General features: G+C 37.0%; 4 protein-coding genes and 2 pseudogenes across 7 annotated transcripts; 2 read left to right on the top strand and 4 right to left on the bottom strand.

Annotated features, from left to right (window-relative positions):
• Positions 1–6856: 6856 nt before the first annotated feature.
• Positions 6857–10409, bottom strand: LOC138324390 (piggyBac transposable element-derived protein 4-like; annotated as a pseudogene).
• A 21997-nt stretch (positions 10410–32406) lies between these two features.
• On the top strand, positions 32407–39081 carry LOC138323658 (alpha-L-fucosidase-like). Its single transcript, XM_069268423.1, has 8 exons — positions 32407–32833; positions 35428–35534; positions 35872–35999; positions 36462–36595; positions 37099–37196; positions 37639–37771; positions 38073–38243; positions 38739–39081. The coding sequence occupies exons 1-8, from the start codon at positions 32415–32417 to the stop codon at positions 39001–39003; spliced, it is 1455 nt and encodes a 484-aa protein (XP_069124524.1). The 5' UTR covers positions 32407–32414; the 3' UTR covers positions 39004–39081.
• A 28423-nt stretch (positions 39082–67504) lies between these two features.
• LOC138323657 (uncharacterized) lies at positions 67505–80135 on the top strand (annotated as a pseudogene). The gene is made up of 5 exons (XR_011208577.1): positions 67505–67948; positions 77196–77300; positions 77556–77699; positions 78009–78112; positions 78499–80135. The product of XR_011208577.1 is annotated as an uncharacterized protein (transcript).
• Positions 80136–87775: 7640 nt separating this feature from the next.
• On the bottom strand, positions 87776–90713 carry LOC138324551 (uncharacterized). Its single transcript, XM_069269604.1, has one exon. The coding sequence runs from the start codon at positions 90653–90655 to the stop codon at positions 89447–89449; it is 1209 nt and encodes a 402-aa protein (XP_069125705.1). The 5' UTR covers positions 90656–90713; the 3' UTR covers positions 87776–89446.
• An 8284-nt stretch (positions 90714–98997) lies between these two features.
• LOC138323655 (epithelial membrane protein 1-like) lies at positions 98998–133659 on the bottom strand. Of its 3 annotated transcripts, none has more exons than XM_069268420.1 (4): positions 132547–133659; positions 107471–107551; positions 105848–105985; positions 98998–102254 (listed from the first exon to the last, which is right to left on the bottom strand). In XM_069268420.1, the coding sequence occupies exons 1-4, from the start codon at positions 132800–132802 to the stop codon at positions 102001–102003; spliced, it is 729 nt and encodes a 242-aa protein (XP_069124521.1). In that variant the 5' UTR covers positions 132803–133659; the 3' UTR covers positions 98998–102000. The 3 variants fall into 3 exon arrangements, with proteins under 3 accessions (XP_069124521.1, XP_069124523.1, XP_069124522.1); XM_069268422.1 differs by lacking the exon at positions 132547–133659 and adding an exon at positions 113061–113084; XM_069268421.1 differs by lacking the exon at positions 132547–133659 and adding an exon at positions 112822–113039.
• Positions 133660–141363: 7704 nt separating this feature from the next.
• LOC138324550 (uncharacterized) lies at positions 141364–142638 on the bottom strand. The gene is made up of 2 exons (XM_069269603.1): positions 141884–142638; positions 141364–141477 (listed from the first exon to the last, which is right to left on the bottom strand). Exons 1-2 carry the CDS (start codon positions 142574–142576, stop codon positions 141463–141465), a joined length of 708 nt encoding a protein of 235 aa, XP_069125704.1. The 5' UTR covers positions 142577–142638; the 3' UTR covers positions 141364–141462.
• Positions 142639–144179: the final 1541 nt, after the last annotated feature.

The raw sequence follows: 144179 nt of genomic DNA, 5'->3' as shown, positions 1-144179 counted from the left end.
ACTGGATTCTCAAATGTAAACGTCTTTGTCATCTTGTACACAACAGTGCAATAGAATTTTCCGACAGACCTATTAGAATAACAAGAGGCCCATGGGCCTTAACGGTCATCTGACTATTAGTACAATACAACATAGTCGTTTAAAGATTTTAGCCTATTTGACCCCTGTGACCTTAAATGAAGGTCAAGGTCATTTATTTGAACAAACTTGGTAGCCCTTCATCCCAGCATGCTACATGCCCAATATCAGTACCCTGGGCCTTCTGGTTCTTAAGAAGAAGTCATTTAAAGATTTTAGCCTATTTGACCCCTGTGACCTTGAATGAAGATCAAGGTCATTCATTTGAACAAACTTGGTAGCCCTTTATCCCAGCATGCCACAGGCCTAATATCAGGTCTCTAGGCCTCTTAGTTATTCACAAGAATTTGTTTAAATGATTTTAGCCTATTTGACCCCTGTGACCTTGAATGAAGGTCAAGGTCATTTATTTGAACAAACTTGGTAGCCCTTCATCCCAGCATCCTACCGGCCAAACATCAGTACCCTTGGCCTTCTGGTTCTTGAGAAGAAGTCGTTTAAATATTTTAGCCTTTTTGACCCCCGTGACCTTGAATGAAGGTTAAGGTCATTCATTTGAACAATCTTGGTAGCCCTTCATCCATGCATGTCACAGGCCCAATATCAGTACCCTGGGACTTCTGGTTCTTGAGAAGAAGTCGTTTAAAGATTTTAGCCTATTTGACCTCTGTGACCTTGAATGAAGGTCAAGGTCATTTATTTGAACAAACTTGGTAGCCCTTCATCCCACAGGGCAAATATCAGTACCCTGGGCCTTCTGGTTCTTGAGAAGAAGTTGTTTAAAGATTTTAGCCTTTTTGACCCCTGTGACCTTGAATGAAGATCAAGGTCATTCATTTGAACAAACTTGGTAGCCCTCCATCCCAGCAACCTACAGGCCAAATATGAGTACCCTGGGCCTTCCGGTTATTGAGAAGAAGTCGTTTGAATAAAAAGTTTACACACGGCGGACGGCGCACGACGACGGACGGTGCATGATGACAATACGTCATCCTTGGGTCAGATGACCTAAAAAAGAAAACAATTAGCATAAAGTTTCCCTTTGGTAGGTTATCACAAATGAGATCTGAATTAATTTGAAGTAATTAAAATATTGTGACGAGTGGACCCTGTGAGAATGGACGAATTCTATTCTATTGCTGGATTCTTGTTGGAAAAGGTTGCGTACACAATTTGGAACATTTGTATTATACGTAATAAGTAAAACACATCCTAACCTACATCATTAGTTATAACTTGCATACGTACTATACTTACATCCGAGACTCTGCTATACTCGCTCGTACTAAAAATAGGAATATTTCACACACAACTTGTGTACTACGTCATTTCCGGTTCACACTTCCAGTAACCAACCATGCTTTCTCCCAACGTATCACTCATACTTCATCTGAATATTGGCTGATTACGATGCATCAAAGAACAGGTATATATTTACCAATGGTTGAGTTACGTTTCCTAGTATCTTCAAGTCAATAATTATTAACAGATGTTCTGGTATTTGTCCAGATTGAAATAATATCGTAATAAACGTGACACATCACAGAAACACAAGATCTTATCTTGTCACAAGTGGTATGCCACTTCAAAGATGAGCAACGCCGGGTGATAAGTCACATCTACAAGCATCATATTGCTTTAGAGAATAGCACTTTCTACTGTTCCCTCTGTTTATTTCGATCTACTACAGAACATGACCTAACCCGCCATCTGGAAAGTTATGCTGACCATAAGGCGAAACTGGTAACGCGGGACATAGTGGAAGCACCCTTGGATAATACCAACTACTGCAGGAAGTCCTCCCATCCAGTATATACAATTTAAGGTATTCACTATGTCAAGCTGTCGAAGGCAGAGTCAGATGACTACTGGATTAACAAAGGAAAGGTTTATCCCCTTAAAGAGCTCCCTGAAGCATTGAACAACAGTGACGGTGACATATGTATGTCTACATTAGACGATATCGATTTGGATTGCTTTGAAATGTCCGATTTAGAAGACGTTAGGCAAGTGGAGGCAGTTGCACATACCATGGATGCTCAGACGCATACGGAACAACAGGACAGTATGTTTAAAAGCTTATCACATCTATGCACCATCATAGAACAGAAACAGCAAGTAGACGCCAACAACACACAGATGCTTATGGAAATTTCTAAAGAACTTCACTCAATCAAGAGGAATCAAGAAAGGGAAGAACACAATTGGACAGTTTGATGAACAAAAGGCATAAGAAGGGGAAGGAGAATGAAAACTAGTGCGAGAAATAACGTGTGCAGAGACAATATATCATAATCAGTAAAAATAGCCGACTTCATAAGGTATTTGGATTTTAATTAGTAATCAAAGTACTCAAAGTACTGCAAATACAACGCAGCAGATACAGAAAAATTAGAAAGAAATTAAATGAATTGGATGAATTCAATACTGCCATCAAGTCCTGTTAATTATTTGACATTTGATACACCACTCTGGTTTTGTGAAAAAAATAATTAATTCTTAATTATGAGTATTTGACTAATCCATATAAAAACATCAAGCTGTTAGGCAGATGCCCCATTCTCCAGAAAACAGATACTGTAGGTCCTGGAAAATTAAGTTTAATTGAAGGCTTTGCATATCTTTCAACAGTCTAATATCTGGTGGTCGGGTGACCGACTTTGATATAAATTATTTCAAGAATACTCAACTAATGTATATATTTTGTTTGACATTCTTCTTAATTAAAATTCCTACATAAAAAAAAATCAAAATAAAGAAAGCATTTAAGTCTTATTTTCATTAAAAATGAGTTTTTGTCCTACACTCTTGACTCTTGTATTGGACAGTAATGTATGTATAGTGAAACCATGCACACATGAGGGCAGCCTTATCAATAATCATTTTCAAACAACTATAATGTACACAGAAAGAAACTCAGATTAGTTTACTTTTAACTCTAAGATCTGTAAGCTTTTAAGTAATTCCAAATTGTATTGTCATTAACAGTGTTTATGTAAGTTGGACAGAGGAGTGTGTACACATGTAGAGTAGGTGTGTGTATATTCTACACAGAGGCTATGTGAATTCCATGACCGCATACACTTTGTTTGTTTGATTAATTTTTGTTTGTTTGTTTGATTAATTAACGTCCTATTAACAGCTATGGTCATGTAAGGACGGCCTCCCATGTATGCAGTGTATTGCGTGTATGTTGTGCGAGGTGCGTGTTTTGGGAGACTGCGGTATATTCATGTTGTGTCTTCTTGTATTGTGGAACTGTTGCCCTTTTTATAGTGCTATATCACTGAAGTATGCCGCCGAAGACACCAAGCAACACACCCGGTCACATTATACTGACAACGGGCGAACCAGTCGTCCCACTCCCTGTATGCTGAGCGTTAAGCAGGAGCAGAAACTACCACTTTTATAGACTTTGGTGTGTCTCGGCCAGGGGATAGAACCCAGAGCCTTTCTCACAGGGGCGAACGCTCAACTCAAGGCCAGAAGTGAGGCGGTGCCAAGGGAGGCATTTGGAAGGATAAAGTCAGTTAGGAAGAAGAGAAAAGATAAGATCCTAAATTTAGTCGCCTTTTACAATCATGCAATAACAAACCCAGGACGGTAGAATGTAAACTGCTCCTATATTGCATGATCGTTAAAGGCGACTAAATTGAGGATATTATCTTTTCTTCTTTCTAACTTAATTTCTTCTAACGTCTCCCTTGACACCTCACTTTGTTGCATTCTGTCGCTATTGTTCATGTAATCTTCACAACCTTTTACAATTGGAAAAATATTGTAGTTGTTTGGACTAAAAGTACTGACAGAATGAAATTGATTTTATCTTACAAGAAAATAATAAATTGCAAGCGTCAACCTAAGAACCTTAAACGTATTTTATGTGCGTCAAAATTTCTTCTGACTTCTGTCACTAAATGTATGCAAAAGCGTTGCAAAACATGTGATATTATTATAGAGTGTAAAAATTATACATTCAAAAATGGTTTTAATTTCAAAATTAAAACTAATATGAATTGTACATCCAAAAATGTCATATACGCACTTATTTGTAGCAAATGCTCAGATTTTTATATTGGTCAGACAGGAATGGAATTGAGAAAGAGTTGCACATTATCATATGTGTGCTAATGATAACTTTTTTATTTTACCAATATATCAAATGTCTAATTCAGATCTTTTAAAAAGAGAAAGTAAAGAAATGTAATTCATTCAACTTATGAAACCTGTGTTAAATTCAAAACGGGACAAAGGAACTTCATATTAGTTTTTATTTTGTTAGTTTCTTCCAGAACCATTCACAATATCTTTATCTACCATGTCATGACGTAATCTTACTATGACGTCATGTTTTACAAATAAAAGAATTCAAACCCCTAAAGACCCGCATGAGCCGAGAAAGCGCTAGAGAGGAAAAACTGTTTTATAGTTGTGTTTTCTTTTTATGTATATTTACTCAGTATATTTAGTTCCTTTACATTTGTAATACACAAAGGTTTGGTTAATTCAACGCTCAACCAGCGCTTAGAACAATGTTTCAATGCCTTGGTCGGCTCTACGTCACCAAACTCTGTGAATTCCTTATATTTCTCTTTCCTGATGGAGCTGAAGATATATTACTCAATATAAATATTTATAAGTTAAATAATTAACAATCCTACAGTTTCAATTTGTTTGTTTGATTGATTAACGTCCTATTAACAGCTATGGTCATGTTTGTTTGTTTGTTTGATTAATTAACGTCCTATTAACAGCTATGGTCATGCAAGGACGGCCTCCCATGTATGCGGTGTGTTGCGTGTATGTTGTGCGAGGTGCGTGTTTTGGGAGACTGCGGTATATTCATGTTATGTCTTCTTGTATAGTGGAACTGTTGCCCTTTTTAAAGTGCTATATATCACTGAAGCATGCCGCCGAAGACACCAAGCAACACACCCCACCCGGTCACATTATACTGACAACGGGCGAACCAGTCGTCCCACTCCCTGTATGCTGAGCGCTAAGCAGGAGTAGAAACTACCACTTTTATAGACTTTGGTCTGTCTCGGCCAGGGGACAGAACCCAGAGCCTTCCTCACAGGGGCGAACGCTCAACTCAAGGCCAAAAGTGAGGCGGTGCCAAGGGAGGCATTAGGAAACATAAAGTCAGTTAGGAAGAATAGAAAAGATAAGATCCTAAATTTAGTCGCCTTTTACGATCATGCAATAGGGGCAGCAGGTACAATTCTAACGCCCTACCTGCTATGGTCATGTAAGGACGGCCTCCCATGTATGCGGTGTGTTGCGTGTGTGCGAGGTGAGTGCACTGGGAGACTGCGGTATGTTCGTGTTGTGTCTTCTTGTATAGTGGAACTGTTGCCCTTTTTAAAGTGCTATATCACTGAAGCATGCCGCCGAAGACTCCAAGCAACACACCCCACCCGGTCACATTATACTGACAACGGGCAAACCAGCCGTCCAACTCCCTGTACGCTGAACGCTAAGCAGGAGCAGAAACTGCCACTTTTATGGACTTTGGTGTGACTCGGCCAGGGGACAGAACCCAGAGCCTTCCTCACAGGGGCGAACGCTCAACTCAAGGCCAAAAGTGAGGCGGTGCCAAGGGAGGCATTAGGAAAGAAAAGTCAGTTAGGAAGAAGAGAAAAGATAAGATCCTAAATTTAGTCGCCTTTTACGATCATGCAATAGGGGCAACAGGTACAATTCTAACGCCCTACCTGCAGGGCCACCTACAGTTTCAATCAAACATCTCAACAAACATTAACTGATATATCTGCCTTTAATGATAAATATGCAACAGGATTATATTTTGCGATTGTTAAATATGTCATATATTGTTGTTATATTTCAAGGTGTGTGTATCTTTAAAGCAATAAGTTTTTAGCCATGATTTTGTATCAAGTAGTATGTTAATGTACTGTAATACAACATAAGAATGTATTTGTATCGTGTTTTAAACCGCCGGATCATATATATATCTTGACCCAGAGAATAAATTATCAATAATTTATCTAATAGATATATCTTGATCCAGAGAATAAATTATCAATAATTTATCTAAGATTTAATTCTATATGTATATATATTTATCTGCTTAATTCAATTGCGTACAATACTGTCTGTATTTGTTATAGTAATTGTGCCAGGTATTCGCATAACGCTTAAGAGGCTTTAACCGCCCATTCTGGAAACGAAGGCATTAGGAAAGATAAAGTCGGTTAGGAGGAAGAGAAAAGATAAATCCTAAATTTAGTCGCCTTTTACGATCATGCATTAGGGGCAGCAGGTACAATTCTAACGCCCTACCTGCAGGGCTTAACCCTTAGACTGCCAAGTTTTTGACGTCGCCAAATTCGAACTGTCAAATAGCCGATCTGCCAATTATGACGTTATGGCAATTATGACGTCATTTTATTTTTGCTTTATATCTTCAGGAGATTAATGCATATACGCTGACACAGATACTCGCCTTAATGATTATTAGAAGAAAGAAAATATGAATAAATTTGTATACATTGTATTAATATACTAATACTTTTTTTATATCATACTTACACATTTCATATGTTTCTATTTTTTGAATATTACAAAGGCGATTTTATGACATATGAATAATGATGAATCCATCAAAGTTGAGTTATATTGTATATATATACACGTACGTATGTACTTATATACACGCCACTGTGCTATATTGACTAATTGACAACACAAAGAGAAGTTTTTTTTCTCCAGATCAACCATAAGTCAATTTGACATACATAAAATGATATATTTATTAACTTATATATATTTCTATGCAGTGGTGTAATCGAATACATTCTCTATGCAATCTTCTCCTGCATAGCGTACATGCAGTTCGGCTTCGGCGCCTGATTTCTCCGCGAGCACGACTAGAGCATACGCAACAGTCTTTTTTTTACTTCCGTTGCGGGAGGACGTCTACATGACATCTCCTCGGTCTCGGTCTTGCTTCCTGTGCATCGGGCTGAACTCCAGCTAAATTTTCTATGACCATCTGAATAAACTTAAGCCTTGATACCACTCTATCCGACGTGTTGTTCTTATATAAAATATAGGCGTTCATCATGATTCGATGAAACAGATGCAATACTACTTTTTTTCCAAACCTTTTTATTACGTCGAACGCAGCTATATGCGCTCATCACAGCGTCAGGCAAATCGACAGCTCCCATCTACCTATTATATTGGTGAATGATGTTTGGGCGTCCGGTCTGCATCTCCTGAGCAGGAAGGAAAGTGCTCAACATACGCACTGGTTTTTTACCCACTTCGTCTTTGTACGCTACACAAAGAACATCTCTCTGGCGCATGTGAATGGCAGTGCCAGCCTGGTGGTCTGCCTGCTGAATGTTACGCGGCATTGGGCGATTTTTTCGCAATGTTCCCGTTACATATGTAATGCATGTTAAAAGACGGGATGCAAGATTAAGAGAAGAAATATATTAAGAAGAAATAGCTATCAAAGAATACATGGTAGCCTTTGTGAAACAGGGAGGTTTATCTCAAGAGACTTTCCATGACATGAGTTCCTTGCAACTCTCCTCTTGGTGTTGGATCAAATTGTCGCCCTCTGTAAATCCAGTTGCCGCTTCACACAGCATCCAGAACTTGATACCGAATTTGGCTGCCTTGGTTGGAATATAATGACGCATTATACTCTGACCTCTTGCAGGCACTAGCGTCTCGTTGACACATAGCTCCTGATTGGGTATCAAAAACCTTTGAAACATTCTGTTGATAAAGGTTAGCAGTGGTTTGAAACGTGCAGCTGGACCATATGCTGGATGCTGCAAAATAATGAACCATTCTAATACATCGTACATTTTTGAAAAAATTGCCAAGTCTTTTAAACCGTATCGTTTTACAACATTCAGGGACGACAAATTAGCTTAACAATTTCATAGAAGGAAGTATGACAGACCTTTAGTCTCTGTTATTTAATGAATGCTCACATTTCCTATTTTATATGAAAACAAACAAAAAACTATGCCTAAGCTTTATCACTCAATAACACATACATGTCTCCGATAATCAGACACGTGCAGGAACTAACGTTAAGATGTTTTGGAATGTATTCCTTGAAGAAACTGTCTTAAACCAGGATGAAAGTTGGCTCGGTAACATAGGATTCCAATACTCTTCTATGGATGTCTTTCTAACAATTCCCACGTTAAAAAATATGGCCAAAAAGGATTTGAACGTCTGTACTGTCAATAGTTTCCATCTATGCAGTCGTGCGAACCTGCCTAAATTTTCTGTCGTTCGAAGATAATTCCTCGCATATCTGTCAAAATAATAAATACAGATACATGTAAATGACAATAAAATTGCAATTAAGGAATGGATAACGTTTTTTAAAATATATGTAATGCATGCTACAGTAGATCGGTATTATCTAATACATGTATGCAGTTGATAGATATTGTCAAATATACGTATACAGTAGATCGGTAATATCAAATACATGTATAGAGTAGATCGGTATTATCAAATAAATGTATACAGTAGATCGGTATCATCAAATACACGTATACAATAGATCGGTAATATCAAATACATGTATACAGTAGATCGGTATTATCAAATACACGTATACAGTAGATCGGTATTATCAAAAACATGTATACAGTAGATCGGTATTATCAAATACACGTATACAGTAGATCGGTATTATCAAATACATGTATACAGTAGATCGGTATTATCAAATACATGTATACAGTAGATCGGCATTATCAAATACACGTATACAGTAGATCGGCATTATCAAATACACGTATACAGTAGATCGGTATTATCAAATACACGTATACAGTAGATCGGCATTATCAAATACATGTATACAGTAGATCGCCATTATCAAATACATGTATACAGTAGATCGGTATTATCAAATACATGTATACAGTAGATCGGTATTATCAAATACATGTATACAGTAGATCGGCATTATCAAATACACGTATACAGTAGATCGGTATTATCAAATACATGTATAGAGTAGATCGGTATTATCAAATACATGTATAGAGTAGATCGGTATTATCAAATACATGTATAGAGTAGATCGGTATTATCAAATACACGTATACAGTAGATCGGTATTATCAAATACATGTATAGAGTAGATCGGTATTATCAAATACATGTATACAGTAGATCGGTATTATCAAATACATGTATACAGTAGATCGGTATTATCAAATACATGTATAGAGTAGATCGGTATTATCAAATACATGTATAGAGTAGATCGGTATTATCAAAAACATGTATAGAGTAGATCGGTATTATCGAATACATGTATACAGTAGATCGGTATTATCAAATACATGTATAGAGTAGATCGGTATTATCAAATACATGTATAGAGTAGATCGGTATTATCAAATACATGTATAGAGTAGATCGGTATTTTCGAATACATGTATACAGTAGATCGGTATTATCAAATACACGTATACAGTAGATCGGTATTATCAAATACATGTATAGAGTAGATCGGTATTATCGAATACATGTATACAGTAGATCGGCATTATCAAATACACGTATACAATAGATCGGTATTATCAAATACACGTATACAGTAGATCGGTATTATCAAATACATGTATACAGTAGATCGGTATTATCGAATACATGTATTACCAGAAGTGCATGTACAGGGTAGGACGAGTGGGACGATATTTATGTTTATGAAAGGTACAATAGAAGAAAGATTTTATGGATTTACCGTAAAGCTTTGAATGTAATTTACAAGACTGTGTTCCTTATTTTATGCGATATTAAGTAATAAAAACATGTAATACACAGACAATTAAATTATGGGCTGCTGGAGTGTATAATTTTGTCAATGTTATTTTGCTACATATTTTGCTGATTTCCGTTATATCTACATATTTCACAACATTTGATGAATAATTTTCTTTTCAATGCACTTTCTTATTAAAACTTATAAAAAGATCCACTCACAAAGTGCATGGCAAATAATAGTTCTAAGGTTGATCATCAAATATATTCTTTTCCAATTCAACTTTGTAAATCAATATTACTGGTACTAGGTGTAATCACGTCGCACTTGTTAACGCAGACAGTTTATCATGTTGCCTGTTTACTTGTTCGTTTGACGAACGATCTCCTTCATCAGGCATTCGGGAAATAAAAACAAAAAGTATATAATGGGCCTGGCATCCCTTGAAGGCATGTTGAGCAGTCTTGGATTTCCTTGAAATCTTGCATTTCTTATTTTCTTTTGAGGGATATACGCGGAACCACGCCATCACGCCGTCAATTTCTGACGTCATGATACATGACGTCATAATGTCAATGGCGTCATCATTTCGATGGCGTCAGTACACCGTTTATTTTGCAGGAAATGAAATTTTATCAATAAACATGATCTATGTCTTGTCTTCTATCTCTAGGTTAAAATATGTGTTTATAGTAAAATAAATGTATCCCCATCGGCCCAAATCGGCCTTTGGCAGTCAGGGCATATGTACGATCGGCCCAAATCGGCCTTTGGCAGTCAGGGACTGGTATGATCGGCCCAAATCGGCCCGTTGGCAGTTAAATGGTTAAATAGGAGACAACACTGCAGATGAAGTCATAGATATCATGATTAAATCGGGATCAGACCCATACATACAAAGAATTGAACATGGGAAGGACAGACTGCCAAACGTAATCCATTACGCTGATGAATAAATTATTGATATGAAATCAAACTGCATTGGACACGCGAGGAGTATTAAAGGGATATATAGGACTGTCAATCTTAGTAAATGTTTTGTTACCCCAACATCTTTCAAGAACCAGGGCGTGGTACACTGACAAAAAGAGGGGCATTCTATAAAGTGGGACATATTAGGGCTATACTTGAAAAGCGATAATGTGGTCATTGACACTGACGACGACAAATGCACTGAAGGCAAACTTTACTATTATTATATATAATTTATTTGTACCAAACACATTAAGGAAAATAAAGGGAGACTTCTGGAACAAGATATGGGCTGATTCGACGTCCAAACAAAGCATAGTGAAGACCATCTTTGAGAATGGATAAGTTTTCAGCCAAAACAAAAACAAAAAACAAAAACAAAAAAACATGCCGCTACAGTTTAAGACCTACGACCTTTCTTTGAGAAAAATGGACGATTCAGAAACTACTGGTTATAATACCTAGAGCCCAAACTCGGTGCACATATCATTGCTTCTCCTCGTCAGAAAATTTAACTTCTCTGTGGACCAACAACAACGCAGATCTCAAACAAGCTTCTGATTGCATTGGAAGCAGCACAGTCTCCTTGCATTGGTAGACAAAATATCTCGCGTCTCCAAAATATAGATTTTGTACTTGAGAAGTGCCTCAGATTAGTTTCGAACTTATCAGAACTAAATCCAGATTATGGATGTCAGAAATACTTGCAGAAAAAGAAAAGCTTTTCTTTCGATTCCTTTCAAAAGAAAAATCTAGCGTCATTCAAAACTAATCCCATGCCTCCACTAATATAGTGTTTCCAGTTATTTATAAAGTTTATATTCTTGTACTCAGACTCGTCTCCTTTGCTAGAGTAGCTTTTAAAAGCAAGGAACTAGTAACTTACGTCTGAACTAAATATCTACTAGCTGGGTAAGTCCAGAAAAAATATTAATTTCATATTAATCTATTGGTAAATTGATCGTATTTGCAATTTCAATGTAACGGAAATATATAGTTTATAAATGTGGTACTTATACCATTTTACCATATTTTTTTTCAAACTATTCCGAAACTTGCGGGACAGAAGTTTTTGACGGCCGGTGGTGATACCAATATTAAATCTATTCTTGTTACTGACAGTAAGGGGTTTCCCCTGAGGATTTCGTAATCTGGTAGTCGCTTCCCTTCGGATTTAGGTGTATCCCTGGTGCTAGGACTACGGACCTTGTCAACCTGATTGGAAAAAAGACTATCGAAAGCTGTGTCCAGGCATCAATCTATTATACTTAATCTGTGTTCTGGAACATGTGACATTGGTTTAAAATCAAGCAAATATATCCCTCTCCGTGAAACAAACTCGGATATGGTTGTAAATCAAAAGGTGGACGAGTTCCACAAGGCTTGGATGGCGTATGATAGCTGTAAGTGTGCTCGACTGTGTTTATTTGTCAGTGTGCCAAGTCCCCGTGCAATGTTCCGTGTCATCTGTCTTTGACTGTCACCTGTAATATACGTGTTCTGTCTGTAATTTCTCGTACAATGTTGTCCTGTTAGGTATTCTCCGTTGTGATTGGTCTATAGTCTGGTGTTGAGTATATAAGTGTGAGAGTAAAGGCGAGAGTGGGACAGAACGTTGGAATAAGTTCATGAGACTGCCATTAGTATACAGGTAAATACTATGCGGAATGGTTCTTGTTAGGTTTGTTAGATAGGTGTTGTATCCTTGTCAGCTGGCTGTAAGATGTTGTCTCGTTCTTAAACGATGTAAATATTGATGTTACATGTAATAAATTACATTAATTGAGTTTCTGAGTCTTGTTCTCCTTCAGCAAAACAGTACACCCATTGAACCTGGGTTGACTTTTGAACAGGAGCGATATGGGGAGTTCGAGATAGCGTCGAGCCCCCCCCCCCCCCCCCGTCGACCCCCCCCCCCTATCCCTACGGAAACATATAGAAGACTGTCCGACCTTTAGTGCCGCGTCGTGGAACCAATCTAAGGGATTGCCAAACGATCCTGATGACGCATCTACGGACGATAAGGAAATTACCAGACAAGTTAGATTACTGAATACATACATTGAATAAATCAATCTTGATAATAATCAGTCTAATCTGTTCATACCAGTTAATAGCCGGGAATCATCGAAGGGGAGAAAAACAAGGTACTCTGTAAACACTAACTTGCTGTTTGATTGATTATTTATGTTTGTTTGATAAATTAACGTCCTATTAACAGCTATGGTCATGTAAGGACGGTCTCCCATGTATACAGTGTGTAGCGTGTGTGAAGTGCGAGATTCGTGTTTTGGGAGACTACGGTATGATCGCCTAGCTGTTAATAGGACGTAAATTAATCAAACAAACAAACAAGTGTTGTGTCTTCTTGAATAGTGCTATATCACTGACGCATGCCGCCGAAGACACCAAGCAACATGCACCACCCGGTCACATTATACTGACAACGGTCAAACCAGTCGTCCCACTCCCTATTTGCTAAGCGATAGGCAGAAGCAGAAATTACCACTATTATGGACTTTGGTGTATCTCGGCCCGGGGAACAGAACTCACAGCCTACCTCAGGGGGCACAAGGACGAGCGCTCCACAAAAGACCAAACGTGAGGCGCTGTCAGTGGAGACGTTAGGAAGAATAAAGTCGGTTAGGAAGAAGAGAAAAGATATCCTAAATTTAGTCACCTTTTACGATCGTGCAATAGGGGCAGCAGGTACAGTTATAACATTCTAGAAAGTACAAAACCTGATGTCATCATAGGTACCGAAACATGGTTTAATCCTTCAGTTAATGCTCCGAGTTCTTCCCCTCAAACTTAAATGTCTACAGGAACAACAGAGCTAAAAGGAAATATTCGAAAGAACGTGGTGGAGTCCTTATAGTTATTACTAAGGAACTTGTTAGTTCAGAGGTTGATGTCTTAGTCACTCAAAATTGGTCTAAAATAGACATAGTAGGGAGTAAAACACTATGCATATGTTCATATTACCACCCAAACATTTTTGACGAATTAGTGCTTAAAATTTCGAAACATCTGTACGTCGAGCATCTCTCATTAAAAACGCCTCCTTCATCATCGGAGGTGATTTCAATCTCCCAGGAATTGATTACAAATACCAAATTTATCCCGTACAAATATTCAGTTGCAATTTTTGAATCTATTTTACGATACCATCCTCATCCAGATTTTCAAGGAACCTACTAGACAGAATATTATTATTGTCTTGATTTTAACAAATTTCCCCAACCAAATCCAAAAATCAGAAATCATGCCTGCTTGACCATGAAATTGTTTTCTTTGAATACAAGTATACTCCTGAGAAGTTATCTCAAAAACCCAGGCAAATTACTCTATATAAAAAGCAAAATGGGATAAAATTAGAACTGAGCTAAATGAGACATATGAAAAGATCTCTAGTGACACAAATTTAACAACTTAAGAAAAGCTGGCTAGTTTTTTAAAGGGACAATTCAGTCTAAGAGAACATTAAAATTTGTACATATATCAGAAAAAATCCAGTTCGATGGAAATTAGATCAGTCAGTTTTACTGTGATATGCCAGAAAAGCCCATAGTGGTAAAATGCGTGTGAAATGTTCAAACACGCTCGCTGTCCGCCATTACACATTGTTGTCAAACATCCTGTATGCCGATCTCTGTTCCTTGCTCGTAGAGTAAAGCTACTTTGGTCTAGAACTGCTCAAATCGCTCTGACAGTAGTGTGTTTACCGTATTAGGTTAATTGTCTTGCCTAAAAATCATTTTATCACCGCCACAGTGGTTATGTAGTTCATTTGTTTAACGTGCGTGACTTTGGCTCGGATATGGGTACAGCGTACATATTGTACCTGCTTAATCGTATTGATCAATGATTTGTGATTACAACGGTATCAATTATTATACTTAACATAGACGTGGAATTTGTCAATATTTTGTGCTATATGTTTCATAAGAAATATGGCCCTGCAAGTAGGGCGTTAGAATTGTACCTGCTGCTCCTATTGCATGATCGTAAGAGGCGACTAAATTTAGGATCTTATCTTTTCTTTCTCCCTAAATTACTTTGTTCTTCCTAGAGTCTCCCTTGACACCACCTCACTTTTGGCCTTTGGTTGAGCGCTCGCCCCTGCGAGGAAGGCTCTTGGTTCTGTCCCCTGGCCGAGACACACCAACGTCTATAAAAGTGGTAGTTTCTGCTCCTGCTTAGCGCTCAGCACAACGGGAGTGGGATGACTGGTTTGCCCGTTGTCAGTATAATGTGACTGGGTGGATTGTGTTGCATGGTGTCTTCGGCAACATGCTTCAGTGATATAGCACTATAAAAAGGGCAACATGAATATACCGCAGTCTCCCAAAACATGCACCTCGCACAACACGCAACACACCGCATACATGGAAGGCCGTCCTTACATGACCATAGCTATTAATAGGACGTTAATTAATCAAGAAAACAAACAAATCATAAGAAATATAGAACAATACATTTATGCCATATTTTGCTTCTTGGTTATGTAAAAGAATTAGTCCGAGTGAATTGTCCCTTTAAAAAATCCATACATCAATCTGTCAAAGATCATATTCCCCATACAACAGCAAAGATGGAAATCCATGGGTTACTAGTGATACAAAAGCTCTCCTTCGAAAACGATTCATGGTATATAAACTAATGAAAAAATCAGGACACCCAGATGTTATATCAAAATATAAGAAACAATTTGTTTGTTTGTTTGATTTATTAACGTCCTATTAACAGCTATGGTCATGTAAGGACGGCCACCCATGTATTCGGTGTGTTGCGTGTATGTTGTGCGAGGTGCGTGTTTTGGGAGACTGCGGTATGTTCATGTTGTGTCTTCTTGTATAGTGGAACTGTTGCCCTTTTTAGAGTGCTATATCACTGAAGCATGCCGCCGAAGACACCAAGCAACACACCCCACCCGGTCACATTATACTGACAACGGGCGAACCAGTCGTCCCACTCCCTGTATGCTGAGCGCTAAGCAGGAGCAGAAACTACCACTTTTACAGACTTTGGTGTGTCTCGGCCGAGGGACAGAACCCAGAGCCTTCCTCACAGGGGCGAACGCTCAACTCAAGGCCAAAAGTGAGGCGGTGCCAAGGGAGGCATTAGGAAAGATAAAGTCATTTAGGAAGAAGAGAAAAGATAAGATCCTTAATTTGGTCGTCTTTTAGGATCATGCAATAGGGTCAGCAGGTACAATTCTAACGCCCTACCTATACATCTGAGGCAACCTTACTGGAAGCATGTTGAAGAAATTATCATACCTCAAAAAGACACCGACCGTCCAATGAAAAACTTCTGGACGTATATAAAACATCTAAAAACTGACCACAATGGTGTCTCCTAGTTGAAAAAATGACAAATTAATTAGTGAAACACTGTTTAAATCTGAAGTCCTTAACCAACAATTCCAATCAGTCTTTTCTAAACCTTCCCAGGTCACCCTGGAACAGTTTCAGCAGGAAATTGATATGCCAGAAACAGAATACCTATCTTTAACATCAAACAGGAAGGTGTTTGTAAATTACTTTAAAACCTAAATCCCACAAAAACAGGAGGACCTGACAGTATAAAGCCTAGATTTTTCAAAGAAATGGCAAAGGAGATATCACCATTTCTTACATCATTATCGAACATGTCAATTGATTCAGGTACTGAACCATCAGACTGGAAAGTGGTTCTAAATATATTCCGGAAAATTATCGACCAGTCTCACTAACATGTATTTGTAGTAAAATCTAAGAACATTTATCGTAAGCAACATTTTGTCCCTTGCTGATAAACACAACATCCTTTATACTTTACAGCATGGTTTTCGGCAATTCAGATCCTGCGAGACACAACTTCTAGAATTTATTGAAGATGTTTCCAAAAATGATGATGCAAACAAACAAACAGATGTCCACAAATAATCTTTTACTTTATAAATTATTCTAAATTGGATTATTCTTTTCTTAGTGATAGATCACAGTCAGTCATTCTCGACGATGAACTGTATCTTTTGTACCAGTCTAGTAAGGGGTCCTTCAGGGATCGGTCCTTGGGCCGAGTTCATTTTTGTATTACATTAATGATGCCTCCTGAATCTCTCATCAACTGTAAGACTGTTTGCCGACGATACTATGGCTTATCTGACTGTTCGCTCTAACCACGACGCCTATATCCTTTAACAAGACCTAAATAAATTAGCCGAGTGGGGAAAAAGTGAAAAATAAAATTTCATCCGAAATTTTTTTCTGTACTTTCAATCTCAAAATGTCAAACCCTATCTAAATACAACTATTACCTACACGGCCACTGCCTTCAACATACTGACAAAGTCAAAACCTGGGCATTGCTATCCAACAAGACATGAAATGGGAATCCCATATAAAAAAAAATATGTAATAAAGCAAATGCATGATTAGGTTTCATTCGTCAAAACTTGAAACTAAATTCTAAATGTATAAAGGAACAAGCCTACCGAGTCATTTGAGAGTCCCTCTTTGGAATATGCCTTTTCTGTATGGGACTCCTATAAAAAACCCAGACATTAATAAATTAGACATGGTACAGTGAAGGGCAGCCCGCTTGGTAAATAACAGATATCACATCACTTCAAGTCTCAGCATGCTACAAGATCTCCATTGGCCAAACTTATGTGATAGACGAAGGGATGCTCGTCTAAGCATATGTATAAGATCACCCATGGACTTGTTGCTATAAACAAAGATCAATATTTAAAACCACAAACTTGCCAAACAAGACACTCTCGTCCTTTCTCCTATCCATTGTAAAACCGATTGTCGAAAATATTCATTCTTTCCACTAACAACTTTAAAATGACACATACGCTCTTCTGACACGGCCACAACTACCACCTTAAGACAATTCAAAAACCACCTAAATCAAGTTTAACATTAAAATAAAAACACCCCCTGTACATAGCACACACTTCAACATCAACATAATCTTCAACACGATGAAGGAGGTTCATAACCTGGTAGATGTAGATTACAACTACGTTTCTTAAAGTATAGTTGACAACCTTAACACATTTACCTTCCATCTTCAAACAATAACGATTGGTTTATGGAGCGTCGATAAAGTAACAAAATAACATGCCACCGATGATTGCTGTAAACAGCTAATACTTAGTAGTTAGGTACAATTATGCGAAAATGTGTGATAAATAAAGAACAACTAATTATCATAAAATAGCAAGACAATATAATGAATCACATTCAATACCCCCAAGAAGCTTAGAACTTACCGAGAAAAAAAAAAAGTAATTATTTCGAACAAAGTAAAGTATTTCATATGGATAACCTATTTATTCGATGTGGCGTGGTCGGCAGGCAAACATAATGTCCTCTCTGTAAATCTTTATATCGATACTGCTTTGTAAGTCGCTAGATATAATAAAACTGTCATGAAATTATATCCGTTCTGATATCAAATATAAAATTTTGTATATAATAAGCCATATAATAGGACGTCAGACAAGGTTGTTACTCATTTCCCTTTTCTTTCAATTTACAAACACATTCAAGCAATTTTACAGCATTTTTCTGCAGGTGCATTTTCATCAGAGATTTTATTCCCCTCATGTTTTATGAATAAACACGATGTTATGGAAATATTTGTTATTCACCCACTTCCTATTTGAGTGCATCAAACATATTTTCCAAAAAGTTGGCTCAATACATGAAATAAATATTTTGAAAAGTTCTGAAAAATCGTGGACCGGTAAATTTGTCGTTTAAAAAATATGGCAAAGTCTATTTTCAGTAACATTACATAATAATATGAATATTGATGTTTTTTACACCTGTCAAAATTACAAAGCATTTGGTGATTTTAAGGCCATTATAAAGCGTCTTCCGTTTGAAGAAAAGTCACTAAGATTTCCTGCTCTTTATAATTTATTTTGTAATTATTGAGCGCATTTACAGTGAAGAAAGTCAGTAAAATGGGATTATGTAATTGTCTGGTTTAAAAGCAAAGAGTTAAACCCAGTTCAATCATTGTAGGGCTGTACTAATATTTCATATATCACTTCACACTCCTGATAGATGAACATAAATTATACTATTTCTATCTTTCATTTGAATATCCGTAGTTTAATAAATAAAATATCCCAGTTAGAAAATTTAAATTCTGATAATGATGTTACCTTCGTCACCGAGACTCACTTTGATAATTCTGTAGCTGACACTGATTTACTCCTGGGTGGTTATGAATTATACCGTAAGGATAGGGGAAGTCCGGGAGGTGGTTAGCTGTGTATACATCCAGTCTCATGTGCACCCGTCGTAGAGCGGACTTAGAATTTCGAGATGGACAGAATTCCAGTATCAAAGAAAGGCATTTCTCCTGTGTACTTTGTATAAACCTCCACGCGCTTCAAAACACTTTTGGGTCCAATTACAACTTTATGTAGACACATCCAAGAAACTCCACACATCATTATAGTAGGCTATTTAAACGTTGACCTTCTGTCAGAAATTCACACAAAATCTACGATATTATCCATACATTTCATCTCACCAATGCCATTGATAGTTCGACACGTATAGCGCGCACGTCCTCCGCACTACTTGACTCGCCCGTTGTCAGTATAATGTGATCGGGTGTGGTGTGTCGATTGGTGTCTTCGGTGGTGTGCTTCAGTGATATAGCACTATAAAAAGGGCAACAGTTCCACTATACAAGAAGACAAAACACGAACATACCGCAATCTCCCAAAACTCGCACCTCGCACTTAACACACGCTATACACTGCAGACATGGGAAGCCATCCTTACCTGACCCTGGCTGTTAATAAACGTGTATCTCTAACTTATCTGACGTAATTGATACTGACGAAGAAATTTCTGACCACAAGGCGACGACTGTAGAAATTAACGTAGGAACAGCTATTACCAAAACATATAAACGGATATTTGGCCCTGCAGGTAGGGCGTTAGAATTGTACCTGCTGCCCCAATTGCATGATCGTAAAAAGCGACTAAATTTAGTATCTTATCTTTTCTCTTCTTCCTAACCGACTTTATCTTTCCTAATGCCTCCCTTGGCACCGCCTCACTTTTGGCCTTGAGTTGAGCGTTCGCCCCTGTGAGGAAGGCTCTGGGTTCTGTCCCCTGGCCGAGACACACCAAAGTCTATAAAAGTGGTAGTTTCTGCTCCTGCTTAGCGTTCAGCATACAGGGAGTGGGACGACTGGTTCGCCCGTTGTCAGTATAATGTGACCGGGTGGGGTGTGTTGCTTGGTGTCTTCGGCGGCATGCTTCAGTGATATAGCACTATAAAAAGGGCAACAGTTCCACTATACAAGAAGACACAACACGAACATACCGCAGTCTCCCAGTCCACTCACCTCGCTCAACATACACGCAACACACCGCATACATGGGAGGCCGTCCTTACATGACCATAGCTGTTAATAGGACGTTAATAAATCAAACAAACAAACAAAATCCCCCTCCATTGAGGAAGGCTGTGGGTTCTGTCCCCTGGCCGAGACACACCAAAGTCTATACAAGTGGTAGTTTCTGCTCCTACTTAGCGCAACGCATACAGGGAGTGGGACGACTGGTTCGCCCGTTGTCAGAATAATGTGACCGGGTGGGGTGTGTTGCTTGGTGTCTTCGGCGCCTTTTCAGTGATATAGCACTATACAAGACACAACACGAACATACCATCCTTGTTTGATTGATTAATTAACGCCCTATTAACAGCTATGGTCATGTAAGGGCAGACGTCTTGGAAGATTTCAGGACGGGAGTGATGTTTGAGGGTATGTAGCGTACTGACTGTAGTGTGAGGTGCATGTTTTGGCAGACTGCGGTATATTCGTGTTGTATCTTCTTGTATAGTGGAACTATTGTCCTTTTTTAGCTCGCCTATTCGAAGAATAGGGGGAGCTAATGTTGTCACCCCGGCGTCGGCGTCAGCGTTGGCGTCCCATTTCACGTTAAAGTTTTTGAGCAAGTTTCTGTTTCGTCAATTGTTTAAGCTTAAGTCATCATAAATATTTATTATTTTATTTTCCTAATGTGTATGGATGCTGAAGGATATCAGATTATCTATTTCTCAAAGGCGACAATTGCTGAGCGCATTGTCGAACCCATTCACTGGCGATATTTTTTTCAAAACTTACGAAGTAAATATGGTATTGTTGATAAAGCAAAAGGATATACCCATTGTAACTCAAAATAATTTAGCTTTCTTATATCAAAAGAAAAAGAAACAAAATCAAATCAATGTCAAGCTATTAGAAAGTCATTGTCTGCATGATTGCCTGGAACATTTGGCTTTCTTCTCCCGTCTTTTCCTTGCTCGCTCCTGCTTTGCTTCCATAGCGGCTTTGTTCAGTGGGGGCAGACGTCTGGGAAGATTTCTTGACGGGAGTGATGTTTGAGAGGTACTGATTGTAGTGTGAGGTGCATGTTTTGGCAGACTGCGGTATATTCGTGTTGTATCTTCTTGTATAGTCTTGTTGTATCTTCTTGTATAGTGGAACTATTGTCCTTTGTCTAGTGCTATTTCACTGAAGGATATCAGATTATCTATTTCTCAAAGGCGACAATTGCTGAACGCATTGTCGAACCCATTCACTGGCGATATTTTTTTCAAAACATACGAAGTAAATATGGTATTGTTGATAAAGCAAAAGGATATACCCATTGTAACTCAAAATAATTTAGCTTTCTTATATCAAAAGAAAAAGAAACAAAATCAAATCAATGTCAAGCTATTAGAAAAGTCATTGTCTGCATGATTGCCTGGAACATTTGGCTTTCTTCTCCCGTCTTTTCCTTTCCCTGTTTTTCCTTGCTCGCTCCTGCTTTGCTTCCACAGCGGCTTTGTTCAGTTGGGGCAGACGTCTTGGAAGATTTCAGGACGGGAGTGATGTTTGAGGGTATGTAGCGTACTGACTGTAGTGTGAGGTGGAGCTAATGTTGTCATCCCGGCGTCGGCGTCAGCGTTGGCGTCCCATTTCACGTTAAAGTTTTTGAGCAAGTTTCTGTTTCGTCAATTGTTTAAGCTTAAGTCATCATAAATATTTATTATTTTATTTTCCTAATGTGTATGGATGCTGAACATGATAATACAACCAATTTGGGGCCCTTTAGGGGGTTTTTGAGTCAGTTAATTTGTCATATTTCCATGTTTAAATAGTAAATACTTGAACATCAACTTCTTCTGAATAGGCGAGCTTTGCTGTTCTCCAACAGCTCTTGTTCTATTTCACTGAAGGATATCAGATTATCTATTTCTCAAAGGCGACAATTGCTGAGCGCATTGTCGAACCCATTCACTGGCGATATTTTTTTTCAAAACTTACGAAGTAAATATGGTATTGTTGATAAAGCAAAAGGATATACCCATTGTAACTCAAAATAATTTAGCTTTCTTATATCAAAAGAAAAAGAAACAAAATCAAATCAATGTCAAGCTATTAGAAAGTCATTGTCTGCATGATTGCCTGGAACATTTGGCTTTCTTCTCCCGTCTTTTCCTTGCTCGCTCCTGCTTTGCTTCCATAGCGGCTTTGTTCAGTGGGGGCAGACGTCTGGGAAGATTTCTTGACGGGAGTGATGTTTGAGAGGTACTGATTGTAGTGTGAGGTGCATGTTTTGGCAGACTGCGGTATATTCGTGTTGTATCTTCTTGTATAGTGGAACTATTGTCCTTTTTCTAGTGCTATTTCACTGAAGGATATCAGATTATCTATTTCTCAAAGGCGACAATTGCTGAACGCATTGTCGAACCCATTCACTGGCGATATTTTTTTCAAAACATACGAAGTAAATATGGTATTTTTTGATAAAGCAAAAGGATATACCTATTGTAACTCAAAATAATTTAGCTTTCTTATATGCAGGTAGGTTTCTCTTCTTCCTAACTGACTTAATCTTTCCTAATGCCTCCCTTGGCACCGCCTCACTTTTGGCCTTGAGTTGAGCGTTCGCCCCTGTGAGGAAGGCTCTGTGTTCTGTCCCCTGGCCGAGACACACCAAAGTCTGTAAAAGTGGTAGTTTCTGCTCCTGCTTAGCGCTCAGCAAAAAGGGAGTGGGACGACTGGTCGCCCGTTGTCAGTATAATGTGACCGGGTGGGGTGTGTTGCTTGGTGTCCTCGGCGGCATGCTTCAGTGATATAGCACTATAAAAAGGGCAAAAGTTCCACTATACAAGAAGACACAACATGAATATACCGCAGTCTCCCGAAACACGCACCTCGCACAACATACAAGCAACACACCGCATACATGGGAGGCCGTCCCTTACATGACCATAGCTGTTAATAGGACGTTAATCAATCAAACAAACAAACAAACAAACATCAAAAGAAAAAGAAACAAAAGCAAATCAATGTCAAGCTATTATAAAAGTCATTGTCTGCATGATTGCCTGGAACATTTGGCTTTCTTCTCCCGTCTTTTCCTTGCTCGCTCCTGCTTTGCTTCCACAGCGGCTTTGTTCAGTTGGGGCAGACGTCTTGGAAGATTTCAGGACGGGAGTGATGTTTGAGAGTATGTAGCGTACTGACTACCACATTCGTGCACGGTTGAGGGTTCTGTTATACCCAAGACAAAAGCAACGCCCCCGCTTCCTTTCTTGGGAACGATTCCCTCAGCTTTAAGCTGTATCAGAACTGTCTTTCGAACGGTGTCTTCAACATGTGATCCAAGGAAGTGTTCTGCCCTCTCTTCGGCGATAGACCTCACTTAAAACAGTAAACATAGATAAATAACAATAAATATATAGATAAACACTGACCGATGGCAGCAAATACATGGAAAATGCCACGGAAAGTTTTCTCTACATTTTTATAATTGTATATACAGTAAATATACGTCGTCCTGGATCACAAAAATAGACTTAAGAAAACTTACCTTGTTTCCTTTTCTCCTGAAGAGTGACCGCATAGTTTTTTTGTATGTTTTCCTCTGTTTTTGAAGTATTGCATCCCATTTTCTTGATACGAAACGTATGATGAAAATGTCATAAATGACGTTCATAAATGATTTCTAAAACGAGACAATTGTGGTAGAGCATTCTGGTATAGAATTTGATAGTCATCAGGGTATGTTCCCAAAGATGTTATAATCAGGCAAATTATGAGACGTTTAAAAATAAATTAGATGAGACTGACTGGCTAGATTTTTTTCCGACAGCGAACTTTTTAGGTCACCTGAGACGAAGTCTCAAGTGACCTATTCTGATCGCCTTTTGTCCGTCGTCGTGCGTCATGGCGATAAACAATTTACTTTTTCGACTTCTTCTCCAAAACTACTGAACCAAATTTGTTGAAATTTTGCAGAAACCTTCCATAGCCAAAGGTCAACCAAAATCGTGAATTATATGATCCCAGCTCCCCAGAGGCCTGAGGGTGGGGCCAAAAGGGGTCAAATAGGCTAAAACTTCAAAAATCTTCTTCTGAAATTCAAGAAATGGTAGAATCAAATACTCTTCAAAGATTGAAAGGTCTTGAGGTCCTTTACAAAAATTGTGAATTTTATGACCCTGGGGTCTCACGTTCCCCCCCCCCCCCTAGGGAGGGGGTCAAGTTTGCTATAGTTTATATAGGGAAAAGACATTTTTGAGCATTATTTGGTCTTTTTGTAATAGGAAATAAGTCAAATGTTGTCAAAATTATCAGTATGAGATGGCCATTGAATCCTATTAACAATTCTTCCACGACTGACCCCCAGGGGCCTGAGGGGCGGGGCCTAAAGGGGTCACATAGGCTAAAACTTCAAAAATCTTCTTCTGAAATTCCAGAAATGGTAGAATCAAATACTCTTCATAGATTAAAAGGTCTTGAGGTCCTTTACAAAAATTTTGAATTATATGACCCTGGGGTCTCACGTTCCCCCCTACGGAGGGGGTCAAGTTTGCTATAGTTTATATAGGGAAAAGACATTTTTGAGCATTATTTGGTCTTTTGTAATAGGAAATAAGTCAAATGTTGTCAGAATTATCAGTATGAGATGGCCATTGAATCCTATTAACAATTCTTCCACGACTGACCCCCAGGGGCCTGAGGGGCGGGGCCTTAAGGGGTCACATAGGCTAAAACTTCAAAAATCTTCTTCTGAAATTCCAGAAATGGTAGAATCAAATACTCTTCATAGATTAAAAGGTCTTGAGGTCCTTTACAAAAATTTTGAATTATATGACCCTGGGGTCTCACGTTCCCCCCTACGGAGGGGGTCAAGTTTGCTATAGTTTATATAGGGAAAAGACATTTTGAGCATTATTTGGTCTTTTGTAATAGGAAATAAGTCAAATGTTGTCAGAATTATCAGTATGAGATGGCCCATTGAATCCTATTAACAATTCTTCCACGACTGACCCCCAGGGGCCTGAGGGGCGGGGCCTTAAGGGGTCACATAGGCTAAAACTTCAAAAATCTTCTTCTGAAATTCCAGAAATGGTAGAATCAAATGCTCTTCATAGATTAAAAGGTCTTGAGGTCCTTTACAAAAATTGTGAATTTTATGACCCTGGTGTCTCACGTTCCCCCCTGGGGAGAGGGTCAATTTTACTATAGTTTTATACAGGGAAAAGACATTTTTGAGCATTATTTGGTCATGTGAAATAGGAAATAAGTCAAATATTGTCAGAATTATCAGTATGACAATGCCATTGAATCCCATTAACAATTTTTCCATGACTCTCCCAAAGGAGCCTGAGAGGTGGAGCCAAAATGCAAAATGGGTCAAATAGGCTAAAACTTCAAAAATCTTCTACTAAAATTCCAGAAATAGCTGAAACAAATACTCTTCATAGATTGAAAGGTCTTGAGGTCCTTTACAAAAACTGTGAATTATATGACCCTGGGGTCTCACGTTCCCCCCTGGGGAGGGGGGTCAAGTTTAACTATAATTTATATAGGGAAAAGACATTTTTGAGCATTATTTGGTCATTTGTAATAGTAAATGTGTCAAACTTTGTTAGAAATATTAGCCTGAGATAGTATTTTAAACATCATATCCATATTGGTCCTGGCCGACCCCCAGGGGCCAGAGGGTGGAGCCAAAACTGGTCAAAATGGCTAAAATTTCAAAAGTCTCTTTCTGAATTTACAAATTTGATGGAACCAAATACTCTTCAAAGATTGGAAGGTCTATTTAAGGCCCTTTCCAAATATTGTGAATTTCATGGCCCTGGCATCTCAGACTTTCCCCTGATTAGAGGGAAAAATCTATTTTAATTGATATTGGAAGATTTATGTGCATTATTTGCTTAATTTTTCAATAGGTCAAACTTGAAGTTAGAATTATTACCCTCGTGTTGATAGCATTTTAGCATCATATCCATATTAGTCCTGGCCAAACCTCTCAGGGGTAGATGGGCGGAGGACCAAAAAGGGAAGGGGGGGTCACAAAAATTACAGTAAAATAAGTAGAAAAAAAATCTTCTGAATTCACAATCAGATTTTGATGGAACCAGATTACTCTTTACTCTTTCATAGATTGAAAAGTCAGTTATAAAAATTCAACAATCCGACCGACTGGTTTCAAGCAGGGCCTGATGGGCCTATATATATATATTTTATGTTTTTTTTGTCTTTTGTTTTTTTTCTTTTTTGGTTCCGATCTCGGTCGTGAACGATAAGGCACATGGGACTCTTGTTTTGTTTGATAGTTTTTTTTTTTTTTGTTTTTCATGCCGCCGAAGATACTCCAGTTTTTTTTATGTTTTTTTTTTTTTGTTTGAGATTAATTAACGTCCTGTATACGAACTCGCTGAACCGCTAATGGTCATGGCTCTTGTTTGGACGGCCCCGAAGACACCAGCATATGCGGTTTGATGTAATATAACTCCTAATAAACATCAGTATGTTCATGTGCGAGGCTGCGTCGTGTATGCGGGTGTGACTGCGTGTATGTTGTATTCATGTGTTTCGGGAGACTGCGGTATATTCATGTTGTGTCTTCTTGTATAGTGGAACTTTGCCCTTTTTATAGTGCTATATCACTGGAGCATGCCGCCGAAGACACCAAGCAACACACCCCACCCAGTCTCGGCCAGGGGACAGAACCAAGAGAGCCTTCCTCACAGGGGCGAACGCTCAACTCAAGGCCAAAAAGTGAGGCGGTGCCAAGGGATGCATTAGGAAAGATAAAGTCAGTCAGGAAAAAGAGAAATGATAAGATTCTAAATTTAGTCGCCTCTTACGATCATGCCAATAGGGGCAGCAGGTACAATTCTTACGCCCTATCTGCAGGGCCAGACAGCGAACTCCCAAGACGACATGTGAGAAAAAATTTACTTACACATTCCTAGATATAGCTGGGAGTGCCATCTCCAACTAAAATCATTATTAGTCGGCCTAATGACAAACGTGGTTCAATTCTGACTTTACACGAGAAATAAGAAAACGAGACAGTCTTTTAAACATTTTTAAACAACATCGCACAACGTTAAATCTTACAAACTTTCGGAAACAACATAATCATGTAAACAATTTAAAAAATAAGCAGACCAAAGAAATTTTTATACAGATATTATTAATGGCATTTTAGATCGTCACTCGGATTTAACCCTAGAAGCTTTAGGAAAATTATTCGCATATTATTAAAAACCTAGGACACTACCAACTCTATTCCTCCTCTATTAAACGATGCTGGGCACCCTGAAATGACAGATGTAGATAAAGCATTTATTAAATGGTTACTTTGTTTCCATATCAATATTGACGATTCACAAATTGACGTTCCAGAGTAGAGATTAGGACTGACGCTAATATAACCGACATAAAATTTCAACCGACTGACATATTATATAGATTCTTAAATCCTTTTACCCATCAATAAAGCATATTGGACACGACGGAATCAGCCATAATATGCTAAAACACACAGCATCTTCTATTGCTTTACCCTTGTTTCTAATAGTCAGATCTTCCTTGGATACTGATATCTTCCCAAAACAGTGGAAATTAGCTTTAGTCATGCCATCCTTTAAAAAAGGAGAATAAGCACATAATTCTACTAACTATGAGACCTATATCTCTTTTAAGTTTATTTGTTTGTTTGATTAATTATACGTCCTATTAACAGCTATGGTCATGTAAGGACGGCCCTCCCATGAGTGCAGTGTGTGTTGCGTGTATGTTATGCGAGGTACATGTTTTGGGAGAGACTGTGGTATATTCACATAGCGGGGGAGTGTTGTGTCTTCTTGTTATAGTGAGAACTGTTGCGCGACCTTTTAAGTACAAGAGGGAAAGTTTTTTGAAAGATTGGTTGGTCAAATATCTAAACAAATACTTACTTGATAATTCCCATTCATAGATCTATATACACATCAGTCAGGTGGTTTCAACCTGGACATTCATACATCTCTTGTTTGTTTGTTTTGTTTGATTCATTAACGTCCTATTAACAGCTATGGTCATGTAAGGACGGCCTCCCGTGTATATGGTGTGTTGCATGCATGTTGGACAAGGAGCATATATTGATGTGTCTTCTTGTATAGTGCAACTGTTGCCCTTTTTATAGTGCTATATCACTGAAGCATGCCGCCGAAGACACCAAGCAACACACCCCACCCGGTCACATTATACTGACAACGAGCGAACCAGTCGTCCCACTCCCTTATGCTGAGCGCTAAGCAGGAGCAGAAACTACCACTTTAATAGACTTCGGGGTGTCTCAGCCCGGGGGACAGAACCCAGTGCCTTCCTCACAGGGGCGAACACTCAAACTCAAGGCCAAAAGTGAGGCGGTGCCAAGAGTAGGCATTAGGAAAGATAGTTAGGAAGAAGAGAAAAGAAAAGATCCCAAATTTAGTCGCCTCTTACGATCATGCAATAGGGGCAGCAGGTACAAGTCTTACGCCCTACCTGCAGGGCCCTTTCATCATCTCACCAGCTTATTGAAATATACCATTTCCTATGTGAAAACATTGAAAAAATGCACTCAACATGTTTTGTTTTCTGTGATATTTGAAAGCATTCGATCGTGTGTGGCACAAGGGACTGTATGTAAGAAATAGTAATTCTTCCGTCAAATCTACAAAATCTGGAGTTCCACAAGGCTCAGTTCTAGGGCCGTTCCTTTCAATATTGCATATTAATGATATTTCTGACAACCTCGAAATCTGTCTAAATTATTTGCCGATGATACTTCCTTGCTATGCTCTGGGGCATCAATTTTGAAAATAGAAACAAAAATTAACATTAACGACGACCTTATGAAAATTCAAAATTGGAGAAATAAATGTTTGGTAAATTTTAACCCCACAAAAGACGGAAGCTTTACTTATTTCTAATACGGAACATGATCACCGAATCGATATCAAATTCAATAACGTAAAATGTCGATTTTGTAGATAACCATAATCACTTAGGAGTAACTTTGAAGGCTAAATGTAAACGGAATATCCACATTGATTGTATATGTAAACGTATCAAAACCGTGACCGCTCGCTTCGTACCGGTGAAATAGAAGTGGCAAGGCTCTGTAGCGTGTGAAGAGTTTTTACGTACCGTGACGCTACATATATATAGACGTTTCGGGGCACGAGAAAAGATAGGAAATGGAGTAGGAAGAGCATGCGAGGCTCTGTATGTGCTCACCCCTATTTATAACCTTTGGGCCTCGGGCGAGGCTAGGCCGCCCGCTGATCGGCTGAAAGCCTCGGTTAGCCTGTCTCACATCCGAGACCTTACGCAAATGAACTATAATATAATCCCTCAGATACTATAAAAAAATACACATCGTAATACAATGCATCTGTACTTAAATCAAATACACAAATCTTCATAAACAAGTATAATAACAGACATTCTTTACACTATCTCTACAACGAATACACTCGAAACGCCGACTCCACATTCATTTTGACAACAAGTTTGTCAGCGGACGAATACTTGAATGTCAACAACGACATTTACAGCTAAATAAAGTCGTCTAACAATGAAATCGACGGTTATCTCAGCGAGATCTAACTCGGGTTTGAACGCATGGGTTAATTGTACATTTATTGTTTTTACATGTAACATCACGACTATTTAATCGGATATCTCACAATTTCCAACACACAGGTTCATATTGAGTCTGTAAGATCGTGATCGGGAGAGTTGCACTCGTACATTATTTCAAGCTCGCTCTATTCGAAGATAGGGGGGCTAATGGTCACCCCGGCGTTCTGGCGTCAGCAGTTGGCGTCCCATTTTCACGTTAAAGTTTTTGAGCATGTTTCTGTTTCCGTCAATGCATAGCCGCATGTAGTTAAAACTCCATATATAAATACATGTACAATATTTTCATATATGGTTTGAATTTAAACACCGCGACAATTGACTCGAAACGCCGACCACGTCATTTTGACAACAAGTTGTCAGCGACGAATACATGAATGTCAACAACGACATTTACAGCTAAATAAAGTTTACGTCTAACAATGAAATCGACGGTATCTTAGCGAGATAACTAACGCATGGGTTAATTGTACATTCATTGTTTTACATGTAATATCGACTATTTAATCTGATATCTCACAATTTCCACACACTAGTTCATCTTTGTGAATTGTCTGTAAGATCGAGATCGGGACGTGATGCACTCGTACATTATTTCAATCACTCTCGCATCTTAACAATTAATTCATACAAGGCAATAACTCAATCGATGAATAACAAACAATTAAACTTCAGCATTTATTTTTCTATGTCCACAACATATAATTGCCAAGCTACGTCCTAGCGCCATTTATGTCAGAATCTTCAAATATTCCCTCCCACACAGTATCGTTTATGTAAACTGGAACACCTCGACCCGATCCCTGATCGGGTATATGCCTTTACTACGGGCCACTAACCTGTTTTGTTACATCTTGTAAACATTGTATCTTAAATGTAAACTGGAACACCTCGATCCGATACCTGATCGGATATATGCCCAAACCACAGGCAACTATAGTTATAGGCCTATTTTGTTACAGTACGATTCTTTTGATCTTTCAATGGATTATTTTTTTCTAAATCAATATGCAACGTCGACGTCTCTATTGTGACGTCATGATTACGTCAGATTTTCGCGCCATTCTCGGATTTTTTCTTCAAAGTATATGAAAAAGAATTTGACATCAGAGAGTTGGATTTAGTATGAAAACAAATAAATATTAATTATTTCGCTCTAATGTAATAGATTACCAGCAATGCCAATCTGGGCATCCCATTGATGAGGATGCCAATCACTTCGTCTTTACATATAATAATTACGCTGGCCAGAGAATACAATTATTTAGACCTGCAGCTACTACTCCATGGAAGTCCAGATTTATCTCTTGAGGGTAACATTACAATATGTCAGTGCACCCAATAGTATATAACTGACTGTAATAGGTTCTAACCCGCCTCCCTCCTCCTCTTACGTTTCCTATTTATAATATGAACTATTAAAACATGTTTCTTAAAGTTGTATTTCTGGTAATTTTCATTGTAACGATATGTCGATTTGATATTTAAACATGGACATATAACTTAATGATTAAGCTCCCCAAAACCATATGGCGGCCTGTAAGAGAGCCGAAATCTAGGAATCATATATTCCTGGTTTTGAATAAAACGCCTTCAATCACTGCCATGTTCAGTACCTTCGGGTTTTGTCGGAATTCCGAATCGTATCACGTGTGACTGACGTCAACTCGCCCTGCACGTGGTGATCAAGGTAACTAGCGTAAGCGCACATGTGTTTGTTTACGTTTTCCTTCTGGTTAATATGAGCAAATCGTGCTGGTATATGTCCACAGAGCGAGTATTTGAACCATGCATCCAATTCACGCATTGACGTAATTCAATATTGTGTGTATCAAATATTGTAATGAGCGAGAATTAATTTCTTTGTAAATCCAGTTTGCTGAGGTCGACCACATGTTTTGTTTATGAAAAAATTGTTGACATTTTCTCTTGGTTTTAAAACGCTCGTGTTACTTCGAGATTGTCGCGACGACGTTCGGAAGAGTTCGGAATGATTCGGCATCTTTCGAGCCTAATTTTCACGTGTACATGTTAAAAAGATTTTTTACATTTATAATTAAAAATACTTCCAGTGCTGTAACTTTATAAAAAGTGGTAAAATTAGAAAGTTTTAAACTCAGACAGACGGCGAAAAATATGTATAACACTCAAACAGTTTTCATTACGACAAAAAGAGCGAAAGTGATAGACCATACAACTTTAATATCCTTCCGATGCTGGCGACAGAAGAGAAACGTAATTAAGAAAGCACCAGATTGACAGGAGGGAACCCTGTCTTATACCTCTACTTCACAATTTTAATTTAGCCATAACACGTACAGGCCTTGAATGTTTTAAATGTATTTCAATGGTTTTCATTAATGTTGCTGCATATAACATTTAGTTTTAATAAAATTGGTTCATGGGCAAATTTCCATTGTTAATGAAAGAAGTCCTTTTCAAATAAATCCAAGAGAACTTGAGTTTATCCATATCATATCCGTACGGACCGACTATGAGTTCGGTATACACATTTATACACGCATGACTTAAGCTTGTAGACGCTTGTAACACATTTGATATCGTAATAATGAATCAAGCGCCTGTATGAGAAAGAGTATCGATTGGTCTCGTGACGAACGCTTACAAAACACAAACAAAAGCTGTAAACAGTGCTGCAAGATGGGGAAGTTCAGTCTTGTCGTTTGCTGTATTGCTTTTGCACTAACTCTGACGTCTGCCAAGAAATATCAGCCTAACTGGGAATCATTAGACTCCCGTCCGTTGCCACAATGGTACGACAACGCCAAGATCGGAATATTCCTGCACTGGGGAGTGTATTCTGTTCCAGCGTTTGGTTCTGCATGGTTCTGGTACTATCTAAAACACGGAGTTCCTGCATACGTCGATTTCATGAAAAAGAACTATCCACCTAACTTCACCTACCAGGATTTTGCTGCTCAATTCCACGCAACATTTTTCGATCCTAATGAATGGGCCGACATTTTCTCAGCTTCAGGTGCCAGGTAGTAAACAGATTACTGTGTTTTTAGGGTTACATGATGTTATGCAGTAAATAGTACATGTAGGTGCCTGTGTTAGCATTGATGTTACTATACTTTTTTTGATTTCATAGGATTATGGCGAACAAAAAAATTGCAGTCTTTTTTTAGATTCTAGAATCTGTCATCCTCGATATTCCAGGGGTTCCGATCACTTAAGATCTCTACACCCCTGGACTATCTCGTAGTAAAACTGGAGGCAACAAAACAGAACAGGTAATTTAGATGTTTGATGTACATCAAAAGAGCAGTATAACAGTATACTGTGGTTGACTGTGTGGCTTTGAAGTTGGGCGTCGCTCTCTCTGCATAGTCTTCAAAGGAAATCTTTGCTGGTCTGTGATTGGTCAAATGGTTTCCACTGAGCTGCCTTCAATTTCACTATGTGATAGTGCAGGGGTGTAGAGATGGTAAGCGATCGGAACCCCTGGAGTTTCGAGGATGAGAATCAGTGTAAGCGATATACATGTATGTCATTTGTTGTCGCTATTAAGGTAGCTACTGTTGAAGCAGGCAAAGATATCACCTTCTGACTGAAAAGTCAGTCAGAAGGTGATATCTTTTTCCCTATATACAACAGTAGGTACTATTAAGGGTGACCGGTCTAGAGGGGCGTGTTCCTTTGTAATTTAAGATCAAAAGAGCTTTGTTCAACACAAAAAAGGGAATAAAACATGTGAATGACCATTTACAAAAGTATCATATCATCAATGTCTCAAAAAGATTGTAGTCTAGAATAATAACACACATGTATTGTATCTGTGGCTACTCATCGATGAACTCGAGGATGTATTCTTCTGAGGTTTCAGTCCCGCTGAAGTCTCGTTTCGACAAAGATCAAAGAAGTTATGAGATTTTCAAATATATTTTATCAATATCTGTAGCAAGTTGCCAGATGCAAATTTTGTCAAAAAATTACATTTCTATTTTCAGTAGATTTTTTTTATACAGGGATTTTAAGAAATGGCCCATTTGGCGGCCATTTTGAAATTGTGTCTTTTTCCTCTTTGAGTAGAGCCATAGTTTAACCATTTTTTACTGAAATTGTTTTTACTTAAATCATCACTGCACCAGCATTTTTAGCTGTATCGAGCTAATTTTTGCTGTTAATCTTTACTAGGTTCGTTGTTATTAAAATATTGAGCATTATTGCTTGAAGTGATGCGCTTTTGTCACTTTATTTTTACATTTAATGGTAATTTGAGCACTTTTATTTTTTACTCTAAAATACTGAAAAATAACACATTGAAATGGGGCAAAAAGGTAAGCACACTGACCCCCCATTTTTCTGCCTAATTTAGAAAGAACAACCCATTCCCTATTGATATGCAAAATATTAACAATAGTTTAATACCACAACTGTTTCTATAAAGAGTTAAATTTGGCAAAAATGGCTGAAAATGGTGTTTTTTGTAGCTCAAAATTAAGGGTTAGGTGTAGCATATGTTGTTATTCTGAGAAAAAATATGAGTCCTATTAATCAAAACTTGTATATTTTTAAAGAAGACTACAGGAAAATAAATTCTTCAAACTTCCATATGTATATCAAACATCTCATTAGGAAATTATGGCTTTAAACTCTTGTGTTTTACAGTTTATGGTCAAAACGGCAAAAATCCAAAAAAAAAATCTAAGATTTTGTCAACTTGGTATCTTTGAGTGACAATAGCTCAAAAACAAGCACACCGACATGTTTTTTCTTCCATTTTCTTGTATGGTATGAACTCCTATTTCCAAAAATCTATATGAGAAAAAAGGTTTAATACAAGAAAATTTTGACTTCTCAGAGGTGTACATCCTTAATGTAGGTACATATACATGTAATACAATGTATAGCATGCAGTATAATTTGTGACAATTGTTTAAATTAAGTGCTTGTGGATAATGTGCATTTTTAGGTCATCTGCAGTCATTATGTTTGGTCCATCGTTGTATGCCTTCTGTCATGCATAAACTTTTCACATTTTGAAATTCTTTAAGTTCTACCGTTGCGATTTGGTTGAAACTTGCCCAAAATGACCCTTACATAGTCCCGACAAACTGTTGTTATTTTTCTGGTTGATCAGAAATCCAAAAGCTGCCTTCTTGTGAACACATTTTTGAATTTCTTCTCAACTTCTAATTAATGTGATTTGGCATATAACTTGTCTGAAATTATCTTGACATCGTCCCGACCAAGTTTCGGTTGATCCCAAATCAAAGATAGACACCATGACACCATATATCTAATAAGTTTCCTATACGACTGTTGCCAAGGTAGTAAGATGACTGTTAAGCCCCTTGGGCCTTTAGTTAATTCATTGTACAGTATAACTGTGCAATACAGTGACATACACTGTATATATGTAGGTACAATATATCAGGTTGGGCCCTGCATATGTGTACATGTATTCCTGTTCAAAATATCCTGCATTTGGGTAATGAAATGATTACTCAAACGGATAACTGTTACCCTTATACATGCAGGCCTGGTTGTGCCCAACCTTAGCTTATGTCTGTACATTAAATGCACATCGTTCAATTTAAATAAACCAATCAAAGTTGCTGTTTAATTGCAGATATGTGGTACTGGTAACCAAACACCATGAAGGTTTTACTATGTGGCCGTCAAAGTACGCTTTCAATTGGAATGCTGGAGCTGTTGGACCAAAAAGAGACTTGTTAGGTAATCATTCTAATTAATTACAGTTTCTTCCCTTTTTCTGATACTCGAATGATAAATTCATAATGCCCAACTATATAATTGCTGCTTACTATATTGACTACTAGTCAAGCTGGAGCACAAACAAACTCACTTTGGTGACATATTCTGCCGATGTGTCAGGAAACAAGCAATTACAAAGATTTAAATAAACAACTGTGAGCTGTTGATCAGATTTAAGTAAATAGACTTCATTTCCACATGTGTGGCCATTAAGATTTCAAAGAATAGATATGAAGACAATAAATGTAAACATGATACATTGATTTAAAGTGAGATTTTGTTTATGTTTCATTTTCAGGTGATCTACTAACTGCAGTACGAGAAAAGGGCATGCACTTTGGTGTGTATCACTCGCTGTTTGAATTCTTCAATCCTTTGTACTTAGCAGACAAGGCCAATAACTACACAACCCGGAATTTTCCAACGGTAAAGCTTCACCAGATGTGTTGCTGATTTAATATTCAATCATTAACTTGGTAAAGTACAATAAGTTCAAAAAAAGATAACAAAAAAACACCCAGCCATTATCATTAAAGGATTTGCGAGGTTAAGGAGTGGAGTAAAACCAGAGAAAAATCACCAACTTGCATCAACTAAATGTAGCAACTACCCCTTGTGCAGGGCTCATACCTTGATCTGAACCTGAACTTATCCTTCCATATAAGTACCATGTCAATGGATGCTTTTGATGTAAATCTATGATCATTTTATTATCTATTCTAAGATGTAAAGCCATGAAAAGATTGATTTATTAATAAACAGGTATTTTAAATCTAAATTTTATTGAATAGCCTCATTAATATTGTAATTATAAGGCCTAACTTGGGAGAAGTAGTCACTGAATTTTGATGGACATCAGGTTTTCAGTTAACATATTTTATGTTATAGAAAAAGACCATGCCAGAGCTGTATGAACTAGTAAACAAATACAGGCCAGAATTGATCTGGTCTGATGGGCCTATGGGAGCCCCTGAGTCCTACTGGGGATCTCTAGAGTTCCTCACCTGGCTTTACAATGAAAGGTATGTCTGTGTCTGAACATGTTTAACAAGCTGTTATAATACATCTGAACATAATACAGAAATAATACAATGAATGTAATCCTTCATCATCCCAAGTGAGCAGAAAAACATATTTACTGTAATTAATTACTTGTATTTTAGGACATAATACAATAATAATAGTAAAATTTATACTTATTTACTTTTATATTAGCTCCTCATTTGGACCCTCTAGTTCAGCTGCTAAGAAATGTTACTCTAGCCTAAAAGTGTTTACAAAGATCAGCTGTTTAAAGACTTCATGTGATGATTTTTTATATTGGAAATATTTTTACATTTATTGCTGTTAGTATCCATTGCCAGTATGCTAATTAAGAATGCTATACTGAAAGATAACACATAATTCAATATTGCTCTGCTCCTGGGCAAGACATAATGCCCTTTAAAAATGTATAAGTTGAATTACAAAGCAAGAAAAATTCTGAAAGTTTTGTGAAGCCAGTTATTTATGCTGTTTATTGTAGCCCAGTAAAGGACTATGTTGTGGTCAACGACCGCTGGGGAAATGACACTGAATGTCATCATGGAGGATTTTGGGATTGTTCTGACAAATACAATCCAGGTAAAGCCAAAAAGTTCTGATTTATAATCAATCAGATGTACTATAATGTATTCCAAATACATCACAAGTATGAAGATTTCGGATTCATATCTGTTTTGATGTTATAGTCTTAGATTTAGAAGTCCTTAATAGTAATACATATCATGTACACACTTCATTTTTGGTCAAAGGTCCTCTTGCATATACATATGACTTTACTGTCCCAGTTTAAAAAAAAAAACATTAGGATATACAATTACTTTTTTAAAACAAATATTTATTAAATTATCATTTAGTACAATACTGTCCCAGTTTTAAAAAAAACATTGGGATATACAATTACTTTTTTAAAACAAATATTTATTAATTTGAACAGAACAAACACTTATTAATGGTATTGATTATCACTTAGTACAGTTTCCGAAAATGAGAAATAGTGATGGTTAATATTTTGATATTTTAGGGAAACTTCAACCACACAAATGGGAGAGCGCTATGACAGTAGACCGTCACAGTTGGACACACAGACGCAATATCAACTTTGAGGACATTCTCTCTCTTAACGAACTTCTCACAGTCATGGCTAGGACTATCAGGTAGGGAAATCTAGGAAATGAGCTGGTGATTATAAAGGGAAAACAAGGGAGGTAATGCTGATGTTTTTAGTGGAAAAAGAGAAATAGGAGGCCATGATAGTTTTTTTGTCTTTGCATATTACAGTTATCTGTTGTTAAGTAGGCATGGATGCATATATTTTACCAAAGTGGACACTCATCGGGGTAAATACAATCATGGTGTTTCAAATAAGTTGCCAAAATACCTTGTCCACCTTTATTTCTGGAGTATTAAAATCACACAGGATATCAACACATGTTGAATAATTCTTCTCTTTCCCAGTTGTGGTGGTAATCTGCTGATGAATGTTGGTCCCACCTCAGACGGACGCATTATTCCCATTTTCGAAGAGCGACTGAGGGAGTTTGGTAAATGGATGGAAGTTAATGGGGAAGCTATTTATGAATCAAAGCCATGGCACACACAGCAAGACAATGTAACAAAAAGTGTCTGGTAAGTATTTTCTTGTGTACTTGTGCCATATGGTGCGGCATCTATTCATCCTTCTATCTGTCAACATTTTCTTTAAATCGCTTCCAGTTATATAGTTCTGCATGGATTGTAACCAAATTTGGCCAGAAACATCCTTGAGAGATGTACTTATTTCAGTAATTAGGTTAATTATAATGGTTTTTGGCATTACTGCCCAAAATCATTTTGAGCTCTTACTTGTACTTGTAAAATTAAAACCGAAGTATTGTGATTTTTAAAATGTTTGTAAATTTTGGTGGCGAATGCCATTTCAAAAACTCTTCTTGAATCGTGAGCATGAAAAATATGGCATACATTGCGTTAATATGACAGAATTTACAAAAAAAAATTTGAACTAAATCAAACTTTTGATTATAGCGATTATGTCTTGTTTTCGCATAGTCAATTTCAAAGACAGATACTGTCTTTTAACTCTTTTAACATTACATATCAAAATGTGTATGTATATGTTCACAGGTACACGTCTCAGAAGATGATAGCAACCACAGTGGTTTATGCGATAGTGCTTGACTGGCCTCAGAACAACACTTTGAGTCTGTTCGCCCCCATCCCTAACACCGCCACAACCACTGTCGAGATGTTGGGCTACCCTGGCCATTTCCTCAAGTACATGATGGGAGCTAGCGGCACAATGGACATTCTGTTGCCTGTCCTAAACCCACGTGAAATGAAATCCACAGACGGCTGGGTCATCAAGATGAAAAATCTCAAAAATCAGTAGAATGTCGTCTGGATTCAAAACAAAGAGCTGACATGTCTGTGTCTTATCATACGACAACTAGACTGTAATTACTGTAATCAACCACCATGTTTTTTTTTTTGTTTTTTTTTTTTACTTAATGGATCCAACAAAATTATTGAGCAAAGTAAATGAAAATAATTATTGGCAAGAAAAATAGAATTAAGATGAAACATGAACACGGTGTTTATTTGAGCTGTCTGTATTTGATAAAGATTTCAATAAGGGGACCTGAGGATGCATGCACTGTTCGGGAATGGTGTACTTTTGGGTTGAATACAGAAAGCTCAAGACCCGTGTCATGTGGAAATGACAGCTTAATTATTAGGGTCAAGCTAATCAAAAATCTTGCTATTTTATTTGTATTTAGTTAGTACCAGTATTACATTTTTAATACTAGTAGTTTAAAAGTAGAGTATTCATCACACTATCTTTGTGAAATGATGAAAAATCAATTTGTTGTTTCTGGATGAGATTATTAGTTATGGGATTATCAAGGCATATGCAATAAATTAATGCAATATTTCCAAAAATAACTTTTGATATTTTCTATAACCATTCATAAGATTTGTGTTAAAAACAGATTCTATTCGTACTGTTATTTGTATTTGCTGGAAGAGCTTTGTTGTTTTATCACCGTAGTAGAATTAGAAACTTCTAATTAAATAATCAATGTACAATTATGTACTGCTGTTATTGGAATGAGGTATGCACTTCAGCATATGTATGTACTGGTATATAGCATTATAGACTAAGTGACTGGTTGGGCTGCAGTATATACCTTTGGTATATAGAATTAACATTGTGATGGGACACAGATACATTTTCTAAAATTGCAATGATAGAGACTCTTTTAAATCATTTTGATGAGAGATACTTTAATTATTTGTGAATACATTTATATAGAAATGTGTATTTTTGTGGAGAGACTGCTACATCATTATTTAATATACTGTTTCATAATTTTGATTATAAAAAATATCTTTTCGTGGGAGCCACTTACAACATCTTATGCATGAAAATATTATCTATTGTACCTGTAGTAAGGGTAGATAATTCTACAATAAAGAAAACTATTAGAAGTATCTGAAGGAGATGTAATTCCTGTGAGTGAAAGTTCCAACTTATGGTACTGTGTATACCAGAATTGTGATATTAGTTAGTTTATAATCAGTACTGTGATAATTATAGCAGATTGTGCCTTGATTGTTTTATTAATCAACTGAAATATTTCAAGTGATTACCTGGTACAATTTGTATGTAAAGAATCAACATGATTGTGATAATAGAAATACATCATTGGTTAAATTTAAACTTGCTGATGATTCAGGATTTATGGATTATTTCTTACATTCCATCTCAATTATGCTCAATTTTCACATTTTCATGAGGTTTTTACATGAACATTGAAGTTTATATATTTAAGCCATTTTTGCATTTTGTCAACCATTTTCTGATTAAAAAATATACTTAAAGCTGACAATGCAAGTTAAAAACATTCAGTTGAAATTTAAAAAAAATATATAATAACGAAATTTTTTTTCTTCAAAAATTGTTTCTGAGACATCCCCTAGTTATGACAGTGTGGTATCTAGGGAAGTGGCAGCCATTTTTCTGTTGCTCTGCTTGGTAACCTTCACTGGCCAACCCCCTATATAAAGCACGGGACACTTGACACACATGTATCATTCCAAACATGTTTTGCCTTAAATACACATGGCCCGATATTGCAAATAACAATGTCAAATTGAAAATAAACACTGCACTCACCTGACAATATTTCATTGAAGTAATAGATGAATGTGTTGTTAGCTATATCCCAACATATGTCCAATACGAACTAATAAAAACACTTCAATATACACTAATTTTTACACGTACATGTACAACGACACGTGTGTGTCCTTGATAGTTATCGCTCGTTCGGGTGAGGTATGTAGTCACGTGTATATGGTCAGTTGAGTACATCGGGCACGATGATATACGTGGAGATATGTGAACGGATTATTGTTCGGATTTCTATTCACTTGTGTTGGAATTTTATTTTGAGAAGTATCTGAATGACAACTTAGAGGAGTTGAGATGTTTTCATGCTAAGATAAGTCCCATATAGTTTTACAGGTGAGGGTTCTGTTTACCTATTTGTAGGTGATATGTACATGAATGAGCGCACGCGTGTCGATTTACGCGCTGTATTTAGGGGTCGGCGAGTCGCCGGAATGTAAAACAAAAATGGCTGTCCTCAACCGGGGAATGTCTCATAAACGATTCTTGAAAAAACGAGTATACTTATTTTAAAAAAAATTCATTTTAATAATTTTAACTTGCATTGTCAGATTTAAGTGAAATTTTTTTGGCTATCTCTTAATATTACCTTTTTACCTTGTATAAAATATTTTTTTGGTAGTACAAGGTAAAAAAACTGTGTTTTGGATAATAGTTTAAAGAGATACATTTGCTGCTGTTAAAGCCTAAGAAAGAGCAGCAGTGGTTGGCCGATTGGTTGAGGTGTCCTGACTTATTGGCACAAACCATCCATTTACTGACCACTGGGCTATGGTCAGTGGTTTTTTCCTCGGTACTGCAGCTTTCCTCCATATCCTAAGCCTGTTACATCTTTAGATGACCTTGCTTTTAATTCCGGATTTGCATATTACAGAGTTATCTGCACTTGATTGTAACTGCATATTTTTGCGAGTGTAACGTCATACTTTTAGGAGAATATGACATTAATTGCGCTCACAAAATAATGACGTAACAATTGATACCTACCCGCAAGGGAGCTAACTCTGTAATGTGTAATGTGCAAAGACGGAATAGCTAGGACATCATTAAAGTAACCAAACCAAACACTTGAAAGAGAATGAAGAAAATATTTGACCTTGGATAAAATATGAAATTCTGACTATATATCATATTATTTACATAGAATTTATATTTGTTGTTTTTAACACTAATTCATAGTTTAGCAATGTATAAACTAATATTGTACTGTATATATTATTGTTGTTGTTTAGACACATTTTAATAACTTTTGATATGCTTATTATCCATGATGAAAAGTTACATTAATATTTCATTTGTTCAAATTTTAAGGAACCATCATTCAATTTATGCATTTCATTTTCTATTTAGAAGTGTTTATACTGATTTCTGTTTTTTTTTTTTTTTTTTTTTTGGTTCTCTCAGATCTGTCAAACTCTATGTGCAGCTGTACATTAATATCCCCAGCACATTTCTACATCAGTGTACATCATCTATGGTTACAAGTTCACATCAACATTCAATATTTTTCCATCACAATATTTATATTCCGATATATAAAAGTTACTTCCCTTCCTTTGGAGTTGTGGTGGTCAAAAGGTTAGGTGTCCGATATATTACCACAAGCCTCTGGGTCCTGAGTTTTTATCCAATGTGGAGTAGTTCGCCAGGTACTGACCATTGGTCAGTGGATTTTCTTGGCGTACTCTGCTTTCCTTCACCTATAACCTGGCACATCCTTATGACCCTGATTGCTACACTCTGTAGAGTGTAAAACTAATCGCACCAAACTTCCAAGTACTGATGTACAAAAATGAAGTAAAACGAAGGAAAGTAACTATGATCAATCAAAAGATATATTTAGAATTACCAGGTTTTGTTTGCCTTCCATGACATTTGTTCGCTGTCATAACATAACCTCCACATTTGCCTTTGATAGTCTTTCATTCCAATATTTTGAGAAACATCACACATGCATTTGTTTACCATTATGTGATACAAGTTTCCCCTAATGTGTACATATAATCTAAGTATCCACTTTTGTTTTTATTCCAATTTACACAGAAAATTATTCCATAAGGTCTTCACTCTCATGAGTTTTTACCTGGACAATCTGATTTAGGTGAATGAGAAAAATATTTACTTTTATCAGATTATTATTTCATTCTATGTATATAACAAGTACATATTTTTGATTTTGTTTATAATGCGATATGCTTACTACATGTACATTGTACATGTAAGTGGGTGTTCTGTTTTGGAGACTGGTTTTCTTTGTACTGATATTTTGAAAATAAAATACATGCACTTCTACCTCAATTGTTCTTGTTATACGAGGATTAATTATAAGTTTTTATCAATCACTCCGTCCATCACTTATCTATTTCCAGCATTCTGCAGATTGTTTCTCACATACATGTACTCAGCATATTGTGTCTTTTTAGCCCACCATCATCAGATGGTGGGCTATTCAAATCGCTTTTTGTCCGTGGTCCGTCCGTCCTTCCGTCCGTCCTTCCGTCCGTCCGTCCTTTAACAATTCTTGTTATCGCTATTTCTCAGAAAGCACTGAAGGGATCTTTCTCAAATTTCATATGTAGGTTCCCCTAGGGCCCTAGTTGTGCATATTGCATTTTGGGACCAATCGGTTAACAAGATGGCCGCCAGGCAGCCATCTTGGATTTTGATACTTAAAGTTTGTTATCGCTATTTCTCAGAAAGTACTGAAGAGATCTTTCTCAAATTTCATATGTAGGTTCCCCTAGGGCCCTAGTTGTGCATATTGCATTTTGGGACCAATCGGTTAACAAGATGGCCGCCAGGCAGCCATCTTGGATTTTGATACTTAAAGTTTGTTATCGCTATTTCTCAGAAAGTACTGAAGGGATCTTTCTCAAATTTCATATGTAGGTTCCCCTAGGGCCCTAGTTGTGCATATTGCATTTTGGGACCAATCGGTTAACAAGATGGCCGCCAGGCAGCCATCTTGGATTTTAATACTTAAAGTTTGTTATCGCTATTTCTCAGAAAGTACTAAAGGGATCTTTCTCAAATTTCATATGTAGGTTCCCCTAGGGCCCTAGTTGTGCATATTGCATTTTGGGACCAATCGGTTAACAAGATGGCCGCCAGGCAGCCATCTTGGATTTTAATACTTAAAGTTTGTTATCGCTATTTCTCAGAAAGTACTGAAGGGATCTTTCTCAAATTTCATATGTAGGTTCCCCTAGGGCCCTAGTTGTGCATAATGCGTTTTTGGATCGATCGGTCAACAAAATGGCCACCAGGCAGCCATCTTGGATTTTGATAGTTAAAGATTAATATCGCTATTTCTCACAAAGTACTGAAGGGATCTTTCTCATATTTCATATGTAGGTTTCCCTAGGGCTCTTGTTGTGCATAATGCGTTTTTGGATCGATCGGTCAACAAAATGGCCGCCAGGCTGCCATCTTGGAATTTGATAGTTAAAGTTTGTTATCGCTATTTCTCACAAAGTACTGAAGGGATCTTTCTCATATTTCATATGTAGGTTTCCCTAGGGCTCTTGTTGTGCATAATGCGTTTTTGGATCGATCGGTCAACAAAATGGCCGCCAGGCTGCCATCTTGGAATTTGATAGTTAAAGTTTGTTATCACTATTTCTCAGAAAGTATTGAATGAATCTGTCTCAAATTTCATATATAGGTTCCTCTATGGCCCTAGTTGTGCATATTTCGATTTGGGACCGATCGATTTACAAGATGGCCGCCAAGGAGCCATCTTGGATTTTGATAGTTGAAGTTTGTTACTGCTATTTCTCAGAAAGTACTGAAGCGATCTGTCTCAAATTTTATATGTAGTATGTTTGCAAAAGTTTGAAAAGCAGAGAAAAGATCCCTCTTTCCATTGTCAGACATAGATCATTCTTTGGTGGGCGCCAAGATGTGTCTTTTTTTATTACTGTGGAGAGAACATTTTGAATGTTCACACAATTTTGTATAATGCCAGATGACAATTTAACTGGCCAGTGCAGTAAGCTTTCATGTCATTTCAGGGGTGGTATATATATCGTATTTATGTGTAATTCATATTAATACTGATATGGTTGGAAAGACAAAACAAGAATTCCACGGAAGTGGACGTGTCGTCGTCACAGCATCACAAAAAATAGTTATTTACATTTGAAAATGTTGTTAATAACCAGCCTGTTTGGTTGAAATCGGACAATAAATTCTTATGTTGTCAAACGGAAACCATGTTTGGACTATTTAAAAGTCCTGTAACTCTTTCAAATATTGACGGATTTTGACCATTATCAAACTCATCCGAGATCTCATTGATATAAAAACGTTTTATAAAATTTAGTTAAGTTATCGAGCAGAAACCACGGATTTTTCTATTTTGACGATTTTAAAGTCTCACAACTCTTTCAAATATTGACGGATTTTGACCATTATTGAACTCATCAGAGATCTCATTAATATAAAACAATTTATAAAATTTGGTTGATGACGATAAATATTAAAGTTATCGAGCGGAAACCATGGATATATCTGTTTTGACAATTTTAAAGTCCTGTTACTCTTGCAAATATTGACGGATTTTGACCATTTTCGAACTCAGATGACATCTTATTGATATAAAGCTACATACTTAAGTTATCGCACGGAAAGTGTTTTCCGGACACCGACGCTGTCATAGTGATACCCTTGCGTTGCAGGCGACACAAAAAGTAAATAGTACCATTTAAATTCAAAGAAACTTTAAACAGTTTCATACTCGATTTTGGATTCGAGAAATAGAGCCAAATGACTTAGATTTGTACATGGTGAGCTAGTTATAATCATGCATATTAGGAAACGACCGACATAATATGAGATCCAGCTCTTAATCATGTTTAAATAAGAATTCATAATCTGCGTCCGAAAAATTCATTCACAAACATGTTTCAGTGATAATGTACATGTACATTGGTATATCTCGAGGTAACTGACGACTACACTAACTGAGTTATCTCTCTTGTTGCTACTATATGTCTTTGGCCAGAAATTCAAAAGTCCAAAGTGTTTGTTAGTCAATATAATGTTAGAATCATTTAATAATGAATACACGTAACGGCCTACACCCCCCCACCCCTCCCGCTCCGCCCTGTCCCACGTGCACCCTATGTTGAAAGACATTTATCTTGGAATCATTTAAAGAATGCCGAGATCGGTCATTGACTCGTGTCATTAAGCCGAATTTCTGTAATGGACATTTGTCGAGTATTTGAATTTACTGGTTAACGTACCCAGACTACTTCTTCCTTTTAGTTCGGAAGACGACACCTCTTCCTTTTACACCACCATTTTCTGTCTAAAGTCTTTTGGGCTATAAGATTGCAGCTACATGTAACATCATGCATGACATTTTATTTTGTGTGCGTTTAATACGGTCCATGTTGAAAGACTCGAATTATTGTCTGGTTTGAAATTCACATGTGACGACTGCAAGGTGCTGCGCTTTTTAACCTCCTAAACCTTTAAACCTTGCACTCCCATATTTTGTGACTCTGACAGAAACATATATACATAGAGATTGGCAACTCCGCCGTTTTTACGATAGGCAGATGTACCTCTGTATGTGCTTAGGTGGTTTTTAGATAAATTTTTAAATAACTTTGATATGTTATAAAAGTTCAGTAATTTTCAGATGGTTTGAATACAATTTTGGATAGAAAAAAAAAAACTTGTTTATTATTAAACCAAAATGCACTTCCGGTTTTGAAAGTCTCATTTTCGAAAAACCTGGTAAAATTACTGATTTTCATGCTTTCAAAAATCATATTAAATAACATCAATCGCGAAATCTGGTCACATCAAACCATGATATAATGTTTAAACTTTGTATTTATGCAAAAATATCATGTTTAAAAGAATACACTTAAAAGTAGTTAGCCAAGGGAAAATGCTTATGAACCCGAGGTCCCGCTGCCTGTCAACAAAGACAAAGAAGGCGTTTCCAATATTTATGTATATATGTTTCTGATTCTGATTACCGGAGATTTAAATATAATTTACTATTTAAATCTCTGTGATTACTTAGCATGTTGTTGGTAGGACGCTACGAAAACAAAACGTGAAACGAAAAATTCTAAACTGGCATGACAAAAGTGAAATATTAATTAGTTAATAGTACTCTAGTAATGTTCACATTGAGTTACTTGATATGTAGAACCTTTATATAATTTCCTTTAGAATTTGCATTCATTGCGCTTATAAATGGGACCAATTATTCAAGATAAACCAAAAAATAAACGAAGCCATCAAAGCATGTTAACAACGGCCATCGTGTCATTTAACCAAATTTTTGTAATGGACTTTGCATACGTTTAATATGGGCCATGCTGGAAGACCTGGCAAGCACTCGAATTCTTGTCGGGTTTAAAATTCAGATGGGACTGCTGCAAGGTGCTGTGCGTATGCTTCTCTGGTTTTCAACCTCCTAAGCCTTTAAACCTGCACATCCATTTTTTCCGATTACTTAGTATTTTGTTGGTCGGAGGCAACGAAAACAAAACGTAAAACGAAATTATTCTAAAGTGGCATGACACAAGTGAAATATTATTTTAGTAATACGTCAAAAGTAATGTTTACATTGACTTACATATGAATAACCTGCGTAGCGTGTAAACTGTCATTTAAATGTACATGGACCTTTATATAATGTCCATTAGACAATAATCATTTGCATGCATTGCACTTATAAATGGAACCAAACAATAAACGAAGCAACCAAAGCATATTAACTCGTACGTTTAGCTTGGAATCATTTAAAGAATGCCAAGATCGGTCATCGACTCGTGTCATTTAACCGAATTTCTGTAATGGACATTCGTCGAGTGTTTGAATTAACTGGTTTAAGGTAATAAAGTTATCTTGGCAGGAAGGTGATAATACAGGTATCTTTATTTTTCTTAAACACTTTTGACGTTAGTGAATAATTGATTGTTCCACCGGAATTTCTAAAACGAGCACACTGGCTAGTTATTGTATCTCTGTAGGCATCACTGATAAAACATTGTTACGTAACGAAGACAGACACCTGTGAAGATAGCCAAACACAAGTGATGAAAGTGAAGACAGCCCGCAGGAACGATAGCAAGACACTGACAGCAGGAAATACCAAATTTGATTAGGATGCAAAGTATAATACACGGACACTAAAACAAAGAGTGACATGTTTGTTTCCAAGTTTCCAAAACATTCTCTTGTTAAGACCCCATGTCAGTTTTCATCATTGCAAATAGACCTGGGGACGTAAATGTCTATTTAAGGGTATACAGTGTCGTGCTATTTGGTGTTTGGTTCGGTTTATTATCATTCGGCAAACCTCGGCCGATTCCGGTACCCTACATCTAGATCGATGTAGGGTACCGGCATCGGCCGAGGTTTGCCGAATGGGTTTATTATGTTTACGTCCTATTAACAACCAGGGTCATCTAGGGACAGCCCCTCCCCGAGAGAGGAGAGGAATGGTAGAGATTTAAGGTTTAAAGACTCTGCTCTTTAAGCCACCTGCTGGGGTCAATATTTTGAAGACATTAATTCGTAATCAGTATGTGATAATTTGACACTAATTTCGAACTGAAATCAATAAATCGGTTACCGATTGTTTAGCCAATAATTCGGTAAGTTATCAAGATTCTGATGAAGTTCCATTGCATGCAAGTGTATGTAAATGTTCACCACGTGGTGGTAAAGCAGCTAGACACGATCACATTGTGTATAAATATTTGACTTGGGTGTTAATTCAAAGTATATTACTATCGTTGTTTCTCTATATTTGAATTGACCGATCGCCAGGTGTAATATAGCCACGCCTCGCGCTCACAAACGCACGTGTTTCTATTCAATGTCGGAGCAAACATCGTAGCACACACAGTACAAAATGCAAGGTCACGTGCGATTTGATTGACAGCTGGCGATCTGTCAATCTGCATAGTGTTGTATTGCACCAACGTTTGATCTCTAATTAGTTATAGATGTGTCAAGGTACACACCAGGGAAATACTTCTCTATTGCTGTACACAGTTTTTTTTCAATAACTTACTTAATGGATTATACTCATCACAGTACTCTTTAATCATACAAGATATGAATGTAATTTGTCCACCACAACTATTTTTACAGCTATCGCCTAAGCACACGGATATGGAAAGTGCTCTATTTGTTTGGTTTACGGACACTAGGGCACAATTATTGCGATGACAGACGAAATTTTGAAAATCAAGTTTAAATGTTTCGGTGGCGAACTGGGTGTAACGGATTTCCAATATTCAAACGGATGGCCACAAAGATTCGACATGACATACATGTAGCATCCTGAATTATTTCTGGTGAAAGTGCCAGAATTGACAAACAATTGATCGACGATTGCCGTTCAAAGGTTATGGAGGGCATGGAAAGCATCGATCTTGACGATGTATTTAATGTTGACGAAACTGCTCTTTATTACAAAATGCTACCGGATTGCTCACTATGTACAGTCGATTCCACTAAAGGAATAAAAAAGCAAAAAACAGAATTACTGTTTCCCTATGTTGTTATGGCACTGAAAACACTAAACCTTTTTTGTGATCAAGTAGTCAAGTACACCGCGTTGTTTCAAAAACTTTTATTTCTATTATTATTATTGTTATTAACCTTTTTTCTAAGATGTTAGATTTGCTCGCTATTTCAATGTAATATTTATCAAATAGTTGTATTGTATCAGTAAGGTTCGCCCCGCGGATGTTCTATATATATATATACATATTCATTGATTTATATCTTAAAATAGTTTTATTATCAAATATGTGTTTAAAGTATTGTAATTTGCGTATTTGTATCATGTATCTGTTTTGAAATATGCGTTGTTGTACAGTTTGACGTGTACATGTATGTTGAAATGGGTATTGTTTGGTTGCACGGTACCGTTATTCCTGTCTCTGTCTATATGAAGAATAAACATGACGTGAACTGAAGTTACTGCCGTTCTTGTCCTGCCAAGGAACCTCCCAATTCTCGACTTTGTTACAGTCACATCATCCCGCCTCTTTCAAACACCAAAGTTCATTTTCTTCCTCCGACGACAACCAGTCACCTAAAACCGTTAAGATGCTGGCATCTTACAAAGTTTCAAGGCTCGATACAGCAAATATCAACTTAACTTTCGCAGCCAACTATTTTTTTTTTATTTATTTACGTCCTATTAACAGCTATGGTCATGTTTGTTTGTTTGTTTGTTGCGTGTATGTTGTGCGAGGTGCGTGTTTTGGGAGACTGCGGTATATTCATGTTGTGTCTTCTTGTATAGTGGAACTGTTGGCCTTTTTATAGTGCTATATCACTGAAGCATACCGCCGAAGACACCAAGCAACACACCCCACCCCACCAAGTTTCTCTCTTACTGATATACACATTAATCAAAATGAGGTAGAAGACGTCTTAAGATAATTATACATTAACAAAGCTATAGGACCAGAAATTAGTAATAGAGTACTTAACATACTGCATCCACAATTTGTAAACCATATGTATTCTTTTTAACAGATCCCTTTCTTTAAAATTGTTATCCAAATTGCTGAAAACTAGCAAATTTCTTACCCCTATTTAAGAAGATAACCCTAGCTTGATATAAAATTATAGACCAATATCTCTATTCAGCTGTATTAGTAAAGCGGTTGAACGTTTAGTTGAAAAATATCAAACACACCAACAATTTGTTTTATAAATATCAATCAGGTTTCCTTCCTAACCTGTCCATTATATTTCAATTACTAGAAATTTACCACAACATTGTCTCTACTATAGATAATCATTTTATAAAAAACCTTCAATTAGACCAACACATTAATTGCATCACCGCTAATACAAAAAGAACACTAAGATTCCTAAAACGAAACCTCACCATCAATTTACCACACATTGAAGAACATGCAAATAAAGCACTCAACAGACCCAAACTAGAGTACTGCTCCTCTATCTGGGACCCACATAACACTGACCAAATTCAGCAAATAGAAAAAACTCAACGCAGAGCAGCACGATATGTACACAACAGATATCACAACACTTCTCCAGTTACAGAAATTTTATACACATTTCAATAGCCAACCCTACAAACACACCGTTTACAATCACGCCTTTTATATAAAATCACACATCACCTTGTTGCCATCAACCCTGAACACTATATGTTGCGGGTTGACAACCGCACTAGACACACACATCCCTACGCATAGACACATCGCACTGTAAATAACCCTCCCCACGCCGCTGCGCGAAAAACGCATATGCTTATAGTCCTAATGAAGAATAATCAAGAATAATGCGGTATTGTCTTTTGCGATCTATCAAAGGCTGTCGATAGAGTATGGCACTGAGAATTGTTATACAGACTACAAAATATGGTATATTTGGAAATAATTTGAATTGGCTAAGAAATTATTTAACAAACATAATCGCGCTGTCGCATGGCACATTTGAGCACAAATTGATGGTACGTTAACTTGGCAGGTATACGTGTATTGTCACAGAGGAAACAGAGTAATGCATTGATCAAGTCAGCCAAATCCATTAGCTATAACAGCAGGATTATCCCAGGGATCGGTACTGGGTCCTCTCTTATTTCTGAAAACCGAGTAGACTATTTGCTGACGGTACCTCTTTGAGAAAGTCAGCTAAAACTATTCAAGAGATTGAAGAATCTATCAACCATGACATACAAATTTTGGAACTGGTTCAAACGAAATTCATTGCATAAAAAAACCAAACATTATGCTTTTCTCAAAACGAAGAAATATTACTGTGCCTGATAAAACTTTCCAAAATGTCTCTACCAATTGTTGAACTCCATAAACTCTTTTAAGAAATTGAAGTATATAAAACTTTTAAGAAATTGAAATGTACAGTGTCACGACACACATTATCTGTACTTTATAGGTGTAATAAGTTGATGACAGGGATAGATCTAGACCTGACGAACACGACGACGATCTCGCTAGACTTCTGAAGCAAGATGACCTCGACTTCGAACCCGACTTACGACCGACTTTATGACAACTTGTTGACGCTGATAAACAAACAGAAGTTACCGAAGTAGAGAAAAAAAGAGATATCATTGACTCCGTGAAGTATGAGTGTGTGTATTGGAAGACTGCGTTATATTCGTGCTGTGTATTCTTGTATAGTGGAACTGTTGCCTTTTTATAGTGCTATACATGTATGACTGAAACAGGCCTTCGAAGACACCAAGCAACACACCCCACCCGGTCACATTACACTGACAACGGGCGAACCAGTCGTCTTACTCCCTGTATGCTGAGCACTAAGCAGGGGTAAAAACTACCACTTTTATATACCATGGTGTAATAATCTTTCGCAAGATCAATTTTGGTTTGTGTGGCAGGAGAGGAGAAAATGTAGTGGCCAGACCGTGATTCGAACCCGGGACCCTCCGAACACTACTTGATACAATAGAAAATTAAATAGCAAGTAAAATGTATATTATGTTAATTATTTATTGAAAAACTATGATAAATACAACAAATTAAACACTAATAATATTTGCCTTATCTTTAAAAAATAGTTCAAATACCATTTGGAACAAGAAAATAAATATAATTATTGTCATTTTAATTCACAGGTCGGAAATATGGCTCCTGTTTGTGGCTGCAAACTTCACGAAGAGTACAGCTTGTGGACACTCTTTTAAGTGACGAACCTTTCCCTAAAAGAGCTATTTACAAGAAACAATATATTGGTGTTGTGATTGAACTCATCGAAAAGTGATAGTCTAACTTCTAACGGTCTGTGTAGGTGTAGGCTTGCAGGTGCGTGCGCAAACAAAACGATTATAAAGATGACATGATATTGAAATCATTCAATCCGGTACAGTGCATTAATGATTTAAATGCAGTTTTAGTTACATTTGTTAAGGAACTTTGTGGCATGTCTGACCTTAATGCAAACAATCGTAAGGCACTTTCACATCGAGTGCATCTATTTGTGCCGCGACATGAACGTTATTATGCCATTATCTTTTTCGCCAAACTTGTTATCTCACTTTATTACTGGGAGCAAATCTGTTTGTGAGATCAACTGTTCTATGTCTTCAGCGGGAAGTTATACTTCGTTGCTATCCTGGAATCGGGAAGTATTAACCTATTTTGATAATAACCAAATCATGTCAAGGAATTGGCGCGTGCGTTATGATTCAAAGGCTGTTATCAGTATAATAACAAATTTCATTCACATTTTATCATCTGTCCAAAGTCATTTACAAGAGTATGTTGAACTCTCTCCTTCTTCCTGGCTATATTCTTCTTCTCCTCACGAAATTGTTTAACACATCCGTGTCTTATTTGAAGAAAGCGAAATTGTTTTTCAACAATGCCAATCCAGTTTTATTGAAGAACGAATTTGTTGTGGTTTTAGAGTTTGATGATGTTGTTATTTTTTTTCAAAATATAAATTTCCAACAAAAGATGTCTTTACAAAAATCACAGGTTGAGGTCAAATCGAAATCCGCCGATCCCTATTGCTTCGTCGATAGTTCATGTGCCACTTAACCACACTCTATAACCACAGGTAATCCTTTAATGGTAAATCCATGTTCCTACTGGGGGACAGAACCCAGAGACTTCCTTACATGGGCGAACGCTCAACTCAAGGAAGGATAAAGTCAGTTAGGAAGAAGAGAAAAGATAAGATCCTAAATTAAGTCGCCCTTTACGATCATGCAATAGGGACAACAGGTAAAAATCTAACGCCCTACCTGCAGGGCCAACGCTGTTGAAAAAGTATTTGGACACAATATTGCAGAAACATGTGAAAATAGGTCTCGGACTGTGGTAGGGTGTGATGGATCGCCATATGTTCTTGGTAGTCGTATTATTGAAAATATGTTTATGTGCAAATCATGCATGCAATGTTTTGAATGTCAAGGTGACTTTGAGGAGCATCATCATAAATTCCATAGCAATGAAATGATCAACATTCCATGTAGTCGAAAATGTGGCAATATTTTGCCTCAACCAGGTTCAGGACACATAGAAATGAACATGGTCCGAGCATGTTTCAAACTTCTGTGGTTAGTGTTTTTGAAAGACTTGGCCTTGCCTTTGGATTTTAGGTCTGTTCAAGCCCAAACAGCGTGCCAAATGGCCACAGATCACCACAAAGCATGCCAGATGTTGAACATCTCTGTTTTTCTTTGCCGATGAACTTGTTGCAAGCCGAGTGAAATTTGCTCCACTATCAAGAGATCAATATCAGAGATCTTTGTTATGATGCCTGACAGGATTCGGCATTTCATCGCCAATACAGAATCCTTCAGTGTTTCCGGTCATCGTAGCAAAGGTGAGGGAGGTGATTTTATCTTGGAAGCCAACAACCGTTGGCAGAAAATGTGGTTACCTCCTGGAAACCCAACAGAGCATATTTGGCATCGTGTTTGTCGTAACCTCGACCGTCTTGTACAGGTGCTTTTCGCGTTTTTTTTAAAATCACTATTTTTGTTGTAAGTAACGTAGACTCTAGAGGACTTCAGCATAAGTAATGGCAATTTTGATACGTAAAACGGAAGACAGAATTTACGTAAATCTTACAGTGGGTTACCTCTCTTTAATAGTATCAATTATGTGCTCAAAAGCCTAGCCAGGCTCTTTTATGTTTTGAACATGACACACTATCAAGGGATAAACAAATTTCACTAAGATTCACATGTATTTTTTTTTACGATGTTGTGGACAATAATATTGAAATGTTTGGTTTGGTTGATAATTTTAACGTCCTATTAACACCACGGTCTCCCTTGTATACAGTGTGTAGCGTGCGTGAAGTGCGAGGTGCGTGTTTTGGGAGACTGCGGTATATTCATGTAGTATCTTCTTGTATAGTGGAACTGTTGCCCTTTTTATAGTGCTATATCAATGAAGCATGCCACCGAAGACACCAAGCAACACATCCAACCCGGTCACATTATACTGACAACTGGCAAACCAGTCGTCCCACTCCATTTATGCTCAGCGCCAAGCAGGAGCAGAAACTACCACTTTTATAGACTTTGGTGTGTCTCGGCCAGGGGACAGAACCCAGAGCCTTCCTCACAGGGGCGAACGCTCAACTCAAGGCCAAAAGTGAGGCGGTGCCAAGGGAGGCATTAGGAAAGATAAAGTATATATGTCACCCTTGATTTCTTTACATAGATCTCTATGCACTCGGTATCGACCCAGTATGGACATTGCTTTCCTTTGACTTCCTTTTCGCATCCTATCAACAGACCTCTTTCGTCATCGTCCTCTCCAAATATACTCTTACACACCCTACATCTTTCACACTCTTTCTCACTTCCACTTTCACTCTCATCCATTACACATGTTGTTTGCGTAGATTTGTGTTTTTGTGTGGACAATTTCTCTTTTTTGTTATCCTATTGTCCTGGTTGTGGCTCGGATATAGCAGTTTCTATCGGTTTTCATAATCGAGGGAATACAAATATTGAATTGTGTAAATAAACTTCTAAATAATCACAAAATCATAGTTTAAAATTAACTCATTTCCACAAAATAATAAAAATGCGTACTTTGTAAAACTCTGTCTTCTTATGGACTTCTTTGCTAATCCTAATATGAAACTTCAACAAACACCTCTGTTCCCGTGGTTGTATTAAGTTCTTCAGCCTTAATATTGATTTGATTTTATCAAAATCAAAAACACATAATATTTACGTTTAGGTGAAATCAAACATGAGGCAACAGATGGGACTTAAGGAAGATGACACCTCGATGTACCATTACGATTTCTCTGAGGAAATTCTACAATGGAGAATACAAATCCGCAAAACTCATCATCAAAAGCACATAGTACGCGTATACACTTTTATTGAACGTTAATACTTTAATATAACGCATGATAAATGATAAAAACAGCTCTGTATGAAATGCCATTTGAAACGGGTTTGTTTTAATACCATTAAATTTCAGCGAGAAAAAATCCTAATATTAAAACAAATGTTAACAGGTGAGGAAGCTAATATCAATATGAGAGGAGAGGTGTTGGATGACGGATTAGTGAATTTTACTGAACAGGCTTCATCCAATCTGACTGTATACCTTTCATCTTATGCCAGCGGGGTCCCAATCGGAAAAGGGGCAAAGTTGACCCTCTGTGTTCACCACTTGGATAGACCGAACCAAGTTTCTGGATGTTGCAAAGTAATTTGTTATAAAATACCAAACAATGACATAACATATAAAAGTATATTATATATAATGGCATATTTACTATGAAAGCACAATAAAAACTATTTCAACAATTTATAAGTGACTATAACCAGATAGCAACTTCTTATAAATATGCACGAGCACTTTGATTGAATACTGGGACAATTTGTGTATTTTTAATTCCATTACATGGAACATCAACTTTTAAAGTCAATAGTTTAAATGTATATGTATCTTGTAACTGCCAAACGAAGGACAAGATAGGGCAGATGATCTTGGATGGGATTGGAGATTTAAAGAAAGTTCAGTTGGAAAAGGGTTGTGCAAAGGAGAGAGAGTGGAAGAGGACTGTGAGGAAACAAACCAAAGCTTGTTTCTTCACATTTCTTCAGACAAATCACAGAGGCTGTAGAGGATGCCAAAACTGAAGAGTCTCTTATAACACAAGGTTCTGCATTAAATGTATAAATTTAAAACTAAATTCAAATAGAATCGGCGTTAGTTTAATAACATGAACTATTGGTTTGTTTGATTAATTAACGTCCTATTAACAAAAATGGTCATGTAAGGACGGCCTCCCATGTATGCGGTGTGTTGCGTGTATGTTGTGCGAGGTGCATGAACTATATTAGCATATCATTTGAATAATTTTATTCCACATGCTCCAGTGTTACTTTCTTCATTAAAGTTTGTCTTTCTTTGGTAAAAACTTTAGGCCCGGGCCCCTTATCATCTACAAAGGCTATACCTCTTGGGCCATTATGTTACCTTTTAAATGTGTGGGGCTGGCCCGATATATTTCTCCATGGATTTCGTCGTTTTAGTGTGGTTATATGTTTGCGACTGCCGTTGTCATGAAAATAATAAGATGTAACAGTAAAATATACAAATATTCAGATCATTACGATGAAATTATTATTTACTACATATGTCATTTGATAACTTATTTTAATTGCTACATATAACTTTGATTTAAATAACGCAAAAATTTATGTAATCACTTTGAATTTTAGCAGTATTGAACATCGTGATTTATTAGTCGTTGGTTCAATTGTGTATCCGTAGATTTGGAGTTATCTTCCACCTCCGAACCCGTTTCCGTCAATTAGATGCTTCCTGCATCCGGGACACAACAAGATGGTGGCGGATTGAAACAAGTGCACTTTACTGAAGAAGTGAATATGCATTTTTCAACTAAAATGTTGTGAAAAGATGTACTTAATGACATGTTTCTGTACGTAACACGACAGCTACATTGTAAATTATAGTTTTTTTGAAAAAAAGAACCAACTTCCAACACAAGTCAATGATATGTTGATGTGACGTAGTATGCCACTAAAACCGCATGTACATACGTGCCATTACGCCACTCCTTGCCAAATGACTTCAATTCGCCGGATGCCATGGAAAACGCACGAACTAAACAAGTTTGGGTATGCACGAATAGCCCGATTAAGTTACACCAAAAAAGGTGGCACCACAGCTGCCTCCTTTTTTGGTGTAACGTTACACCAAATTTTTTAGGTTACACCACTGATGTAAAGTTAACACCACTGGTGTTAAGTTACACCAAAAAAGGAGGCAGCTGTGGTGCCACCTTTTTTGGTGTAACCTTAATCCTAAAAAATTGGTGTAACGTTACACCAAAAAAGGAGGCAGCTGTGGTGCCACCTTTTTTGGTGTAAACTTAATCCAGGATAGGTGTAACCTTCATCCAAAATAGGTGTAAACGTTTTCCTAAATTGGAGTAACCTTCATCCAAAAAAGGTGTAACCTCATCCAGGATCGGTGTAACCTCATCCCAAATTGATGTAACCTCATCCCAAATTGGTGTAACCTTCATCCAAAATAGGTGTAACCTTCATCCCAAATTGGTGTAACCTTCATCCAGGATCGGTGTAACCTTCATCCCAAATTGGTGTAACCTTCATCCAAAATTGGTGTAACCTTCATCCAAAATAGGTGTAACCTTCATCCCAAATTGGTGTAACCTTCATCCAGGATCGGTGTAACCTTCATCCCAAATTGGTGTAACCTTCATCCAATATCGGTGTAACCTTCTTCCCAAATTGGTGTAACCTTCATCCAAGATCGGTGTAACGTTCATCCCAAATCGGTGTAACCTTCCTCCAAGATCGGTGTAACCTTCTTCCTAATTTGATGTAATCTTCATCCATGATCTTTGTACCTTTCTTCTCACATTGGTGTAACCTTCATCCAAGATCGGTGTAACCGTCTTCAAATTGGTGGTTCCTGTACACGTTTGTTTATAGCACCATCTACATCCTGAAAAAAATCAAAACAAACCACAAAGCATCTTGTTCTTCTTAAAATTTACCACTTAGTAATTTAATGTAACAAATTTAAGGGACTTACTTTATATAATCATATATGTTAAAATTAAAGAGTCTATCACCAAATTTCTATTAGGGGTATATGTATAACTATGAAACAACAAAGAGTTAAATTTATTTACATAATATCATTATGTCGTTACAATTTTTTAGGTATGAATTACATTGTATATTCCTGTTTGTCAAATGCATATACGGTTCCGAAATTGTTGTTATTTATTGATTGTGTAGATTTAAAAAAAAATGTGTAAATTCATTAGAGAGTCATAGTACAATGTACCTGCATTTGATTAATTTGTTCATTATGGAAACATTTACGTGTACTGTACATATTTACTTTTATACATTCTAACGCATGTACAGATGAGAATGAGTTTGTATAGTATACAGTTAACTATTTTCATGTTTTTACATTTAATTGCTGTATATGTATTAAACATCAAAACCTAAATCACTGTCTTTGTCAGTGACCATAATACAGTACGCAAGCGATTCTATATACTATATTTTATTAGTAATTTTACATTTTTTAAAACTCCTCTCCAGAAATCTATTGCAACCATAAAAACTTCCAAGTTGACAACATAAAAACTACTTATCTAACGCTTATTTTGAAATAATGTACATGTTCTTCCGTTGCAATATGTGTGAGTTGTGAACGATTACATCAAAACAACGTTTGATGACGCCGCCATTTCTTCTTTGTCTATATAGTAAAATGGCGTCATAAAAATTACATGTCTACACTAAGATCGATTTACATGTATCGATAAATATGGCACGGAATATATTTTAGATAATATATATAGGATGCAAAAAAAATGTCCTTACTCAGTACATAAAATCTTGTTACGATTTAATGTAAAATTACTTTAGTAATAACAATTAAAAATATGTAAAATTACTAATAATATATAGAAAAAAACTCACTTGCGTACTTAATTAAATTATTATGGCCACTGACTGTACGTTGTACGTAACATGTACATTAATATTGTACGTGGGGAGATAAATTGTACATGTAGATACATTTAAAAAAAAGGGTTCTAATTACTTACGCAACACATGTACAACCACCAGACTTGATAAAGCCTTTAGTTCCCATAAGTATCCAGCAATGGCTCCCCATTCTGTCGTGTCTCAGGTATACACTTAACTTAATATGACCGTGCTGCTGGTGATACACGACATTACTGATGTGGTTCTGTTGGAAAAGTTTATATGCGTTGTCATCTTTAAAATGCCTGATCTGGTCTTGACCCCAACCACAATCACTACTGAGATCCACAAAGATATATCCAAACCCGATATCGGGTAGCTGCGACTTGCAACTTGATATGTAAAAACATCCGGCATCAACAACCATCGTCCTCCTATTTCGAGATGTTTCTTCGTAATCGTCTGTCTCGAGAGACGATAAATTTAACTGGTCGGCAACTTCGGCTAATTTCAAAAGTGCCCCTTTAGTTTTGTTAGATGTTGTTATTCCCCTCTCTGTCAAATGATCTTTGAGCTGGCCGCCATTTTGTACAGAACATGCCCTAAATAAAGTCCCTTAGGCCTAAGATTTGGTGTAAAGTAACACCATTGTGATGTAAGGTAACACTTCAAACGAAGATATGGTGTAAAGTAACACCGCTGAGGTGTAAGAATACCCTTTCCAATTAGGCTTTGGTGTAAAGTAACACCACTGGGGTGTAAGGTTACACTTCAAACGAAGATCTGGTGTAAAGTAACACCGCTGAGGTATAAGGTTACACTTTCAAGTTAGAATTTGGTGTAAAGTGACACCACTGGGGTGTAAGGTAACACTTCAAACGAAGATCTGGTGTAAAGTAACACCGCTGAGGTGTAAGGTTACACTTTCAAGTTAGAATTTGGTGTAAAGTGACACCACTGTGGTGTAAGGTAAAACTTCAAACGAAGATCTGGTGTAAAGTAACACCGCTGTGGTGTAAGGTTACCCTTTCAAATTAGGATTTAGTGTAAAGTAACACAACTGTGGTGTAAGGTTACACTTTCAAGTTATGATCTGGTGTAAAGTAACACCACTACGGTGTAAGGTAACACTTCAAACGGAGATCTGGTGTAAAGTAACACCGCTGTGGTGTAAGGTTACCCTTTCAAGTGAAAAGTTGGTGTAAAGTAACACCACCGGGGTGTAACGTTACACTTTCAAGTAAGAATTTGGTGCAAAGTGACACTACCGTGGAGTAAGGTAACACTTCAAACGAAGATCTGGTGTAAAGTAACACCGCTGTGGTGTAAGGTTACCCTTTCAAGTTATGATTCGGTGTAAAGTAACACTACTGTGGTGTAAGGTTACCTTTTCAAACGAAGATCTGGTGTAAAGTAACACCGCTGAGGTGTAAGGTTACCCTTTCAAATTAGGTTTTGGTGTAAAGTAACACCACTGTGGTGTAAGGTAACACTTTCAAGTTAGGATCTGGTGTAAAGTAACACCTCTATGGTGTAAGGTTACACTTCAAATAGAGATCTGGTGTAAAGTAACACCGCTGTGGTGTAAGGCTACCCTTTCAAATAAAAAGTTGGTGTAAAGTAACACCACCGGGGTGTAACGTTACACTTAAATGTGAGAATTTGGTGTAAAGTTACACCATTTTGGTGTAAAGTTACACCATTTTGGTGTAACGTTGCACACTTACACCAACTTTGGATTGAAGTTACACCAAATTTGGGTAAACAATACACTTTTCATTGTTTGGATTAACTTTACACCAGGAACGGTGTTATCGGTTTTTTTACACCGATATTGGTGTTAAGTTACACGTTAAAAACACCATAAATGGATTAAGTTAACACTAAAAGTTTACAGTGTAGTGACGACCCTCGTTCATAATTTCAACCACATGTTGTCGGTCATCATGGTTGCAACTTTTGGGATAAGCACTTTCTTTGGGTGAGTTGTCAGAGCTGCATTACAATTATAACTAGTAGTTCTTAACTTGAAGAACAAGTTCAACTTCAGGACGGTCATCACATATGGGGAAAGGGAATACGACTTAATATCATATTTGTTCTATACTTCCATAATCGCTAATAATCCCAGTAATTAAATTAAATCTATTTGAGAACTGAATAGGTTTTATTCATAGATATACAAAACTTTATCAATTTTAATGTAATTTTCATGCAGTGTGTTTGGCTTGGGGAGAGTGAGGCCTATAGCTAGCGTTTAGGATCATTTGTTTCACTTTGAGAGTGTCTGGCATTCTGCAAATTAAACCTTGCTGGTAGCATACAGCAACATAGTTTCAGTTGTTATGACTTGTTCAGTAGATCAGTTAAATGATCTTAGGGAACATTTTCACACACGATTTGTTTTTCAAGCACGTCTATTCAAAGTATTTAGGTGTTTGCAAAAACTACACAACTTACTTTAAACTGGGTGTATCATGATTTTCATGCCCAAATTACCAATATCTTAATCAATGTATTTTGTTTTCAAACTATTTTCAATATCGCTGATACATTTATTTTCGAAATGTGCGACATATCTTACAGATTCATCATAACAACAATAATTGCTGTGTAACGTCGACAATGCTATCGTGTTTAACAGCATAGTTAATCTCAACCATTACTTATTACTCTTGAAAAACAAATGTATGAACGAATAATATCCTAATAGTCGATGTCTGCCTGGTTTATCCTTGATTATTAATACTAATAATGACTAAATATTTGGGTAAGTTCAAAGTACAATTCCAAAGCAGATATTGTGCCAACAGGAAATTGTATGCCTAGCTTCATCAGATTAACCAATTCTTTGAACTCTACAGTTCCATGCATAGTTTAACATCACGTTTGTTGACCCTGGTTCCGTAGTCACGAGCACCAAATGTCTCTGGAATGAAGAATAGGACGTCGGGCTTTCCATGTCGTGCTTCGGCAACTTTCTGAGACCTCAAATTATAAAGATTCCAATGTAAAGCTATTCTGTCGAGATTCATAAAGCAAAATTTCAAACATTCGACATGGAGTGGATTTGAATCGTTATATTATTTGGTATCTCTTAAATCTAAACAAAAGATAAACAAAATAATATATCCCAACTTGTTATGCAATCTTTATATTAGGGCTGTGCATGGATTGTCTAACATGTGGCGATCCGATCCGATCCACGATTCAGGGTTGACGATTCACAGATCGGACCACGAATCACCAGTTAGATACAAGCAAAAGATTCAATTGATGTAAAACTGTTTTTATTGATAAGTCAATAATGCTCTTATATATTGATAAATGTTTGATTGATAATAAAACCATTTGTAGCAGTTTTACATTCCTTATCATTAAGCAATATAGTTACATGTGAAGTACAGCAGGATTCAGTCACTGTAACTGTAAAAAAAATCAAATCATTTGAATTTTGAAATGACGTCATCTCAAAAATACTACTGCACATAATTACGGCATGAATCAAATATCAAACCATCTGTGAACTGGTACACTGTATATAAATATTATCATGGTAAGGCATAAATAACCATATCAAAACATTTTCACTGCTACTTTCATTTTGGTCAAATACAGAAAAACATTGAGATTAAGAAAAAAAAAGTGTTTAAATCTGTACTGTAAGTGATTTATGATTTTGACTCATAGTTAGCCTATAACTACCTTTCGTTTTTTACATGGGGTTCACACCTACGAACATCTACAGTACTCAGTAGCCTAATATAATATATTCGTATTTTTACATATTTCCGACCCATAATGAAAACGAAATCGATCATAATCTCTTACATCTCTAGAATTCAATAATTATGCTTTATCATTATTATTTTATGAAGAATTCACAACATTGCATCGAAGCGTGGATACGAAAATAACATGTTGCTAGCTTTACTTCACGCAGCTCTTGTGTACTTCCGGTCTACTTCAAAGTGAAAACATCGATGATTTTCAGATTTTAGTGTACGTTCCTTCACATTTTTGAGCTATGACAGAATTAAAGAAGGTATTATTTCTTGCTTTTGAAAGATCGCGATCCACAAATATCAGGAGTAACGAATATTCGTATCCGATCTTTCTCAATAATTCGTGAATACTCGGATACTCGTTACAGCCCTACTTTATATTTGTTTGTTTGTTTGTTTGATCAATTTACGTCCTATTAACAGCTATGGTCATGTAAGGACGGCCTCCCATGTATGATGTGTGTTGCGTGTGTGTTGTGCGAGGTGCGTACTTTGGGAGACTGCGGTATATTCATGTAGTGTCTTCTTGTATAGTGGAACTGTTGCCCTTTTTATAGTGCTATATCACTGAAGCATGCCGCCGAAGACACCAAGCAACATACCCCACCCGGTCACATTATACTGACAACGGGCTAACCAGTCGTCCGACTCCCAGTGTGCTGAGCGCTAAGCAGGAGCAGAAACTACCACTTTTATAGACTTTGGTGTGTCTCGGCCTGGGGACAGAACCCAGAGCCTTCCTCACAGGGGCGAACGCTCAACTCAAGGCCAAAAGTGAGGCGGTGCCAAGAGAGGCATTAGGAAGGATAACGTCAGTTAGGAAGAAGAGAAAAGATAAGATCCTAAATTTAGTCGCCTTTTACGATCATGCAATAGGGGCAGCAGGTACAATTCTTAAGCCCTACCTACTTTATATATACATCAGTTCGCAATATGTCTACCAAAGAAATAAATTGACAATAACGTGGAATATAAGTAAATTGGTGACCAGCTCTCCCAACCTACTTGTCAATATTATCGCAGCAGTTTAAACTTCACGAAAACGACGTCAAAATTACGTTGAAATAACATGTACTTCAAGAAACCCAAGCTCCGTTCATCTCGCCTTTAGAAGAAAGATTGCTTCTTTCCCGCCAAATTTCTATAACAAAAGTAATAAGTAAGAAGTTGGAAGTGAGAATGTAGAAGTGAGAAGTAAGAAGTTAGATTTGGTTTGATTAGTTTAACGTCCTATTAACAGCTAGGGTCATTTAAGAAGTAAGAAATCAAAAGTCAGAATGTCCCCTCACGGCTTCCGTACTTTCCCGTCATTACAATCCAGTTATTTCCAAGGGAACTCTCTCTCACAGTCAACACTAGATGTGAAATACATTTTTGTTCCTGGAGCCACAAGATAAAGGTTCCATATGAAGTTGCCTTTTGCGATCTCGCAATGAACAGAAGGCACAATGTTCTAACATCATACTTTCAATTTAGACATTGCGTAAGTTTTTCTCATAAAACAAGTTTATACATCTTAAACACTTGCCTTAAATATAGTAAGTCCAGAAAATATTTAATTACCAGATTATACCATTCATCGAATATGACTCAATTTCCGTAACTGACTCGGCAAATATGACCCTAATACTTAACATTACTCTAAAGCTTTGAAATGGTTTGTAAAATAAAGAATTTTGATATACATGTAGCCATAAAATTAAGATTTCAAATTTAGTCGCCTTTTAAAATTTTGCTATAGAACATACTACCTCAGTGAAGGTGTTATTAGAAATTAGCTCGAATACTTTACAAACCTGCTTTATATGGTAAATGAGTGAATGCGAATGGGATCCTACGATATCGATGTAATCTTCTTGTTTAGGTCACATCAAGATTCACATGCAGTACTCAACATCAATCTCAAGCTTTCAAATCAAAGTCAAAGCAAAATTATTAAAGATTTTAATGCTAAAAAAGATCAATTGCTAAACTAGGTCAATGTTATCTACTTACATATATTCAATTTTTCACTAGTTTTCTGAACTGACTTCACAAACCCAATTCTAAGGGAAAAACTGCAAAAAAAATTATTCATATAATCAATAAACTAGGATTTATGAAAATGTGATTTTCACCCTTTGACTTCCGATATTACCATAAGTCCAGAAAAAAATGATATTCTGAATGGCTTACAATATGCAGCTGACCTTGATGTATCTTAATGCAAAATATTTTGCTTATTACTGAGTGGTCATAATAATGCCCAAAATGATACCGCTCCTTTATAATTCTGTATCTTATATTGGTTCAGTCCTAAGAGAAAATGATAGATACATGCGTATTAAAAAAATGATAGCAGATATCCGAAATGCGTTTGCCATTTTAACATATGCATAATTTGTACACATGTCGTCCGTCACTCATCAACATTCGTGTAAAATTGTGTCTCGTATACTTATAGCTTGCCAACCAGTGTTACATAGGTCGAAATGGCTAATCTTTGAACGACTTCTTCTCAAGAACCGAAAGTAAGATGCAATTTGATTGGATGCCCTGGGATTCAAGGGCACGATGTTTTGAACAGGCATGTATCTGTCAATGATTTGTGGAATCAAAGTGTAAAGCCCTGGCTAGCGAACATACACATCGCAACTTTGTGCACACACGAAACATCCTTAAATCATCGTGACCGTTAATATGACGTTTTAACCGAATAAAACAAACAAACCTTCATTTATCTCGGTTCCTTGATTAAGATCAACGTCCTATTTACAACTTGGGTTGAATGCTTATAACCTAATTTTATAACTTAATGAGGTACTAATTAGGCATTGATTTTCTTGCTTTTGCTTGTTATTTTAATAACAGAAAATAATTGTTGCACATTGATATCTTAGCCAATGGTTTGGCCAATGACGGTTGCCTTTAAAATTTCCCGCCAAAACGTTTTCGTATATAACCTCTTTTCACTCGACATTTTTTCAGATTATGCAATACTAACCCCGAATTTTTAACCAATAGATATGAATGTAGCATAGAAAATTGAATTATAGCGAAAACGTATAGACTAAGTATATACCTATTCAAACTATATATTTCAGAAATGCTTCGGCATTACAACTTTATGTATTCATTAAAAAGTAACACTATTAATTGTGTTGCGTTTAAAATCTACAGAATCACAATAGCACATGTAACTTGATAGCCGGACATAGACAACATCCATTAGAAGTAACCTATTGACGTGTTGTAAGAGAACGTGGGTGTCGGCATTCACGACTTCGGTGTACAAATAATCGTCCTCTTTTGACTATTTAAACCACCCTTTCGGAAACTTTGAAAAGATTTTTGTCAAAGCTAGTTCTCGCAGTCAAATATATATCAAAGTATAAAGACGTCGGCGATACTCTGAACTGGTTTGAAGAACAGGAACTTGAGAACTAAATGTGGTGTCTGTTTTTGTGTGTGTGCATATGTACATGTATTTGGACAAACGCGGCACGGGATGTGACTGAACATTAGAAAATCAGAAGGCTATGTGTGTATAGACAAGGATTATACTTACCCCGACTAGTTAAGAATGACCACTCACACGTTCTAAACAAAACCCTCTATAACAAACAAAAATATGCGTTGGTGTCTCTAATCCCTCCTTTATCTCATTAGCTATATCCTAATTTGTAACTTTAGTTCTGTTTTGATATATAAAGTAAACATATATAGACATATTTAAGCTATCACGTGACAAAATATCATTGTAATTATATATGTATTTGTTCGGAAAGGACGTCAGTAAGTTGTAATAACTTTTGTCCAATCCATTTGTCTCATGTTACAATAAAATTGCTGTTAACTAAACTAAAAACATGTATTTGGACCTGTGTAAAACATTTGCAGAGGTTTTGCTGAACAATTCACAGAATGGCAGCGATCCCGGTAAAGAGCTATAATTTCCAAAATTGGCATGCACAGCGTCTGAAATTGTTCTCATTTCATTAGAATTTAAGTCCCCATCATTAGACAAAATTCTGACTTTAAAGACTTAAACTTCAAACAAAAGGACTTAGATAACAGAGTCCTAAGTTTTGTTATTTGTCTGAGATATGACAATACTTCCGACTAGGCTAGTCCGAGTCAGAAGATGTTACTACAACCTATCATTTGTATACCTTATGTGTAAGTGTCCTGTGATCGCGCCTGATTTAACAATATGCGTGTAGACGTGAAAATATCGATATAATCAAATCGCCCAATCAACTATATATTGTGTATTCCCATACATGTATCTAACAATAGATGGCTGTAATATAAAGCGTCACTGTAGCTAGCTGGTATTGGTCCGACTCGGCAGGTTCTTCCCAAACTCGTTTGCATGTGTTTGTATAGGTCTATATATAAAACACTCTCGGCATACCTGTATACGTAGGAGCTACAAAGCGCCAGGTAAATGATTACTGCGCCATTGTACGTAATCATTCATGCGGCACGCCTAGGGTCACAGGACACAGTCAACTGGAAACAGGTACAAGCGGTGACTGCCTCGTCTCCATTCTACCTTTCGTTTCGGAACGGGACCTGCCATTCTCTGTCATCTATCGGATAAGAAAACACGACCACCGTCCAGTCATGGGGGACCGAATGTGTGCCAAGGTGATGATGGCTTTAGCCACCATCATGTTGCCGATTGTGATAGTTTTCATGGCAGTGTCTTTTGCTACAGACTACTGGTTGGTATATACAGTAGACAGGAAAATCCTTCAGGCTTCTGACAACGCCTTATATCTTAGTTCTACTACAAATCTCGCCGATGGCATGTATACTCATACCAGGAGGAATGGTCTCTTCAGGACGTGTTTCCCTGGCAACGACACACAGTGTGAGTATCGAAATATTTTTTTTATTTTTATATTTTTGCTATCAACTTCATAAATATACCTATGCCCCACCCAGAAACAGTCAAAATGGCGACCATGTGGACAAATTTATAGAACATATATGATCGTACCTATTATATTCGGGTACCAAATTTACATTGGTTGTTAGTTGAAGCATAAATTATACACCAAACTATCTGCCAGATTCTGATTTTGTCTTTGACAGTTTGACAAAAGTCTATTTATATTACAACTTATTTCTTTTATTTTACGTTGTCTTGTATGTTCACAGAACTTGTAATGGCTTTTTGCTTCCTGTTTGGAGAAAAACTAATGGTCGTTATTTTTCACGAAAATGTAATCGGGTGATAAAAGTACCGACCCGTGGTCTCAAGAAAGACACATTCCGATGTGTATCCCGGGGGTGGGGACTGATTTTGTTTACAGGTGTTCATCATATTGATCGGACTGTTCTGTTGGGGTCACCCATGCGAAACAAGATACATAAAGCTGTCATCGGATCTCTTGGTCATATATATATATATCCCACATATGATTAAAAGCAGCGACATCTGTTTGTAGTAATTGTCTTGGTAGATTATAATCAATAATTTACTGTGACCCATAAACGTCGCTATTAATAGCATTTACATCATTAGGACTGCACAGTTTTACAGTATTATCAAGTGGTATTACTTATGTACATCTCGATTTCATGCTGTCAATTTTTTAACCGGTAGAAAACCAATCTGTCATTTTTGTTGACCGTTCGATTATTCTGCTAAAAACTCTTTATTTTGGCGCCTTTTAACTTCCGGTTTCTTGTATCTACCAAGATTCGTGCACATTTAAAGCAATTTCTTACATTTTTGTTGAATGTATACTCCTAAATTGGTATCTGATCAGTTTCAACTGTTCTGTTTTGAGCCCTTTTTGGTACCATTCACTGCACTCAGTCAAAGCTATTGTATCCCTACACTTAAATACATTGCTCTTTATTGTAAAACAATGTTGTCCGTGGATTCTGTCCCCAAAAACCAAGCATTGCATTACACAAACCAATCGGTGATCTCGGAATCAAATAATTACCCATTGCCAGTTATACAAACACATTAATTTCATTTCCATCCATTTGTACTATATAAATGATAGACGTCCTTTAGCTATTTTAGTATTTTCGTGCTCCTATTGGACAACAGCTTATTATAAATACCGATTTCTCTTCCATTTATCGTTTTACTGTTTCATCAGAACTGTTACGTCTTATTTTTTTCGAAACATCATACTTTTGACCTTTAAAATCATCTAAATAAAATAAACATCTAAATGAAGCTGTCTTGCACTGTAGATTGATACAAACACTTGGATTTACCTAAACATAGACATTCGGCGAGATGACACTTCAGCTTTCACTATTACAATGGAATATACTGCAGCCTCCCAATACACAACACATTCACTCTCCCAATCATGGCATACAGGGAAGGTCGTAATAACATGACCAATGGTATTTATACAACGTTAAACTTAATAAACCAACCAATCCGTACATGGATGAATCGTTATCCTAGATCTTTTGTATGTTGTTGAAACGCAACTTGTCTACACCATAAGTTTTATTTTTTGTTTTATCCACGACCATTTAGGCTTAACCCATCCTAACCCATCGCCCTGGATTGTATTGCCAGATTTTGGTCTTGGCTCAATAGGACTTTATATCTGTTTCGATCGTGAATTTTATGTATAAAACCCATCCTAGAATATCTCTTTCTGATATAAAATAGGACAGTTTGTGTGTTAGATTTACCAGGGTGTTTAGCGTGTGGAACCCAACACCAAATAAACAATACACTGGCATCCATTAGCCCAGTAACCCAATCCATTGTGGGACATACCTTAATATCTGGAGTGGAACAAACTATACTCGCGTCTAGGATGTACTAGCAAGGGTATATTATACACTTCCTATGTAGTACTACGTTTTCAGCCTGGTGACTTTAATTGTCGCCGCACCCGTAATGGAAATAGACATTAACTGAGTTGGGGAATTAAATTGTTGCCACACCCGAAATGGACGTGTCCGATTTATTTAGGAAATAGAGAAAAGTTAAGAGTATACAGAGGGTAAATGTACTTAACAACTGTCCCTTAAGGGTTTTATGCTAGAAACCCATAGTGTGAATGTTTGGTAATGAAACGCTGAAAGATATATGTCGACAATAACGTAATTCGGTATTGCAGCCGAGTTTAATTTGAGATCATTTCCGGACTTCGAAACCGAGCGAAACAATTGTCTTTCTAAAATATATATAGTTTATCTTGTGAAGTCGGATATTCATGCTTTAAAGCTTGTTCTCCGTAAAGGCTAGTTTTAAGGTTTCGCCTTGTGCTTATTCACTTGTGACGTCTTGATTTTGATTTCAAAATTTCCACAGCACCACCCTTATTGACGCGGTCAGTTATTCTACTCGAATAGGCACGTCAATGGGACCCTTACAATGCATATGGCTGTCGTACCGTGTTTGCTTTTGTCACGAGTGGACTGTCCAGATAATCTTTAAATAGATTCGCGCTCGATAGCCGCTTAAATCCCTCCAGGGAATACGACTTAAAATTGAAGGTTTCAAATTTTCTCGCTATTTTTCAGTAAAATGACACCCACAGAATACTGTCCGGTGAGGAATGTTTCCAACATTCCAAACATATTCATGTTTATACGACGACACCCTGTAACGTCATAAAGGAATAATACCACGCTCTGTTACGTCATTTCAAAGTCAGAATATTATATAGGTCAAATAATATTTGAGAATTCCGGTATAAAATTATACCCATGTACCTGTTTATAAATGATATACGCCTATGTGTGCGATGCACTAGAAATAAATGAAGTGCAACGAGGTGTTTTGTCGACACATCTCGACCTGTTTAAGTTTATTGTAAAATGAAGTATTTTATCACAAGAATCTAGCGCATGAAATTGACACTGTAACGCTGTGTAGAACAAGGGGTTGTTGGTAGTACCACCCATCCGTGTCGTAAATTTATTGTCGAGTCGCTCATAATGTCGTGGATCGTCTAGTACACACCAATATCTCACACTTGTAATTTGATAAAATTTCAAAATTCATGAGAATATCATAATCTACATTGCACAAGCGGACAAGTAAAAAAGGGACGCTTGCTGAAATTGACAGTATACATTTGTATGTCCCAGTACCGAGACTTCACTCGACTTTACATGCAGAATTCACAGGAACTGGGAAATAATCCCAAAATAGTTTAAGATAAAATACTTGACGCGTATATAAATCTAATGGTGGAATATGCGACACACCAAGCCCCTGTGAGTCAATGAATCGGATTATTTAATGAGTATTTAAGTATTAAATCTTTTAACTGTAAAGTCTGAAGAACGTAAAAAAAAAGTTGTAGACTGAAAAACAGTGAGAGCTTAAGCAAAAGAGTTGAAACACGACGCCCTTTGTAGGTAGCCTGTATTATCATCTATATTTACACATAAGAGTCGTCACATAATGTCTGTATTGTATGCTATCCACCCTTATTAGTCATATTTATAACCACACCCCCTAATGGGCGTTAAGCCGACACCCGCTAATAATTCATCAGATATACGTTTGTATGTAAAATTAAGGTTATATGAAGACAATCTATGTAGCCAATTATTATTTAAATGACACAATGTTTTGTCTCGGTTGAACAATTTATCAAAACATCAGGTGCTGTAGACCAACAACTGTATGGTAACACAAAGTTCCGAGACATATTTTTCTATTCAAATATTCGAGTTACGTGTTTTACGCAACGTTTTGTCCCATGCAAAAACAATCATTTGAATATCTGATAGTTTTTAGACTCTTACTACTTTTTGTTAAACAAAATTCAGACAATACATGTAATTGTATTCGTGTCATATTTTTCATGAAGATAGCTTGTTACCATTACGTTCGAATCAATCAAATTTCTAAACCCAATAGCCAATAGACTTACGTAGGTACAAAACATGTTTACATATACACACATACATTTGTATACACACTTAATTCAGACAGCGAAGAGTTACACCAAATATACAAAAAGACGATATCAACTTTGACATATACATAAAGGTATGACAAAATACAAATATGTTCGGTCATCGTCTCTTAATTAAAAGCTAAATGCAAGGCCGCACCTACCTCGTGCCGGTATACCATTTTGAGAAGCGATGGAATGAAGTAAGTATACGTAACTGACTGATATAAATACTCAAATGACATTAAAAACAGCTCTGCTGCATGTTTAGAAAGACATATTTATATACATTTGTTGTACAGTGTGTAATGCTAAGTACACCAGGACGTCAAATTTCCTTCCTCAAGTCGTTTCTCACCATTACGTCTCATAGTAGCCACTTTTCACATAGTACATCTATGAATGACTTTAGTAAATGATTTACTCGGACATAATGGGTCATCATGTTTTTTATTTGGACGAGTGATGGTGGTAATGTCCAGTTTATAGCTGACCAGGGGCTATAATTGTCCAGACATTCCCTAAGGTCAAAACAGGATCAGAATATAGGTCTGACCGAATTTCGTCGTCTTCATATCTCATACAATTTGTAAAACCACAACACATATAAATCAGCCGGGAATCGGTAATTGTATATGGGAATTATGATCATTGAATAATACGAACCATCACAGGGACCTGGCACGAAAATTTTTAACCAATGATATACATATATATATATTATAGTATCAAGGGTATGAACTCGGCGGTCGAGAAAAACGGACCTATTTTTTCAAAACCGTGATTATTTTAATAAATGGGTTCTATACAACAGTGACGGATATCTTACCTTAAAGAGAAATAATTCATCTTTCCATTGAGTGCTTGATGAACAAAATTGGCCGAGTATTGACGAAGTTATGGCTTGATGAATCGGGAAATTTCCGAAAAATGTGCTAGGTAGACATTTCCCTGTCCGGTCGAAATGTTGTCTCGGCTCTAATGGGTACCTCAAAAACCAAGCCAAAATCACAAAATCTACGCTTGTGGTGGTAAAAAGTACCCATAACTGTGTTCATTCACAATCTCCTTTAGGGGTGTCATAACCCGTACTTTGTAGAAACTCCATTTAAACATCGTGTAGCTCACTTACTTTAACCGTTACCGCCATGTTCGTTTTTCTCTCGGAACGCTTCTCGACTTTACATATAGTGACTACATTATGCAAATTATGCAATGTTGTGCTTGTGGGTAAACTCGAGAAGCGTTCCGAAGAACAAATGAACATGGCGGTGATGGTTAAAGTAAGTGAGCTACACGAAGTTTAAATGGAGTTTCTAAAAAGTACGGGTAATGACACCTCCAAAGGAGATTGTGGATGAACACAGTTATGGGTACTGTTTACCACCACAAGCGTAGATTTTGTGATTTTGGCTTGGTTTTTGAGGTACCCACTAGAGCCGAGACAACATTTCGACCGGACAGGGAAATGTCTACCTAGCACATTTTTCGGAAATTTCCCGATTCATCAAGCCATAACTTCGTCAATACTTGGCCAATTTTGTTCATCAAGCACTCAATGGAAAGATAAATTATTTCTCTTCAAGGTAAGATATCCGTCACTGTTGTATAGAACCCATTTATTAAAATAATCACGGTTTTGAAAAAATAGGTCCGTTTTTCTCGACCGCCGAGTTCATACCCTTGATACTATAATATATATATATGTATACTGTTAGTTTAAAAAAATCGTGCCAGGTCCCTGTGCGAACCATGATGGAAAGTACCGAATGATCCCGAACTATGACGGAAAATACCGAACTGTTCCGTTTTAGCTAGAGATATTAATTGAAGAAAGCTTGGAGGACGTTAGAATTCTGGATTTGTTAGTAAATAGTCTAACAGCATACGGACACAAAATAAAACTGCCAGTAATATGTAGATTTGAACGTCTCATTGACTCCAAAAAAGCGACAATTCACGGGCTTTGAAGTTTTATTAGCGTATTTTCATTTTCATTGCGTATCGATGTTTCTATATTCTCAATTTTGCATAAATTTTCGGTAAGTGCAATCCCATATCCTGTTTTGCCTTGTATTAGAACTAAAGACTTGACATTTTAAACTAAAATTTAGATTCACAGTTTGACACGCGCATTAAAGGACTGAACTGAACCTATGAACTCACAGAGGTACGTGTATGTTAACAGTCTTGTTCAACCGGTCGATCGGAAATTTGTGTAAACACTATATGTATTCACATACAACCCAGAAGATCGATTCATACACAACCTCGTGTATAAATAAAGTTTGCAAAGTGGGACACGTTTGCTTCTAAATGCGTTTCATAATTAAACTTCCTTGGCCGTCTAGGGCTACTTTGTACTGTGTTGTATACAGTGAATTAGAGATTTTACGACTTGTATAGATCTACACAAAAATTAAATGCTCTGCATACAGACTGAAATGGAGTCGGGTTCGGTTGATTACAATATGAAACAGCTCGAAATGTCACAATATGTCTGCCCACGTTTGACTGCTAAATACATAATATACAACGCAATCTTCAAGGACATCGTAACGTGACTCCATTCACGATTCCCACCAAGATTTTTTTTCTGTTTTTCCCCTTATTTTTCAATTATGTTCGCTTTATGTATGTTGATATACATGTACATGTTGTGTATGTATATTGTTTTTTAAAATTCGAAATATCAGCGTTACATATCGTGTAAGACATATCCCACGGTCTGGACAGAATTGATATGAAGAGAATACAAAATACATGGGCACGGTTTCTGTTCTAATATTAGAATATAGATCTGGAATCTGTACACTCATATTCGATATCCAGTTATAAGTGACGTAAGTATAAAAAGTTAAGCACACTCAGCCAAATCCGGTACAAAAATGCTAATCATTTGTTTCATAGCATTCGTATATGATAAAATGTATGTAATGTGTACATTCAATTTAATGAAAAAGCCAGGTAATATTTTTGGTAGTGAGTCAGACATGCACCGCTGGCTCGCCATGTACAATGTAAATGACAAGACCCAGTCTGTCCTTAAGGACAAAACTCCTCGCGACCACAGTTCGATAACCTCGGAGCAAGACGCCTTACAAATAAATAAAGCTTCAGTGACAAATTATCTGCGGAAGGCCATGTAATTCTAACTTTGCATGTAACTTTGATACCGAGTGAACTTCACGGATGGTTGAGCAAAAACAGGATTAGATGTGACCAAGTAATGTTTGTTGTGTATATATAAAGCCCTGAGCTTATAATGAAATGAAAAAAATATCATACATGCAAGTATTAGGCTAGAATTTGTTGACTAGTGAAATTGGAAACCCGAAGTTACCGGAGACAAATTACCGCTGTCATCGATTTGTGGGAGCCTTATAGGGCGAAAGTGAGGTGAAAGCCTATTGGTGAACTGTCGAATGTATATATATAATTAATGACATTAATGACATGAACGTGGTTTTCAAAGGATTTAGGCAATTAGACTGAAAGACGTACATAACTCGTGAAAGGATGTACTATTTATAAAGTCATTAAAAATAACGTCACCCTTAAAAACATCATATTAGCTTAATGATCGTGATATAATGTTCGGTCGATTTTAATTAGCATTAGCAAACTGTGTGTATTGTAACCAGAAATCCCGATATACATGTTTAATTGACTTTAAAAATACACCTATTATACAGGTTACTCGCAGTAGTACGGGAGCGCCTATCACGATATTTTATAAAAACAAATGTTCATAGGCAATACACATTCCTTTAGGTGACTCATAAATCTTTAATGACAATAGGCATCTGGCAAAATTTGATGTATTTATACCCCCGCTTGATGTATTGTCATCATCCGGTTGATGACAGCTCCTTAGGAATAAAATTAACGTTGTTTATATTTTTATATGCGGTCTATTGGTTTAATAGAGGAATTGTCTTAAACTCTTATGATCTTTATGTGAATGTGTGATTTTCTGTGGCCCTGATGTGTCGTTTGTATTAGGACCCCGCAGGTTTATGACCATCATATGTATATTTATAATTGGACCAGGTATGTATAGCCCTAGGTGTGACATGGCCAGCTAAACACGACACGATGGTATTATTATGATATTTGACAGACTGGACAAATTGGTACAGTGTCAATGTGTATTAACCTCCATTAAGTAGTCCGTATGAGGAACCTTTGTTAATTAATGTCCCGGTGCTTTCCGTGTATGCAATGTCAAAAACATAGATGAGTTTTGTGGATATTTACATACATTATAAATAATATTACACGCCCCCTCTACACCTCCTCCTCTAAATGAACAAAACAGAGAACGTGACTGCTTTCAAATGTACTTCTGCGGAATTACAAATTTTTGCACATGTTAATGTCATATATTATCTATGTATATTAATAAGTAGCTAATTATCTGCTGTCGTGTGAGGGCGTTGGTCTTTCCATCCGAAACTCGTGATACAATTACCAGCGAAATACATTAATTAGTGAGTAGGCAAGATTTACTCCGTTCATTCGGAACAAAATACGACGTTTCGCTTGCGAATATATGAAGTCACGATCTATACATACCAGGAAGAGTAGATAAATCAATAATTTCCACATATTACAGAGTTCTCTCCCTTGTGGGTAGGTATCCATTGTGATGTCATTATTTTGTGAACGAAATTCACTGAAAATTATGATTTTACGTTCGCAAACAAATGACGTCACAATAAATACCTAACCGTAAGTGAGGCAACACTGCAATATGCAAATACACAATAGCATTTGCCTACACTAGTGTGATAGGTTTAAAGCGCCATCTAGACTTCGCAGCAAATGGCCCATTTGTCTGGGAACACTGGTTTATGGGCTTTGATGTTGCGAGAATGGAGCACAACAAACAGACGAACAGACAAACAAAATACTAAACACAGGTTCAGTGACACTAATATAATACAGGTAATGGTCTGTCAAACCAGAAACAAAGTCGTCCTTGGTCAATAGCCTTTCCTTTAGAAACCCTATTTTTGCCAATGTAACCCTAAACAGACATTGTTTTGGCCTGATCTGCTACCATAAGCCGACCTCCTAACCTCTGTATAACTTGTTAGAAAATTGAATGTATACTGTGACTTTCTACAATTGATTCAAGTTTTACAATAATTTGTTGTACATTGTTTTGCTTGATGTGTTCGTAAGAGTTGTCTCCCTTTCTACTTCCAGTCTTGGATGGTGCTGCAAACTTGTTGGACCAGCATTGCTTCCACATCTCTTACGAAATGCCGGAGAGGACTAACTCGTATACCGAGCACTACATCACGAGAATACGTACGTATATAATTTTATTTTCCTCAAACAAACTTAATAACTTTGGCATTTTACTTCACCTGGAGGTGAACTAAGGCTTAAATCCTCTGTATGTACCGAGAACAACTAGTAATTTGTATTTTACGACCATTATGATCTCAAAGTAGTTTCCTTTCGTTTCACTCCATCAGTACTGACGGACTGAAACAAAGCGTAACTGATAGAACAGAATAGGTTAATGACGAGCACGACTCTTATTTCGATTTTGGTCCTCAGATCTGATCCGATGCTGGTTGGCGTTTTTCATCCTGGCACTTGTTGCCTTCCTGACAGCATTTGTGTTTGGACTCATCCTTATCTGTGTAATACGTCATAAGGCACGCTGGGCCTATCTGGCATCTCTCTTTGCTTTCATAGCAGGTAAGTCACCTAATATGTATGTTGTATGATGTCCCATGGCATTGCTCTTATTGGGTCGTGTGCATTTGATGATTCTCAGAGTCATATTCTGCCTTGTTTCATGATTCATTTAATGGTAATTATTCACTCTTGACTGGAACGAGCATTTTAATTGGTTCCAAAATTCATGTTATTTCAAAGTAAAACAAGGACAATACAAGTTGACAAAAAACAGACTGTACTCGAAACAAAACCGGGCCAAGAGACTTGTGATACGAATACACATACATTGTAGATAAGTATTTGATGGTTGTTTTATTTTCCTTCTAGCCTTCTCCTGTGCTGCCTCAATTGCATTCTTCCATGGCGCCGAGTACATGGAGAAGAACAAGATCACGGACACGGCAGCAAATTTTCCCTATACATGGAGCAATGTAAGTCTTTATTTTATTTAACTTTCCGGTACTTGCTCCGTAAAAGAAAAAATAAGAAGAAAACAAATAAAGAACAGCTTGTGTTGGATGGTCTTTTCAATTGCATGGTTTGTTAAACTAAATTCACTATATGAATTGAATTGGTAAACTTTGTCTTTTAATTTTGCAATATATAGTATTTATGTCTCATCATGTTCCAACCTGGTTTGTCCTGTCTTGTCGCCTCCTGACCTAACCTACTTTAATGTATTATATAATCTAGAATCAGGAGGCCATGAATTTATCTTTTGCAGTCTTTTTTCGCCATATCAAATATTGCTATTGTAATGGTATTGTTGGTATTGGAACATTATTTACTCATATTTTTTCTATACTTACTCTTCCAGGCATTGACCAACGCTACAAGCCGCTCCTACGGTTACTCCTACATCTTGGGCTGGGTCGGTGCTGTCTTGGCCGGTCTGACTGCCTGCTTCTACGCCATCGCTGGATGCCACTTTGACGACCTGTCCTACGAAAAGAAAGAGCCAGTCGCTAAGGATGTCTACGTCCAACCTGAGGCAGGATACTATCCTTCATACAACTACGGCTACTCCGGGTATGGCGCTGAAATGTATGCCCAACAACCATACATGGTCCAGCAACCTCGTTATCTGCCTGTAACTTACGGCGAGCCATACTGGACAGCGAAGTAGGAGGGACGATCACATGACAACAATCATCTTTGCATCAAAATGGTGACCGAGACAGCTGGACCTCTTTTGAAAGCTAGCTGTTGTAGCTATCCACAATGTATTATCATAATCCAAACAAACGAAAGCCTAACATGGAAGCTTCCACAGTTGCATAATGTCTAAAACCAGGTCAAGACTTTCACAAACAGGGATGTGATCTGCTGTGTTCGATACTGTACATTATATGAGTTATCATTGAGGTTTTAAGAGTCAAAGTCCCAGTATTTCCTGTTATACATGTTTCTTGATGGTAGAAGTAGAATATATTATATAGTGTTCATCTTCATCTCCTTATAAGATACTCATTCAGCAAGAACGGTTGTATCTCTATGTGCTTGTAAGGGATGTGAGTGTGTGTTTTCATACACCCGATTCCATATATATGTAATTACTAAATGTTACTATTTCAATGAAATGTCAACTTTAAGATTTATGCATTGCATAACTTATCTGGGTTTATCATGTGGTTGGTCTCAATTTACTGCCAAATGTTTACTTACAATACCACAATCACCTTAGGTGATCGACTCGTCTAAAAATAGAAACATCGGGACCGGAAGTAGTCCTTTTATGTACGCAACCATGTTCATCGCACCAGGTCTCACTATTATTCAATGTACATATCTTTTATAGATTTATGTATTAGCTATATTATGTTTATAAGATTATATATAGATATACAACTACATATAATGTCCAGAGTTCCTCATTTTGTAAATAAGATTTATTGAATCTTCCACTTGCTAAAAATAGACTTGCTTCCTACCTTGTTAATTAATTTATATTATTTCATAAGATGGAGAAGTGTCTGCAACGAACCGATTTCTACTTTTAGGTCATGATTCTTATTTCGACTTTAGGTTTACGATGTATTGAGAGTGATCTCCCTTTATTGATGAAACACCATTATAAGGGTAGTTTATTTAAATGTTTCAAAATTGACTACAAACCGGTCTTTTCGTACTTGTTTTAAGTCATTCCCCCAAAACTACCTCTTGGAATGGTTACTTGTAGGCACTCCTTCATTTAAACATCCAACATAATAGTAGCTATATCCCTTCTTACCTCTTGAATGCTGGATGCTGAGAGTCGCCATTGGCAAAATCAGGCGGCATATCCAGCGATTCGAAAAGAGCCTTTCAATTTATTTTTTAAAGACACATTCCAAAGTGTTTAAGAAATGAATAAGCGGAGCAATATTGATTTATATTTGACTAACAACTTTAAACACATTCATTATATTGCACATGGTTGAACATGTCTGTTTTACAATATATACTTTGTACAAATCTTGGTGTTCTGTTTTTTTATCAAATTAGATAGTTTTGCTATCCTGCATTCTCCCGGATGGAAATATTGAGATTCGCCTTATCAATATGAAACCGATTCATTATAATCATCAATATAGTACCCGAATACTTATAAGTCAAAGTTGCCACTGCACTGAAGGAAATATTCATTGCAGATGTATTACTAAGGCTATCAGTGCATGTTAATTACTCTACATGTATCTGGGCCAAGTTTCAAAACATCCCTTAACTAAGGAAATTCTACAATAATTACAATATTAACATGATTTTTTTTAAAATAAGTATACTCGTTTTTCCAAGAATCGTTTATGAGACATTCCCCGGTTGAGGACAGACATTTTTGTTTTACATTCCGACGACTCACCGACCCCTATATAAAGCGCGTGAATCGACACACGTGCGCTCATTCATGTATCTATACACCTAGCAGTCCACAGGTTATGTCACCTAAAAATAGGTAAACAAAACCCTCACGTGTAAAACTATATGGGACTTTTTTTTAGCAAGAAAACATGTCAACTCCTCTAAGTTGTCATTTAGATGTTTCTCAAAATAAAATTCCAACGCAAGTGAATAGAAATCCAAAAATAATCCGTCCACATATCTCCACGTATATCATCGTACCCGACGCACTCAACTGACCATATACACGTGACTGCGTACCTGACCCGAACGAGCCACAACTATGCAAGAACACACACGTGTCGTTGTACATGTACGTGTAAAACAGAGTGTATATTGAAGTGTTTTATTAGTTCGTATTGGACATATGTTGGGATATAGCTGACAACACATTCATCTATTACTTCAATGAAATATTGTCAGGTGAGTGCAGTGTTTATTTTCAATTTGACATTGTTATTTGCAATATCGGGGCATGTGTATCTGAGACAAGATATGCTTAGAATGATACACGTGTGTCAAGTGTCCCGTGCTTTATATAGGGGGTTGGCCAGTGAAGGTTACTAAGCAGAGCAAAAGAAAAATGGCTGCCACTTCCTTAGATACCACACTGTCATAACTAGGGGATGTCTCAGAAACAATTTTTGAAAAAAAAATATTTCGTTAATAATTTTTTTTTAATTTCAACTGCATGTTTTTAACTTGCATTGTCAGCTTTAACTAAGGAAATTCTACAATAATTACAGAATCATTCTATGTCGATTTTTAAGTTAAAGCTGACAATGCAAGTTAAAATTATTAACATGATTTTTTTTAAATAAGTATACTCGTTTTTCCAAGAATCGTTTATGAGACATTCCCCGGTTGAGGACAGCCATTTTTGTTTTACATTCCGACGACTCACCGACCCCTATATAAAGCACAGGGACTTGTAACGTAGGTTGTGAGAAAGTCTGCTGTGTATACATGTGTACTATATAAAATGACAAGGGAACCAACGGCTCGCTTGGAAGAGGTACACCTGCCTCTACAAAAGTCGCCCGTATTCCGTCAAACATTGATAAATATGTACATATTCAATACCAATATATTCTTAAATAAATTTTCGACATGGAAAACACAACTTCAAACACGAAATAATATATTAACATACCTTTATTTCACTATGAACGTGGAAAATGCAGTCAGATATCACCGATGTCGTTTTGCATGTCCACTGAAATCTAGGTTAAACACGTTTGTGTGGATATTGTGTACCCCATACCCGGACCCGGACTGGAAACACCATATACCCGGTGTCTGTACACTAAAAGCTACAATATCAATGTGGTAACGGTCAAGTACAACATTAGAGTCTCCATTTAAGGTAGATTCTTCAATTAATGATATATGCATCTCAAATAAAGGTTCTTCTAAGAACCTAAACCGTGAAACTTAATTTATACAGAGTCTGAGTACAGAATTTCAGTGTAGTATCGGGTCAGGGCGAGTACACCAAAAAGGTACCCATCATCAATTACAATATGGCGAATTATACGAACAAGAGTCGAGTGCTGGATAAAAAAAGTGTGATTCCTCGCTTAGCTGTTGGATTGGATTAAAGGTAGGTTTCGCCCAACCAAATAAATATTTTTTTGTGAAATGCGATAAGCAGAAGAAAAGATGTAAAAACATAATAAAATAACTCAATTTAATTTCTTTGTGTGTTTGAGATTGAACAAATGTGTCTTGAATACAACATTGAAGGAAATCCTTGATTTATTACGGTGTCCGTCAGACAAAATAATGTGCAAATGAAGCTGCGATGGATTGCGTTGTCGAAGTTTGACGCATGCGCATTGTCACGCACTTAAAGTAAACAAAATGGCTGAACGAAAGTGTGTGAGATGAAAAAAATATATCTGAATCGGCAACAAAGTGGAGGAAATTATAATGGATTCGGTAGCACCCTAGGATATCTATAGGGATTTAAATTCAGAGATGGCATGTAGCAATAGAAGAAACAGAAGCCACATCTCAAGCGGAATTTGCCGGAATCTGTTGGGACTCGTGTAACGGCATTGCACGTGGTGAGTTAAATTTCAACACATATGCCAGCGCACAAACATCCGCAGACTTACTACATGTATATTTGGTGTACAAAGTTAGCGAGCGTATGTAAGTAACATGAAGTGTTTTAGATTATATGATATGTATAAACAGTCCCTCGCACTTCGATTTGTTGTTATTGTTTTTTAACTAAACAGGCCGTGGCAAGACTGTCACTTCTATCTGACATTTTGTTGCACGCTTCCGTTTGTTGCTGCGGCCTCGTTTTGGAAAAAATACGTCATGTTCTATGTAAAGCTTGACTTCGCTCTATTTTTAGAGGAGTATTTTCCTGGTCAAGCTAGGCAACTGACCACCCATATTGTTTGCTGTATGCATTGAAAATGATCTGAAGATTATATCTATGTATAGGATAAATTTCAATTTCGTAGTCTTTATATTTCATTGGGCGAAACCTACCTTTAATGAAAGAGTTATCAGAGATAGCCTATTTGTATCTGCAATGGAAAAAATATCACCAGAAAGTGAAATGAATGCATACAAAATTTGTTACAAGGGAATATGAGTGCTTTTGACCTAGATTTTACTGGACAGGCAAAACGACATCGGTGATATCTGACTGCATTTTCCACGTTCATAGTGAAATAAAGGTATGTTAATATATTATTTCGTGTTTGAAGTTGTGTTTTCCATGTCGAAAATTTATTTAAGAATATATTGGTATTAAATATGTACATATTTATCAATGTTTGACGGAATACGGGCGACTTTTGTAGAGGCAGGTGTACCTCTTCCAAGCGAGCCGTTGGTTCCCTTGTCATTTTATATAGTATATAGTACACATGTATACACAGCAGACTTTCTCACAACCTACGTTACAAGTCCCTGTGATATAAAGCGCGTGAATCGACACACGTGCGCTCATTCATGTACCTATACACCTAGCAGTCCACAGGTTATATCACCTACAAATAGGTAAACAAAACCCTCACCTGTAAAACTATATGGGACTTTTTTTTAGCAAGAAAACATGTCAACTCCTCTAAGTTGTCATTTAGATGTTTCTCAAAATAAAATTCCAACGCAAGTGAAAAGAAATCCAAAAATAACCACGTATATCATCGTACCCGACGCACTCAACTGACCATATACACGTGACTATGTACCTGACCCGAACGAGCGACAACTATCAAGGACACACACGTGTCGTTGTACATGTACGTGTAAAACTTAGTGTATATTGAAGTGTTTTATTAGTTCGTATTGGACATATGTTGGGATATAGCTGACAACACATTCATCTATTACTTCAATGAAATATTGTCAGGTGAGTGCAGTGTTTATTTTCAATTTGACATTGTTATTTGCAATATCGGGGCATGTGTATCTGAGACAAGATATGCTTAGAATGATACACGTGTGTCAAGTGTCCCGTGCTTTATATAGGGGGTTGGCCAGTGTCAGCTTTAAGAAATGTTCGTGAAACTGGCCCCAGTTGTACCAATTACTCTTAACTGTTATGTTGCTATCACTTGACATACATGTATGTATGATACTCTGGATATCTCTATAGTTTATATGTATATATAGACTATCTGACATTGGCATAACAAAGTTCACAATATTAAAAAAGGAAAGACAGTAGTGTTTACATACGATTCGTTTCGTCAGCTTGGAAAATAAATTTGGTAAGCCAACGAAATATGACTAGGACAGGAGAGAAGACATGGTGATGACATGACGCCTTCCGTCTGCCCGTGTCCGACAACTTTATAGTCGGACAGACAATTTTTGCCATGTAGCTGGCCCTTTGACCTGCAACTTTAGGTCCAGTTAGAGGATATACACAAAACAAAAAATAGCAGTAGAATTGTAGATATGTTAAAGATCAAATTGTAGATATGTTAAAGATCAAACTGTACAAAACAAAGTTTCTTAGTATTCTGGTGTTCAGTTAACTTTATTGAGAGCGCACGATATAAATCCGGATATGCGGATATATTATGTTAGTAAAACTATTACTATAATTGCTAGTACATATATATGTATATTTTTTTTAGATATATAAATTACAAGGATGAAGGATGAAATTGTAACTTTGGAAAGACCAGTAATTTTCAGTCAGGACCAGTAACTTAGCCGGTCTTTAGGACCAGCAGTAGAAAATCCATAAAGGAGAACGTTATTGTATCAAAATATTGCGCAATACAAAAATACATAAAAAAGAAGAAGCGCATCAGGTCATTTTGGAAATGTTAAAGTATACAACACTTTTACATAAATACTTCATATTTACTTATGCCTAGTAAATCTTTCACTTAGATTTTATGTTTTATCGGTAATTTTATTCTATAAATACACACATCGGCCAGTTTTCAAAATCCAAAAATTAATAACAAAATATAAATATAAGATTTCTGAATACACATGTTTTACATGTCACATATAAATGATCTTTTATGTGAAAAAGTAGCTTGTTGATTGCATAAGATAAGTCATCAAATGACCATAGATTAAGTCGCTTCATCGTGTGAGTTACAAAATGATAGTGGTTTTCTTCATTATCAACTCAGTTTTCACGTGCGTCCGTACCGAAAATTAAGAAAAACGTATATATATTTAGTTGATAAAATATGTCAATCAATTTTTAGTTGAATTACTTATGAATTAAGACAAAACAAATTTTCGTATTACGTCTGTATAGCGTATGTGGTTGAGTCGCCGCACTGCTATCATAAGGTTCAGAGTTCGATTCACCGCCACGTCTCTACATTATTACTTTTATTTTGACAAACAATCGTAGTCCTTGTCATGTGAATTTAAAATCTTATGTGATATCAAAGAAACAAAATAAAAGTAAAGATGAAGAAGTATTAGAAAAAAAAATTAATTTTGTAAACGATACATCTTTTTCGTGTTTATCCAATATGAATTATAAATACATATACTGGCCATGTCAACCGTTTAGTAAGTAAAGGGGAAGTCAATACGGGTAGGTAGTATAAAAAACAGAAGTGTTTGCACATAATTAGACTTCGTATCACTATACATCAAATTTATATAAATATGTTACGTTTACCGTCTATATGTGTTTATACAGACCATGGCGCGCTAGATCCGTAATACGTCACGTGACATTTTACCTGTTAAGTATTTTTATCTCGTGCAAGAGCGCGGCCTCGGTCGTGCCAGGCGGAAAGTGACCATATCTCCTTATTCATGAATGTACTAGTGCGCATGACAGGGATATTACAGCATCGTTACTTATACAACCTGGCCTGTGATTCCTTGTGCCCGGTGATGGCCAAGAGACTCTACAGTTGGTAAAAAGACGTTCACATGTTCCGAAAATTTGTTAAAATGTGCAATGAAACAAGTTACCACCTTGTCGGCCTCCACAGCTTTTTAAAATGGAGAAGAAACATACATACAGACCCTGTCCTAACAAGTATAAAACTAATTCTGATAATATCCAGTCAATTAGTTACCTTGACTTTGGGGTTTGACTGTCCCCACACGACTGGTTCGAATTTAACCATGGGATAACACGTTACAAAAAAATTGTCGGCTTGAGAACTTCTGCAAGAGTTGTCGTCCCTTTTACCCAACGAATGATAATACTGCTGCGAAATCATAGGTCGGCTCCGAGCGTAAACTATTGACTTTACATAACCTACACAAAAATGGCTACACATGCGCAAATGAAGTTTAGTGACTAAAGTACGGGTCGTCAGTGCTACACTTGTTGTGCCATAGTCGAATATTGCGTATTGCAACTTTTTGTTTTTCTACACGTTGAAAAGACGTCACTACAGTTGGACCGCAGTGAGCTGGTTTGTGCTCTAGTTCGAATTTACTTTAGTCATAATAACCGGCCGACGTCGGCATGAAAGAGATTGTTTGTCCAGATAGAAGCACAGATAGGCTTTAACCTAGAGACACCAGAGAACTCCGGGTAAACTCATCGTACCGTGATCATTGGCGTCTTCATCAAAGGTAAGTATGGCTCTATTTCTAAAACAAATTTTCAAAATAACATATGTGTTTATGGATAACTAATATTACTTTTTATAAATCTGCATTCTAAATTACTAATATACTTGTAAATGTACCATATCAGTTGCAGAAATATCTTTGAAATTTCAGAAAAACACTATCTGCGATTTGTTTCTAAAAAATGTGAAGTTAAAGTTGAAAATCATTTAGCATCGCACAAGAAGTAAAGGTATCGTTACTGTTTTGTAAAAATCTGTAAACCAACTTTCTTTCACGTACGGTTTACTTTCACGTACGGTTTACTTTCACGTCCGGTTTACTTTCACTTACGGTTTACTTTCACGTACGATTTAATTTCACGTACGGTTTGCTTTCACGTACGGCTTACTTTCACGTACTGTTTACTTCCACGTACGGTTTACTTTTACATACGATTTTCTTTCACGTACTGTTTACTTTCACGTACGGTTTACTTTCGCAAATTTCGCGATTCAAGTAAATTAATAGGAATTCGACGAATACATCCGCGAACCGTTTTGAAACGGAGCCACAAAAGAAAGTTGGTAGTTGGTTTACAGTACATAGGAACTCATGATAATTTAAACTACCATATTATTGACCCTGCCGCAATCTCCACCCCGACAAAACAATAAAAGAAAAACAAATCTCACCACATGCTGCAAACACCTCACACTCCCCGCCTCTGTCTCAATGTCCAAATCATGTATTTAATATTTGTTGTGCGCATTTCGTAAACTAGTCATCCGATTGTTGAAATCAGGACAGACAAAAACGAGGCGGTATACCAAGATGACTGTGACCTATATTTCTCCCAATCGTCGAGTTGGATTTGATTGCTTTCAGTTTCTACACCTGTCAGATTGGTCTATCAAAGCAGAGAAAAATCTGTCTTTGATCAGAGTTATCGCCCTTCGGTTCTCCTGGTTTGTACATGATCAGATGTATCAGATCTACCGTAGTATGGAAAAGGGCAATGCCATGACGCAAACTCAGAATTACTTTTAGAAGAAGTCATAATTGCTCTATTTGCTTTGATTATGTACTGGGCTAAATAAGTTTGAAGTGTAAAATGCAGTTTTGTTTTATTCTGTTCATGTTACATGTTTGCTCACTGAAAATAAAGATAGAACGATTCATAGATTTTCTCTGGAAATTTATTTTGTTCAACATACAGTGTGTTAGATCATTCCTTTAAGCATCTTTGGTTAAATAACTGTTTATAGCACTGTTGGATAGACGTGATCATATAACCTTTTAATAGGTCTTACATTTATCACCTATTTCAGACGTGATTGTTATGGGAATAACAAGTGGCAAAGTCTTCGTGATCAACAGTTCACTCTCTCTTGTTATTATTCACGCGATTTATTTCCTTTATAGTTCGCACAAAATACTGAATGTCACAGTTTAAACCAACGCAGCCTACCTACGAATTCAGGCTTTAACACAACTTTCGTAACACATCTGTAAAATTAAAACTTTGATTTCGAAAACAAGCTCACCTATGTTTCATACCACGGCAAAGATACTAGCTCGAATTTAAAACTTCGGAATGCCAGTCACCATTTGAGTAACCATCATTGGACATTCGATAATAAGCTTACATAAGCAATCTCTCGGTTTATAGTATTCCGATATCCTTGGTCGTTTCCATGACTAAATCATGACTTCCGGTTCCGGTGTCCGCGACGAAAATGATATGTAGTACGTAGTATCTTGACATATTCACTTCCTGTTCGACAGTTCTCGTTACGTCCATATCACTGATAATGTGTTTCACCGTAGGTGTCTTGGTCCAATTTCAAGAACATTCCTCAAATTTGACTTAAGTTATGTTCCCTTTAATGTTTTCAATTGGGAGTTTTATGGCATTAAAGTTATTAAAGGAATGTTCATATAACTGGGCCCAAATATGGTAGTCACTCTTGATGATCTTTCTTTTATCTTAAAAATCTCTGTCTAACATGATATTTCTATTGCTTATTATCGGACAGGTCATACTGAGATGCTTTCAAAAGTATTTTGGATGCGTGTTTCTCTTTTCATTACCTTATGTTTAAAAAAGCAGATGAAAACGAGGCACAATTCCAGATGACAATGGCCTATTATCGCCAAAATACTGGCACTTATGGAGTTCGACTTAGATGACATTCCATTCTGTTTATATATGTCGGTTTTAATGTTTGATTAATATATACAATATTAAAGATGAAGACAGAAGAATGTTTAACTAAAAGTATACTAAATATATATAATCTTGTAAATCATATCTAGATTATAACACATCTTTGGTTATACCGGTATAACTATATATGTGTAAGTATATTAAGTGTTTATAGCACCATCGAATATACATAGATCAGGATTTTGAAATACAGCTTTTAGTTTTTACACATTTTAGGTGTGATTATCATTTAGCATGAGGTCGAGTGTCTCTTTGTGATAAACAATTCACATTTTTCGGTTGTTCTTCGCGTGATGTTTTATAATTCCACCAAAGTACCGAGTGCCACTTATATCAGGCAACCCCTTTTTTAAAAAAGAGAAAAACTGCAAACTTGAATCAGAAAATGATTTTGCAACTGTAACCCACCTGTCAGAAAGTCTTTCATTATTATGTGCCCAAAAATTACAGAGCACAGGAAATGCCATTTTTGAACGCTCCAAAATTTAACGATCCTATTTTGATACAAAAACGCTAAAATATCCCGACGCCAAAATATTTCGGTTCACGGAAGGTCATGATATCAACTGAAGATCAAAGAACAGTGTACATGAAGCTTAAGTTTGCATTATAACGATAAATGTAGCCTGTCTATAACTCAAAATTTAAAACAAGGGTAATTTCCCCAGGATTCTAACACTGAGTCATCATCCTTGTACATTCGATACATAAGCTTACATCGTGTACACCAGCAATATCGCGGTTTATAAGACTGAGCGTCTGCTTGAATTCCTTCAACGTTTCCATGACTAAACTCAGCCATGACTTCCGGTTCCGGTGTACGTGGCGGAAGTGTTACATCTGATATTATAGAATCCTGCCTGCTTAGACACGGCATAACTACATCCTGTTCGGATTTTTTATCTTCGTCTAAATCACTGATAACAGGAGACACCACGGGTGTCTGACATTGTAGTATACCATCCAGTTCTTCACCCTCGTTCATCTGTAATGTTTCCTCATCGTCTAACATCAAATCTTCGTTATTAATTGGCGGATACCTCATAGTGTTGGCAAAGTCATCACCTGGGAAGTTAGTATCGTCGCCACAAGGATTAATCGGTCGTTGAAGACACAAATTACTCTGCTGTTCAAAAGGATTTTGGATGTACTTCGCTCCAGGAACTCGCCGAATATTTTCAGGAATTTGATGACAAAATGATTGCACTGAGAAATCAGCGATGTTGGAAAACATGAGTGTATCCGGAAGCGACATTCTTCTGGTTTTGCGTCTGGCTCCTCCAAAATTATCCGTATTCTGACAAGCCATGCCAGTTGCCATTTCTTCTCTATCTTGTGACATCCTTCTTGTTTTGTGTTTGCATGAAACTGGATTTGCAGCATTCTGAATAAACGACAGATCATGAGCCACGACTTCATGCTCTTGTTGCATTACGTGTGTCAGCATACCGACAGGAAGAGAAGTTTTTCGTTTTAATCGTGGTTTCTCTAGATCCTTATCCTGAAAGGTTTGTGATTGTGAGTGATTTGAAATTAAGGATGCCTTTCGGGCCCTTCGGGAAAATGGTCCAAAGTTATCCGTCTGTTCGATTGGTTTTATTTCCATGTTTCTTCCCTTTAAACCACTAAGAGTTCCAACGCTTAAGGGATCCAAAACCGCAGGAAATGAACTTCTTCTTGCAGATTTTGCCAATTTCTCTCTTACATTTTTCTGAATTAATGTTGACTTTGATTCTCGTCCAGGTGAAGGCGATATCTGTCCGTCCAACGACAGCGTTACGTCTCGATTAAACGACAGGACAGTCGCAGAAGTAGCACTGCGGAGCATGCCTAACTGATCTGACATCTCTTTGTCGAGGATTTTCGACAGTGACAGGGACCTCTTTCTCTCGGGCTTTACCGGGTCATCCTCATCTATCTTGGAATCTATAATTTGAATAAATTAAGTGCACTATTAAACTGATGTTTCCATTCCCCATTTTAAATGTTCGAATATATAAATATACTTGTATTTGGGTCATAGATGCAATTTTGCTTTTAGAATTGTACTAAAAGTATTTGGGTAGACATGTTTGTAACGAATTTTACAACACAGATAATACCAAGGAGTGATTCATCCATACTAGACAATCAGATATGATTAATTATATTTGACTTATAAGATTAAGATTTAAAAGAATTCAAATGTCAAATGCTTCTACGTTTCAGCAACGACAGTCTCAAGGACTGGTTTGTTTTACTTTGTTTGCTGATTTCTAGATATATAGACAGGTTAACATTGAAAACGGTAGAACTAACTCGTACTTAGCGTTCCACAAAACTTTATGTGGCAGGTGCAAGGCCTAAAATAAGGAATGTAGAGATAAGATTAAGGTTCTCAAAGTAATGATCAAAAACGTCCTGAAGTAACGGAATTGTATATAAATAGTGACTCTGCCAACCAATCCGACCCAATCTATCCTTACTGGGATATATTCAGGTTAGGAGGTCTTTTGGGCCTCTTGGACTTTTTTACGGAACACGTCTTGTACTAGTAAATTAGAATTTGCACACTCACCTGCAACTGGCTGACCTCCGGAAACCAAGACGACATCATCTACTGGGTGAGTCAGAAGTGTTTCACTGCCGGGTGATCCGAGATTACAGTAGTCAGGCGACCGCTGGAATCTTTTCTGACCATCCTCCCTGCCTCCGAGGGCATACATCTGCCTCCGGCGTTGTAAAGATGGTGAAAATGACTGATGTACTACGGTTCCATCCATGTCTGTGTAATATTTACTTCTGTGTAACAGAGAATTTGGACTTAATGGCATCATTCTATCTCCGTCTTGAAGCGATGCCCTCCTTGGCCTCGAACGCACTGCCATGTTGATTTCATCTTCCGACATATATTTCTGACTTATAAATGGATCATGTTGCATGTCATATTGGTGTGGATTAATGTTTTTCAAACCTTGTAAATACGAAGGAGATGACATTAGGACCTTATTTTCATCATTATCATTTATAGAAGTTCTTCTTTGTAAGCGTGGCGAAAATGATGCATATTTCATAGCATCGTCTGCATCCTGAAATGATTTTCTTCTCTGTCTTACAATATGGGACATATTTCCTAGACTCGCATTTCCATTAATGTCATGTTGGTTCGGATATCCACATGTGCCTGTTATACCGTCTTTGTGATCGCCAAAAGACATTAATTTTCGTCGAATTATTGGTGAAAGACGTGATTGCATTTTCAGGTCGACTGCTTCTTGAACGGACTTTCTTCGATGCCGTAATCTTGGTGATAAGGGCAGTTGGTTAGTATTGTCGACATCCTGAATGGATCTTCGGCGGACACCTTGGGATAAGAATGGTGACATACAGAACTGGCTATTTATATCGGCATCTATAGATGTCCTTCGTCCTTCATATGTCGACGTAGCTATTTGAGTATTTAAATCAACATCTTGAATGGATTTTCTTCTTTGCCGTGCACCTTTGGACACGATCATAGTCTGAGATATACATTGCTCGCTGTCGGTATCGGCACCTATTGAGGTTCTTCGTCCTACACATGCGATATCTTGTACAGACTTTCTCCTTCGTCGCATAGACGGGGACACTGGTAGTTGGCTGTTCACATCAACATCTTGAATGGATTGTTTCCTTTGACGTACACCTTGGGGTATGCTTGCAGATGTAGAAATTCCAAATTGCTGACTATTTACATCGAAATCTATAGAAATTCTTCGATGTCGTAAATTTGGCGACATAACAACCTGAGTATTTAAATCAACATCTTGAATGGATTTTCGTCTTTGCCGTCCGCCTTTGGACATGATTGCAGACGGAGACATACATTGTTGAATATCTATATCAGCACTTATGGGTGTTCTTTGACCCAAGTAGGGTGACGTAGCTTGCTGATTATGAAAATCGACATCTTGGATAGATTTTCTCCTTCTTCGCATTGTTGGGGACAATTGGAGCTGATTGTTTACGTTGATATCCTGTATAGATTTCCTTCTTCGTCGTAAAGATGGCGACATAGAAAGTTGATTATTTACATCGACCTCTTGACAGGACCTTCTTCTTTGTCGTGCATAAGTTATCGAAGTAGACTCTCGAGTATCCGAATCAGGACCTGAAGACTGCGGTATCTTTCGGGAGGTTGTCATTTGATGTTGGTGATCAGTATCATGAATAGTCTGCATTCTGCGTTGTACCAGTGGAGATCTGTTTATTTGAGTTTCGTGTTCAGCATATTGAATCGGAATTTCTTTTCGTTGTAAACTTGGTGATCCTCTCATGTCAATATCCTGTCTTGATTTTCTCCTATATCGAATTATATCCGTTAAATCGTTTAAGTCCATATCTTGAACTGGTTCTCTCCTTTGATAGGATAATTCTTCCTTTTCAGCGTCCTGAGGATATACTCTCTTTTCCGGTGTCGGAGAATTCGGAGGAGAAGCTACATCGATATGATCTCGAAGCGGTTCTTTAGCTAGAGGCGATATTGGTGCTACTTTCTTGACACAGTCATTATATTGAACAATTGCCTTTCTCTGTCGCAACCGTGGAGATGTAGATGGATGTCGGTTGAGGACATCAGCTCCCTGAATTGCCCTGTGTTCTATTGGCGAAATAGAACCTTGCGGACTAACATCATCAGCGTTTTGAATAGCCGATCTCCCTCTCTGTCTAGCCAGTGGGGACAAAGAAGCCACCCTGCCGATGTACTGAGTATGTTTGCTGTTGTTTCGCTGAGCTCGTGGACAGTCTGACGGCCGGTTCTTATTGTCGTCTATATGAATGGGTTGTTTTCTTTGTAGTTCTAGTGGAGACAGAGAATTCGTTCTCTTATTGCCTTCTTCTTCTATATACTTTGTTCTTTTCCTTACACGTGGAGATCTTGACTTTTGTCTCTCGATACCATTGCTGTCTTGGATTGACTTCCTCTCTTTGGGTTCAAATGGCGGTATATATGCTTTCATGTTGTCAATGTGTTGATGCGAATCAATATACGCGTTATCGCACAACCCAGATTCTGGAATCACAGTATCGCTATCGCCGGATTGGCATTGAATCCCTATTTCATCATTGTATTTTGCAGACGAATCCATCAGTCTTGAACGCCTTCGTATTGGGGTTTGAATATCCATAGCTTCAAAATCCCGAGCCAATTTCGGCGAGGCTGTCGATTCTTGTGTTGTTCTTGAAACGACGGAGTTATCGGTAATTCCGCGTTGATGGTCGGATGAATCACTTCCGTTATAACTTTGCTGAGCCGGTCGTCCTTCTGCGCGCGACACGCGTTTCTTTTTCTTTTTCTTTCGAATAACTTTCGTTGATTTGTACGCCACCTCTTTTCCATTAGCATACCGATTGTTTAACTGAAATGTTTTTGAACAATTGCTATCAGTGACCTCAGATGTCCGTCTCACAGAGTTACCAAAAGCTTGACCACTATCACTAATCGACATTGTCATTCCTCTTTGATCAATTATTCCTACGGACTTACGTCTTTGAAGAACGTTTGGAACGGCGTTTGTTTCTGCTCTGTTTGGTGCGTAATTTATCATTGACTTCCGTCTAACATTTTCATTGGCTACCTTTGTGATATCTGACCTTTGCTGACAGTCCAAGCTATAATTTTCTCGGTTAACATTACAAACGTTTGAGTTTTTTCGCTCGTGCCATCTGTCAATTTTAGTTTTCCCATCTGCGATTCTGGAATTTGATAGGACCGTCTGAGTATGTAAAAGCAGGTGGTTTTCCTCTATCTTTTTCCGTAAAGCCTTTTTTCTTACAGATTTTTTCTTTGATTGGGACATCTTCATTTCGATGTTATCTGTCTTTCCAATGAGATTTTGTTGCTGCTCCAAAGAACTTTGTTCGGAGAATTCTCCGTCTTTCACAAGAGACTTCCTCCTCCGAAATAATTTTGGAGAGGGAATTGACTGTTGTTTGCTTTCTTCGGCACAACATTCCATTTCATATAATTTATTATCTGTCTCCGCATTTCCTAAAATCAACTTATGTCCAAAATCAGCCGCCAGAGTTTCCCCTACTTGTTCTTCTTTTGAGGTAATATCGGCAATGGATTTTTTCCTCACTGCGGGCATAGATTCTGACGGATTTTCTCTGTTATTCGAGTGTGATTTTCGTCTGAGAGGGATGTTTGGCAATTTAGGTGATGTTGCCTCTATAGCCTGATTTTTCTGGCAAGGAGAAATTTGAGACTGGGTGAAAATAACATTAGAGTTGTCAACAAGTTCAGTGCTCACATTCTTCTTTTTCTGTATGGTATGTACAGATTCATGAATTGTTTTTTCGGTGAAAATCGAGGAGCTCAGTGCAGAACCCTTCAACGATGGCACGTGTTCTGCTGGTAATCCTTCATCTGTCCCGTCCGCCATGTTAGTTTTCCCTTCCATGATTGTTCTATTTTAAGTTGTTTCAACTGTATATTTATCATACAACTATGTCCTCCTCTTTTAAAAATACCAATATTCTTTCTTATATTTCCAGTTCTTTTTAAATCGGAATGTTTCTCGTTCAGATTTGAAACGACACTACCTTAAGCTTCCACTTCTTGCGAATGCCTTCTCTGATGTTTAGTTAACACTGAAAAAACAAGGAATAGGTAAAAAACAACGATGCAATATAATTTCCGGATATAGTTATAAGGAAGCATAAGGATCAGTGATATTTTGACATGTCTATAAAACATACCACACGAAATAGAACTAAATAGACTTCTAGAAACTTGTGTCTATATCAAGTTGAACAATTCTCAGACACACAAGTGACGACAGATGACAATTTTATGATTCATGCCCTTCCCGGGCCTCAAAGTTAAATTATATGGCACCCAATCGTCTAGCCAGACATACAAGTGGCTTACACCACTACGTTACATCCAAGTCCTGACAAAATTTAGGTTTTATTGACGAAATGATGGTCGACCCGATATGAGGTATGCCTCATAAACATACTGCACTCTGGAATTTGAATTCCATTTAGATCTGTCTTCATGTCATTTAAATGTGTCTCTTACTTTTCGGTGATGATATAGAGGAAAGCAACAGAAGATGGAAAATGATCGGTATCAAAATATGTTATTGTCCTGGGTTTAGTTAATCACTTTTTCTGAAATCAGTTTCAAAGATATTTCGTTAAAGGAAAACGTTACTGAATAAAAATAACAAAGTCAGATTTGGAAAAAGCCTCATGCAGCATTTTGTCTGACATCGTTGTCGTTCTCATTTATGTGAATAGATAACTATGCTTACCTATACTGCTTTATTACGTGTATAGACCCCCCTTCTAGGCACACTCAGTTTAGGGTTTGATATTTTATCTTGTAAGATTTGGGACTAGTTTTCTCAAATTCTCACTAATTTTGAACCTTAGCATCACAAATTACAGTTCTAGAAATATGATTACCTATTATATCTTTCTTCATCGAGGAGTTACCTCCCTATTACTTTAAAAACCTCAGTGTATATATATATGTGTCATGTTTGCTTTGTTTGTAATACCAACATCAGGAGAAGACTAAGATAGGCTATGCCTGATGTCTAATTCTATTGACATTTTAACATCTGTTTGTCAATAAAATATTTGAAAATTGAAATTCAGTTTTAGAACTGTGGAATGGCTGTACATTAAAATAATATGTTACCTGGTTTATTGTACTACCTAATAACGTCTTAGATAGACTACTTTATAGTGACAACATCATATCCCGAAGATAACCACATACAGTCAAACAAAGAAGCCAAGCTGTGGCATTCAACCTTATGTAACATTTCAAGGAGTTTAACAGATAATCGTAAAGGGAAATCTAACATACTTTTCTATATAGATAAAGTACAGAATAAGTATGTTTTTTTTTACTATGTATTCATATTTAAACCATCATACATGTCTTAATGATTTTTACAGATGTTTATCAAACAATTTGATTAAACCACATATTCTTATCCTCACTGCAACGAGTTATGAAACATTTTACCTGCGAATATTGATGAATATTATGCATGTAGCTTATCCCTTAAATAGCATGCGTTATAACAGTTTAATGTTGAATTATTTATATTTCAAATTATGTCACAATAATTGCATTTAACATATCATCATGTTTTGTAATAATTGGATATTCGACTACGAAAATGACAAACATAATTTATAATAAAGCTCTTACCCTTTTGACAAATTCGTGGAATTCACTTTATCTTGCTAGCAGCTTCTTGCTCTGATATCAAACTATTTCGATCTCAGGTTTTATAAGGTGTTGGTATGGTAACGTCATGGACATGCGTGTTTGACATAAAAGTGTGAATCAGTGTCATCCTGAGAAAAATCGTTATAAACACTGGAGAATATTGGTGGAGACCGAATTTACACTGCAGTCAGTTTCTACGTAACTGAAAGTAGTTACGCTATTTACAAGGTTATGCTTAGCCACCAGCGTAGGCGTGACGTAATTCTGCAGAATCTATACAATTTTTGTAATAGCTGTATTTAAATAGCTGTTTTCCTATTTTGTGTTTTGAGTATTATACATGAAATGAGGGCACGTACGAATTTATAATAGCAAGATTTAATATTTTTGATACATTTTCTTCTTGTATGATTGACAAAATAATATATTGTCATGTAGTCTTTGCGGAGTAGTCATATACAGAAACTTCTTATAATGTTGGTCAAATATTGACATTAGGTGATCGTTTTTGCTGCTCATAACAAATAGAGATATTGTCAACAACGGTTGGAGAAAGATGCATATAGTAATGAAATATAAAATATGCTAAACTTCTCTTTGGTCTATATAATCATATCTTCTAACTACTTTCAAATCTTCGTATTAGGCACAAAAAACCTATTAATACAGGCAGGTTAGCGAACTAGTTGTGACCATCTTATTTCCATTTTATATTGTGATTTTGCGCCGATTCGGGTGACAGAAAAAAATCTCTTCCACACTTTCCATTGACCGTTTTGTCATACCTTTGATATGTTGGTCCTTCCTATGTGTCTCAGGGTTAACATCACACGTGATGGTTGTACTGTTATGGCATTTTACGTGTGTGAATTCTAATGGAACTCTTCCGATCTAATTATCATATAGGGACTGTAATACCAAGATAAAAACAGGTTCCTGGGAATTTTTATTCCATAGAGAGATTAACGCTTAGGAGCCTGCTGGTTTGGTATATAGGTTGTATCAAATGCAAAAGTTCAATGTGTGCGTTGGGCAATGCGCGTAGAAGTAAAATATATAAAAAAAAATTAGAGGGAGATAAGCAATTTATTTAAGTATCAACTTGAATAGATTTTTCATGTTATGGAGATATAATTATTTTTTCTTTGTTTTCATACCAAATCTGGCTTTCTGATTGGCCAATATTTTTTTTTTTTTTTTTTTTTTCATACTACTATGAAAAAAAACAACAACCGAGATTGGCGCGAAACCGCGACGTTATCGTGACGTCACAATAGAGACATTGACGTTGCGTATTGATTCGGAAAAAAGAATCCCTTGAAAAACCACTATAATGCTACATTTAAACATACTTCATTTTATCAAATAGAGTATAAAATTTATTATAAGTATTGATGTCACTATTTTTTAATTTTATCGGGTTATGAAAAAAAAATTGTTTGCAAACTTTTGTGAGAATCCGCTACGCGGATTCACAGTTTGCAAATAATTTTTTTTTCATACCCCGATAAAATTAGGAAATAGTGACATCAATGCTTAAATGACAAAAAATTCTGAGTGTACTCTAAATAAACCGTGGAGCGGTTTATGATGAGAGTACACTCAGATTTTTGTGTCATAACTCCATAACATAAAAAATCTATTAAATATAATCCTTATAATTCAATTTATTAAAGATAATCTTTTTAATATTCAAAATTCATTTTGGAACTCTTTTGTCTATGAAATCATTATGCCGTCATCTCAGCCAATCAGAAGCAACGTCACAAACGGCGACACCATTTTTTCCTTTATTGGCTGATAAAGTAAATTTTGCAGCCAATGAAAATGCTCGTAACAAACAAAATTGAATTATTTGAACATTTTGGAAAATTTAAGCGTAAAAACTTCATCTGTTGAAAGCGTTGTTGGTGTCTTCTGCTATAAGACAGGAATGACAATACATAAAGAGCAATATACGACAGAATACTGCATTTGAGGGATCAGATTTTTATTGCAAAATATAAAATAATCGTTAGTAAAGATCATCGTTAACACACAAAATTTTGTTTTAAGGAAGAAAAATAACAATTACCATACAAATGCAGGATACCCAGAATTGTCAAGCACATTATACATACATCGCCATGACAACTTATTTTTTTTCTTTTTGATCTCCATGTTACATAAGCAAGCATGTAATGTCATATGTATATGTTCAAGAATCACGTGCAGTGACGTGTAGTTCCCCGTGTGCTGTCATGTCAAATCATGTGTGCTGACATTTGAATCACGTGTACGTACGTGTACAGAACACGTGCATGATGCTCCTTCACCCTTGTAATTCAACATCCACTCTGTAATAACTATTGTACAAAACGCAATGGACAGGAAGAATCATAATCAATAGCTTATCAATACATTAGAAGATAATGCAAAAGCACGTGCATAAAATTAAGGGAGGTACTGGCAAACGCGTTGTTTTTAAGTGTAAAATGACATATAAGTACAGATTTTTTAAAAACTATTTTAGAAAATACAAGAAAAATAATAATTGAAATCCAAATATCAAAGTATCATTCTCCGGTTCGCAGCAAAATTACTAATTATTAAAAAGGTGATTTATTTCACAAATATGACATTTTAATATGATTATACAATAGTACGTAAAGGGGACATTGAGATGTGTATCAAAAGATAAATAGAATCATCGACTTGCACCCGATATAATGTAGCCTATGCCATGTAAACTACTTGCAAATCGAGGTAATATTCACAATGTATTTGAATAGAAATGTATATAAATAGAAAGAGACTTGCATACAGAGAAAACGTGAATAATCGCTCGATTTACGATTAATTTACATCGTTGGCTTGGAAGCTTACAAAACACTTCAATAGAAAAACAAATATCAGCATAGTCAAGATGTGCAAAGATGTGAAAACAAATATATGAAAATGATATCAGCATAAAATTAAACATGACTCATGAAATTCAACAACTATTCAAGCATTTGATTTGATTGTGAAGAAGACATTAGATATATTGCCAGAGAATTACCTGAGCAGTGAAAGATTGGGGGCAAGACATACATTTCATATAGTTTCCACTCAGACAGTATTGACATATTTAAATAAAAAAAAAACATTGGTAATCATTCAATCTTTATAAAAACATGAAAACTGATGGTAGTTTAGAAAGAAAATAAAATTCTGAAATTAAGAACTAATACAGGTGATAGCTATCCAATTGTGATGTTACATAGAGAATATATTTATGTTATAATTCTGTAGAATCACACAAAAAAATCATCCAAAGAAGATGTTTTATTTGTGAATGATATATTTGTACCACTTGAAGTTGTTCCATTAACATAGAATGAATCGCAACACCTTTTCCCAAAACTGACTCGCCTACAGCTGATATAGCCATATTTTATTTAAGATCTTTGGTAAAATTATTGTGATATTAACTAGAATAAACGTTTAATAGTGAGTCTGGGGTCTTAACAATGTAGTCTGTTACACATTTTGCATACAATAGACATAAAGGAAATAAATAACAGAAAAGCACGAATATTACTCAGCCAAATTTTGTCTTCAAAAATGTGGTTCTAAAAATGAATATAAACAAGATGATCTTTGACGAAGTGAAAAACAAATGTCATGGTAAGAAGTAAATATAGATTCAACAAATTACAAAACATTTCACAAACTATGATATTATCACATGACAGGAGAGTCGTGAACCAATTGAGCAGATGTGCTGGTTATCGCGAGTCTGGGCTGTGAAATGTTACGACGAGCAAAACGTTATATGTATAGATGGGTAGTTCTAATGGTGATGAGAGCTCATCTGCATCGTTCATGAGTATTGAGAACGAAGAAAGGAAACGATGCAGAAAGTTTTTATTTAACAACCTTCGAATAAAACAAATTCTGAGGTACACGTACATTGTACCCGAATGTTGTAATCGCGACGACTTTCCTGTGGGAAATATCTAACCTTACGGATTTCTGGGTATAGGCTAGGTGGAAATCATTTTCCGGAATACTGGGTTGACAGTGACGATAATTAGTTGGAGTCTGGGTTTACCTACACTGACTTTAATTCCCGTCATAGGATTAACGTCGTAAGTGTTTTGGTTTACACTGATGGTCATTTGTCCGGAGTGGTGCGTTAACTGTGATGGTCATTTGTCCGGATTGACGAGTTAACTGTGATGGTCATTTGTCCGGAGTGACGTGTTAACTGTGGTGGTCATTTGTCCGGAGTGGTGCGTTAACTATGTTGGTAATTTGTCCAGAATGACGTGTTAACTGTGATGGTCATTTGTCCGGAGTGACGTGTTAACTGTGGTGGTCATTTGTCCGGAGTGACGAGTCAATTGTGATGGTCATTTGTCCAGAGTGACAAGTTAACTTTGATGGTCATTCTCTGTAGTCGGAGTTGTTTACTAAAGATCTTAGGGTTTTAACGTCTTGTCCTGTGTCAATCCCTTAAATAATGTAATCTCTCTCTTATAACCAGGCAATGTATGCGGCTTAAATCACTTTTAACCAGGGAGAAGTTTATCTTCAGGTGATTAAGTCTCATCTGATACAAACTGTGGTGAGACGAAACCGAAATCAGAATATACCAGGGTGTTCCAACACGAAAGAGGGTTGTCAACAACAGCGAGACGGCGATCTAGCATCCGGGATATTTCGATCCAGACTCATACATTATAAATTTACCAGAAACTGGCCAAGGTAATCCGAACATATCCTTACAATCACGTGGGCAAATTCTCCCTACGATATCTCAAGATGCCATGTCATATTTTCAATATAATACTTCCATGAATGCTTTGTATATCATTTCGGACAAATGTACCTATTCATCGTGGTACTTTCTCTGAACAACCGACACATGCAAGGAAGACTCTCGTAGAAGACCTGCTGATACCGATCAGTTGCTATTCGTGATATTCTCTTATGTTATAGACGACGATATGCTAGCGTCGGATCGCCACAGGTTCATCTTCCTCCGCCCCTGTATCATCTATATCCGCCATTTCCGCCTTCCGCTTGTGTGAAGTCAGCAAAAACACAATACCAGCGATGACGAAGAACACAAAGCACATCCATGACAACACAAACGAGTACCCGTATGTATGATTTGCCTTATTTGGAATACGTTCCGGTAGATGGGCGTCGGCATATTCAACACGTCTGATGAACACTTCATTCTCCACTAACACACAAGCCGCTGAAAAAGACAAAAAAAACCGGTTCTTTAGCATATTTTATAAGATAAAACAGGAGGCCCAGAGGGTCTATATCGTACACCTGGTTTGTAATATCAAGTAATGTTATGAAAATAGGATAATTGTTTCTTTTCTGTAGGATTTTAATGAATTTAAATTCAAAGGTTTAGGCGATGTTCCCATTACCCAGATGATACATAACTCTATCACTAATAGCGATTTAAAGGGTTTAAGTCTATTCCCCACCATTGAACCCCGTCCCTCCTGCAGGGTCAGATCCAAAATTTAAATATGTTCCTCTTCCCAAGAGGACATTTCTAGCCAAATTAGCAAGCAAGTGTCCCACGTAGGTTTCGAGGTCACACACTACCCATAATATTTTAGTTTAAAGATGCTCCACCGTCGACAGAGCATAAAAGATACTCATCATTTGAATAATTATTTTTGATTTACTCATGTATATATGTGTCTAATGAACACAAAATTATATAACATAACTTGTTTTGCTCTTGGTGGATACCCAATGGGTACTTCAATAGCACCATGAACTTTTTCCATGACGCAATTATTCATTTTTATAATTTTCATCCTGAAGTAAAATACGAACTTTTCAATGGTAGTAATAGTGTAAAGTAAGTAACTTTTGTAACTGAACAAAAATACTAATTCGTCTGCTCCTGTTTTTGATAGAGAAAAAAAATACCATTTGTCGGCGGAGGAGCATCTTACTGCTTTATGGCTAGTTGTAGTGACCATCCATGAAGGCCAAATGTGGGTCATGATATAGAGTTTGAGGATATAGAGTTTGAGGATATATTAAAGTATCTTATATTTACATTTTATATTTACATGATCTCAATGATGCCTCTAGCTAGTTGAAATGATCGTCCAACAATGATACCTTATTCTCAAGTGTATTCATTTTGGGTTATGATGAATTCTGAGGATATTTGACATTAGTCCATGAGTCTCTCTCTCTCTCTAAAACTTATAAATATGTAAATATGTATATTTTTGCCATTTTTGTATTCTTTGTTATATAATTAATCTTAATTCTGTAGGGAGAGGGCTTCATATAAGTTGGAAAACTTGTGCCCAATCCCATTGTATATAAAATTACACAATAAAATATGTTTAAATCAAAAGTCCATAAGACTTCTCCGCAATATTGAATATCATCTTAATTCTCGCTACGTAGGATCATGTTATACACTTAGACTATACATAATAAAGTTGTTATACACTTAGACTATACATAATAAAGTTGTTATACACTTAGACTATACATAATAAAGTTGTTATACACTTAGACTATACATAATAAAGTTGTTATACACTTAGACTATACATAATAAAGTTGTTATACACTTAGACTATACATAATAAAGTTGTTATACACTTAGACTATACATAATAAAGTTGTTATACACTTAGACTATACATAATAAAGTTGTTATACACTTAGACTATACATAATAAAGTTGTTATACACTTAGACTATACATAATAAAGTTGTTATACACTTAGACTATACATAATAAAGTTGTTATACACTTAGACTATACATAATAAAGTTGTTATACACTTAGACTATACATAATAAAGTTGTTATACACTTAGACTATACATAATAAAGTTGTTATACACTTAGACTATACATAATAAAGTTGTTATACACTTAGACTATACATAATAAAGTTGTTATACACTTAGACTATACATAATAAAGTTGTTATACACTTAGACTATACATAATAAAGTTGTTATACACTTAGACTATACATAATAAAGTTGTTATACACTTAGACTATACATAAATAAAGTTGTTATACACTTAGACTATACATAATAAAGTTGTTATACACTTAGACTATACATAATAAAGTTGTTATACACTTAGACTATACATAATAAAGTTTTATACACTTGACTATACATAATAAAAATTTGTTATACACTTACTAGACTATAACATAATAAAGTTGTTATACACTTAGACTATACATAATAAAGTTGTTATACACTTAGACTATACATAATAAAGTTGTTATACACTTAGACTATACATAATAAAGTTGTTATACACTTAGACTATACATAATAAAGTTGTTATACACTTAGACTATACATAATAAAGTTGTTATACACTTAGACTATACATAATAAAGTTGTTATACACTTAGACTATACATAATAAAGTTGTTATACACTTAGACTATACATAATAAAGTTGTTAAGACTTTCGCAGCAGTTTTCTCTTGATTGTTTCACCCTTATTTGAAACTTACAGAGACAAAAAAAAAACAATCCATTTTTTTGTGATTTTTCTAACATTCAAATACCGCTGACCAGTCTACCTTACATTATATATATATAAGAGAGTACAATAATTATAATAGTTACGTTAGAAAATATGCATAATATTTCCTCTTAAAAATGTCAAGTCTTCGAACGTGTAATGCATCTGATTTTGAGTTACCTCCCTCTGAGCGTGGTCATCGTACGGTAGCGAATAAGCTGAACTGAGAATAGTTTTGTTCTGATTTTGAGTACCGAGACTACAACACAATGTGCATGCTCGGTAACCAAGGCGATATATACACTAACGCTAATTGGTAGTATTTGGGTGATCAAAGTCAAATACGAAAGTAGATAAAGAACATGACCAACCATCATATCCCTTCAAGTCTAGATTACGAATCTGTGTATCTTTCTTTAATATTTAATTTTAAGTGCTATATGGCGTTTGCTGTTATTTCAATGAAAACATGGAAAATAGATAGCACGCCTATAAAGATTAACTGTAGCCATGATAGGCGGACTACGACTGATTATGTAAGGAAGGGAGGAAGTATTGAGTTACCACCCTTATCTATAATTCAAGTTTCCGTTGGTTTTCCAGTTATCTTACATATTGCGATTTCTATATAAGATAATTAAACATGTTTACAGATATCAAAAAGACTTGAAAAAAAAACCACTGTCCTATCCTGGGTCTCATATTGTTCAAAATGGCAAAGGGTTTCGTCATGAGGCAGTTCCCCTTTTGAGGAAGAGATTGTGCAATTAAGCCACCCCCCTCCACCCACACACACACACACACCCACCCCCGTCCCTTGTCAGAAAGGCATTGATAGATAAAGACATATCGATCACGACCCACACAAAATATAGATAAAAAACAAGCAAACAAAAATAAAAGAAAAATACATTGAGGTGAAAAGACTTAAATATTTAAAGATATTTAATATTCGTAACATAATTGTTTCAGTTAATTAAATCAACAAAACTATCTTTGAAATTGTGAACATATCCAAACATAACAGGATTGCCCGGACCGAGTTGTCAAGTTATACACACTGGCCCTCTACCACTAGGTTATAATTCGAAACCCGTGTGAGCATGGTAATGACCGAAGATCAGATTATTTCATCCAAATGCATAACAAGTACATAGAGAACAGCATATTCTGTGGACACTCCATTGTTTCTATAACCAATAAAATCTCACTCAGTTGTGATGACTATGGCTATGACAAAACATAAATGAAAACCAATGTGGCAAAATGGGTGCTGGAAAGATTATAAAGACAAACCTGTCATAAGGTGCATGAGTGCTGTAAGCCTCTTTAGGATGTAGCGCGGCCGTCTGAGGGTGTAGATGGCAAATATATGACCCAGTACCATGACGAGGAGGGCGATGATACCGAACGCTGACCCAGTCCTCATGTAATCTGTGTACAGAGAGAGAAAGCATAACAACCATGGGAAGAAATACTGAATATTCAACTTCTGTGACTTTAGTAGATAGACCTTTTACATTTCCAAAGCATTATAACTTTAAAATATGTTGATTTCCGATTTTGGTAAAGAAAAACTATCAAAATGACAGAAAAGTGTTCAAGAGTAGTAGATCTAAGACAAATTGCTAATCCTTCATTGCAACGATAATTTTTCGAACTGTGAAATGTATATAACGAATACATGAACCAAGGGTTAATGTTGTATTAAAGTGCTATCTTACTGAACTATACTACCAAGATTACTGAGAAGAGATGAGGGAAAGCTACCGGAAATAAATATTTTTTTATTTTTAGTTAACCGGTTTAAAAAACTCTGATCATATATACCAGGTGGTCAATCACATGTATCACTATTGAGTGAGTGATATTATATCCAGAGAGGTGCAGAAACGTTTGGTAACTATGAGTGTGCCTGTAAAAAGCCTGTATAGACACTAGCGTCATTGTGTTGACGCTTATAGAGAGATTATACGAAAATAATTGGACGCTTATAGAGAAGTATAGAGAAGCGCGACACTTTTAGACATGTGAACGCCGATCCACCGCGATAGCCGACTCACCGCGACACTTTTAGAGAGGCGAACGCCGACTCACCGCGATACTTTTAGAGAGGTGAACGCCGACTCACCGTGACACTTAGGGGGGTGAACGCCCACCGGTGTTATGATTGACTTAACTCTAAAAGAAAGGTTACCGACAATGTATGCGATGTCAGTAGACTGTGACAGCATAGAAAGGTCACTGACTGTGTGAATTATCGTCATTCAGACAAAATCTAATAACAAGTTATAGGAATAAAATCTATGCGTAGGCTGGTGGCAAATATTGTTCATAAATCATTTTGTCTACCGAAGCATAGAAATGGTTTATTTTCTACGAACTGCGCCATGTAGAAAACGCAACAACAAACGAATTCCCTGACATCATTGACAAAACGTTTTGATGTAAACAAAAATACAAAACAAAACACTTTAAGACTAGAGGTAGTGTAATGTCTCAGATTTGGATTTGAGTGAGTCGCTGTCTCAATGGTGTCATGTTTTGAAAATATTTATGAAAAAAAGTAAACAAACTTGCTGTGTAGTTTATCTGGTACACGACAAAGCTTGAAATGGTTTTACGTAATGTGACAATATCACCTGGGGAGCAAAACCAGAGTATCCGAAGATAAACCACCATCACTTAATGTGAAACTAGTACCTGGCTTGTACATTTGTCCCTAACGTTGGGGTAAATTCCAGCCATTTAAATGATCCACACGTAGATGGATACTGATGGAACTCCGACAGGTGAAATGTCAGCCATTTGGGATTTTGTTTACAGAATTAAATTAAGGAACTTTTTTACTGGACGTCTGAGGTGTTTTGCTCTTTGTTTTTTATCGGATGTCTGGGGTTGTTGCTCTTTTTTACTTACCGAGGAACTGAAAGTCCGTTGACTTGTCTCTGTGAAGTTCACTGTCAGTGGGGAACAAATTGTGTCGCGCACAGGTCTCATCTAAAGAAAACGTTGAAACACGATTAACATAAGTAAGTTCGATAGTATTTATAACAACATGAATTATTGAACACATTGAGTATTGGTAAATAAATATCAAAAGAAATATCCTCTTGCTACATCTCAAGATCTTAATTTCCTTTCCTCAGCATATTGCTGATATAGCTTATCATCAATTTTCAATGAACTGTACGCGGGACCAATATTATATTCCTCGGCATATGTAGCCGAGATTGGTGATACAGTCACGAGACCTCCGGCGGTGTATAGACCGCAGCATTTCTACTCTAATCAAAATAACAGTAATCACATTTTGGCAAGACTGATCAAAACACCTACATGTTCAGGAGGGAAATAATTAGCCCCGGGTGACTCACCATCTCAATTAGGCCTTTCATCGGTGTCATTGTAAAACTGATATTTCGTGTGGGTTATATAATCTGCGTTATCGTAGCGGATTGAATAGATGCAGTGGCCAATTTGCAATAAGAGGAAACCAATCTTATGCGGAAAAACCCCAAACAAATTTGTCATCAATTTACAATCTTAATGAAGAAGAGAGCTGCTTCGCAATACTGGTTTCACTAGCAAAAAAAATAGGCAGTATAATTTCAGACTTCTGCGTTCCTCTTTGAAAAAATACATATTCCATTAACATCATTTTGAATTTCCTCTTATATAATGATATTGAAAACCTCACAGTAACTTATTTATGTTTATAAGTGGGAAAAAAACCTTTTAATTAAATATAATTGTATTTGATGTATTTTCCACAAATTACGTAAATATATGGCTTTCGAAATTTCATCTTGTTTTATCCTTATTTTAATGTTTACAGCAAATTTTGATGATAACGTCATTCAATTCTAAAGAAAAACGTCATCATTCTTTTATGTGAATTACGTCATTAATTTAGGTGTATCGGACTCTTTACTGATACACACCCCAAGATAATGCTACTCTACAACACGAAACAGGCAGTTAACGAATCAATCAAAATGCAGTTCCAATATGATCATAAAAAAATCAATAATTCATCAATGCAATGCCAATTCATGCGAAATTTGCCTCTGAAATGTCGCATCCACCACGTACCGCATCTAGTTTTCAGATTTTTCATTTTGCTTAAATTTTACAACTTATCGCAACATTATACACATACATTCACGCCAACCTCTAAATTGCAAGTTTGATTAAAAAGAGACCATAAAGGTCCATATCTCTATTGTTATAGCTATAACAGAGAGACAGCAAAGCAAAAGAAATAATTCTTTATATTTTGTGTATTTAATAATTGAATTAATATCAACATGCTAGGATATCTGACATAAAATGGTTTTATAAATTGTAATCTTAAATCTTCATTATATAACGAAATGGAATTCACTTTCAATATCATCATTACAAAATGAACATATTCTCGGATTCCTAGGCATATTCCTGTAACTTCCCCTCTTTATATTTAAATCATGGGAAGTTAGCCCAAATTTAGATATGTTTCTCTTAACTTTAATGTCTGAATATTGTTTGAAGATAGATCAGATTCAGATTTAAGAAACGATTACAAATCATATATACAGCCCAAACCACAATTATTTACTTCCAATTTCAACTGTAAAATCAAGCTGTGATTATTTTCTTCCATTTCTTTAAGACATTCTTTTCAAATGCAATTGTTAGTATTTTTTTTTAGTTTTATCCAATAATTAAAAATTCTAATTTTCCTGATATTAGATAAAGAAACTCTTCCAAGTTCAATCTAGACAATAGCATTAGTAGTGTTTTTCTTCACGCCAAGTACTCCTTTAAAGAAGCTGATGGGTACCTTTTCAATGTCAGGAACATTATGAAGTCCCCATATTTCACATCCATAATTCAAAACACTACTAACGTAAGAATCAAAAATTGCCAAACTGGCTTAATATTAATTGTTCTTGCATACATTCATAACAGCGAACAAAGTTTTTTTTACCTTGTTCTGAGATATGCTTTTGATTTAAAAAACAATCCGTTATAGTTTAACATTAGTCCCAGATAATCGAATTCATTTACGACCTCGATTAGCTCATAATTGTAATACCATTTCTCATTATTTCTAAAAACAATTATTTTTGTTTTCTTGTACGTTAACAGTGAGCCCTCATTTTATTACATATCAGTACTTGATGCTTGTTATCGTTAGCATCAACCCCAATCGGCCTTCTTGTCGCAAAGATTACAAAGCGTGGGCGTGGATGATAAAGACAAATGGTGTAATTTATACTCTTTGTGCGTGTGTGTGATGAACATTAGATTGGTCTGTATAATCTTATTGATGTGTATATCACATCTGTTAATTAGTTATGAACTTTTTTTAACATTATAAGAAATAACCAAACAAAAGTTGTAGCGACATACAACATATGGTAATCAACCTTGTTGGTCCTGATGGAAGCCCACGAAAGGTTGAATTGGGACGTAATGTGAAACCGGAGTTGCCAGGAAAACATGTGTTGGGTATGTGACCCCCATGTCTTCTTGTCCTATCGAGGAAACCAACCGTCCTGATTAATGACAACCCGAACGCCTGTAAGTTAATAAGTTAGTACATAACGGTATTTACCTAATGTTTTAAAAGAAGTACTTTGTGAATGAACCCCAAAAATCATTATTAAATTTATATTTTTTGGATCTCGGGAAATTCGTAGGAAATTCATAACTTTGTGTCGGAATGTTGCCATATTTTGTCTTTCATTGTTTTACCGACCCTAAAAATATACGGATTATGCTGATTTTAGAATGAAGCGCAAAATCATGAAGCCATTGAAGAGATGTATACAACCTCAAGATATAATGCCATCAGTCATAGAAGATAACTTGTACCAGGTTAAGCTTTAGGATTTATCTTTGTTTTATGTCCTGTTGAAAGCAAGTGCAATTTAAGGACGAACCAGGTATGAGAAATGGAGGGAAGCTCGAATGCACGTGCAAAACACTGATGTTTAGGAGATGGATGGAAAAAAACAGAGTACCAGGAAAAAACCCAACAGATCAATGGTCAGTAACTGGCGTTTCCATTAGACGTGAAGTTGATTATTGATACATGTAACTAAAAACTAATTAATAATTTGAGTTTATATGCTAAATAATTAAGATCTACTCTATTTCCTACTTATCTAATTAATATCGTATGTATTGCTTTATTTTAATAATGAAACATTGTATAAAGTTTGTCCTTGACACCTGATGGTGTACGTGGCTATGTTATCACTATAGCATTACATCTGATGTTGGTATGGTACACGGTTAGTGATGACATAAAATTATTATATGTATGTAGTTAGAATAATGTGCATTGTGCTGTAGGATGCTACTTATGGACAGTCATGATAGATACCACATGTCTGCGCACTTTGGTAAACAAAGCACCGTAGAGCCAACACTGAAAGCCAGTTATCAAACGAGCACATCTGGTGGGGGTTAACGTAAATACGGGGACAGCCGTCTGACATGGGTGGAGTAGGGGGTAGGATAATTACTGAGGACAGCCGTCTATGATTAGGAATAGGTAAATTTACGGAAACTGTCGTCCGAATCGAAATCCGAGCGGGATATCTATATCAAGGACATTGCGTTCCGCTGTAAAACTAAGGATGGAACAGACGACCGATGGGTCTGTGTGATGACAATTGTTACAGGGATATCTAGGCACAACTATCACAACCAAAGCTCACATAAAAACGGTAAAACGCTGACAAATGTCTCCCCCGAGACTTACAGGTTCTATAGCTGGCGATACACATCACAATATCACAAGAGATTGTTAGAGTGATGGGAGCATCAGGAGATATAAAATATGCATGGCGTCCAACATCACGAAACAAAACCGTCAAAACTAAACAATTCGCCACATAACAACATGGCCAATAACTAAAGGTAAATGACGCCCGCATGTTCAAACCATTGTTTTCTTAATAACGTAGTAAGTTGCTAAATAATTCTCAAATAATGTAAAGAGATAAAAGGTTGAATCACGAATAGTTGTTACATAGAAAGAAAAATATATCTCAGATTTAATTTTGATATGAAATAAACCAGACTCTTTCATTCCCACTCCAAAATACTGCATCAACCTTATCAGCATTGCAAGCTAACAAGACTTTATAAAACAAGTGTAACAACGTGCTTTCATGTCAGGTATGACGTCATATTCAAAATGATTGTCACAATGGGAATTGGTAACGGTTTTGGTTTGACGGAGTCTTGTGAATTACGCGACATACGCACATAAAGTAAAATTGGCGCAATACAGACATTATATAGCTGTGTACTACGTCAGCAGACATGACCATAATTGGATTTGAAATCACCTTACCTCTAGATGCGCTGCCAGGAATGGAATATTGGTTTGCAAATTAAATTTCACTAAATTGTCTACTTTTAAATTTGATTTTCAAAATGAAATTCTATTGCTTTTCAACACATTGAAAACATAATTTGCTTGCGGAAAGTAAATAAAATGACTATCGAGAAACTCAAAGAGATGGAGGTCTGTTTCGATCTTTCTAGTGTTCACACCCTTGCCATTCCCTTCAAAATTTAAAGATAACAATACTAAAATGGATAGCAGTGGGGAATTGTTTGCCAAACTCAGACACCCCAACAACAATGGTTTAACTAAGACAAGAATACCATAGACGTGATGGTCTAGGGGAACTCGGGCCATTGTGACATGCATTACACATGCATTACTGGTGTAGCTAGGTAGCGATAGCTGATCATGTTACAGGACGATTACATCATATCAAATCCTGCCGCAGCACTCCGTAAATACAATGTTTACATAACACTCGTTATAAAAACATCAATAGATATGATGATGCACCATATGGCAACATTTCTCCGTCTTTCAAAGTAGAACCCCCACATTTCCATTGATTTAAGTACACACTGTGAAATCCACAACGTCTGCTACCGAATCAAAATCACCATTTTCAATTCATATACCCCCTTTTCACTACCCAATTTCATCCCGTTATACCTTCTATTTTCAAAATTTTGTTTGCGAATGGATTTTTTCCAAATCGATTGCGTCTAAATTTCCCTCTTAACATCCCTCTCAACAACACATTAGGTTCGCCGTTCAAAACACCATGCACCCATTGCTTGAACAGCATCCAACAACCCCCATTCCATCCTCGCGATAGTCTTTATCCCCATCGTTTCAGTGTACCCACTCCCTCCTTCTCATATTGACTCCTTGTCCAGGTTCTTTATCGCTCTTCTCTCACCTCTCTTTCCAAGGCACACATTAAGTGTCCCCGCGACATCTTCATAATTCACCAAGTCTATCATGCCCATGCCTTATACTAATGCATGTCCATGAATTGTCTGTTAATTTTCGCTTGAGCCTCTATTTCGTAACAATAGTAAATTTGAATGCAATCTCGTGAAAACGAAATGGTTCACAGTATGACCACCTTTTCCACGACACTAAGAAATCTTGCCGACGACACCACCTCATTCCTACCTACGACATCGTAATAGCCCTCCTCTATCTTCCACGACACCAACTCATTCCAACCCACGACATCGTAATATCCCTATTTATCATCCACGACACCACCTCATCCATACCCATGACATAGTAATAGCCCTCTCTATCTTCCACGACACCACCTCATTCCTACCCACGACATAGTAATAGCTCTCTCTATCTTCCACGACACCACCTCATCCCTACCCACGACATAGTAATAGCTCTCTCTATCTTCCACGACACCACCTCATCCATACCCATGACATAGTAATAGCCCTCTCTATCATCCACGACACCACCTCATCCCTACCCACGACATAGTAATAGCTCTCTCTATCTTCCACGACACCACCTCATCCCTACCCACGACATAGTAATAGCTCTCTCTATCTTCCACGACACCACCTCATCCCTACCCACGACATAGTAATGTCCCTCTCTATCTTCCACGACACCACCTCATTCCTACCCACGACATGGTAATAGCCTCTTTATCATCCACGACACCACCTCATCCATACCCACGACATAGTAATGTCCCTCTCTATCTTCCACGACACCACCTCATCCATACCCATGACATAGTAATAGCCCTCTCTATCTTCCACGACACCACCTCATCCATACCCACGACATAGTAATAGCCCTCTCTATCTTCCACGACACCACCTCATCCATACCCATGACATAGTAATAGCCCTCTCTATCTTCCACGACACCACCTCATCCCTACCCACGACATAGTAATACCCCTCTCTATCTTCCACGACACCACCTCATCCATACCCATGACATAGTAATAGCCCTCTCTATCATCCACGACACCACCTCATCCATACCCATGACATAGTAATAGCTCTCTCTATCTTCCACGACACCACCTCATCCCTACCCACGACATAGTAATAGCCCTCTCTATCTTCCACGACACCACCTCATCCATACCCATGACATAGTAATAGCCCTCTCTATCATCCACGACACCACCTCATCCCTACCCACGACATAGTAATACCCCTCTCTATCTTCCACGACACCACCTCATCCATACCCATGACATAGTAATACCCCTCTCTATCTTCCACGACACCACCTCATCCCTACCCACGACATAGTAATGTCCCTCTCTATCTTCCACGACACCACCTCATCCCTACCCACGACATAGTAATACCCCTCTCTATCTTCCACGACACCACCTCATCCATACCCATGACATAGTAATAGCCCTCTCTATCTTCCACGACACCACCTCATCCCTACCCACGACATAGTAATACCCCTCTCTATCTTCCACGACACCACCTCATCCATACCCATGACATAGTAATGTCCCTCTCCATAAAATTATTTCATTCCCCACCCGACAGCACAAATTAATCCCTATCCACGACACGCTCCCACTCTCCCCATCTGATACCTTCCATGAAAGTGCCTACATTAAAACATTCCGTCTCCGGTATGCATAATTAATCAACTAATGACTGACGCCGTTCCAACATACCGAACAATTATAGCGGTCCCGTTCCCCAAGGTATGTACTGCTTGTTCGTCGTAAGTGCAATAATTGTGGTACGACCGTTGAAGCTGTCGTGACGATAGCGTGTCGGGCGTCTCCTCGATTGCCACAAAGACAAACCTTCTGAAGTATCTGATCATTCTATCCAATACCACGGTTAAAGAGCTCATACAGAGGCCTTCACTGTCGTTTGTAATCAATATATAATTAAAGCTACAACGGCTTAGTAAGACGCTGGAAATCGTCTTGGCTGCACAAGTAAGCATATATATATATACGTCTCCGCTTTGACGAAGGTTCGTTCATTTCAATACACACAGAAATCGAAGATCATGTTTTGTATTTAAATAACGAAATTGTGTACGATTCTTCATAACATACATTGATATGTAGAGAGGTTATCGTATCAGGGTTATGAATGTATCATGGTACATATGCAAATCTGCAGATTTAGTAGCATAATTGATGGGTAGTTATTATGAATGATGTTTACCTGATTTAGCGTCGAGATCGAAAGTCATTTACAAGATTTGATCAAAAGGAAGGCTTGTACGGAACCTTCAGAACCTTCCCGCATGAAAATTAAAAAATGATGTCTGAGTCGATAGCGAAGAATGGGAAAGTTCCGAGGGGGCAAGATCGTGTAAGCCCATTTAGATTGTTTCTCAAAATAAACTTAGGACAAAAGGGACTTTCTTGGGGAGATGAGATATTTGACGTTTGGCACGGAAACGACAATATTAATATACCAAAAGACTACGTATTTTTTTTTTTTTTTTTTTTTTTTTTGATTCCATTAAAGGTAGGTTTCGCCCAACCAAATAAATATTTTTTTTGTAAAATCCGATAAACAAAAGAAAAGATGAAAAAAACATATTAAAATTACCCCAATTTAATTTCTTCATGCGTATGGGATTAAACAAATGTGCCTTGAATACAAAATTGAAGGAAATCCTTGATTTATTACGATGTCAGCCCGACAGAATAGTATGCAAATTAAGCTGCGATGTATTGTGTTGTCGAAGTTTCGTGCACGCGCATTGTTACGCACTAAAAGTAAACAATATTGCCTAACGAAAGCGTGTGAGATAAAAAGAAATATATCTGAATAGGCAACAAAGAGGTAGAAATTAGAATGGAATCGGTAGCATTCTAGAATATCTCTAGGAAATGAATGAAATTCAAAGATGGCATGTAGCAATAGAAAACAGAGAAGCCCCATCTCAAGTGGAACTTGCCCAGATCTGTTGGGACTCGTGTTACACGTGGTAAGTTAAATTTCAGCACATACGCCAGTGCACATACAGCCGCAGACTAACTACATATATGTTTGATGTATTAAGCTAGCGAGCGTATGTAAGTAAGATGACGTGTTTAAGATTATATGATATGTATAAACAGTCCATCGCACTTCGATTTGTTGTTTTTTTTAACTAAACATGCCGTGGCACTGTCACTACTATCCGACTTTTTGTTGCACGCTCCCGTTTGTTGATGCGGCCTCGTTTTGGAAAAAAAATACGCCATGTTGTATGTAAAGCTTGACTTCGCTCTATTTTTAGAGGAGTATTTTCCTGGTCAAGCTAGGCAACTGACCACCCATATTGTTCGCTGTATGCATTGAAAATGATCTGAAGATTATGTCTATGTACAACATAAATTTCAATTTCAAATTTCATTTGGCGAAACCTACCTTTAAGCAGACAATATTGGAGCAATACTTTGATCCACTATGCCATATCAGTTCACTTTGATTTGTTTATTAAGTTAACGTCATATTGTGTTTAACGTCCGTAAACAATGTTTTATATGAGGACTGTGGTAAAATATAATCATGTTGTGTCTCTTTGTGATACTGGGACAGATTTGATAGTACAATCTCAGTGAAGCTTGCCGCCAAAGACGACAGCGATCTACACAGACTGAGTTTTACTCCGGAAACATTGTTTTGCATACTGTGCAGCAATAAATATGCAACTAAACTAATTAAATAACGTTACACGCTGACAAAAAGGCATCAATTTAAGATTTGTTACTGTTTAGCAATTGATATCCCGTTCCCCGGCACCAGAGATGTGATTTATAGGCTTATGAACTACCACTGGAAATTAGACATTTGTGAAATTACCATGATGAGTTACAATACACGTTGTTGCTGAGAATGCCAGACACACCAAATATAGTTTTCGGTGGGAAAAAAAAGTCAAAAGATGCCGACGAAAGTATATACCGACGCCAAAATATTTTATTAGAATCGATAGGTTTTGTAATATAAGTAAAGGTCGGAGCCCCATAACAGCAAGGCCAGGACTAATTAACCGCCAAACACTGTCTCTGTATACAAGATCCTGTTGGAAAATTAATGAAGAATGCATTTGTTGCCGACGACCTTTATAGAAATCAAACGGCTACAGAGTTCGCTCAGGCATGCAGGTTCCCTAGTGAGGGAAAGCATGCGAGACAGTTTGTGAAGTTCACGGCTTATGTGTCGCAGTTATTATTGATTAGCGAAAGCCAGCTTTAACGATGGTATTTCTTCTAGAGCTTAGGATAAACGACTTAGGCTATTTAGAGAGCGATATTATAAATATTCATATAGAAATACTGTTGCATTATTCGAATGACGTCACTGGTACAATGGCCATGACAACGCCTAGCATAACGAAATATAAATCACGTCATCTATACATTTTTGTGAATACGCCATAGTGAGCTAAGTTTCTATTGCCAGTTACATTGGTTTACAACAAGTTATTAGTAATGTTTCGCCATATCGAAGAGACAATTTCAAACTAACGAGCTACAAAACAACAAATGTCCTCTAGAACGTCTTTGATGATCGGGGTGAAATTACAGTAAAGATTGTTCGCACACATGCCGTAGATGCAGTGAAAGCCATCGCCGGTCTGATACCAAAACAGCATACAGTTTGTAAAATAAAATAGTATATTATCTTATGTTTGGAAATATCCTTCTGTTACGGTTTTTAAAAATTCTGCAATAATTCCAGCAAACATGTATTTAAAAAACAACAATTCAAGAAAGACTATGGTAATGCATTCTCAATATGATTTTAAATGTTATAATGTATAATTTTTCGATTCTTTGTGAATGTAACTAAAGTCGCTACAAACCCACATGCCCTATTGCACTCGTGTATTAAATATATAATCAAAACGACATCACAGCTATTCATTCGGTTTGTTAAATGGATAGGAGGTATGCTAAAATATTGTTGCTTTTCTCGAGAGATGAAATATTGCATCATATTTTAGATTTGCATGACGGCACGCGCAGACACGAGAGTGGCTGTCAACTCCATCCTGTCGCGCGCGACAATTGTAATTGTGTAAATTACGTTCTGAAACAGGCCAATGTTGAGCGCGAAACATAGAAGCACTATCGACGGAAACGACAACATTCACTCGTATGGCACTCTGGGAAATTAACGGCCTAATATCATCTTATTTCCTCCGATCTTAAATCGCTTGATATCCCTAAGGAATATACAAATAGCAAATCTGAAATGGAAATAAAAATGATGAATAATTTGCTGGCTTCCCATTGGTTGTCGGCCTCACTAATTACATCATCTGTTTCCCAGTAGTCATTAGTGAACACCCGTGGACTCGATAACACTGCCAGCTCTTTCCGTTAACATATCTATTTCCATTAACTTGGTGAAGTCAGCGACAAATTTGTGACAATACACTAGAAATTTAGTTTTCCCGAGGTGATTGAATAACATGTCTTCAGATGACATTAAAAAAAGTCACTACTCTTGGCCCGACCAGACAAGCCGACAAGGCTTGTTGATAGCTAATCACTAACGTTAATTAGTATTGTAGGATTGTAATAATCACGGACAAATAAGTCGTTCTCAACGACTGCCAATCACACTTGGAATGGGTTCCATATTTTATTGACGATATCGACAGGAGAGCACATTGGCAGCGTTCGTGGAGTTAGAAGGTGGCGAAAACACATTGGGCATTGTTCAGACAGAACAAATGGCACGAACGCACGTGGGAAACGTTCACAAAGAACAAAGGGCACAAGCGCACGTGGACAATGTTCATGTAGAATAAAGGAAACAAAGCTCGTGGGCTGCGTTCGGAAAGTTGGAAAAACTTAAGAGCATGAGCATTGCTTTCATTTAGTGATTGGGTGATATATTAGTGTGTTGAACGACAATTATGATAGTGTGCTTGGGAACAACAAACCATTTTGAAAAAAAATTGACTTTTAAATGATCCCTGGTAAAAGCATGGAGAGATTGTTTAGTGGTCACTGGACGGTAGTTCGTAATCAAAACGACGGATAAGAAAAAACAATCAGGGTTTTCGCCATTTCATTTAAAAAACTTTCGCTAGAAAAAAGATTAAAGTCCTTCATTTTTGTATCTAGTGTAGTAGTAGGCCATAATAGACTTTGATTTTGAATTAAAAAATAACCATACTGGATACACACTTAATAGCTTTGATAACATACCCTGAAACGCTCACTACAATAAAAACATGCCATTGGAAAAGCAACTAGTTAGTTGGTGCTTAAAGTTCCATCATGTAATTGTCTTGTTTTGCAACGTTAATTGAGATCAAAGGCTCCTTTTAGAATTTTCTAAAGCCTACTTGGAAGAATAACTAGATTAGCAATATTAATGAATGCATGAACACTGACACTTAACAGTAAGATGGACTCGCATATGGATCTAATGCAAACTCCAACCGTTGGGATAATATGTACATAACATTCGAGAATAAAGGTTCCATTTTTGTCCTCTCTTCCCCGTTGATAACAAAAATTGAATATATATTCTTTCCCAGATGAAAGTGGTACTACAAAGGATTTTGTTCATAATATATCGACAAACAAACACATCACGAACTATCATTTTTAATTCCGTATGAACTTCATGCTAGAGTGAATCTGACTTTGATTATTTTTCTCGCGTGAATAGGTTGATTATACAGTGTTAATTACAAAAAAGAGCCATTTTTGTCACTGTTTGTGCATATAGAAGAAAATCGTCCGTTGTTGTTAAATGCAATGCATGTTATTTTCGTTTGTTGATTTTATTTGAGTGGAGACTTGAAGCTACGATTTTCAGTCATGATTTCGGAATGATCGTTTGGTTCGATTCGTTTAATGTCCTATTAACAGCCAAGGCCATTTACTAACAATCACGAGGCGAGAAAATCAACCGATCCGCGGTCAGTATCTGGCGTCTGCCTTGCAATGGATTCGAACTCGCAACTCAGAGGTAGAAGGCTTGTGGTAATATGTCGGGACGTTGATCTATCGGTCTTTACCAACTATCCGCTACGTTTCGCTTCAAAATGAGATTTTCGAGTTTATTAATGTTTATCCCAATTGATATTTTTTTTTAAATTGCCAAAATCTAGTCATTTCTTTGTCTTAAAATAATTGGCAAAAAAATGCAATGCCGCAGAAACTAGCTTTCGCGTTTCGATCTGTAAAATATAAACTTTTCAAATCCAATTTGTTTTACTCGCATCAATTTGATTGGCTGATGTATCATTTCTGTCCGTTTGATTGGCTGAGATTTATATTTTCAACGGCAGTCTTCTCTAATTTGGCGTCTGGTAAATTTCTCGATGTGAAATAATGAATTTTATTTCCTTATCCTTGGCAATGGCTGCTAGTTAATTGACATGGAGTGCATTATTTGTGAGGATGGGCAAGGGGCTAAATTTGTTAATCCTGTCAACAGGCTCATGATGAATGTATTGCCATCAATAAAGGCGTTACGGCCTTTACTGTGACCCTTTGAAACCGTAGAAAGCAATGCATTTTCAAAGTTCAACATTTCAAATCAATTTTACTTTATTTGACACAAGGAAGAACCCAACTTAAGGGTCAATTCGGTTTCATTTTCTTTCATAAAATTTTGCTATCGACGTCATCGGTTCTCTCCTTTGCTACACATATATGTTTGTGTCAATAGACTGAAGCGTGTTCGAGATGTTTCGTATTCATTTGTTGAATTTGTTGTCTGTTTTTTGCTATCTCACAGTACATCTTCAATCTTTCAATATTATAGATTCGATCCGGTCAATTGGCAGGTAAGTGTGAAATAGACACTTTATCTCTGAGTCAAAACCGTCCTCGTCGGTCCAAACGCTAAGCTGATGGCCAGAAGCGAAGAGGTTGCAAATGCAATGTAGTAATTTATGTGATAGCTATCACGTTTTACTTTGAGAAGGACGACTTCATTAAACATGACATTTTTCCAACTCAATTCTCTTTATGATGTATATTTTTGAGTCAGCCTATTCTTTGTCTATATGTGTAAGATCTCTATTTAAAGAAGCTGCACCCGGACGACTGTTTTGCGCTTTCTTTCGGCCTGTTGCCAGTATAACATGACAGTATGATAGTACTATAAAGTAAACAATGCTCATTATGGAGAAGGACGATTGTTTTGCCCTTTCTTTCGGCCTGTTGCCAGTATAACATGACAGTTTGATAGTACTATAAAGTAAACAATGCTCATTATGGAGAAGGACGATTGTTTTGCCCTTTCTTTCGGCCTGTTGCCAGTATAACGTGACAGTTTGATAGTACTATAAAGTAAACAATGCTCATTATGGAGAAGGACGATTGTTTCGCCCTTTCTTTTGACCCGTTGCCAGTATAACGTGGCGGGTTGTGGTGTGCTGCTCTGTGTCTTTGGTAGTATGTTTCAGTGTGATTGTACTATAAACTAAACAGTGGTACAAATATATATCCATCACGAAACATCTGACACATGCACATGAATCATAAATAACAGAACATTCTTAAATTATCTTAGCTACTGAGACACTTCAGGACGTCAACATCAAGGCTCAAATCACTATCTTTATCAAATACATATAATGCAAGGTTATTTTATAACTATTTATTTAGTTATTCGGTACCTAAATTAAGTGTTTATGTTGGTAATTTTAATTTCAGTGTGGATACGTTTAATAGAGAAGTGGTAAAATACCTTAACTCGTGTCAAAGTGATGTTACTATATTTAATTCATTGCAAATGGATTTTAAGTTAGTGGCTTTATGAAAACTAATTTTGTCTTCAGGAAAGATTGGTACGGGCTTTGGGAATGAGTATATAGGAGTTATATTTAAAACGTCCCCATTACATAATTTATAACGTAGATGCAAGACATTGTATTTCGAAATAACCTAGAAAATGGATTGTGAAAGACACAATGGGATGGATGGAAGGTACGTACAGCAACAGATAGCCAGACCTTTCGTTCGGATATTACACTTACTTACCCTGGTAGCTGGATACATTACCAATATAAGTAAACATCATACTCCCAGCTTTCCATTTACCAATTATCTTTTACGCTTCATCATAATGTATTTATACCTGAAAATGGCATGGTTCCATCTTTCTGTCCCGATCGTAAAGAGAGATGGCTTTTGTTGAATAATGATAAAACTACTATCTTGTTAGCCAAGAACGAAGGAGGGTAACAATGTTTGCTTTTATGAGTACATGTTTCCCGCGCACCTTGATTCATAAACACAAAAGCTGAGGTCACGTCACAATCATTACAAAACACGGACGCCTTGTCTTCCCAGGGGCTAATGCTTAATCAGCTCTCCTGTACTTTTTAGGGGTCCGTTGATATAGAATGCGACTTATGACAGTATTGTTCTGTATAGGGCAATTGTGGTATGGTTGTAATTGGGTTACGTAGGGTAATTGCAGGGGCGTAGGAAGCGGGGGGCAGCCCCCCCCCCCCCCCCGTTCCCCAGGACGGGGGGGGGCAAACATGTCTTTTTGCCCCCCCATTTTCGCCGACTGAAATTTTCTAAAAATGCTTATTTGAAAGAAAAAAGGGTCCTCCTGCACATTTTTCGTACTTCATTCTAGAAAATTTTCCGCTGCGCGGCGCATTTCCTAAAACGTTCAAGCACATATTGTCAAACCTTAAATAGTAAAAATTCAATACACAAAAACTAGACTAAAAATGTCCATCAAGGGATTCTATGTACTATTTAGAAAAATGTCTCTTAAAAGATCAATTTGTTTATATGTCTTGGCGAGACAATTAATTCATTTTTTATGTTACACAACAATGTGCCGATGGTGTGAAGCCGGTATATTCAGATCGAGAAGGGTTGCATAATGTTATGACGACACAATTATCATTTCTAAATGCTGGTAGCTTTAAATCGAAAAAAATACCATGTTAAGAACGCTTTATAATCATTAAACTTTATCGTAAAACTCATCTCAGCCATTCTAAATCGTATTTTTTTTTTCCCGGGGGAGACCCCCGGACCCCTCTAACACCAAATTCTCGCGCGCCTTTGGGCGCTCACAAATTCATCAAAATGCATCGTAAAACTCATCTAAGCCATTCTAAATCGTAATTTTTTTTCCCGGGGGAGACCCCGACCCCCCAAACACCAAAATCTCGCGCTTTCGGGCGATCTCAAAATCATCAAAATACATAAAACTCATCCCGGGGGTCACCCTCAGACCCCTAACAAAACACAAAAATCTCGCGCCTTCGACGCTCACACGCTAATTTGGCCAATTTGCGTTTTCGTTAATTTCCTTTTAGCGACCCCACTGTCTATAAATGTGTACAAGGATTAAATTTAGTGATATATGAAAAATGTACATAAAGCATATATTATATGGTTGGGAGTTGAATTAATCTCCTCTCGTAAGGGGGGGGGGGGGGGGTGTTACAAAATATTGAGGACCTTTGCCCCCCCCCCCCCATGACGTTTCATCTTCCTACGCCACTGAATTGTATGACTGCCTTGTCTTCTGTAGGTATGGGTGTCGCGTGTTGTAGCACCAATGTATAGCCACCTTGCATTGCTGAGGGCAAATATGTTACTATCTTGTGTTGTTGAGGGTAAATTTATGACAACTCTTTGTTGTTGAGGGTAAATATATTACTACCTTTTGTTGTTGAGGGTAAACACATTAATACCTTGTGTTGTTGAGGGTAAATATATTAATACCTTGTGTTATTGAGGGTAAATGTATGACAACCCTTTATTGTTGAGGGGAAATGTATGACTACCTTGTGCTGTTGTGGGTAAATGTATGACTGCCTTGTGTTGTTGAGGGTAAATGTATGACAACCCTTTATTGTTGAGGGGAAATGTATGACTACCTTGTGCTGTTGTGGGTAAATGTATGACTACCTTGTGTTGTTGAGGGTAAACATAATAATATCTTGTATTGTTGAGGGTAAATATATTACTATCTTGTATTGTTGAGGGTAAATATATTACTATCTTGTATTGTTGAGGGTTAATATATTACTACTTTGTGTTGTTGAGGGTAAATGTAATACTATCTTGTATTGTTGAGGGTACAGTATATAATACCTTGTGTTGTTGGGGTTAAATGTATGGCTACCTTGTATTGTTGAGGGTTAATGTATTACTACCTTGTGTTGTTGAGGGTAAATGTATGACTACACCTTGTGTTGTTGAGGGTAAATGTATGACAACCTTGTGTTGGTGAGGGTAAATATTTTACAATCGTGTGTTGTTGGGGTTAAATGTATGACAACCTTGTGTTGGTGAGGATAAATATATTACTACCTTGTGTTGTTGAGGGTAAATATATTACTATCTTGTGTTGTTGAGGGTAAATGTATGACAACCTTGTATTGTTGAGGGTAAATGTATGACAACCTTGTGTTGTTGAGGGTAAATGTATGACTACCTTGCGTTGTTGAGGGTAAATGTATGACAACCTTGTATTGTTGAGGGTAAATGTATGACTACCTTGTGTTGTTGAGGGTAAATGTATGACTACCTTGTGTTGTTGAGGGTAAATGTATGACTACCTTGTGTTGTTGAGGGTAAATGTATGCTACCTTGTGTTGTTTAGGGTAAATGTATGACTACCTTGTGTTGTTGAGGGTAAATGTATGTATGACTACCTTGTGTTGTTGAGGGTAAATGTATGACTACCTTGTGTTGTTGAGGGTAAATGTATGACTACCTTGTGTTGTTGAGGGTAAATGTATGACTACCTTGTGTTGTTGAGGGTAAATGTATGACTACCTTGTGTTGTTGAGGGTAAATGTATGACTACCTTGTGTTGTTGAGGGTAAATGTATGACTACCTTGTGTTGTTGAGGGTAAATGTATGACTACCTTGTGTTGTTGAGGGTAAATGTATGACTACCTTGTGTTGTTGAGGGTAAATGTATGACTACCTTGTGTTGTTGAGGGTAAATGTATGACTACCTTGTGTTGTTGAGGGTAAATGTATGACAACCTTGTGTTGTTGAGGGTAAATGTATGACTACCTTGTGTTGTTGAGGGTAAATGTATGACTGTGTAAATCATATGACTACCTTGTATTGTTGAGGGTAAATGTATGACTACCTTGTGTTGTTGAGGGTAAATGTATGACTACCTTGTGTTGTTGAGGGTAAATGTATGACTACCTTGTGTTGTTGAGGGTAAATGTATGACTACCTTGTGTTGTTGAGGGTAAATGTATGACTACCTTGTGTTGTTGAGGGTAAATGTATGACTACCTTGTGTTGTTGAGGGTAAATGTATGACTACCCCTTGTGTTGTTGAGGGTAAATGTATGACTACCTTGTGTTGTTGAGGGTAAATGTATGACACCTTGTGTTGTTGAGGGTAAATGTATGACACCTTGTGATGTTGAGGGTAAATGTATGACTACCTTGTGTTGTTGAGGGTAAATGTATGACAACCTTGTGATGTTGAGGGTAAATGTATGACTACCTTTTGTTGTTGAGGGTAAATGTATGCCTGTGTAAATCATAGCGCCATGGTTTGAAGTAGATATCAATGTTACAAGTAGTAAGTTTAATACGATTCGCTATATAAGCCTTTCTGTTAGAACTCTCCTCTCTCAGACAGTTAATGCCACCAAGGAGCTGATGCTGTATAATTACAGTATGGGCTAGAATTCTCGGAGTGGAGGAGCGATATAAGTCGACGGGACACGCCATTCAAACTCATATTTTCTGTGGAATTCACCGAAACGTGAAATATCTGAAGTGACACAGGAAAAACATGACGAATACCCAGCGTGTCTATTGACGGACAGAACTGATGATTCAACTGGACAGTTCATTACGTCTATGGCGTATCATTAAAAACAGCAATGCTCTTGTTTATTGCTTATAGCTAAATCTAACATGTGAAGGAAAAATAAATTCGCGACGACAGTATTTCTCTACAACCGATAAAATCTTACAATAACGCATTGGCCATAATGATAATGGTACTGTTGAAACCATACTGAATTGCTAAATAGAAAATTTATTGGGAATTGTCAACATTAAATTGGCGTGCTTATTTATAGGGTATGAATGTGACTTATTTTAAAGGATGTTGTTATTCCCCACTCGAACGAAGTTAGAAGATATACTGGAATCACCTTATATGTTTATCCGTAGAAAACAGTTGTCTGGACAATTCCTCCTAAACTACTTCTTCAATGAAACTTGGCAACGATGTTTGGGACCATGTATAAGTTTGCATGCAAGGTTGTTATGTCGAAATGTTGCGGTTGCTTTGGTAACCAATGCACTATACACAGGTTTTATAAAATAGTCAATAACTTATCAGTTGTTTTATTATTATTTTTTCTTTTGTTAATTTTGTCCAAAACTAGGTCACTTGTTGTATCATATATAGATGTCTATAATTTGGCATATTGCAAATGATTCAATAACGGTTAAAAAATGGAAGAACATTTGATTCCCATGGTCTGAAATACGAGGTCAATAGGATGGGTAGCTTTAGCCATTGTCTTATAATTCTACTTCAGAATGGTATTTCTTGTGCGAGGAGCTCAGGTGTATGAGGATTTCGTTACGTTCACGGAGGCAACAGTATATATAACCTTAACCAAAGCAGACATTCCTGTTCGTCGGGCGTTTGATGTCAAACGGAAGTTTACACAAACCTCTCGTCAAATAACAATGATTTTTGGCCATGTGTCGGACCTTGTTGGAAAAAGCGAGTTTAGTAGATATGCGAAATGTGCTGCGACACTACAAACAAAATATCTAGTAGTGAATTGACGCAAAGTAACATAAAACCATTCCCATGCATCAGGATTATTGATATAATAACTAGCATAATGTATAGAAGGTCGCTGTAGGTTTGGACATTTGCTGTGCATTATGGAAAAAAGGATAATAAAAACGCGAATTAAATTAAAGGCCCACTACCTTTCCGAAACGGCTTTTAATTTTCAAAATGGGAATGTTAAACAAGATCGATAATTTTGTAGAATCTTAAAAATTATTAACTTACCGTTAATACTACATTTATCATCACCTTCTGAACGATTTGATTAAAATAAATAAAATGTTTATTTTCATAACGCGGGTCGTATTATGTTTCCCGCCGTCGTCCTAAATACCGCGCGGTAGTTGACTATCACTGCGCCAGACGGCAAAACAGCGAATTGACTTTCCACTGTTTTCATATATTACGCAGGAAATCTTGCATATGTTTGGTGTAGTAACCTTATTTTAGGTCATCGGTATGGATTTTCTGATGTTATCAATGTTTTTAAGAAACCTTTATATTTTGCTCCGGAAAGGTAATGGGCCTTTAAATATATTAAAAATGGTTCCATATTTGTTAGTATAGGTAAACTCATGTCCATCGTCAGTATGATGATAGGTAGAAATAGCATATCCGACAATCGGTAGTACATTTGTTGAGATGTCGTCAATCAATACCTAAAATGAATTGACAGAGCAAGGATATATAGTAGAGGAAGGTACGTATTGCGGATACCTAAATGAATGTTACAAGACAAGAATGACAGGACAAAAGAAACAAGGACAATTTCTTCATTAACCAAAACGTATTGGCGACTCTTGTCAATACGCTCTCTGGTAACCATGCGGAGGTTAATCATTTCAATATTCGAGTGACAATCATTGTACGATGGATTCTGCTATAACTCGCTTGGGCAACGAAATACATAGATGTAATATGTTTATCTGATCCCAGATTTATACTGTATCATGCCAAAAATGCATTTTTAATAAAGAGAAACACTTAATTCAACTTAAAATCTACAAGACTTGGTCCTAATTCAAAAGGAAAGTGCCTACATTGTCTTGGGTAACCAAATGTACGGCATCTGATACTCTCCTTCGGTTAACCAATTCCATGGTTGGTTATCCCAACACCTTTCTGGTAGCCAGAAGATGGTGCCAATATTTTCTCGGGTAGCCAGTTGATGAGGATATTCTCAACTCTCTCGATTAAACAAATGTTATGGTTGTTTATGCAATACTTTTTTGGGGTAACTAATGAATGGGGGACTTTGCAAAAACTCTCTTGGGTAACAAACGTATAATGGATATCTCTTTAGGGTAATCAAAGTGTGAGAGATAATGTCAATACTTTCTCGATTAACTGATTGTATCATATAGATCAGACAAACCAGTGTATGGTCTTTCAATTTACCAAGAGTATGGTTTATTTATTTTAATACTCCCATGGATAACCGAAGGTGGGGTGTAATTCAAACTCTAGCTTGGGTAACCAAATGCACGGTGATTTTTGACGACACTTTTGCGGGTAGTCAATGCATGTGGATTCTATCATGAATAATGGTGTCCCTAAGTTATCGGCAGTGCATTAAGTGATCGAAAGGCGACATAGTATCGCCATGTTGCTGTGTTGGATGATCTAATTGACAGCATGCGTGTCATAGAGCCTTACGAGCCCGTTATATATCCTTACCCATGTTCGTGCACGGAGATGGGGGTCGTGTGGTCAATCTGGCATTTACACGCACATAAATCATGTATCTCGTCCAGCCATCTCCGTGTTAGAACCACAACATATGCTCGTCATTATTATACGGTAATGTTTGTCGGACAGGAATGTGGTCATAACTACACTAACCACTAATAACCCCGAATCTCCGTCACTAAGGAACGGAGCTATGGCAGCCTGGCACGAAATCTGGTGTATCATACAAAATGGCAGACTAGGAGAAAGGTTCACCACGACGTGATGATAGAAAATTAATCCAGACAATTAAACGGTGTCGTCATATTTCCTATATAAATTTGTATTTTATAGTAGAAAGATATGATGACATAGCTTATTTTGCTATTATCTGTGCATATATCCATTCTGTATATGCGTTTAATAACTCGATCTGAGATAATTAGCTAGCAGCTGGAACTTCGACACTACCATTATTGCAAATCTCTAAATTCTAAAAATAAGAAAAGGTTACAATACTCAGGAAATACATAGTAACGCCCAATTCAAAAACGGAATGACCCAAATCTAATTTTAGATAACATTTCGATATATCACGGACTATTTTGGTAGCAGCGTGGTACTCAATATTTTGGAGTGATTTAGTAGAAATCTGGCACCGTTGTAGACCCCAGGCTTTGTCTCTATATACTGCTACAACAGTGGTGTATATTGGATTAGAGATCGATTAGAGACTCAAGCTTAGGGTAACCTGGACCAACCAACCAAACACACAGTACTGTATTTACCTCGCAGTTTTGGCGCATTTTAATCTCAAGCAAGATTGAATGGATGAGCAGATGTTGGAATGGTGAATTTTGGTTCGCCATATAGTAAGACCATAGCGTCAACACAAACCGATATTGGCACACTTCTAAACATTTTACGTTTAGACAACTAGATCAAAATTCATCCTTGCACACAATGTATGTGAATGGATAGCAGTTTTTGGAACCCTTGTGCCCCTTACAACTTGCAACCTATTTTTTGCTTTATACGACTCTTTTCAGTGCTAAATTCTGGTTCACTTACTATTGTCAATGTACTGGCTCTGTGGTACGTGCGTCTCCCAAAGAGCACTTGCCGACTAATTTGTGGAAATCACGTCCTTATCTCCAACTAAAAGCATCTTTTCATGACTTATGACGCCATTTTTATTAAGAATTAGGGACCCACGTGTGTCCAGCATATCTAAATAGTTACCATATTAAGATATATATATATATTCTCTTTTGTTTTATGAAGCTCTACATACTTGGTATGTTACGAACTTTTGTAACTCTTGAAATCTCAAGATGCCATGCATATTTTGGGGTGCGTGCTTTCCCTTTGGTAGGTAAATGTTACTTCACGTCTCCACACTGTGGCATGCTTTGGGGACTTGGCCTATATCTCGCGTAATCATCAAAAGTCGGTATGCGGCGTGGTTTGATCTCACGTCTCACTTAAGTACGTGATTTGTGTAGTATTGACGGATATAGTATCCATAGATATCTACCTCTCCAAAGAGATATTTAAAAGATGTATCGACCTGAAACAACCACAGTATCATAGGTTAAAGGTTTTATGACCTTGCAAAAACCGAGACATCTGACAAAGTCTATGTTTTTACACTTTATTTATCTAAGTTTTTCTCCTCCATTTTCCCCCAAAATGCCGTCACAGAAATGTCATATGCATGAGCAGATTTTGTATTGACGCCTCAATCTTGCTGTTCACATGTTATAGTTAATGGAGTAGCCTTCGCCTTATCTCACGCGCCAGGCAAAGGGTAGCAAGTGCCAATTCTATAGACTTCGTTTTGTCGCGGTCAGTGAGTAGACCTCATAACCTCCATCGCTCGGCTCGGGCAGACGGCCAAGAATGGCGTATTTCTTAGTAATTCTTTGGAAAACAAAAAGGTTACAAAAACAAAGTGTTCCTCCAGTGTTTAGCAGACAAGTATTGTTTTTGTGTGCCACAAATATGGGTACACAAAGGGTTCCGTGAAGATAGGTCAGTTTCAATGAATAATTCAGTAAATAATGACGGTCTCATTATTGTTTTTATTTGCCCTACCTTTGATATTTTTATGAGACATTCATTTACAAATCACAATATCAACTTCTTATTGTGTAGTGTTTAGCTCATATTTTTCAATACTTTTCGATAACAAAGTCACATCACCTGCTAATTACCGTATATTCATATATACACGCCATTACAACAAGGCAAGCACGTTATACCGTGTAGTGTGATGTATGTGTACTATACAGGGCGATGTCACCCCTACACGACAGGATAACTACGGTATACTGTGTAGTGTGATGTCTGTGTACTGTACAGGGCGATGTCGCCCCTACATGACAGGATAACTACGGTATACTGTGTAGTGTGATGTCTGTGCCCCTACATGACAGGATAACTACGGTATACTGTGTAGTGCGATGTCTGTGTACTATACAGGGCGATGTCACCCCTACACGACAGGATAACTAAGGTATACTGTGTAGTGTGATGTCTGTGTACTGTACAGGGCGATGTCGCCCCTACACGACAGGATAACTACGGTATACTGTGTAGTGTGATGTCTGTGTACTGTACAGGGCGATGTTACCCTACATGAAGGATAACTACGGTATACCGAGTAGTGTGATGTCTGTGTACTGTACAGGGCGATGTTACCCCTACATATAGGATAACTACGGTATACCGTGTAGTGTGATGTCTGTGAACTGTACAGGCGATGTCACCCCTACAGACAGGATAACTACGGTATACGTGTAGTGTGATGTCTGTGTACTTACAGGGCGATGTCACCCCTACACGACAGGATAACTACGGTATACTGTGTAGTGTGATGTCTGTGTACTGTACAGGGCGATGTTCCCCTACAGACAGGATAACTACGGTATACCGTGTAGTGTATGTCTGTGATTACAGGCGATGTACCCTACAACAGGATAATCTACAGGGCGATGTTACCCCTACATGATAGGATAACTACGGTATACCGTGTAGTGTGATGTCTGTGTACTGTACAGGGCGATGTTACCCCTACATGATAGGATAACTACGGTATACCGTGTAGTGTGATGTCTGTGAACTGTACAGAGCGATGTCACCCCTACACGACAGGATAACTACGGTATACTGTGTAGTGTGATGTCTGTGTACTGTACAGGGCGATGTCACCCCTACAATACACGTACGGTGTAACACGACAGGATAACTACGGTTACATGTAGTGTGATGTCTGTGTACTGTACAGGGCGATGTCACCCCTACAGAAGGATAACTACGGTAACCATGTAGTGTGATGTCTGTGACTGTACAGGGCGATGTCACCCCTACATGACAGGATAACTACGGTATACCATGTAGTGTGATGTCTGTGTACTGTACAGGGCGATGTCACCCCTACACGACAGGATAACTACGGTATACCGTGTAGTGTGATGTCTGTGTACTGTACAGGGCGATGTCACCCCTACACGACAGGATAACTACGGTATACTGTGTAGTGTGATGTCTGTGTACTGTACAGGGCGATGTCACCCCTACACGACAGGATAACTACGGTATACCGTGTAGTGTGATGTCTGTGTACTGTACAGGGCGATGTCACCCCTACACGACAGGATAACTACGGTATACTGTGTAGTGTGATGTCTGTGTACTGTACAGTGCGATGTCACCCCTACACGACAGGATAACTACGGTATACCATGTAGTGTGATGTCTGTGTACTGAACAGGGCAATGTCACCCCTACACGACAGGATAACTACGATATACCGTGTAGTGTGATGTCTGTGTACTGTACAGTGCGATGTCACCCCTACACGACAGGATAACTACGATATACCGTGTAGTGTGATGTCTGTGTACTGTACAGGGCGATGTCACCCCTACACGACAGGATAACTACGATATACCGTGTAGTGTGATGTCTGTGTACTGTACAGGGCGATGTCACCCCTACACGACAGGATAACTACGGTATACTGTGTGGTGTGTCCCAATTACAGTTTTGTTTTAAAGCATATTATTAAGAAAACTATGGTAAATGGATGGTGAGTGTTATCCAGAGTCTAAAACGATGTGATACCAGTGCAAATATTATGGCTTCAGATTAATTTTCTTCACTGATAGCAGCAACAATTTGAAAACAAAAGCTTCAGTTACTTACATGTATGTTTGATGTTCTGGTTGTTGGAGTCCTTTGTGATAGTAAACTCCGTTTTACATGACCGCCATAGGCCACTCTGTACTTCGCTGAGGAACCTGCCCGTAGAATTAATATAAAGTCCGCCTGGTATTTCAAACGTAAGCCAATGAGTTGTGGCAACCGCAATGATATGTAGCAAAACGCCAAAAAGTGTCCCGCCTGTTGAAGAATAAAGGAGCCGTTTCTCCCACATGTAAGGGGCTGCCATATTTGTCATTAAAACAATAAATTTGATAAATCCAATGGAACTCTATGGACACTTCACATCAACAGACATGCACGTGTAAATGCATGTCAATATCACATATTGGGCAGACGACACTCTATTTCCTCACTGAAGGTTCCCGTATCCCTGTCGGAATCCTTCTGTATCTTATCTCTCCGGCGTTCTCTCGGACCGATGCCTGGCTATTCTGTACCCCCTCTAGCCAAGCACGTGAGAGGGTCTGACGAACCTGACATTCATTAACCCACAAGAGGCTCTGTGAGGGAAGCTACAAACTAGTAACGCGCCAATGCACGTCAGTCAGCGCATTTCAGTGCGAGTGTGGCGCTTGACTGGATAGACCTATGTGTATACATCCATCACTACCCTGCATCCGCAACGGAGCGATCTGTACTATATAGTGAACTACATTCCGTGTATATCAACACAAGCGGTCTATCTTCAGATCGGGCCGTGTCGTACTTTCATGCAGTCCTCTATTGGTGTTTGGAAGTCGACACGTGCAATGATTCTGGCGCGCGAGCGCTATTTAGTTACAGATCGTGGGGATGAAGCCACGCGGCTATCACAAACATGCAGATGTATCATCTTCAATGTCCGGTCGATAGGCGAATACCCATAGTATTAGATCGATGCGACATAGTACAGTAATAGTGGATATCCATGCAGGCACGATCGGCTGACAATTGTCCCCATAACCAACGTCAACATAGCTGTTGACATAACTAAAAGCGCTTACTGTTTATATATGTAGTCGACCTAGTGTTACAATTTTAGAAAAAAAAATGTAAACATTTGATCAATTACGCGAACAGATTGCGAACAGCTCGAAACAGGTCTATCTGCGGTTCATTAACATTGCATTGGCCGATGGATTGGGAAGAGTGCACTTTCAAACGCTGTTGAGCCTTTTTTGGAACATGTGAATTGCAATTGCCAATACATTGTAGTTTATTGGAATAAAAAGTGTATGGGTGCAGAAACATCGATAGCAACATACGAGCCCAAGCTCTCAGCACATCGGCGGGTTTTACTCTGCTGGATAGCTGAGCAAGATAAAGAAATGGTGTTTTTGTTAATCTACGGTTTAACTCGCATACACCAGCTACGTCTGTTCCGCGTTAGCGCCACTTCATATCGTTATGCAAACTAACCCCTGGCTCCTAACATCTGGTTACCGTATGGAAGTCGTTTGTATGCGTGTGCATTATTTACAAAAAATGGGTAACCAATTTAAGGGTGGTATGCAGAGTTCAGGTGTTTTTGTCTTAAGGTATTTCTTTAGATATAACGTACATCTCATATTAAATAAATACAATAATTGGGAAAGCAATTGTTTTAGTAAAACTTTCTTTATTCTTTGATTGTTTGTTTGTTTTTATTTAAAGGTGAATCGGCAGCCATGGTGATTTAGGGCCAAAGAATAACAGCATTGGTACAGCTTTTAAAACATGCTTTATGGTAAAAATAGCGCGTTTTAAAATACACTTTTATGTTTTGATGCGCGTTTAAAAAATTTTTGAATGATAAAATGTTTTCCAGTTAAAACACAACAATAATTTATTCAATATCCCATATCTACAATGTAATACATAAATGACAGTAAAAATAGAAACAAGTGTCACATAAGACACTTATGTAAATATATCACTTAATAATTATTACAAATATATTCTTGATAAACATAGAGTTTTATAATCAGTTAACTTATGTAATGATTGAAATTATTTGAAAATTAACGAATTTTGCAGAAAGGTCTAGAGAAAGGTAATTTTTGTTGACTTGAAGGTATAGTTGGGGTTCTTGCAATGGAAGGAAATTAAAGTACCCGGTCAAGAGCGATCCAGGACGAGTTTACGTGGTAATCAAACAATAGAATTGTTGTATACTTATGATACATATTTGTTAAAAAAAACTTCATTAATTAGATTTAAAAAATAAAGCAAAAAAAAACAAACATAGTAAAGCTTGTAACGTGAGACGGTCAATGACGCCCCCTTGGCGAACTCCTGTGAGCGATATATATATACCATAGCAATAGTTTAGGGAGTTATTTTGGAATGAAAAGGCATAGACAATTCAAGTGATTCAATTTATAATAATGTTTTGAACAATGACTTTTCGAATTTAATCATAGGCATTTATGAGGTGCAATACATCACAAAAGTTGTTTTATCCACAGAATCACGGAATAAATTAGCTGTACTATATTTTTTACCGTAACAAAATGTTTAAATGTCCAATTAATATAGTATAAATATAGAATCGATTTCAGTTTTATTTACGAACTTGAAAAAAATGACAAGTTAACGCCGATAAAAAAATCGAACTCAAGTTAAGGTGCTCGTGTGTGAGAGCGTTGGTCCTCTTGGTCTAGTTCTTTATTTGTTCTGAAAACAGTGAGACAAATGTCAGTAACAAATACGATATTCGATCACGGAAATTATCATTGGTGCTTAAACACGATCGATGACAAGTTCCCGTAGATACTCGCCGACTCTCTTGTGAACTGGCTTGCATCATTATACCAAAAACTGACCCAAACTTCTATGTTAACAGGCGTGTTGTTGTGGCCATGTAGGCGGCTAATCAGACAGGTATTCATGCCCTAACCTTGAAGTAACAAGGCAATGCACCTATCTCCTACATGTATATATATCCCATGTGATTACCGGATAACGTTAACTTTCGATACTGCTTGACAAGGTTTGTAGCAATGATGATAGTCTCAATCGTTCGGAAGTCACGCCGAAGTATTGTTCCTGAGCAAGTGAAGACAGAATTTTGCATTTTGTTCTTTAGTGTGATAACCGTGTCTTTGGAGGGCACATGTCAGTCATGCCAAAAAGCACACCTCCCAGGTTACTTTTGGAGTGAAACTTTTTGTCTAGCCTTTGATATTTTGAGATGAGAATGAAAGTGGCAATAGAAACCAGAAAAGAAAGAAAGAAGGAAAAGAAGTCTTTTATGTAGATTCGTTGGTAAAACTGGTACTTGAGTTAATAATATATCTTTATTATTTAGTTTATATATATCCATTAGAATCACTTTCGTGGCATACATTTTCGAGCATGAAAGAGCACATACAGTTGTCTTTACTCCAAGTAAAGGGAACTCTTTGCATCGGCGAATTGCAATGCGGATTTGCAGATTGAACGCACACTTAAACTCTTGAAACTAAGCTCAAATGGCTGGTTTATCCTTGTTTACGTTGTTGTCCCTTTAAATCCTATATTTTGTCGTCCGTCTCCTGATAACGATATACTCAAGACATTTGAAAATAATGCCATGGTCAATGTCGATGACGTAAATGCAGCAGACAGATCGGTGTCGGATATAAGTGTCGGAGATAAGATGATGAGGCCAGCAGATATTTCCCTGAAGCAACAATGAAGGATTGTACCCATTACAAGTATCCATATGTAGACAATATTCCATCCTCGATACTCCAGGGGTTACTATCACTGTCGTTATGTCCACTGGGCTATCGAGGAGTTTTGGTGCTCAACTGGGGGTACAACTTTCTTCAATAAAGGTTTGGGATCCGAAAATGATGTAATAAAATTATACTTACTTTTTGATCCATTCCCTATTCATACAATACATTCTAAAACAAACTTATTTTAAAAAGAAATTCCTAACCCTGCTTCACAATACAATTTAAATCTAAATCTCTGATACAAATGACTCACGATAGGCACGTCTTAGTCAATCTTGTTAATTAAGTGCCAAAACTTCAGATTTATTAAAGGTGTTGCTTTGCGCAACTCCAGGGGTTACTATCACTTCCTATTCCTGGACTGTGTCATAGCAAGACGAAAAACATTTCATGGGAAATTCTGACCAATTACAGATGATACTTCATTTGAATTTTGCAGATAGCGGCGCCCAACTTCAAAGCCATTCTTTTGATGCATATTAAAGGACCAAACTACCTGTCTCATTTGTTGTCGCATACGAAGCCTTCAGTTATGATATGGAATAGTCCAGGGGTGGATATTAGGATAGTGATAGTAACCCATGGAATATTGGAAAATGAAGATATATTTGTCGGTGCAATTAGGTATCTCTGTAGGTCTATACCGAAAGTTCCTTCACAATATCACTTGAGACACTGACGACTGTACATGACATATTTTACATATACACACAAGATCCTTGAACGTGACAGCTGTAACCACAAACATGTGTCCCGCATACAGGTAAGGAATAGACTAAATACATTTGTCATCATATATAATGACATCGTTACACAAGACAAAATCGATACAGTAAAACAACGCTAGGTTAAACTTTATAGAGTAAAATACCGGAATTGACTCAAACAAAAATGACAATGCAATTGTTTATCAACAAACGCGCTGTGGTAAGATCCTTAAAAACAGAGGTATGTAGCTATATAGATTAGGCCCACGCGTTCCAGAGGAGGAAGCATTATTTGTGAAGTCTTTGTAGGAATATAAATGAGAATCAGATGAGAATCAGAGGGATTTGTGATTCATCATAGACCAGAAATATTAAAAATATCATAGGATGTACTAGTGATGCTCGGTAAACCTACCGACTCATTTCACCCGAGTCTATAGTCTAACGTTATGGATGTTTACTGACGATATTTAGGCAGCTTTGTCCACATATTAGAGAATAATCACCATGGACTTATTATCTGTTCTGTCCAGTCAAACCTAAAGGTCAACAATTATACCAATAACACCATGTGTAGTCATGCTCTGAATATAAATGACAAATTAACGCAGACTAGAACGACTCTTTAACGTTGACCGTTAGTACTGCTTGTCGTTATTACGGGCGCTTACTTTTGAGTGGTCATGTGTACTTTTGTAAATTTACCGTATAGAGAAGAAACCAATACGCCTGTCCTCAGTTTGACTCGCCTACAGCCTCGCAATACACAAACTAAATCATCTTAAGAAATTCAGGGTTAAACTTGATGCATCTTATAATTATGTATTTGAACAAACATGCCAAAATTAATTTACGAACATAATTTCTAACTAATGACCTATTACCATGTGGGATTTTCTTGTTTATACTGGCACCTCCAGTGTGTAAGCAAAGTCTAACCATTTCGAGCTTCCTCTGTTATTCCAGTGAGCATAGGAAAGTTGATGGTGTATTTTGATACTTTCTAATTAAAGAATTTGTCAGTATTCTCTTCCAGCGTATCACGTATGTACCGAAGATGTTCCAACTCCTAGTGTACTGCGATACTACCAATAATCCGGCCTTGGAACCCAATTTACCTGCTATTTATCTTCCCGTGATAATATCTATAGCTATAGGTATACGGAATCAAACACTTCTAATATTTCTCCATTATTTTCCTATCATTATAAATATTGGAAAGTATGCTTGTTTTTCCCCATTTAATAAGCTATCGTGATCACTACTGGACGAACTGTAATACTGTACGAAGCCAGCAATCATTGTTTCAGGGGGAAGCTACATTGGTATTAGGAAATAACATCCTGTTTACCTAAAGTCGTTTAATACCTCAAGAAACGTTTAAATCAATCCAGTCATTTCAAACTGTGAACAGCTTTATCATTTGAGTATATATATATCTAGATAAATGCTGTTTGTTAAATTAAAGCATTCTGATCCCGCTCTGCGTGTATGGCGTAAGAATTGAACCTGCTGCCTCTATTGCATGAACGTGAAAGGATTTTATCTTTCTTCTTCCCAACGTCTTCCATGACAGGCGCTTCAGTTGAGTACTCTCCCCTTTGAGAAAGGCTCTGAGTTATGTCCCCTGGTCGAGAAACACCATTGCCTATAAACTTAGTAGTTTCTGCTCCTGCTTAGCGCTAAGTATAAAGGAAGTGGGACGACTGGGTTGCTTTTTTGTCAGTATAATGTGACTGGTTGGAGTGTACTTGTTGTGTGTCTTCGACAGCATACTTCAGTAGGATAGCACTAAAAACAGGGCAAAAGTTCCTCTATTACAAGAAGACAAAATACGAATATACATCAGCCTCCCAAAACATGCACCAAGCACTTCATACACGCATCACAACGCATGTATGGGAGACCGTCCTTAAATGACCCTGGCTTTAAATAGGACGTAAATATAACAAACCAAGCCAAACCAAACCTTCTTATCTATCAGAGTTACTTCCCTTCATTTCAATCCATCAGTCTATAAGAATTACCTCCCTTCGTGATACCAATGGAAGTAACTCCGACAGAAACAGGAACCTAATGGTTTAGAGAAACCTGGCCAAGTTTCAGTCCAAAGTAGACTTTAAAGTAAATGGAGGGATGTCAATTTGGAACAAATAAGTTATGTTTAACATATTCTTAGGGGTTAGGTGTCATGATATGACTTGAAATAAAGGATAAGTCTGAGTCCCTTTCAGAAATGAGGGGTTGAACAGGGAGATCAATTTTCTGTTTAAACAATTTTCAGGAAACCAAATAATATTTTCAGTTCATTTATTAACTGTTATGCAGTGATATTTTGAAAATAAAACAAAAGTTGAAAAATTATCTTGCCGTCAAAAAGTAGGTCATTGTGACCAAACATGTCTACAGAAACAAATTATAATCATTTCGGAAAATTGTCAGAGACACGTTTTTAAGATTACGATTTGTCTGTAAAGTACTCTTCGTACGTGTTCTAAAATATCTTAATCTAATTATCAAAGTTGCGATATCTTACATGTAACTTTGGATGTCGGACAGGTAAAATCTGGCATACGGTCGTTTTCAAGAACTGGGAACTACTCTGTCGCCTGTCAGAATCATCAGGTTTGGATGATGGAGAGAAATCTAAGTGCACTGAGAAAAACCAAAGACCAACAGACGCTATGTGCATCATTCACACCTCAAACCCCATTTGTCACACTGCGATGAATTTATATCTTTTGTTAATAGATAAATTGATATTTTCAACAAATAAAACGCTTGGTTAACATTTTAAATGACATAACATCATAAACTGTGTAACGCTTCACGTGTCATAAATCGATAAATTGAATATACATCCATGTGATGCAAAAACAATCAGGGTTTTTTTTTCGAGGCAATCGATATTGTAACAATACTTATGTGTGTATATACGATACTAATCAATCTATCGCCATTGTTTTATCGACAATGTAAGAAAAGTTTGTTTTCATCACATGACAGTCGATTAGTTTAAAAGAATTTATCTGTCGTCCAAGATCATATTTGCTTTAAAATACAATAATCACAGGTATTAAGTATCCTTAAACTATGGACTTTTGACGAGGTCAATACGCTGTAATATGAACCTGGTGGAGTGACATTAACCGATGAGTTATTTATCCATTTATAAATGGACGATGTCAGGATATCGCAATTGTTATTGCATAACTCTTCAGCAACAAACGTATTAGTCTAAAAAATCATTCAATAAAACTTCGTGTTACAGAACAATTACCTGATAATGTTTATACAAAAACACGCAGCTTGGTAATTCTCCCACAATGCACTGTGCTGCATCATGTCTCCGCGCACGTGTGATGTCAATTTCAGTCAATCAACTCAACGCATAGTCCATTGTATTTTCATTATACTTAAACAGGAACAATGATTATGTAAAATTGCATTTTATTTTCAAACTTAAAGTATATCACAGAAAAGTACAAAACAGAAAACCCATTGTTCAGTCTTAACAGCTGCAGGTATTCGTTATTTACTCTATAGGGGATGTGTGTCGGTTCTGGCCCCATCATGTGGTAGTATTGGGTACTTTCTTGCTTTCTAATATTCGTAATTGTTTTTTCGGCACGCGATTTGTGTTTGGAAAGAAATATATAAGGATTTTATTTTTTATACAGTTTATCATCGCATATGTTGTGAGATTTCAATTTGGGAAAAAAATGAAAAGATATCGAGTTTTTGAATGAGTTGCTACTATCGCAGTTTTCATTTCCACCTAAATGAGATCCTTACATATTACCGGTATCTACTCGTAATTAGTTACTGGTTATTATATACACAACTCCGCCTATTGCTCGGCTTTGCTTTACCAACTTAAGTCAAGTGCTACTTTTCTAACACTGTAGGATTTATCTCCCTTGGTTATGGTAGAAATTGAATTATTCTGCCTTGGATTGACATGGTCGTTTTGTTAAAACATTCTGTTCTGTGACTGTGCTTCAACACACAGCTTCTTGACATATTTCATAAATCTAGAATGAATTTCTATTTGATAACTGGAGCTTTCGCCAATCTCTTGTTTTGAAATCTTCGACGAAATATCCTAATCAAATGATGCCGCATAATTGTGAAACATTGGTACAAACCTCTCTTTTGCACATTTCAGTCTATCAGAGTTATTGCCCTTCGTTTCAGAAGTAGTAAAACGAATGGAAGTAACTCTCGATTTCATAAAAAGTTTAAAAGAGGGGGGAGGGGGAGAGGGGCTCGGCTCTTACATAATATAAAGATGTGCCCTTAAATATGAAAGTCCGCATAACACGAAGACCAAAACAATATTCAAGTCTGCAAATAAATTTAATAAACTACTTAACAATGTACAACAATAAAAAGACAAGCTATCTAGGGCGTGCGCTGGTGTCCAGCCTGACTCCCCGGGCAGCATCTACAGGAACGGTGCATATAAGGTCGTCAGTGAATGGATGAATGGGTTTGTCTGGAGTTTAGTAAGATCCCTTCTACAAAAGAATACAAGACACAGTCTTTACTTTTTATGTAAAAAAACAACGTTATTATCATCAGATTAAAAAGTCATCATCCTTGTGCATAAGTTTTTTTTCTCATTTAAATTTTACTTTAAAGTGTCATTATGATCTGTAGATATGAGCTCATTTGCTTTAATTCATGTATGTTTTATTTAATTTAACAGAAGTGTGCAATTATCATTTCAAATCAGAATGACATCTTTCTTAACAGAAAGTTGTTCCTTTGAAGTAAATGTCACAAAATTATCGAGTAACAACGACAATTAGAACTTTATTAGAAACATTGGTAAAAAACACACCAGTACTTAATATGTATATCACTATCTATTGTTACAGCATTTAGAGTTATTCCCAACCGGTATCACAATAAAAATCTTACCTTGCCGACTGATTTGAATCCGTTTCTATAACCGCCATTCATCATACCGCCCCATCTATTTCCCATTCCCCCGAAGCCTCTTCCTCCGAATCCGAAGTTTCCGCCGAAATTTCCAAACCTTGGTCCATAGCTTCCATAGCTGCCTGACCAGGAATTGCCATAGCTGCCAGGCCAGTAGTTACCATAGCCGCCTCGTCCAAAGAAACCGTTGTTTCCATACGTCGGGCCATATTTGCCGCCCATTCCCCAGGAGCTTCCGCCAAATCCTCCAGGATAGAACCCGTTATTTCCGAAGCCACCAAAACCTCCCATTCCTTTGCTGTATGACTTGTAGGATCCGTAACCGTTCATGCCACCAGAACCACCGAACCAACCATTACTTCCCCATGGACGTCCGAAGCCGTTATTGCCCCACCATCTTCTTCCGTAACCGTTTCCTCCCCATGGCCTTCCGTAACCATTTCCGCCCCACATTCCGGGTCCATAACCGTTCCATCCGCCACCAAATCCACCATTTCCCATCCATGGACCACCGTAGCCTCCATTTCCGCCGAAGTATCCATTTCTGCCCCATGGTCCTCCATTTCCATATCCGCCCCACATTCCGGGTCCGTAACCATTCGAGCCTCCTGGTCCGAACATAGATCCTGATCCCCAGTTTCCACCTGACATCCCGTTCCATGGTGCCCCCATGTTCCCTTTATATCCCTTTGGGTAGCTGCCCTTGTCGTCTGCCAGTGCCAGGCCTAGCAGGCACACCAACACTGCAATCTGTCTCATCATTGTTGTAGCACTGTCTGTAAAAGAAAATTGTTTTATTCATTTTTTGTTTTGCATTTTTGGATCCCACAATCCTCGATACTCCAGAGGTTACTTTCAGTAGCGTGGATATAACGACAGTGATAGTAACCCCTTGAGTATCGAGGATGGGGTCCCGTCGACTGTCCAGCTCACAGGGACCTGGCACGAATTTATAACAAACAATATATAATTTATATATACATGTATATATCATAGAATCTATAACAAACAGTATATGTATATATATATATATTATAGATATTATACTATAGATACACATATACTGTTTGTTATAATTTCGTGCCAGGTCCCTGTGGTCTAGCTACAATATCCAGTATAAAGGGAAGCAATTCTAACTTGCAATATTTTCTACTATCGCTTTACTGTCTTTTCTGTCTGCATAATAGATAAATGATTGCAATCTAAATGATAAATTATACAAATTCTCGTGAACAAGGGCTTTCTTGTAGGATATTACAAGTGACAAACAAACACAAGCACTGCATATGTTTTAAACACGTGTTTTATAAATGATCATTCAATGGATTTTATAAAAATAAAAAACGTTGATTCATATAAGAATTAAACAGGTGTGATATCGAATCAAATGAGGTTGATTAAACTCTTGCACAAGAGTAAAAATGCCAACAAAAAGTCAACAAAACGTAATGAAACATGAAGGTACAACTGTATCTAACGAAAGATGACCTGCCAATTTGTGTATCTGTTTGATACGTTCACAAATCAATGGCATTAGACAAAAATCTACTAAAACAGGCAGATATAATGTATTAATTAAGCTACTTGTAATAGTACCCAAAATTTTCTGTAAACATCTCTTTCTCGGCAACTTAACTGAAGCGATTTTTTTTTTGAAAAATTTCATCTTAAAATTCCTGACTGCTCCTAAGTTATATCTGTTTTCTTCAATAAAAACGTAAACGATTGTTTTTATACTAAACTAAGTATGCTATCATCCTAAAGAAATTAATTTGGTATACAAGACATTGTCCTAGAAACATTCTCAAATTCAAATCCAGTGAAAGATGATTATTTATGCATGCAATTTAATGAATAAGTTACACTGTGTTTATCATACCTAATGCTGTTAATTAACTAATATGATTCTAACTAACGTTTGATACACGTATTGCCGTGAATATCAGATATCAATATCATCTGAGGTTGACAATATCTAAATGAAATCTGAAGTTAAAATAAGTTTATTCTTGCCTCATAATGTCGATAAAGGGGAGAATTATCAATTACATCCAGCGACATTTCTAAAGGATGTGTTAGACAATTATACACGAACACAATGTACACGAATTAAATTTCACTCTAAAATTAGCACAAACTCAATTAAAAAGGATAAACACATTTATTAATCGTACTTTCGGTGAATACTAGTGTATGGAAAATGTCACCAGCATAATCAGGATTTTACAGAATATTTCAGAGCAAAGATTGAAAAAACCCATTTACATGTAACTAC

The sequence above is a fragment of the Argopecten irradians genome, chromosome 5, assembly GCF_041381155.1.
Source record: "Argopecten irradians isolate NY chromosome 5, Ai_NY, whole genome shotgun sequence".
Classification (NCBI taxonomy): domain Eukaryota; kingdom Metazoa; phylum Mollusca; class Bivalvia; order Pectinida; family Pectinidae; genus Argopecten; species Argopecten irradians.
This window is presented reverse-complemented; position numbering and strand designations above follow the sequence as displayed.

What these genes read in the sequence shown, in the direction of transcription:
- LOC138323658 (XM_069268423.1), top strand. Translation starts at nt 32,415, where the DNA reads ATGAGAAAGAGTATCGATTGGTCTCGTGACGAACGCTTACAAAACACA. An exon ending in CAACCCGGAATTTTCCAACG is followed by an intron (nt 36,000 to 36,461) that starts GTAAAGCTTCAC and finishes TTTATGTTATAG; the next exon opens with AAAAAGACCATGCCAGAGCT. An exon ending in AATGTAACAAAAAGTGTCTG is followed by an intron (nt 38,244 to 38,738) that starts GTAAGTATTTTC and finishes ATATGTTCACAG; the next exon opens with GTACACGTCTCAGAAGATGA.
- LOC138324551 (XM_069269604.1), bottom strand. Translation starts at nt 90,655, where the DNA reads ATGTCAGATCAGTTAGGCATGCTCCGCAGTGCTACTTCTGCGACTGTC.
- LOC138323655 (XM_069268420.1), bottom strand. Translation starts at nt 132,802, where the DNA reads ATGACAAATATGGCAGCCCCTTACATGTGGGAGAAACGGCTCCTTTAT. An exon ending in CCAGAACATCAAACATACAT is followed by an intron (nt 107,552 to 132,546) that starts GTAAGTAACTGA and finishes CGTTTTCTTTAG; the next exon opens with ATGAGACCTGTGCGCGACAC. An exon ending in AACGGACTTTCAGTTCCTCG is followed by an intron (nt 105,986 to 107,470) that starts GTAAGTAAAAAA and finishes CTCTGTACACAG; the next exon opens with ATTACATGAGGACTGGGTCA.
- LOC138324550 (XM_069269603.1), bottom strand. Translation starts at nt 142,576, where the DNA reads ATGGGGGCACCATGGAACGGGATGTCAGGTGGAAACTGGGGATCAGGA.